We start from the raw sequence: 133,941 nt of genomic DNA, 5'->3' as shown, positions 1-133,941 counted from the left end.
TCGGTTATCGGCCCGTGCTCTAGGAACCCTGGAAGGAAGCACTTTGAAATGTTGCTTTTGTGGACTTAGCAGTGCTCGGTTAACGGCTGGACTCGATGATCTTAAGGGTCTCTTCCAACCTTAACGATTCTGTGATTCTATGATTTTTGGAAAAGCATCTCACTTGGAGCGCTGGCTCTGGAAGCCAGCTGGCGGCTCGCGTGGTGGCATCGCCATCAGCTTCTGCCATTGGTGCTGCGCGCACACCGAGGACAGGTCCGACAGCTGTGCGTGGATGTCCCCAAAAGGCGAGGAGGAGCCCGAGTGGGAGCAAGAGTGGAGAGGAATAAAATAACCTGCTTGAAACGGTGCAGCGGGGTCAGCACCTCTGAGGAACAGGATCTGGGCTGCCTGATCGAAACGTCTGCATTTAATCACAGGTGAGAGCCGGCTGCAGGTGCTGAGCTCGGGGCACTTGCAGCGAGCGGCAGGTCTTGGGTGCAAGGCCAAAGCTGCTGGCACGTGCAAGGGCTGTGCAAAAGGCTTACGAGTGCTCTTGCACGCTCATCCCCGGTGAGCAGAGCTTACGTGGTCCCTGGATGGCGGCAGGGCCGCTTCCCAGCAGCTGCTCCTCTGGAGCTGTCTGGCGGGCTCTGCGCTACTGCTCAAGGAGCAAAAAGGCTTTGGCAAGGTTTTCTTCGTGGCACTGTGCGAAAGCGGGGAGTTCGCCCCCGCAAGGGAATCTCCTCCGAACAACGAAACAACTTCTGTAAAGCTCCCCACGTATCTGGGAGCCGCCTGGTCCAGCCTTGCTCCCTCGGCTGTAGTTAACTTGGTGTTTTGCCCCCCTTACCTGTTTTCTGCAGCGCTAGCTGAATGCCTAACGATTTCTAGCTGCCGCCCAGTTGCCGGGACAGGCTGCTCTCAGCCTTTCATGATTTGCACTCCCTGCTGAGATGGTGTTTGGGCTGCGGCCGCTCTTCTGGAGTTGCTTGTGCTGGTGCTGGGGATGCCTGGCACGGGCAGGGAAGGGTCCCCATCAGGCTGCTCTGCCAGGCCGTCAGGGAATTCGCCCCGAATCCGCGGCGACCTCGCTAAGGGCTCGGCGCCCGTCCCGTGGCCAGGCTGCGCTGAGCATCTGCCAAGGGGTGGGGAGGCGACGTGGGCGAGCTCTTGGCTGGGCTGGCCCTTGGAATTGGCTCTTTCTATAAATAATGGCGTGTATTAATTAGAGCTGGACCTTTGCATGCCTGGGGAGGGAGAGAATGGGTTCTGGGAGCAAAGCGAGCAGGAAGAAAAAGTAACGTCTGTTACTGATGCTGAATTAGCTCCTAATTATAGAGAGGGGAGTGAGTGGCAAGCGTGGTTTGTGGGATGCATGCAGATGGGCTGGGTACGGTAACCACATCCTTAACGCACGCCTCGGATCCCAGGCTGGCGGCCCGGTGGCCCGGGGAGCGGCGCAGCAGCGGGACGGGGCTGTGCAGCAGTTTTCACTCCTGGGTCACCTTGAACAGGAGATTTTGAGCTTGTCCCATCGGGGAGCAGGGCACGGGAGCAGGGAGCTGGGACCGCTGCTCCCAAGCTGCTTTAATCGCTCTCCCCTTACAGCCCTGCCAGCGCGGTGGCCTGTTTCTAAGTCCCTGGTTGGACTTCTTCATGGGATTAGGGTTTCTGCTAGAGGATCCCTGCTTTTTGCTTGCTTTCGCCCCTCACATTTAACGAGGAGCCTTGTTACAGCACAGCTCCTCGCAGGGAGCTGCGGGTGGGTTAGGCGCAAACCTGGAGAAGCAGACAAAAACAAGAGAATTCAGGCTGAAAAAGGAAACTGTCTTGATAATGAGGTGTATTAAGCTGTGAATTATCTTCCCAAAGGGAGTGAGGAGCTCATCCTGTGACATTTAAATTTGCAAGCCGGTGTGGGGTCAGTGGGCACGATATTCCTGACCCCATGGCCTTGGGTTTTTGCTGAAGAAACAATTTGAAATTTTCCAGTTGTATTTAATGCGACTCAGCTGCCCAGAGGCATCAGGAATGTGGGTGCCAGAAGCGGAGCGGAAACCTGCGCCCCGTGCATGCCCCGCGCCTCGGGCCAGCTCCGGCCCTTTGCCAGGGCCAATTTAAAAAGAAAATGGAGAAAAAGCTTTTCTGTCCCAGCTCTTCCTACGTGGCGAGCCGTCGTCAAAAGGATAATCTGCGGCGGACTGAAAAGTTGGGATTAATGTCAAACAAAATTGGATTTACTGTTGAAACCTGCTACCCGAGGGAGCTGCGCTGCCTTGTATCCAGCTCCCCTGTATCTGACGCTGAACAAACGCCTGCTCTTGTACCGTGTCTGATGCTGCCAGGGACTTTCTGCTGCCGCGTTGGCGGAGTCCCCGCGGCCACCGGGTCGTCCTTGGAGGTGACGCCGGGCCTTGGCAGAGGTGGGCTCACCCAGCTGTAAAGCGGAGAGGTGTATTGCCACCCGAGTCCTGCGCTGCTTTGGCCAGCTGAGGGTCTCAGGGTGGCTCCGCATCTGGTTTGGATGACCCAGCGGCGATGAAGGTAACTGGTAGAGCCAGCCTGCTGCGTCGCATCTCCCCTCGTTTCCACGTGCAATGCCTGGAGGTGACAGAGCATCGCCGGGAGGTGACGGAGCATCGCCAGCCTTGCGGGAATTGCGGGGGGAAGGAGCGGTCGGGGCTGCAGGCGCCTGCAGAGGCTTCGGGTGAGGTTTGGGTACTGGGACAAACACGCTGGGTGGGCGGGAGGCGTTCAAAAGCGCATCCTGAGCTTTGGGAATCCAGTCCTTTGAGAAGCATGGGATGGTTCGTCCGCATTATTGCTGCAGTTTTCTGCAGCCTCGGGGATGCTGGTGCGGCCCTTCGCTCCGTGGCCCAATGCTTCATTTGGTGTAGCCCCTTTCGCCAGGGGAGATGCCAGCGGGGCTCCTGGCGCGCGCTGCTGCGGGGGCTTTCCCACCACGCGCCTCGCTCCCCACCTCTCCCGGCCAAGCAAACCCAAAGCGGCGTTCAGGACTTGCTCTGGTTGCTAAAGTGTCTTCCCACCCGGAGCAAAAGCCGCAAGCTCCTGGTTACATTTAACTGCTGCTTTAACGCCACTAATTATAACTGACTGTAATTGTGCCAAAATTCATCCCAGCCAAGAGACGGGAGCAATTTGGACTGTCACGTTAACGTGGCGGAGCACTCAGTCACTCGCCCAGCTCGGTCCCTTTCAAGCAGCTGCTGATAAATGAGCTGTGCCGGAGCGGCAGCGCTGCGGCTGCCCGAGGTTTGCCACATTGCCAGTGGCAGGATCGGCCCCTGCCAGAGCCGGTGCCACCCCGGAGAAGGGACGCGTGTCCCCACGTTGACCTGGTGTCCCCAGGGACCTGGGCGCGGGCGATTCCCCGTTTTCACTGTGCCCTTCTCACCCTGTTGATACAGGAAAAAGGCTTGGCCCACCGAGTTGGGGTTTGGGGGGAAGATAGCGGAGCAAACGCTCTCGACCCGCTCCGTGCCGACATTGGCCCTGCCACCGCCAGGTAAGTGCTGCCCCGGATACTTCGGCTGTGCGCCAGCAGCTAAAGCGAGGCACCAGCTCCACTCGGCACAGGCTCCATCTGATGGGAAAGCATCCACAGCCTCTCAAAGCCCCTTTTTGTATTGCTCCTGCACTGGCTGTTTCATTTGAAGCTGAATTAAAATGAGGTTAAGCTTTTAATGTTTGTCTCCGGCTGCTGCTTCTACGGGTTGCTGCATCCCTGTGCCTGCGCTGCTGGGACCGGAGGCTGAAACGTTTCCCTGCTGTGGCCTCGGGGCCTGGGAGCAGCAGAAAGCCACAGGTCACCCTGCACAGCACCGTTCTTCCCGAAATATCAAGGTGTATGTTCCTGGAGGCCATCTCCAGCGATAAAAGCCATTAGCAGAAAGGTCATTCCCATCCGGCCCCAGGGAAGGAGCGGTGCTGGGAGCCTGCGTGGCGGGGACCGGCCGGGCCTGTGCCGCTCCAGTCTCCCACAAATGCCAGAGATTCACCTAAATCAGGCTTTTACAGGCGAATTCTCCCTGTGACGCCACGAGGGTGTGTAACCGCGGGGCCGGCGGTACATTCTCCGCACGCTGGCCTGAAGCCTGGCTCGAGAGCTCTGCGGGGCCCCGTGCTTTAAACCCGCCCTGCGCAAGGCTTTGGGGACGGCCACCGGCACTGGCAAGCTCAAGGGCCACCACGTCGCTCGCGGCTGCTGGGCAGCGTGAGCAAATTGAGGACAGTTGTCGAGAAAAAAGAAAGCAACGAGCCCAAAATGAGGGGAAGGGAGGAGAAACAAGGTCAGCGTTGCCCGCCTCGCCAGGGAGCGCAGCCACCCGAGAGCCACGCGTTCCCGCGGTGCCCGTGAGCCTTTGCGAAGGAAAGCCCGGCGCGACGCGGAGCCGCGGTGCCGGCCTCGGGGAGGTAATTAATAACGGGCAGTGCTGTGATGGGGGTGTTTGAGATGGGAGGATGTACTGGGTCGTGCCAAGCCGAGTGTCTCCCGTGGAAGCGAGGGGTGCGTTCGTGCGATGTTGCTATAGCGATGAGATGGCTTTTCCATCAGAGCCGCCAGTGAGAGCGGTTAATCCATTTTTAAGAGGAAAGGATATTTAATAAAGGAAACAATTTAAACTGGGTTTACAAGATACGCTGAATGGAAGCACCATTTATTCTGTGGCTTCGTATTTAATTTTAATATCTCTATAAACCTCTCCAGAGTGTTCTGCAAAAACAAGCTGGAGTCGGGGCGGGTTCGACCACCCAATAATTCTTAAAAGCAAATCAATTTAACAATGCTGAAAAAAAAGCCGTATCTCAATGAATATTTTTCCGCTCTCCGTAGCGGCAGGAGCACTGGAATATGTGTATTAGAAAACAGACAAACTGTTCTAATGGAGAGGTGTTTTGGAAAGGATATCCCGGGGAACGCGAGGTGGGGAGTGCCCGGTTTCAGCGGCAGCTGGTGCCTGCGTCCCTGCAGCCTTCGGAGGAGGTTTGCCGTGACGCAAGAAAGCCGATGAGGTGATGCTTTGTACGCAGCGGCCGGGATGGCCGCCGTCCCCGGCTGTGCCTTCCCCGGGGTCTCCGCAGACCCCCGTGGGCCAGCGTCCCCTGGGCTTTGGCGCTGCGCCGAGGCCGTGGCGCACCCGCTGCAAACCCTTCCGCGCGCTGAGCGGGGAGGGGTTTTTTCGTGCTCTTCATTTGTTGGTTTGTGCTTCCCCAACGGGGGAAGCGGTGCATACAGTACTTCATGAGTAAGCCAGGAACGCCAGGGTGAAGGAGCTGTTACCTGGGTCCCAGCCGACTCGTGCAAAATTAATTCGGTCTTTTGGTTGTCGGAGACGTGTGTCAAACCCCGGCGCAGGCGATGCCGTGCTCTTCTGCGTAGCCTTCCCAGCAAGCTGGCAGGGCAAAGCCGAAAAGGAACTGGCCCCTCTGCAAGCATCTCTCAAACACCGGCCAGCCGGTCAGAAGGAGTTTTCTTCGTTGCTCTGAGCTTTCTCATAAATAATGTGGTTCATAACATAGTAATTTCATCAATAATCCAGCTTTTTTCTATAGCCACGCTCGCTGTTATTCCTGCGCCGCTGCTAGAGGAGGGCCCGGCGATCGCGCTGGTTATCCGCGGATGAGGGCAGGCACCTGCGCGGAGGAGCCCATGGGAAAGCCGGGCCGGGGCTGGTGGCACCTGGCAGCGTTCGGCACTCGCTAAAGAAAGAGCTTACAGACGCTCGGCAGGATTTCCCGCTAGGAAGCGGTCTGTGGCTCTTCCCAGAGCGCTACCGCTTCGCGCACTGGGAATGTCGCGGTTTGGAAAGCATCGAGTGCTCCGGGAAGAGCTGGATCCAAAACTTCCCTCCAGAAGGGAAATTCTCCCTGTTCTGCGCCTGGGGCACAAGAGCAAATTCTCCGGGTTTTTCCCCTGTCTCTTGAATGTACTGACTTTTATTTCTTTTTTAATATGTAGAGATCGAACAGCGCAAATCCGGCTACGGAGGTTCTGCTGTTAGAAGCACGGGACATCTTTTTGGTAGTCCTCGAACCCTGATTGCAAAGTGGAGCGTGGCGGCCTTTGCAGTCTCGTGCCGGTTGGCCGGAGCCGCGGTGAGAGCGTCAAGGAGCCGCGGTGAGAGCGTCAAGGAGCCGTGGTTTGGGCTTTCAGATGTCCCCTTGCCTTTACTGAAGACCTTTTTTCCTCTGTTTCCTCGCGTGGGCACGTGTGCCCCCCCGGCCGGGGAAGCAGCCCTCCCCTGCTGCCGACGGGGCAGGGGATACTCATTTCTCGCGGAGGGGACTCTAAATTGCTCAGAGCGAGGGAGATTTAGCAATTAAATGGTTTTCCTCTGTCCCAGGCTGTTTCTCCGTTACCAAGCCCAGCCCCCTTCTGTACCGCAGCCGAAGTGCAGTGACTAAGTAGGGCTGAATTCATACCACGTTGTATAATTACAGTCTATAAAAAGGGAATTATATGGCATATTAGTGCCATTTATTTTACCGTATTAGCTGTTTTCACGCACGCAAATGAGCATGGTTGGGTTTTGTTCTCGCCTCCCTGCGAGCCGAAAGCTGGGGCGCCCCGTGGGAATTGATTTCCCAAAGGGCTCTCCCTGTCTCGGGAGCACCGGGAGCCGTTTCAGTGTCACTGGCAGCAGCCCCGCCGGCACGTGTGGGTCTGGAAACCGGGCCCCAGGAAAGCAGCAGGGCTTGCCTGCGCGCCGGCCCTGTTTCTAGGGACTTCACCCAGCTACAAGAAGAGACCGCTTGCTCCCAGCTGATCGGGTTTTTTCTTCTAATATTTGAGAAAGTTGACTTGTCATTTAACTTTCCGCTGTTGCAAGGGGTTTCATCAGAAACTGGGATCTAAGGGGGATGATTGTGGGCCTGGCTGGAGAATAAACCGCGTTTCCACTGCCACAGGGCCCTGGTGAGGGTGGTGCTGAGGGTCGCCGCACCCCAAAGCAAGTGGGGGGCAACGCGGGGCCGGAGCCGGCTCTGCCCCGGCCGCCCTGTGCAGGACGGCCCCTGGGGGACCATCGCCGTGGGGGGTACGGGTACGATCACGTAATGAACCTGGCAGGGGAGAGGACCTCTGTGTTGAAGGGTGCAAACCGCAATCCCTAAGCATCCAGTGGGAGAACTGCAACACCTGGGGCAGATTCTGAATTAGTTTTCTTCTAAAATCTGGAAAAAATGCAACATTATTTATAGATAGGGGAGGGAAAAACCCTTTCAGTGCTTTTCTGCAGAAAGACTCATTCCTCCGTGGTAAGGAAGCAAGAGGAAGCAGATTTTCTTATTTATTTTATTCCTCTTGATGTTTATTTTAAATTAATCCTGTTGGGACAGATGTCAGACTGGAATTCTTGCTCGAGTCGCTTCCATCAGTTGATTGAATTAACAATGGTGCATGTTTTATAATAATTCATTTTTCATGAGGGATGGAATTTGCTTACTCTTTTCTGTTTCCCTTTACCTAGATCCTGAGTTTCCTCCCTGGTTTTCTTCTCTTCAATGCTCGTTCTCAAAACCACCTTTACGCTGATACGTTTAAGGCTTGAAAACATTGGAAACACCTTTCCAAATACGCTGTAGTTATAGAAACAGTAAGATTAATCGTACACGTTTATTCATTTAAAAACAAAACCCACAAAAATCAACCTTTTGCTTGCAGCGTCTCGTTTTGGACCTCGGTTTGCCCCCTCTCTCTCTTCAGGGCAGCGGTTTGCGTTTGTGGTGCCGGCGGCGTGGCTCTTCCCAGCACGCCGAGGATGCGAGCGGGATGCCGCAGCCCCTGCGCAGCCCAGGGCTGGCTGGGCCCTCCAGGTCCGGCCGTACAGATCGCTGCGGCGAGGCGGGGATCTGCATTGCGAATATCCAGCTGTGGCTGCCATCTGGTGCTGGTTTGCTTCCTCACTTCGTGCAACCCTCCCCATCACCCCAAAGAATACCTGGACCGCACCTATCGTGGGTGAAATCGCGGGGTTTATTTTAGCGAGTGCGCTTCTGGCCTCGCTGATGCTGATCACCATCCGAGCGCTCGGCAAATGCGCTGATGGATCGCAGCGTGAGGCTGCAAGGAGACAACCCGTGTCCGCAGAGCAGGCAGAGACCCGTGCGCTGCCGGAGGAGCGCAGCGGGCTCTTGGCCGGCCTTCGCCGCCCAAGCAAGGACCTCCCGACTCCTTCGTGGCAGGCACCTATCGAGACCTGCCCAGGCAATCTCCTGAATGCTCCTGGGGTGCAACAGGGGAAGGATGCATTTATTTCCTCACCCAACCCTTTCCCCCGTGTTCAAAGCCTGGGTCCAAAAAGAAACCCGTCAGAGGTGAACAAGGTGCTGTTTGCCATCGCCGGTGCAGCCTGAGGTCTTCGTATGAACAGGCGCCTGGGTGGGGGATTAATGAGGGTGAATACCCGAGGAGCAGAAGCAGAGGTGCCCGTGACCTCGTGCGCTAACAGCGTTAAGAAATACTGGGTTTAATGGAGAGGAGTCTGGGTGAAGCAGGTGGGCTTGGGGCTCGTTTGGGGTTTTCCCCTTTGCTTTTCAGGCAGCTGACGGGCTCCTGCACGGGCAGCGTGGCTCCCGCTGGGCGCGGGGACCGCTCACGCAGCCGGCCGGGGCCGCGCTCTTCCCCGTTGGGTAAGGGCCCTTCTCCCCCGGCGCGGCGGGGGGCGGCTGAATAACGCTGGTGGTGTGATGCCCTGCCGAGGCGACGCTATTATTTTGGAGCCTGCCAGCCTGGACCCCACGCAGATGGCAGCGCTCCTCCAGGGAACCCCTCTGATGCCTGACCGTCCTCTCAAGGACAAGTTCCTCCTTGTCTCCAGCCGGAGCCTCTCTCTTTCAGCTTGGACCCGTTATCTGTCGCATCCCAGCATCCATCCACCGCCAGTCTCCAGCCTCCCCCTTGAACAAATTTCCTGGGGCGAAGCATGTAGTTTGCAGGCTATTTATTGCTCCCGGCACATGGAAGGATACTGCAAACCTAAACAGGGCTGATTCAAATGGGCAATTATCAGTCCCTTGCCGCACGCTGTTTTTTTTGGCTTGTGCCAATGATTTCTGGTGTCAGAGATGAGATGCTGCAGGTTTTGGAGGCATTGGAGCAGACTCAGTCCTCATTCTGCTGCCTGTGAAATTAAGTGGGTCACAAAAACATTAGTCGGACAAATTCAAGCAACAAACACCAAAAAACTTGTTGGTGCTGCGCAGAGGTCACGCCGGCAAGCCAGCCGGGGCGCGGTACCGTGACCTGGGCTTTGACTCAGTCCGTTTTGCTGGAAAGAAGTTGCTGTTTCTTATCCTGATGTTTAATTTTGTTTTATTAAGGAACATAAATAATTTATTTCTGCTGAGAGACATCAGACCCAGAAAAGCATTATCAGGAGCCGTGTAGCATTGCCCTTCCGTAACAGATATTTCTGCCTCTTAGCCGGGGCTTGGGAGGAACGCTCGCAGTGAAGGAGGGGTACCGCTAACCGCCTACCGCACTCGCATCAGGGAGAGCAACGTGCTCCTGTGAGATGGTCAACCCTTCTGAAATTGTTTTCCTACTGGAAGCAGCGTCTTGCCGAGCACACTTACGCTGCGTCGCTAATCCACTCCAGGCAACTGGTTAGGAGGTGGCAAAGCGTAAACCCTGCGGCGATTTCCATTTCCATGGATCGGCGCCGGCACGGCAGCATCCCTGCCGTGCGTGGGAAGCCGCTTACTGCCGCCGCTCGCACCGATCGCTGCGACTGCCCTGAACCTTCCGCGTTATTTAAGCGTGCGAGGGGATAACGAGGCTGGTGGTGATCCCCGGAAAGGACCTGCGGGACTCGCAACTTCATTACAGCCCCGCAAGAGCCATTTGGGAGCCTCGGGCAACGGCTTGTTGGAAAGAGTAGCAGATATACCTAGAATGAGTTAAGAGACTTTGAGGCTCCCTCGCAACACGGGTTTTATAGCTGCGTTGGATTTAACGTGTGTTCCTATTGAAAACGGACGGTAAAACCACAGCTGGCTGCCGACACCAATGATGTTTGTGTGCGAATCCGGTAGCCGGAGGTTTGAAAGGGATTAGAGATCGGTCAGGGGGTTGTGGAGGATAAAGGGTAGAGAAAGGGAGTTGTGGTTGTTACTGACTTTTAACACTGAATGTGCTGAGCCTGGGAATGATTTCTGCGCATGGACCTGGTCTTTTTGGGGAGACCTGGGAGCAGCTGCCCGCGGCAGCACCGGGAAGGCTCTGACGGGTGGAGATGCGGCTGCCGAAACGCCGGCCCCGTGGCGCCGGCGCCTGCGGTATTTCTGAACTCTCTCTGACCTCCTGCCCAGCTGGAGTGGATTTGAGCGTGCGAGGCTGGCTCCTCTGCGGCGGTGTAGCCCCCGGGGGGAACGCGGAGCCGGGCAGCTTCTGCCAGCCGCGCCGGCTGCCTTCCCCGCGGGCTCCTGGCAGCTCCGCGTCTTGTCCCATGGCCTTGCTGTCCTGGCGATCCCCAGGGACCCGGACGCGCTCCCCTTCTCCTGCCGGGAAGCCAGGCAAAGCCCAGGTGGGACGAGCTGTTATGGCTTCTACTGGCCACGTAGGTGCGTGGCCGTTTTCCTTGCACGGAGGAACTAAAGCTCCTGAAATGGCTGAGTTCAAGAGCCGTTTCGCAGTTATGCACAACGGAGCAGGGCAAAACGGCACTAAGCTCAGCGCAGGGTCTTTGCAAGTTCAGCCAGCCGCATATCAATTAATTTGCAGCTGCCAGATAAGCAGATCCTTCAGCACTACATTTTCCTTGAAAACAGTGATTCTTGTTATGAGGGAGACGGACTGACCCTATGATAACAATCATCTCCTCTGAACTACTTGGCATATTCATCCAGCATGTTTGACTTTGTTTAAACAGACTTTTTTTTTTCCTAGAGATAAGAAACTCTGCCTTACATCATAGTGAAATGGCTTCTACACTTATCCACTCGGTTAGGAGGCTTTATGATACTAAACTACTGGATAATCTCTGGCCACGCAGCCGCAACATCAGATCTCTGCTCGCTTTGCTTGTTTTACTTTCTGACCTGGAGCTGCTCAGATCCGTCCGAGGGGTCTCCTTCGCCTGCGTTAGGAGCCGCTGCCCCGTTGCTTGTTCGGAAAGTTGGCATCGGCTCAAGCTGTTGTTCTTTAAAGAAACCTCCTTTCTCTTGCTAAGCTTTTCAAGGGGCCATGTGCAGTCTTCCTTTTTGCAGTTTTTCAGACCAAAACAAATACCTGATCTTACCCAAATGGCTCGCAGAGCCTTGGCGGGGCATGCGGCAGTGCTTGTGATGACAGCCGGCGTCCGACCTCGCTGCGAGCTGGAGGGACAGGGGCGTCCCTCGGTCCTTCCCTCCACCCCCTCTGGGAACCGGCACTTTCCTTCTGAGCCCACCACTGCTGATGGCCAGGGCTGCGTTCTGCAGCCTGCTTTAAACCCGAGCGTGCCCCGCACAGACGATGCTGGGGGACTAGCTCAGTCAACCCAGGTAATCCCGTAATGCACGTGACAGCAATGCCTTTTAACGCTGCTTTTCTGCTCATGCGAGTCAGCAGTGAGGAGAAGGCCTGGAGGATCATTTGACAGCAGCCGGTCGTCAGCTGGGGTGGAGGTCTGCTGCTGCTCTGGTGCTCGTAAGGCAAAGGCAAGTGTTGGGGTTTGAAAGCACCTTGAAGAGTGCTGTGAGTTACAAAATCCTCCTTGTAGACCTGTAGGAAGTAATTGTGGGGAAGAGGCGGCTGCTGCACCCCCAGGTAGGCGAGGTCGCTCTGAGGCCTGGCAAAGCATCTCCACGGGCAGGGCTGTGCAGGTGTCCCCTGTCCCACGGAGCTGCCTGCGCCCGTGGGATGCGAACAATTTACCATCACCTGGGGGTGGTGAACGGGCCTCTCTCTTCTGCACCATTTATAGGCACTTCAGGACTCCTATGGATGAAAGGCGCACTTCAAGCGCAGGCCATGATTTACCCGTAGGTAGCGACGGCAGCTGGCTCCAGTTACTCCGTTGGGCGGGCTGCACAGCCTGCCTGCTTTCCCAGGCGCTCGCAGCAGGGGCGGACCGAGAACGTTGCTCTGTGCAGGGTTACAAGCGCTGCTGGCGCGGGGCACAAACAGCAACGTGCACTGCACGACAGGTTACGGGAGGCATGGATTTTTATGGCTGCTGTGGATGTCTTTGTAAAGGTGGAAAAGCAAAGGGACAGACTCTGAAATTTTACGTTTGAGTAAGCTGGTACGCTTTATTTCAGACCACGTCGAAAGTAGCTTCTTAACACGATGCTCTACGTGCTCTGGCAAGCTCCGGCGATAACATCAGTTTGCTGTGGCTAGTCATTACGCGCTCCGCTGGGCTAGGCAGCCGGATGATGACTGCCGCAGAAATCCTTACCTGCGGCAGAGGAACAAGCATCAGAGCTTGTCCAGAGCGCAGCAGCACCGCGAGCCAGCAGCTCGGTCAGACGGTCCGACAGCTACACATCTGCGAGCCGCTTCCTTCCCAGGCTCGCACCTTCCCCTTAGGATCAGCGAGCCGCTCGCAGACGCCGTCGTCGCCGGGCCTCCTCTTCCCACGTGCCTCTCCTGCGCGGTTCCTGCAACGGGGGCAGCGCCAGAATACCTATTAACTCAGCCGAAACAAAGGTTTGCCTTTAACTATTTGGAATAAAGCGACAAAGGTAAAGTGGTGGGGTTTGAAAGCACCTTGAAAAGGGCTGTGAATTATAAAAATCCTCCTTGTATATCTGTAAGAAAGAACTAAATGCTTTCATCGCTCGTGGTTTGTAGTATAAACTTGTAGGCAAACCACAGCAGCCTAAAGTTGGGTTTCCTCAGCGACATTTTATTTTCTAAATGTACCTTTGCTGAAGAAATGGATCTGTCTGTGAAACACATTCCCATAGTTTTGCACACTCTGAACGTGAGGCTGCTTTTAACTGCTTTGACAATCAAATTAATTAACATCCAGAGCGAGCAACAGGCACGTTCAGTATAACCGCAGTTAACGTTCTTCAGTGACGTGGGGTTTCGTGTTGTGAACAAAGAAAACAGCCCCCGAACCGTGTATGTGCTTGGCTGCGTTGTTTCTGCAGAGACTTTGCAGCCCACCAGATACCTGCGTCCTTAAATCCAAGTTCCCTTGCATACCTCGGAGAAAGAGAAACCCGACGACATCGTGGGCGGTCTTCTATTTCTAGCGGTCTGGAATATATTTTCAGAACCACTCTGTTATCATGTGTAACTACTCGAGACCTATAGATATTAGGGGCGTATAGAAACAGAAGAGGAGAAGCGGTGCCAGACTAACATGCCTTCTAAGAAATAACCATTTCCCTTGGCTGCTTTGGCACTCGTGCTGGAGTTTACTGCAAACAGAGTCCTTTTCTCTCAGATGAGGGCTCCCCAAGGAGGCCCGATTCTCGTCTTGGTGCCATGGGTTGTATACCTTGGCGCAGCTTCAGTTCACGCTGGTGTCGAGATCCAGACCAGCCCCTCGGACCTGCCCCCTGAAAGCAGAGCAGAAACCTGGTAACGCTATGGACTGTGCAGGCTTACAGCTGCGCTGCTGGTGGCAGAGTAGAATATACCGTCTCTTGCTAGAGCTAATGCTATATTTACATCAAAATAAAACTGTAAAGTGTAAAATAACCTAGCTTCAGGCTCTCACGCTTCACTACAAATGCTTTGTCTGCCTTGGCTGACAAAATGCTCTTGGCTTTTGATCAAAGAAAACTAAGTGGAAGCTGTTTTTTCTCTTGATGTTAAGAAAGCTTTTGACAGAGAGAGTCCCTGCAAGACTAGTTAAGACACACAAGCCCCGTGGTACGCTCTCAAAACGCGTTGAAGAAAAATAGGCAGAACAACGCCAGCACGGAATGGTTTCTGCTCCGGAAAGGTACGTAGAGATGGCACCCTTACGGCTGGCGTGATGCCACCGACCTGGCTCTAACGACAAGGCGCTGGTTACAGCCTGTTGCTGCTTCGGTCAAGGCCTCAGCACCCAGCGGTTTGCCTGAAGCAGAGGCGGCGTGGGGAGGACGTCCGCTGGAGCAGCTCGAAGAAGGCGGCTTGGGGGAAATACCTACGAAGTTTTAGACGTCTTGTCCTTTGGCTCGCAGGTGAGGCGTCCCCCGGCCGGGCTCGGCGCGGCTCCCGGCGCCGCTCGCCAGGTAACCGCCACCGCCTGCCGGCCTAGGCTGCCCAGACTGCCCGGCCACACGGCACGGCACCACCCCTCCTTACGGCTCCTTTGGCCTAGTATTGCAAAAACCACTACGGCCCTTTAATTAAAGCCTTATCGCCGCACACGGCCACGGAAGGGCTAAGTACGAGCTGGGAAGCGCCGGGCTTTAAACTGTGCTGCGAGCAGCACCCCGTAACTCGGCGCGAAGCCTGGAGGCTTTTGTTTTAAATCCCATTTCACGGGTATTTTGGGGAGAGGGCAGCGAGGGGCGTTGCTCGGACGCCTGCCGGAGGCGGTGATGCCGGTGCCTGGCTGGAAGGGCACGGCCGGGCGGCTCGCAGCCCTCCGGCTCCCCGGAGCGGCGACCGGAGCCCCGCCGCCGCGGGCGGCTGTCGGCCCCCTTCCCTCCCGAAGCCGGGCGAGGCGGGGAAGCCCGCCGCCCTCCCGTCCCTTCCCCTTCCCCTTCCCCTTCCCCGCTCGCTGCCCGCGGCCGCCCCTTCCCCGTCGCGGAGGCGAGCGGCGAGGCGGAGCCGCCGCGAAATGGCCACCGCCCCCCAGCGGCCCGCCCTCCGCGCCCTCCTCACGGCGGCGGCGGCCGGGCGGGGAGGCGGCGGCCAGCCCCCGCCCTCCGTTCCCGGCATGCGGCGCGGAGGCTGAGGTGGCAGCGGCCCGAGCCCGCCGAGGCCATGCTCCCCCGGCCCCCCTTCCCCGGGGAGGTGAGGCGGGCGGCCGCCTCGGGCCGCAGCCGGTCCCGCCCGCGGGGCGCTGGCGGCGGCACCGCGCTGCTGCCCTCCATGCTGATGTTCGGGGTGATCCTGGCCTCCAGCGGGCTGCTCCTCATGATCGAGAAGGGGATCCTGGCCGAGGTGAAGCCGCTGCACCCGGCGGCGGGGGAGCTCTCCCGGCGGGGCGGGGGCGGCCAGGAGGCCCCCGGCGACCTGGAGTACGAGGTGCTGCGGGACATCCGCAACCGCACCATCCGCGCCGTCTGCGGGCAGCGCGCCATGCCCCGCAGCGTCTGGGAGCTGCCGGCCGGCCAGCGGCGGACGGTGCTCCGGCACCTCCTGGTCAGCGACAAGTACCGCTTCTTGTACTGCTACGTGCCCAAGGTGGCCTGCTCCAACTGGAAGCGCATCCTGAAGGTGCTGGACGGGGCGCTGGAGAGCGTCGACGTCAAGCTGAAGATGGACCACAAGAGCGACCTGGTGTTCCTGGGGGACATGAAGCCGGACGAGATCAGCTACCGGCTGAAGAACTACTACAAGTTCATCTTCGTGCGAAACCCCATGGAGAGGCTGCTGTCGGCCTACAGGAATAAATTTGGGGAGATCAAGGAGTACCAGCAGAAGTACGGGGTGGAGATCGTCAGGCGGTATCGGAAGAACGGGGGGAATTCGGCGGGCGACGACGTGACCTTCTCCGAGTTTCTCCAGTACCTGCTGGACGAGGAGGTGGAGAGGATGAACGAGCACTGGATGCCCATCTACAACCTCTGCCAGCCCTGCGCCGTCAGGTACGACTTCATCGGCTCCTACGAGCGGCTGAATGCGGACGCCGACTACGTCCTCGAGCGAGTCCAGTCGCCCTCCTTCGTCCGCTTCCCCGAACGGCAGTCGTGGTACAAGCCCGTGACGGCCGAAACGCTCCATTACTACCTGTGCAACACCCAACGCCGGCTGATAAAAGAGTTGTTAACAAAATATATCATGGATTTCTCCCTCTTTGCCTACCCCCTTCCCAACATAACCAGCGAATTCTGCAGGCAATGAGTCGTTCGTGTCGGGATCTGGTGTAAACTCTGCCCGCGCTGCACGGATTTGCTAATGCAGCCATTGCTGTGAATAGCACGTTGCTGCAGGACCTGTGAAACACGCTCTTCTATGCATTATTTCCTAATTTTATACTTTTCAAACACTGTTTATATAAAATACTATTTTATTTAGCCTTTGCTACTAGAACACTTTTTGTATTGTTCTGATGTTGATGTGTACATATGCCGCTGACTTGAGCACAGTAGCTTTTGTATATCTGTTTTGCTTTAAACTCTTTCTTAGAGCACGACACGGACAACATCTGTAAGGAAGTTGAGAAATGGATATATTTTAAGTACTTTTTTCTTCCTTTTTGGTTTTGTACTAAATAGCACGCACCTGAATTGCAATCATAATAGAGCAGTTGGTGCGCTAATAGCAATCAGTCGTTGGTGCGCTAACAATTAGCGCTGTTAAAAGTGGTCCTGGATTAGACAGGAGGTAGTTTTTTGGGCGTGAGCAGAAGAAAAGGCTTTCATAAACTAGGCCCTATTTATTCTTTATTTTCTCATCTGTAGATGGTGGTTAAATGAGGCTGGTCTTTTTTTCTCTGACAGTGGTACCTCTGAGTTTTACTACTATTATTATTTATTATTTACCATTGACATAAAACTAGTGATAATGTTCACGTTTGTGCGATTTTAGGATTTGAAAGTACCAACTATTTACTCAGCAGAACGTATCGGAGGCAATGCCAAGCCATAACAACTTGGTCTTTTCTCTCTCTTTGAATTAAAGCAATACGGACTTCTGGGAAGATGAAAACCTGCCCTGCTGCTTAGGACAGAAAGCAGCGACCCCGCCGGCAGCGTGGCTGCGTGCCCGCGGGCATGCAGGCCGCCGCGGGAAAACGCCTTCTCCGGCCGCGTTTGGAACGACGGCGGTTTGAGGATTGGTTCTCCCTTCTTTTATAGATGGGCACAGCGTTTTTGTAGGTGTTTGTATTTAATTACGGCCGTTAAATTGTAACAGTCTGGGAGATAACGGAGAATGTTGCTCCTGGGAGGCCGTGTCCTCGTTTCTAATAAAGTTTTCCTATGAATTAGTCTGTTACTTAGTGCTTTTCCTTCGATGTTAGTGTTTATTTGCGTTCTTGCAGAGGCTTTGTGCCCCTCGTGCTGAGCCACGGCTCGAAAGTATGATGCACGGGCAGTTCCTGCCTTGATTAATTTGTGTTTTAAATGCCAGAGCAGTGGTAACAAGTGGAGAAAGAAACGCATCCGAGCCGAACGACGAGACGATTACGCGACACGGGCGACTGGATGAAAAGCAGCAGTCAGCAGCAAAACGGGCGCCTGACTGCTGTGGGGCTGCTACAAAGCGGTGGGGATGGATTATAGGTGCTGTGGGGAGCTGGTGGTTTCCCGGGATTAACCTCTCAAAAAGGGGGAAGGAAAATTAAGGTGTTTTCTTTAGGATTTGTGAAATTGTTTGGAAAAAGGGCATGGAGCCACATCCAAGCAAACTCAAAGCGGTGGAATGAAAAGTCCTGCCTAGGGCACGACTTCAGTAACTTAATAGATTTATTGTACCTATAAACTCCCGGCGAAATCACCCTCTCCCTCTGCCGAAGTCAGCAGCCCAGCGCGGTTTGAGTTGAGTGATTTTTACCTTTGATAACGGGATCGTGGCTGGGCACGAGAGCCATGACTGGGGCGTTGATGGCCGTCAGCTCCCGCCTGCGTCCTCGCCTCTGCAGCTGCCTACCCTCTACAAAAAATGGGTCAGAAATTGCCCTTGCTCTCCTTGCGCCCCGTCCGAAACCTGCACGATTCCCCTCTGTCCCCTGCGATCTCGGTGCCAGCGCAGGAATGTTTGGTGCCCGGTGCTGGAGGAGCTGGGAGCTGTCTTGTTCTCCGGCCAAAGGCACCAGATACCAGCTGGAAATCTGATTTTATTGTGTAAAACAGATGCTGCTGGTGGGGCGGTCTGAGTTTTAATTAAGCCTGACCTTCAGGTCTCTCTAACTAGGAATAAGCTGGTTAGACTTCACTGTCTCTCTCTGCTTCTGTGAAGCTGAGGGAATGTTTCCTGCTTGTTCAGCGACTGGGTTTTTAATTAAATGTTTATTTCTCAGTAGTTTTAAAGGTTTGTGCCCCTTGTTTGTTTATCTGCTGCAGCTTCTGTTCTCGATATTGAATTTTTTGTCTCGTCTCCTTAATCTAATTTATCGCATGCAGAGGGATTTTGCTTTTCTTTTACTGCCTCTTACTCCTTTACTGGATATCGTTGATCACCTTTTTCTCTTTAAATAAAAGCAAATGGCCTCCCACCTCCTTCTACCCTCCCCTAAGGAGGGTTTTAACGCAGGCAAAACCTCGTAGCTTGGGCAGAAGTTTTTCCCGTACCTGGCAAAACCGTACGGAGCATGGAAAAGTCTGCCAAAAGCTGAAGCGGGGGGCGTTTTGTCATGTGCCTCTAAAGCTCATTTCTCCTACTTGATCAAGGTTACGGACTACCTTTGATTTTCTTATCTCTTTGCTGCAGGTCAGCAAATATGAAAGATCAATTAGGTTTCCAAGAGCGGTGCTTCGTTTTATCCGCGGCCGATAACGCTGTTTCCTGAGAAAGCTTTTGGCCAAGCAGGAAGAAAGAAGGTAATCTCCCTCCGCAACTGTACCTGTTCCTCCTTCGGTCAGGTTTTTTTGCGGCGTGGGGTGAATCAGGAGCGAATTCCGCAGCTGAGGGCAGCGGCTGGAGGTGACGGAGGCCGAGCGGGACCCAGCCCCGCGCTGCGGGGAAGGGGGCACCGGCTGCCAAGGCGGGAGGGGGATTGCGCAGCGGCTCCCGTACCGATGAGGAGGAAACCATGAAGTTATAAACTGTTCTGCTTGACTCAAGGTGTGGAACGCTGCTGCTTTCCGATCTGTTCCAGTTTGGCAGCTCCTTTTGCCACCTTTCCGCCTCCACGCTTGCAGTCGCCCAGCAGAATAAAAAGGTGATCTTTTCCCTTGTGATTTGTTATGTTTTATTAAGCCTCAGCACTGTGCCGAATGCCCCAGACTTGCCCAAGTAACCAACTTGAGGTTTTGGCATCAGGGTTTTGTCACTGCATTGCCCTCGCTTGCTTTTTCTAGTTTCGTGCCGATGAAGCCTAGCCCCGGCCCTGCCGTCCTCCTGCTTTCCCTGGGGAAGCAAGCCTGGATAGGTGGAGACGCTCCAGCAGTTTAATTCCACCTCGTTATATGGAGAACTCCCGATTCCTCTAAATTACCACAATGTCATGTTATGTTATTTGCCTTTAGTCCCTTCTTAGCCTGCTTACCTGAAAACAAACAAAAAAAAGCGTTTTACGTGCTCACGAATTTTGCCATTTATGTGCATGTGTTTATTCCTCCGTCCCTGGCAGCTCCAGGACCTGCTAATCCATTTCCACCGAAGTGGAGGGGAGAATTTATTTTACTGCACCCTTTCGTTGCTCGCGGCCCCTGTGATGTTAGCGCGGTGTCGCAGAAAGGAATCCGGTGCTTTGCTCTCGTCGTGCGAGTGCTGGTGATGAACGGGGACCTGGTGATTTCGCTTTCCCTCGAATCAGCGCCTGCGCAACGCCCAGAGCCGCCTGCGCTTGCCCGCTGCGATGTGGAGCGATGCTGTGTGCCCAGAGGTCCCGTCAGTCCCGCAGATGCTGACACCATCCTCTGCTAATATTTTTCTACCAGAGAAGCAATCAGCTCTTTCCACCTCCGGGCCATTTGCACCCCCGTACGGTGAGGAAGGCACCTGAACAGTTGATTTTATCCCTTGCTTGGCTGCTAATTGCAGGGAAACTTCCAAGGTGTTTTACAAGTGCTTTCATCACTTGTTCAGGAGATGCAGTGATCAGAGAAGGCAACGGATGGGAAAAAGTCTGGCAGGGAAAAATCTCTCTCGTAAGGTCAAGTTCCCCAGGTTCACGTTGCCAAATTCCTGGCTGGTGACGTGGTTAGTTTGGAGGTAGTCCCCCTCGGTGCACGTTTGGTCCTGGCCTGCTTGCTGGCACCAGCTGTGCCTAACTCCAGGCAGGAATACATTCCTGCATTGTATTATATATATTATGAGGAATACATAGAGTTAACCACGTGAGGTTTTGTGCTGGAGAGAGGACAGGGGCATAAAATCCTGTTTCTCAGGGATTTAGCAGTCCAGCATGAGAAGATACTGCCCACCGCCGCTCGGTGGAGTGTCTTCCACCCTGTCCCGTGTATCCCTGTTGTCCACTTCGCTCACATCTCGTTTTGCCAAAAGGAAAAAAGACCCAACAGCAAGCAAGCACTGTTTTCCAAAGCCAATTACCAGCTTCCTAAATTGTTGCAACTCCCCGTTACAGGATGCCATCGCAAAGAATTCCCTGTCCATGCAGGCACGCGTTTATGCCGTGCTGATTTCTATGATATCTCTCTGCTTTGGAAGTTCATTGCAGTCAGATGGTTTATCTACATACAAACATGAAACAGCGCTTTCTTGCCCCACAAAGAACTAAAAATAGGCAATTGCAACGTGTCACGATTTTTTTTTATTATTATTCATTCCCGGGGTTATTTCTCATAGTTCATCTGTTATACCTGAGATTGAGTTACTTGCTCATGGAGAAGTCTGGTTAAGGTGATCCTCCTGTGAAATGAGAGTCGTGTGTTCAGTTGCTTAATGACCAGTGGGAAAGACCTCGATTTCTGCGGCGCTGGGAGTCCTGGAGCTCTGGGCCCTGCCGTCAGGAATGACCGCCGGCACGCGGGAGAACCTCTGCACGTGGGAGGGAAGGTCCCTGCTTCCCGGTGATGAACCAGCGCGCAGGGCGTTTTCTGAGCGGCGGGGGAAATCGATCCCCGTTCTGTCTCTGTGTTGTTTAAATGATTGCAGCGAACGTTGAGTACCTCCAGCATCGAGCTTGGACTGCAGCGGTGGAGAGGAAGGGAGCTGCAGGTTTGGTGTTCCCCTTTGGACGAGGGAGCGGGACAGGTCAGGACCCTTTGCTGTTTCAAAAATCTCATTTCTCGTGTCATCTTGTTTACCGATTCCAATGTTGTTACGCCTGCAAAGCCTCATTTCAGCGTACCTAAAACCCACGCAGCTGGCTTTTTGCAGTGCAACGCTGGGAACGGGTATTGAAGCTCAGTGGTTTCACAGCACGCAGAAGAAATGACTTGAACTGGGATGATCCGGGAGGGCGCACTGGCCGCCGGCGGCAGCTGGGCCAGCTCTGGCGATGAGGAGCACTCGCTGGGCTAAAACTTGGCATCCGCAGCCTGGTGTCTCTGAATTTCTAAACCGGGGTCATTGCAGTCAGCCACTCGCAGGAAGAAAAGGGTTTTAACCGCATTCCCTCCGGTCTCTGCGCTGCGCTCCAGTGCGTATGTCAGATTTTTCCTCTTTCCTGTGTGCTTTTTCCTATTGCTTTTGCAGAAATAACTGACTTCCTTGCCAGGCACTGGTGCTGAAGTAAATGCATTAACGCTGCCAGTCGCCTTGCTGGCTGGTAGCCATGACCCCGTATCTGACGGGAATAAAGCTTTCCGAAGCATGGCAGGAGTGAGCAGCGCCATGGACGGCTGCTTCGGTGCCTGCACAAGGCATAAAACCGGCTTTGCTTCTGCTCCTCTTTGTTTTCAGCTTGCTTTACAGCAGAGGAGAATCGCCGCAGACCGCATCTCTTGCCGTCAGCTGGGTTTCGTTCTCACGCAGAAGCATGAGCATCCTTGGGACATTTCTTTCATCGCAGGCAGGATTTTGAAAGAGCCAAAGGAAAACATCTCTAATGGATCAGGTGCGTATAAAGAGGCTCAGATGTTTTGGTGGAGTCGGTGCTCCGTACGCACCTGCTTGGGGCTTATCGATAGCGTCTTATTATTGAGGCTCCGAGCTGGGCTGAAAGAGCTCCTTATGATCAGAGACTCCCCCGTTGGTTTTGAGCTCTCGCACCTCTGCTTTCGAGGGAAGGGGCTCGCCTGTGGTTTTGGAGGTGCTTATTCAGTTGCACACCCTGTTTGGGAGCAGAGACCGGAGCTCAGGTCAAACCGAGCAGGGTGATTTTCCCAAGATTTTGGCTCCAGATGGAGGAAGCTTCATGAAATGGGTCCTTCAGTGAGATTTTTTGCCTTTGGGGTGCTTCCGAACAGACCACGGAAACAGTTCTGGGATCAAAACCTAGCCAAACCCCCATGGCCAAGGACTGGGAGATAAATAGAGTTTGTAAAATCTTTTGAAAGCCTTGAACTAAGGCACTATAAAAATGCAACGAGCTATTAAAAGAAAACGGTAGCTTGCCCCTTAGCTGGTTCACAGAGGTGAAATGCTGAGCCCTCTGCGTAGCAGGGTGTGTGTGAGCAGTGTGCTTTTTTTTATCCTGCAGTGGCAAGAAAGTTTATCTTGGTTTTTTGGGGCGGAGTTTATTTGTGGATGAAGCCAAATCGAAAGCAGCTTGCTTTCCTAAGAACTTTTTATTAAAAGATGGAAAGAAATAGGGGCACGAACCTCTCAGCTGTAGTCAATGGCAAAGCTCAGCAGTTCAGCGAGGAGCAGTGTGCTGGGATGGATGGGATGAAGGTCCCAGCTGTCCTCAAGGCAGGACATATCCCTCTGCGCACACATTTAGGTCTGGATTCCCCTCCTGTAGCTCCCAGGTAGAGGCTGAGTGGTGCTGGATCCCCTGGATTTTGGTGTGAATCCCGTCAGTGCGTTTGGTTTATCCAGAGCGCATCTACCCTTCCTACTGTTTGCTTTCTGCAGGTGGATGTAAAAATTTGATTGCAGGTCTGCTTTTATGTGCAAGGCTTAGATAGTGTCTGCATGCAACGGCAAGATGAAAATCTGGAGAAAACCGCAGTGTTTTTCATCTGCGTGCTCCAGGCACGACTTTGCTCTTTGGCAGAGCTGCCTCCTGCGCTCTCTTGGTGAAAATGCACCAGGGCAAGCAGCCCTGCCTGGCTTTGCGGTTAACTCGCGCAGAGCGTGCCCTGCCTCGCCCTCTCGCAGCGCAGGACCAAAGGGCAGCAAAGCAGCTAAAGATAAAAATGTCGAGTTAAAAAGGCGCTGGGATGGCACTCTGATGTCGGCCTGCTCTTGTCTCAAAGACCAGGCGTCTTTCCTGTTTTGCTTTTGCTGACATCGGGCTGCTTAGGGGAAAAAGAAAGCAAAAATGACGGATTTGAGAAAGCAGCTGGAGCGGACAGAAGTGCCCGGCGGGGCAGGCTGCGAAAGCCTCTGGGCTGGAGCTGGGTTTGCTCGCGGCTCGGTGCGCGCACACGTCCCAGCGACCGCCGGAGCCGTGCGAGGGTTTATTCAGTGAAGGGGAAAAAATACATTCATCGAGTGAAAACAGCACAGAGGCTTTTAGAGCCCTTTTGTGGGTAATGATATCAGCAAAGGTTTGCCAAGACGGCGGGGCTCCCACATCGCCGTCAGACCCACAAAGGTCCCGGAAAAGGACAGCGAAGCCATTGTGGAAGGCATTGTAAAAGGTTGCGGGGAAGGGTGGGATATTCAAAGCTCTCCTTTTGGAAGTCTGCTTTTCCTGGGTCTTTTTATTCTTTCCAGGATTACGATTTAAAAGATGCTTCATCTAATTGCCCAGGCAGGCAGCGAGGCGGGTAGCACGGACCTGAGCCCGCTGCGCCAGAGTCTGCTACTGCCGGAGGCGGGGAAGTCACGCGATGCTCGGAGCAGAACTGGTTTTTGTGATCGCCCCCGGGTTCTTAGTGAGATTTTATGAAAGAAATTGAAGTTTCTCTGGCCACCAGGAGACGGCTCCCTTTTGGGGATGCCCTGGAAAGGCTGTGTTTCCAGCTGCCAGCCCCGCTTCCATGCCCCCTCGTTGCCGTCGAGGTTGTCTCCAGTCCCAGCTCCGTACGGATTTGTGTTGGGAGATGACAGGAAAAGGGCTTCAATGGAAAGAGGTCGGCACAAAGGGCTGCTGCTGGCTCTAGGCTGCTGCAAAAGTAAGTGGTAAGAAAACCAGTGAATGCACAAGCATGAAATGCTTCTTCCTTAGTTTGCTACTGTTTCTACTGAACAGCCAGATTATTTGGCAGGAGGTTGGCTTTGATGAAGTTAGTTGTCTTCCGGGAGAAGAAATACCCATCTTACCCTAGGAGGCAGGGCAAAGCTGTTTTGGGTGAGACCTCTCCGGCAAAAATTAGGGATGAGGCTAATGGATCCTCTAGGCTGAGGGGCTTATAAGACTTCCATGACTCCAATTTGCAAACGGGCCAGGTATGAGCTGGTGTCCCTATATCCCGGCAAGGAGCTAGGGAAGGCAGGACAGCAAACTTGCACGAAATAGTTATCATTTTGCAGCAGTGACAGCCCCATGCCCTGGTAGGTGGGCAGAAGCACTGGGGTTTTGCTGCACCAAGTGCTTGGCAGCAGCACTGGCATCTTGGGCATCTTTCCCAGTGTGATGATACACAAACCCCTTCGTAGCACATTTCGGACGTTAATTTTAGGCTTGTCGAGAGCTGAGACACAGCGTGATGGAAGCTGATGCTTCTTGCGAGAAGGGGACAGAGGGCAGAGGACCTCTTTGGCCTAGGAAGGGGATGGGGGCTAGGAGGCAGCAAGCACATTCCCAGGAGACCCCAGGGTGGTTTCGACAGAACCAGACCAAAGCTCCCCTTGAAGCAAAGAAATATCTTTTCATTAAGGAGAGGGAAATCTCATGCAGGCCCATGCCAGCCGGGCTTGGCATCGTCTGAGTGCCCCAATGCACGTCGTGGCTTCCAGTGTCAAAAGTGTCACTGGATGAGGCTGTGTCACACAGCGTAAACCAAGCAAAGGAGGAACGGTTGGATGAAAAGCAACGTGCCGAGGCGATGGGCCCCCCCACACCCCTCAGCTATTATTGCAGCTATTTTGCATTTGAATGAGAACTTTCTCCTTTTGCAGCCCACTTCCTTCTGGGGCTTGAATTGGCAAATGGAGTTGTTAAAAATCTCCAGTCTTGAGACCTGACAAAAGAGGGTTGCTATGGAAATAATGGAAGTTGCATCGTGAGCAAAATATCTTCAGGCCCAGAGCCAGTGGGAAGGAGGAGGGGACACCTCGTCAGTCACGCAACTTCGGCGGGAGCCCACGTGCCTCCACGCGATTTTCCTCAGATACCCTTATTCTTGGCAATTTGTCCTTTGGCTCAAAAGAGCCACAAATGGAGAAATCGGAAATATCAACTGGATGGAAAGGGCTTGTACAAACCTTGTCTTCTCTGTCTCCAGCGATAGTGCCATCAAATTAGGCAGAATTGCCCTGCGTGCAGATTTATTCCTCCGTATAGGGTTTGAATCAGTTGAGTTATTCAAAAGCAGCCCTCTTCAGGTTAATGAAAAATCTGTCCAGCAATGCTCCCATTCTTTGAGAAATTATATGAAGAAATTGGAAAACGAGGACAGATTCATGGCTAAAACTCTTGCCTGCCGTTGTTCAGTGTCCACCCGTTGAGTTTGGCAGTAGACCAAGCCATGAGATGTTGACCTTGCTTTCTCATTGCATCAGTGCCATGCTTAAAAATAGGCAGTGAGCTCAACGGAGGAAACCAAATATGTATCTTGTATTTGGGAGGGACTACCCAAGAAAATCACACACGCTAAAATCAGTTCAAGTGCTATGATTTCCAAGAGCGGCCACTGGATGTCGGAAAACTGGATGATAGACAGTGGATCCAAGGGTGGCAGATGTGGGTTTCCCATTCACGGTAGCATTTACCTGCATATTTGTAGGGATTTGGAGTCAAGGTGAAAGAATTCTGGATTTTAGGATTGAGTATCTTAGGGGGAGCTCTGTCTTCCCTAGGTTGGCATTGGATGAGAAATTACAATCCTGATTTCAAGTGAGGTGTAAATTTGGGATTAGATGGTGACGTGCAGCTCCTAGTCCAGATCTCAGAGAACTGCGTTTTAATCTGAAGAATTTCATCATTCAGAACCAGCACGTTTGCATCAAGGCTGAATTAACTGCAAGCTTCAGGTTATGGCAACTTGGGAAAGTGGGAATGTGCCATTGCCAACACGCAAAGAGAGGAGTCGGGTGGCTCTGGTATCAGTAGTGTGCTTATGGATCATTTTACTACATCAGCTCTCAAATGTGTGATGTTAGGGGGGAAAAAAGATGCTGTCTGGTGTCCCGAATCCCTCGTAACCCCCCGGACAAGGAATTAGAGTGTTTGGCTTTGCCGCAAGTAATTGCAAGGCAGCCCAAAAACCTGTCTGTGGGGATGTGGCTTTGAGGGACATGACTCTGCCTGTGACATTTAGTTGGAGGGGTCACAGCTTCCCACGGCCTTGTCGGGGTCAAGGATGGAAAAAGGCTCTTTTATCCCCTGGGATGTGTTTCACGAAGGTGGAGGGAGAACAGAAATCAGGGCTGCGGCCGTGATGAAAACGCAAGGTGGCACAAAGCCACATCTCGCTTTGATGGGTGGATGGGTCCATGCTGCAGGGAGAGCTGGCTACCGACCACGATTGGCCACGAACAGTACCAGCCAGCTGACGGAGACGTGTCTTGCTTCCCGGTAAGTGGTGTCTGAAGAGGTTGCTCTTAATTATCTCCTCACTCCCAGCAGGAGAGATCAATGCAGCCCCACGCGAGATGCTCGTTGCACCGACTCCTGCGAGCCCTTTGGCGAAGGGCTTTTAATCGACGCTGGGAAGGGACGCTGGAGAACCGGCATCGGGCAGGTCAGCCTTGGTGCATCTCAGGGATCTGGGTCTGATCCAGCTCTTCACATCAAATGAGGATTTTTCAAATTCTTCAGATAAATTGGTAAGCCATAGAAGTGGTTTTTAAGCAACCAAACTTCCACCTGGACTCTTGAAATGAAGGTGGACTAAAGGAGCTTCTGCAGGACGGACACCTTGGCCGTCCACTGTCTGGTTGCTTCACCAGCACCATATGCAGGTTGTCCTCGCTGGGGTCCTGCTCCTTCAAACAGCTTGTCCACGTGGCTTCAGGGCAGGTTTTTCCATCAGCATCCCACGACTGGCCGCCTGCTCCCAGCTTTTCTCCGAGTTGTGTAGGAAAAAAGCAAATGGGTCCCTCGGGGCCTCGGGCATTGCGCCCCCGGCACCCAGGGGTGCCCAGCATTCCTCCCAGGGCATTTAATAAAGCCCCGGGAAGCATTTTGTAGGGGCAATCCCACATGAAGGGTGAGAGAGGCTCTGCCGACCTCCTTAACTCCTGGATTTTCCCATCTCCTTAGTGCACGTTATAAGAATAGGCAGGAGGGTGATTTTTTTCCATCCCTCCAAACTTCCTCGGCACTGCCAGTGCATGCTTTATATTAGAGCCCCGTTCAGCACATGGCTTCAGTTTGCACCGACGGCGTCACGGGCCGCTACAAAGAATAACAGAGGAGCAACTGCGGGAAAAGAGCTGTAATACTTCCGCGGCTCCCGGTGAGGTTGCGGCCTGGATGAGTGCCGCAGCCAGGGTGTTTTGCTGCACCAAGCAGCTCTTTCTTTTTTTCCCTTTCTTGTTGCAGTGGGACTGCAGAGCCCCAAGGCGCTCGGCTGCAGCTCTGCTCAGTGAAGAGGCTTTGCATGCTTCAGTGCTGCAGCCCGGGGTTGCAGGACAGAGACATCCGTCTGCGGTGCGAACAGCCGTGCGGCTCAGCACAGGGCAACTCCGGCCAAGGGCTTGGCTGAAGCAGCCCGAGAGCTCCCTGCAGGCTCCCAGACCCTGCTTTTCTCCCGAAAATAAAGCCCATAAATCACTGCAGATCGATCCCAGCATCCAGCACGTCCGCCCGTTGCTGTTGGATTTTTATGCTTCATCATCGGCTGCTGGCAAGCGCTGCCTGCACCGTCGCTTTGGTGATGCACGAGCCAAAAAATCTCTGTTTGCCCTTAAACTGCAAGCTGGGTCTGCAGAGCTTATAAGGGGAGCTGAAAGGGCGGCTCTGCAAAGCCGGGGCAGCACCCAAATAGTTGTGCCAGAGCATTAGCAGAAATTTAAGGTGGCCTGGGTTATTTTGGCTCTAAATCAGGTCTGTTCCAGCAAGGCCACAGGAAGCCACGGCGTTATGAGACCCAGCATTTATGTGTGTTCTGACTGCAGTCTAATCAGGAAAACAAAAAAGTTAATGTAGGTACCAGAAAAAGGATTTGGCAAATATTATAAATAAAGCAAAACAGTGTTCGGAGCTGTTTGCGTCTGATTAAACGCGTGCTTCAGCCACGCAGCTCACCCCAAGCATCCGACGGGGAATAAGCCCTGGAGCAATCATTGCGTTGCTCCCGCAGCATTTGAACCCCTTGTGCGAGCAGGTCCTGCGCGCCTCGTAGCGGCCAGAGGGACGGTGATGTGCTGGGCGTCCGGGGCCTCGAAGGATGTCGTTAGCGGGGCTGGGAACCCAAACCGACATCCCATCTCACGTAGCAGGCGGGAGTCTCCTGCCTCGGTTACGTCCGCCCTCCTCTCGGTGGCAGGGCATTTTCCAGGTCTGGTTTGCACTTGCCTATAAAGCCATATGAGGTGGCTTCCTTTTTTTCTGGAAAAAAAACACCTTTGGTTTTTAAAACTAACCAAAAGCCTTTTCCTTTGCAGACCCAAAACGCAGAACTATAAATGGCATCTTCTCTTTGCTTTTAGTGCAGCTTGATGCGATTCTGAGCCAAGCCGTTTGACGAATTCACTTTTTGCCTCTCCACAGTGCTAACGGGAGCCGCGGAAACCTTGCTGTGCTACAAGAGAGACTAAAAGTAAAGCACTGGCGGGGATTATCCGCAAGCTGCAGAGCTCCTCAGCGAGGACCGGCGTGGGGAGCTGCACCTTCCAGCGGCTCCGGGAGCCGTGCAGCCTTGCGGCTGCGCTGGACCGCTCTGGTAACTGGTGTTTGCTGGTGGGAGCGTGGGCAACGAAAGAAATGGGAAACAACAGGGCCCTTTGGGGCTTAAACGCATCTTTCTGCTCTCCTAAAAGCACTGGGGGTGTATTCCCCCCCAGCCCATCTGATGCGTAGGGGTCAGTGGCTTGGACATACGCTCACAGCAACCAGCAAAATCCTGTTTATTGCTGTATCTCTGTTGGGGAGCATCAGGTGAGGCGGAAAATAGGGATGCTAAAACCAGCAGCTACACAGGCGCATGGTGCCAACCCTGCTGAAGCCGCAGCTGTTTAATAGACTTTTAAGATGCCTGAATAATAGTGAGGGGTAAAGGATAACTAGCTAACTGGCATGGCTGCGTACGGGCTCTGCTTCTCTGACAGCAATGGGGCAGACTTGAGGCAACTCAGGCTCATTTGCAAACAGCAGCTAAGCCGGGGAAAGGGCCAGGCGGGAGGAAAACAGCGAAAGCTTGAAATTTATAACTTGAAAACATAATAAATGCACTTAAATATCCGGCTGCCCACGTTCCTCACTCATTCCACCGCCTCCATCCTGCTCCCCGGCGCTCATTAGCAAGTCCGAGTGGGTCTTAAGCTGATTAGAGCCCCGCTAGCAGCGCGCCTGACCTTTGGGGAGAATAAAGTTGTTGTGTGCGATCGCAGGGGCTGGGAGGCTTTTAACGAAGCTCTCGCGCCATACCGAGCGGCAGCCCTCGGTGGCGAGGAGGTGGGGATGTTCGGGGCAGCAGCGAAAACGTCTGGTTTGTTGAAAAGCCCTCTCCTCGCCGGGCAGGAGGGTGTACTTTTGTTGCTCTTCCCCGCTGGGCGTTCACAAAGAGCGGCGGCGCTGCCAGGCGGCTGCCGTTCCCGCTCGACGGAGCCAGGCGGGTTTGGCAGCAAATTCCCGGCGCTGACGGTCGATGCTGCAAAGGCACAAAGTCTCTGCAAAGCACCGCGTCCGCCCCGGGCACTCAGCACCACACTGGATGCTGTCCCAAAGCAGCTCTGCAGGAATCCCCCGTCATCTTGGAAACTTCAGACAATTCCTTAAAAAAAGTCTTGCAATAGCAAGAACGAGCCCTGCATCTTGTTTTAATGGATCCTTGAGTGGTTGCGAGCAGCTTTTGGAGCGGTTTCGGGCAGCCGCTGGTCCCTCCAGCCCATGGTCCCATCCTGGGTGTCCGCGTCTCTCCTGTCCCCGCGCTGGGCTGGGACACTCCTGCGACGAGGCGCGACGTTCCCCGTTCCCGTCATGCAGCAAAGTGCTCTCCTCCGTCCGGAAACTCGGCACCGAGCAGCTTCTGATGCTTTGTGCTGGTGCAACTCCTGCAGCTGAGCTGCTGCGGCAGCTCTGAGACAGCAGGGCAGCCTCCTGAGCCCTGGCATCAGTCGAACTTGCTTTCTTCTTCCTTCTTCTTCCTTCTTCTTCCTTCTTCTTCCTTCTTCTTCCTTCTTCTTCCTTCTTCTTCCTTCTTCTTCCTTCTTCTTCTTCTTCTTCTTCTTCCTTCTTCTTCTTCTTCTTCTTCTTCTTCTTCTTCTTCTTCTTCTTCTTCTTCCTCCTCCTCCTTCCTCCTTCTTCTTCTTCATTCTTTCATCTTCTTCCTCCTCCTCCTTCCTCCTCCTTCTTCATCATTCTTTCTTTCTTCTTTCTTTCTTCTTTCTTTCTTCTTTCTTTCTTTCTTTCTTTCTTTCTTTCTTTCTTTCTTTCTTTCTTTCTTTCTTTCTTTCTTCTTTCTTTTCCTTTTTCTTTTTTCCTTTTTTTTCCCCTTTTTTTTCTTTTAACAGCAAAAATCATAGCTCTCACTGCTGGAGGCCAAACCTCTCCTCCTGCTTCACAGTACAAAGCTCTTCACCCTGCAGCCATTCTGCAACCCGCTTTCTGTGACTCAGGGAGCCGCTCAGCTCAGGGGCTGCTTTTTGCCCCGTTGACGCTCCCACCCACCGTTCCTCCGCGATATGCTCCCTCCGCGGGTCCCTGCCTCTCCGCAGTATCTGCGCTGCCTCTCTCCCGCCCCATCTCCTCTCCCCTGCCAGGGACGGCAGTCGATGGCGTGCGGACACGAGTTAAAGGCGGAGGGGCCGGTGGGAGGTTGGGACGTGGCGATGGCGAGCGGGAGCCTCGCCTGATGCCGCAGGTGCCGCCGTCGGGCAGAGCAGCAGCAGGGCCAGCCCCTCAGATGGTTTGCATGGGAACTGGGAGAGGAAACTGGGGATATTTTAAGGCCGGTGTCTGCTGGGAAGCACCCCGCTGCTGGCCGCTCCGGCCTGGAGAGGCTGGGCCGGGTGATGCCGTGCGTAATTAGTGCCCCCTCAAGCCTGCCATTTTCTGACTTTTTTCTCTCGGGCATTTTTGAGGCGATGGTGAAGGCATGAAGTGCCTCGTTGCTGGTCGCATAAACAACTGCGATGGGTCCTGCTGCCAAAACCACCCAGCCCTGGCGGCGGCAAGTTTTACACGGCCATTGCACGTCTTCCCAGGCTCGCTGCGTGTTTTACCAGGTCACTGCAAGTGCCGCTGCATGTTTTGCCAGATCATCGCATGTTTTGCCAGATCGTCGCATGTTTTACCAGGTCACCGCATGCTTCACCAGGGTCACGGCGTGTTTTTCTGGGGCTGCTGTATGTTTTACCAGGGCTATTGCATGTTTTGCCCGAGGTGCCACATGTTTTATCAAAAGTATTGCATGCTTTGCCAGGGCTGCTGCATGTTTTACCAGGTTGCTGCGTATTTTCCTGGGGCTGCTGTGTGTTTTACCAGGGTTATCGCATGTCTTGCCAGAGCTGCTACATGCTTTACCAGGGCTCTGGCATGTTTTACTGGGATTGCTTTGTGTTTTACCAGGCTGCTGTGTGTTTTACTGGGATCGCTGCATATTTTGCTGGGGCTGCCACGTGTTTTATCAGAGTTATTGCACGTTTTGCAAAAGCTACAGCATGTTTTACCAAGCTTGTGCATATTTTACTAGGATCTGTGCATATTTTGCTGGGGCTGCTGTATATTTTACCCAGCGTTATTGCACGTACCGCCGGAGCCGCTGTGTATTTGCTGCATGTTACTGGGCTGGCTTCATGTTTTACCAGCCCGCTGTGCGCTGCCAGCTTCGCTGCATGCTTTAGCAGGGCCACTGCGGATTTTTCTAGGGTCTCTGCACATTTTACCAGATCGCTGCATTTTTTTTTTACCTTCCCACTGCATGTTTTGCCAAGTTGCCCCACGTTTTCCCAGGTCGGTGCGTTTTTCCTGGGCCGTTTCCCACGGATGCTGCACGCACCATCCCTGCAACCTCTCTGATCTCCCAGGGCTGGGATCCGCCTGGCTGCAAATGTGTTTAAAGCCAACACGATCCCCTCCCGTTGGCTCCCAATTGCCGAATGCGCGGCTGTGTTATAGCATTATTTCTTCCGCGGGAGAGCCGAGCGCGGCGGCCGCGGCAGGGGGGCTCTGCCAGCTGCTCCCTCCCGTACACGCGCAGCCCTGCAGGGCTCGGCAAAATTTCCCAGCCCGCAGGGACTGCTGGCAGGAAGCAATCTGGCAGACAACATGTTTAGAGAAGACTAATGTCTCGGAGCCACTGAACCATTTAATTGCCAATAAATACAGCCCACGTGTAAATAATTATGGAGACTCAGAATCTGTGTCGTCTTCGGTGAAAGGAGGGGGCTGGCAGCCTGAAAACTCCCTGTGGCAAGTGTATAAATGAAGATTTGTTAATGCGGGAGGAAGGAGCACCCGTAAACCTGCCCAGATAGCTCCCCGCGTTGCCTCGGGGTGGCCCAGGAGCGTGGTGATGGGGTAAGAAGGGCCAGGCTGTGCCCTTGGCTCAGCTTGAGGGTAAATCTTAAAAATTCATCCTTTTGCCAGATCAAGCTTTGTCCAGGCTCTTGTTGCAACCCAGCGTGATTATTGCAACACCCTTTTTTGCTGTGTTTTTGGGGATGAAGAGCTGCAAGGATCTCAGTCCAAAACTGTGCACCTTTATCAGCATCCCGTACATGCCGGCAGCAGATGCAGGCTTTCCATTCGGAGCCCTGACAAAACCTGCAGCGACCCTTCCTCCCCCTCCCAAAATACTGACGTCCCCATCACCCGGTTCTCTCATGCTGCTATCACGTTTCTCTTTCAAATCCTCCTTTTGCAGGACATTTAAGAAAACGTTACCAGCGCTGGGCTTGCTGGCGAGCTGACCCCACTGCCTGTCACGTCCGTGCTGCGCTTGCATCGGTCTTATTCATCTTTCGGTTTAAACCGGGCCTGCCTGGGGCTAGCTGCAAGCGAACAAGCTGAAGTTGGGCAAGTTTGGGGGCTAGATGCTTTTTTCCCTTGTCCGGGTGTATCAGGACGGGAGCGTAAGCATTGCCTCTGGTCTGTGCCGGGATCGCTGCGTGTGTTACCAGCCCCGGGGGTTTCTCCGTCCGCTACAGTCAGCCTGGAGGGGGGCTTCATCAGACCCCCGCACCCCAAAAACGCAGCGGGGCTGCGGGCTGTGTGCAGGCACCTCGCCCGGTTCGTGGCTTCTCACGGGCTCGAGTCCACGTGCCCAGATTTCCGTCATTTTTACTGAGTGCGTCCCTCCATCCCATGGTTTCCTCATTTCAGACACAACAGAGGTTAGCAGGGGTATTGGCAGCTGGATTATATTTTTTTTGGTCAGCAGTGGGAGTTGGCACAGCTGCCAAATTCTCATCCAGATTTTAGTCTCAGATCTGAGGTCCGCGTGGCAGCGGGGCTCCGCACCCCAAGTTTTGACCTGATCTTGTTTCTCCCCAGTCTATTACAATTAACCAAACGCTCCCATGCGGGGGGCTGGAGGCTTTTCCGACCGGGGCACTGCGGTGAGGCGGGATGCTGCATCCATCGCTGAGCAAAACCTGCAGGAACGTTCGCAGTCCCGGGGGCTCCTCGGGCTCCTGCTCCGCGGGGACGTCTGCAGGCTCAGCACCAGCGAGTGGCGCGTGTGGGGCGGGGATGGTGCCGCGCCTGCGGCAGCACAGCTCTCACCCGCGTGGAACCGTCCCACGGGTAGGACCGGAGCTTCGGACGCACAAAGTCTTTGTATTTTCTGGAACATCAGGTTTTCTTTAAAGGTTTTCCTTCAAAGCAGCTTTATGTTTTGTGAATTTAATTTCAGTGGAATATGTGACGATGCAGAGCTGTTTCTCCGTTAGCCACTTCATCCTTATCTCTTCCGTTAGGCTTTGACCTCATTTATCACGCGGCTCCAGTTTCCTTTTGTTCTGGCACTGGGGCTCACAGGAAAACACTGGCACGTTGCTGGCTGAAAGGCAGCGAGTGAGGAGTCACCATCCACCACCTAAAATTCACCCTTGGACCTGTTTGTGTTCCGTAGGTAAGCATCGCATTGTACACCTGCTCAAAAAAAATACCCCAAAACCACATTGGCTTATTCATGCCGCAACTTTGCGTGCAAGGAGGGGGGCTGGAAAGCAGTTTGCAGCAAGTTGGTGGGCTAACTGGGAGGGCTGGGGCCGATGCTGGGAGGCAACACGGCTCTCCGCGTCTGCCTGAGCGGAGGGATGGAAATCAGAAACCTGGGGCAGCGAGACGGCGGATTTTGGAGAGCTGAGCTTCATCCTGGCTCTGCCCCTTGCGCGTCTCCACCGCGGGCACGTCTCTTTGTTTCAGGTGCCTGCTCCACCCTCAGTCATCCTCGCTGCTGTGTCCGGAGGTTTGCAGGGGACTGGGGATGATCCCTCCCACAACGGGAATGGATTTCACCGCGTTTCAGGTTGCTACAAGAGACAGGTACAGCTGAACGGGCCGCCCATGGTCTTTTTGTGGCACCTCCAGCACACAACATCTGGAGAGGTTTGGACACCCAGAGCTGAGGCTGTTCCCAGCCAGGTATATGAAAGCTCAGAGCCAAGCTACCTATGCCAGAGAGGCCGAATTTTGGAGAGGGGTGTCGCGGGCTGCGTAAGGACAAGGTCTGCAGTGTAGTTATTGCCGGGTAGCCGCACCAGCGCTCAGCGCAGCGCTGAACGCCTCCGCACCGCTGCGTTTTGCCACCTGAAGTTGCCCTGGTGCCGTTCTTGGGCAAGGAGGGGTCTCAGCGGAACGAGCCCCCCGCCGCCGCCTCCGAAGGAGCCGTGTGGGTCCAGCAATTTGGCTTTTCCCCGGGCTGATGGGTTCCTATAGCAACCGGGAGCCGCTCGACGCAGCTTTTACCTTTATGACAATAAAAGAGTGCTCACGCTCATTTTCTGAAATTAGTGCCCGTCACCCTGCACGCTGCGGTGCTGCTTGCACGTTGTCAACATGATTATACTAATCAGCAGCCCGTGGATGGGCTGAATCTAACCAGAGGCTGAAGCAATTACCCCCTGCAGGCCCCCTGCGGCTGTGGGACCACGGAGGGGCATCTGCCCCACTGCTGCAGGCTCACCCTCTTCGTTGCTGCCAGAGGCAGCAAACCAGGGGCTGCAGGACAGCCCTGACCCTGCTGCAGCGAATGCCCGGGTCTTATTTATCACCCCAAAAGGTGGATATTAAAATGCAGTAAAAGTGATGCTTTGGTTGTGGGGTTTTGGGGGGGGTCTCCCAGCCCTCTCCATCCTCGGCTCGTGGGAGAGCCCCGGGCGGTGGTGCCGAGCCGGCAGTGCTTTGGGTGACGTGGCCGTAGGTTTTTGGGCACTGGCACAAGGCACCCCATCTCTCATCGCTGCTTGGGGAAAAATGTAGAATTAAGTATGGCAAATGCCAGATTTCTCTCTGAGAGAGGACGTGGTGACCGTGGAGCATAATTACGGAGCTTCTTGCCATCTGCTACGGGAGCTGGATGAAGGTAAACTTACTGAATGAAAAGTAAACTGGGGCTTAAGATATCTTCATTAATTTGCTGCAGCAAGAGCATGCTACGCTTAAAGAAATTAAAATGTGAGCTCTCAAAATCATCTTGCAGCGAGCTAAGGAGGAGGGGGAATACGTAATGAGACGGAAACAGGTACATTCATAAATCGGCTGTGGCTCTTTCAGTAATTCACCACTGCTAAAGGATCCAGCAGTGGATGGAGAGGTCACATCCATGTGGAGACCTTCGGCTCGCCTGATCCAGCGAGGGCCTGGGCATTTCCCCACTGCCCCTTCTGTGTGGCGGAGGGAAAGTGGGACTCCGCGGGTCTGAGCTGAGCAATAAGACACATGGAGATGTCTGACGCCGGCTCGGGACCACGTGCGCGCTGGAAATCGCCACCTACTGAGTTACCAGCAGTGTTTTTGGTTTCAGCCCTCAGAGGGTTTATCAGCACAGGCTGAGAGCTTTGAGTTAAACAAAATGACTTGTTTGAATTAGGCAAAATAATTATCCCAGCTCTTTGGAAATCAGGCTTTTGAGCGTTGGCAGAGGCAGCAGGGGTGGGGAGGAAGGAAGTCCGCTTTGCAAGGCAGCAGCAGAAGTTCAAGGCATGAAAATAGGCTATTCTATATATTATTTCGTAGGTTATAAAACCAAGGTGGGTATTTGGATGCTGAGGTGCTGGATAGGTGTTTTGCCTGCAGATGACAGGTTGAGTTTCAAAGACGATGATCCACAAGCCCCGTGTGAGCCCTGCCAAGGGCTGAGCCCCCAGGGCCGGGGCCGTGCCTGAGGGGGGTCCCGAGCCCTAAATTCACCAGGTGAAAGAATGGGGAAAGGGAAGGCAGTGCATAAGCCAGCTCGCTGTTAGAAGGCTGCCCTGTGTTACCTTTTGCGCATCAGGGTTTTTGTTCTCCATAAGGTGCAAGAGATGTTGAGCGCGTTTTACACAAGCTGCGTTTTTAACGTTGGTATGGCAAGTCTCTCCATGTAGGATGGGCTCTCTCCTTCTGCCAACTGGCGGCTGTCAGAAAAAGCAATCGTTCATCTTTGTCGGCTCTTTAACCCCATTTCTTTTTAAAAAAAGAACATCTATGGTGTGGGGTCGGCCACCGCTGGCTCCGCCGCGTCCTTTGCGAGAGGTGGGGGAAGAGGACGGGGGCCAAAGGGATGTGGAGGTGAGCAGAGGGTCTTGCGGGAGTAGCAAGAAAAGCAATTGCAGCTTTAATGAGGCTGGGGAAAAGGCTTTGCTTTGAGCCAACTCTTCTTCTGGGGAGAGATTTTCTTTTTATGGCTCCTGAAGTTACAATTTGTTTGAATGCGGCTTTTAATGTTTCATGAAGCAGAACCGAGGAGGACTCCTGTGTGAGATGGGGGAAGCTGACCTCAGGCGCTGCCTAAGCATCGTTAATGCTTGGTAGAAGAAAATCCATTTAACTGAAATGGCTGAGCTCTCTCTGGAGAAGAGGTTCCCCTTCCTCGGCTCGCTGGGAGAAACCCCGCGCTTTCAGGAGGTGGGTGCCCGAGGACGTTGGAGGACGCCGAGAGCACTTTGCACGATGTGAGTTCTGCAAAGCACATCTTTGCTATAGCTGCCTTTTTGTGGAAATGCCCAGGTTGTGATTATAAGCTGTTGTTGAACTATCTGGTAACGTTGTACTGGCAGGTCCGCGTGCCGGGGCGCGGTTAAGGCAGCCTTCGTGCATTTAGTGCAGTAACTTCACCGGGTTGAGCTCAATGTTACGGATTCACCTGCTCGGGAAAGCCAAACTGCTTTTGGTGGATTTGATGTGCTGTATGTGCGTATACTCCTTATAAAAACTATTTTTTTTTCCTGGGAAATGCTTCTTGCAATAGAGTTTCACAAAGCTAAGCGTTGCTGGAGCTCATAGGACCTCTTTTTTAAGAGGAGGTATCTCTGTACCACTGGACATCCTTCATACCTAAAAAATCTCTTTGTAGCAATTAAACCTCCTAATCTAGTCGAATAATACTGAAGGAACAGCTTCAAAAGGGGGCTGCTACTTGATAAAGATGCGTGAAAGGATGGGTTTGAAAGAAAGAGTGGGTAAGAGAGGCTCAGACTAGGACCCTCCCCAAAAAATGCAGCAAGAGCGAAGATGGATCAGGGCTTGGGATCGGCCACCCGACAAGCTGGAAGCATTCCTGCTCACACAGTGATGATGCTAAAAACCCTTGCGGTGGCACCATGACCGGTGCAACCACAGCGCTCGCCCGGCTGGGGATGCCCGAGCAGTTTTACAAACCACAGCAACCTCCTGCCAGCAGCCCCGGCCAACGGCTCCGCCGAGGCCGCTGCAGACCCACCGTGAGAGTGACTCAGCTGCGTTACTTAATAAATAATGACATAAGGAGCCCGTAATAACTGTTTGTTTTGCTCAGTCCTGGGAGTACAATAGAAAACTCTCAGCCATAAGTGAAAATAGCGGTGCTTAATGAGCGGCGCACTGCGTTCTTGCTTCCCGGCCACCGAGCCGCACGCTGTTGCTGCAGCCTGTGCTTTCAGGGTTGTTACCTTTGCCAAAAATAGGCTTGCCAATGGTTTCCATTAGGTCCCCTGGACAAAAGAGGGCAAGAGGTGGTGTCATTAAAGTGAAAACGTTTCCCTGCTGCTCTGCCCCATTATCTGTTCAACTCCCATATGGTCTGGGGGGAAAAAACCCTGTAAATTCCTACCTTCAGGTTGCCTGGAGAAGAAATGGGAAATTTCTTGCCTGTGTCAGATTGGCTTCAGATCCATGAATCAGGGCAAACCAGAAGGGAAAAAAAGCTCTTTTTTCCCCTTTCTCTGGTGGATGCTTTGACCAAACTCTTCTTCCTTCCGTGGCTTCATGCCGCAGAGCCCTGTGCACCACCTCTCCCAGCCCCAGCCAAGCGGCTCTGTCTCCGCAGGAAGATAAACGAGGTAATAACTGCTTCTCCGAAGTACAAATATTTAAAGTTTGTCTTTCTGATTCCTCACTAAGGCAATTGCCCTCTAACCGCTTCCTGCGGCAGCCTCTCGGCCAAAGCCCATGCTTCCAGCGCCTGCCCAGTGCCCCCACCTCTCCCACCAGGCTTCACCGAGCACCGAGTCACCACCCCCCCCATCCACCAGCCCCTCCGTCCGGCACCACCGGTACCTGGAGCACGCAGGAAGACACGCAGCTCTCGTTGCCCCCCAATAGGCATCTTCTAAAGCTGCCGGAACGTTTTAAGCTCTTCTTTTCGCACCCCGAGGCCACGTGGGACGGTCTTTCCCCTACAGGCAGATGCAGCGTTGCCGTTTGGCTGTCCTGGAGCCAGCCTTTTTGTAGACCTCCTTCTTCATTTTGGAGCTGAGCAGTGATTTAGTCCCATCTCTCCCCTCTCTTACGTGTACCTATATTTAACTTATTCTGGAGGCAGTTTGACTTTCTCTTCCTGAACTCCTGGAAACCTAAGATCCCTTCGGCAAGCCCCAGCAGGTCTCTTTTGTCCGCAGCCGAGCCATTAGCACATTATTAACCCAGTGAGGGATAAAACACTTACTCCGTGTAGTTTCAGCGTGAAGCCTTTTTTGTCTGTTGAACGGTACAAACCACATGGAAACGCAGGTGGCGATAACCCTATTTCTTCCTACAAATTTCAACATGAGATGAATAAATCCAGTTCCTTGCTAGTTCTTGCTGGAGATGGGATTAACCGGTTGGGAACTGCCATAGGTGGTGCTGGGTTTGGTGCACCTGGTTTCTGAGCATCTCTTGGAGGTCCCTCTGGGTTGGAAAAGCAGAAATTACCAGGCATTGAGATTTGTACGTGATGGCAGTTGGTCATCCCTGAATTACTCCACGTGCTTATATGGAAGGTGTTGTCTATCCCAGGTTTTCCTGAGGTCCCTCCCCAGCCTTTAGCTCTGTCTGAAATCCCAGTTGCTTCCGAAGCTTTGCTGGATTACGGGCGCCGGTGGGAGATGCTATTATGGTTGAGTTTTATCACGATTTCAGAAGCAGTGCTGGCCCTTTCACAGTTCCCCCTGTCAAGGCAAGATATTGGCTTGCTGCCGAAAAGATGACACTGATAATATTGATGGGGGAAAATGAGGTTTGAGGTAGGGAACGAAGATGTGTTAGCATCGATTTGCTAAGTGTGTTGCTCGGTCTGCAACTTGTTTCTTGTCATCCTGCGGTGCCCTAGGGAGTAAGGAGCTGGGTTGGGCTGTGACAGCTCTGATCTGTAACAGGCATTTCAGGAGTACCTACATCCATGGTTCCCAAAGAAAAGCTGTGACTCTAAGGAGCACCAGGGCAGCTACAGATGATGGGGGCAATCGCTGATCTAGTGCCTGTTGAACGTATTCGTCCCTCTGCATCCCTATTCTGCAGCCGAACACTGCATAACAGCATCTCCTCAAAGGATTTATAATTCAATTAACTGAGAGCTCGTGCCTGGAGGGGACAAACCAGAGGACCAGGCCAGGCGGGTGGGGGACACCAACCCAGCTGCGTGTTTTGGGGCTGGCAGGGAGCTCAGCACTTTGCCCAGCAGCTTTCTGCAGGCGGGAGGTGCGTGATGCTGAGCACCAGGAAGGCAGCCGGAGCTGGCAGCGGTGGGCGAGGCAGCCCCCGGGCAGCCTGACCCAGCCAGCATCCTCCACCAGAAAGAATGACTCGTTTCTCCCCACGGTAAATTACTTCTTATTTCTGGAGAAGTGGGAGCAGTCCGGTCTGCCAAGCCCCACAGGGTCTGGCAGGGAGCAGATTGCTGGAAGAGGAGCTTGACAGCGTGAGATGGTTCAAAGCCAATTTGGCTGACGATGCCAGCTAAGCAGAAATGGGGCCAACTGGCTTCTTTAGGGGTGATCTCCTGGAAACTCCAGCCCTTTTACTGCCTGAGCCTCTTGCTTAGGACCCTCACAAGCCTTAGAAACCGGGGACTGCGAAGAGAAGCAAAAAGTGTTATTGTTTATGTATGATTCTTCCCTCTTCACCTGCACTAGATTGGGAGAAATGACTCCAAGAATTGAGTGCTGGTGGCCAAGGAGCGCGCGTCCTGGCTGGCATTGCTGGTGCAGCGAAGGCAGGACCTGAGGCTGTGACCTCCCTGGGCCAGGGTTAAGACATGCAAGGCCACAGAGATTCATTTCTGGCAGAGCAAAATGACGCATTCAAGCCTAAACGACGAGGGAACAGCCCTTCTTGTCCAGTGGAGCCCCAGTGAGAAGTCATTGCTGTGATGGACCCTTTCCCGGACCTCTCCCACCTGTGGGCTCCTCAAGGCTCTCCGTGGCCCTGCTGCTATCCCGAAGTGGATGCTATCCCCCAATCAATGTGTGGGGGACCTGCCAAAATAGTCTGTGCCTCCCAAAAAAGTGGGAGGAGGGACCAGCTGAACCTGCTGACTGTATTGGGGAACTCCAGCAAGTTGCTAGGACCAGACCACTGCTTATTAAGGCCAACCGCATGCATCCTTGTCTATCCAGCATGCACATTCATCTTTAGAAAGAAGCCATTACTCCTTATTTCTGCAGAAATTGTTCATCTCAGCTATTTCCAGGGACTCTGGGAGTGAGCAAACCTCTGGGGGCCTGACAGCACCATGCTCATCTGCGTGATGATTTGCACCAGGACAAGCCAGGGTCAGCTCGTGTCTGTGATGGGGCTCTTGTGGAAGGTCTTCACTTCTGTTGTGTGACCATCTTGCAGCAATTTCCATCTCTGTAATAACTTAATGAAGCAGGGACAGGTCTATTTTTATTTCTCTGCAATCAATGTAATAGAAACAAAACCGATGGGGTGCCTCGTTAGCCCTCCCATCTCTTCCCCGTCGCTAACTGCTTCTCATCCAAGCTGAACCTTGTCCCCAAGGGATTTTGGCCATCAGACTTTTCCACTGACTTCTGCTGAGCCCCAGGTACTTTAGCGTTACTGGGAAATGTATGGCAGTCGCTTCTGGGGTTGGCTGGGGCTTTGAGCTTCAAGCTGAAGAGATGGGGGAGAAGGGGGAACTGTGTTTGTCCGGACCTGGGCAGCTCCTCACCAGCACCAGCCACCACGGGACCCTGCTAGGGCAACTCCATCGCTCAAAAACGAGCACCCCCTGCTTCGGCTGACCCATCACTTCACTTTTTCAGCATCCAGGGGAGCATCGCAGCCCTAAGCTGTGTCTTTTGACACAGCCGGCTGCCTGTCCCACCACCGTAATGGACAACGGGCCAAGGCAAATAGCGTTCCCACCAGGAGGAGCATCACCAGAGAGCGTGACGTTAAAGAAGTGTTTAAATCTGCTGCCTGGCATACAGCTGGGGAAGGCTGGCCACGTGCCCCGGGCCTCCTCGGGGGCTCGGCCGGGCGAGGGGCCTCTGCCTCTCCCCTCGCAGCGCGGAGGAGAGCACGGGAGCTGTTTATTCTGCAGCGCACTGCGCTCGCAGTTAATAAGAAAGTCAAACTGGAGCTCGTAGCCGGGAAGAGTCTTTAATATAAGACAACAGCTAAGCAAACAGACATCGGCGGAGAAAGCTTAGGCAGGAGGGAGAGGGATCAGTGTGTCTATCTGCTAGCGTGTTTGGGCAACCACTGGTTTTGCACCAAACTTCTTGGGAAGGAGAGGGTGGATATTTCAACCCAGGCTTCAAAACATCCAAATCCCCCTCAGCTGCGCCTCTGCCCTCCAGGCTTGCTCCCGTGTTTCTTCGTTCCTGCGTTATTTATTACCTCTGCCCAGGAGCGCTCTCCTTCCCCCCGCAGAGGGATATATGTATTTCCCTTCTGTTGCTGCTGCTTGCCTTAGCTTTCCTTTTTTATTTCAAAATAGTAAGTTTGTGAATAGAGACCCCTTGGAAAGGTGACTGGGGAGAAGAGCTGCCTTTCTGCCAGGAAAAAACACCTTTACTGGAGGCCTGAGCTGAAGTGACTGTTTTTTTAGCCAAAAGAAGTGAAAATAAGCCTAGTTTACTCATAATACTTGTTGCATATCTACGTCTTCAGCTTAAACCAAGACCTGAGAAGAAGGAGGTGGGCGCAGTTTGTACAGACCATGAAATCCCTGCTTACGGAGAAATGCGAAAGCTGTTTTGCAAGACCTGTCCAGGAAGTCAGAAACGAAGGGATCCCTGGCTAGAGTCATAATATTATTTTAATAAACCAGGAAACAATAATAAAATGAAATAAATCAACATCTCCTAAGCATTTTCCAGCCAAGTTCCTCCACAGACAAAATTTGTCTAATGAAGCCGGTTCAGCAGAGGAGGTTCTCTTTTATTGGCTGTTTTGTCAACTGCAATTGCGTTCATCGCTGATGACATCAAGACAGAACAAACATAGCAAGGGGGGCTAAAACCAGTGGAAAATTACCAGGCTAATTTTGTTTGCTGTGCCTGATTGGAAGACAAAGGAGGACATTTCCAAGAGGCGATTCAGTACACGTGAAAAAAAATCGGTGATCCTTCATGTACTTTTATAGCTAATGCTACAGCTCAATTTATTCTGAAAGGCAGGACAAAGGACTTCATCATTTGCAGCTGTGGGAGAAACCTGAATGGTAATCAAATAATGGGAATAATACCTCGCATGTATGTAAACTCTTTCAAATTATAATCTCTCAAGTGCTTTCTAAAGAACGGCACCATAATAAATAATATTATCTTCCTCTTAGACCTATAGACATCTAAACAGGCTAAGGCTAAATAGCCTGGGCCCTTGCTATTGTTAAATCCCTCTTAGGTTTGTTCCTAATATTTTCCCTTTTGGTGGCTTCTGTTAAGAGGAGCCCTGTTGGCAGTGCCCTCCCACTTCGGAAAGTGTTCTAACAACTTTCTTAACAGCCCCAGGCAGAGAGAGATGAGAAATGAGTGGGTTTGGGGAGGCTGTGGAGGACGCGCGGTCGGTCTTCCGTGCCAGATGCTGAGAGATCCCTGCCCGAAGCCGGTGCTGGGGCTGCGCTGGCGAAAAAGGTTGTGATTTGGAGGGTGGTCCTTGGCGGTGCCCTCAAACAACCCGGTCTGGGAAGCATCAGCATCCCGGGTACCTGAGGGCAAGGAAGGAGCCACCAAGTCACCAGAGGTGGGGGGAAGTTGGAGGGTGGGCACGGAGGACAAAACCAGACCAGCTCCAAACAGGCAGGCTAAAGTCACATACCTGAACTATTAAAATCACTAATTAGAATCAATTCAAGGAGGATCATGTGAGCAAAAAGAAGATGGCAATCCACCTACATGCAGTATCGCCAGTTTCCAAGTCAATGACAACTCAAAACAGATGGTGCTGAATGCTCCTGGGCCATGTTCCATCAGATGGGAGAGCTACAGGCCACCAAATCTCATTAGAGAAGAGGATCACGAGGTCTTTAAATACTTATCTATAACAGAAATTAACTGTAGCTGAGACACGTGCAATCGAGAACTGATGGGGCATTTGCAATGTGCAAAGACCCCAACCCGGAGGTCTTCAACAGTTTTACCAAATCAACTGATAAAACATTTAAGCAGGATGCGAATGGCAGAGAGCGCTGCTTACGAAGGTCGTACCCTGCGTTCAAGACTCTCCTACTAATTAAAAAACCCCTTTAGCTGTCTAACTTTTGGCTAATTTAGTACCTCTTCAGCTCCTGGCAACGGCTGTTTGTGAGCTGTTGCTGAGGCCAAGAGCAGCACCAAGCTGGCAAGAGCCCTGGGCTATCAACCGTATTGCAACCGACAGGAGAGTTTGCACGGAGGAAACGTGCTGAGGCAGAATATTCGGCAGAAGCCTTAATAACGGAGGATGGTTCAACAAAATTCTCCCTTTTATACCCACTGGTTTCTGGTAGCAAAAGCTAACAGTATCTTCTTGAGGAAAGGTCTGCAGAACCAGCCTTCAAACATGTTTTTATCACCTGTTTATCTAATTTACTTTCATTAAGTAAACTAATTATGTTCTTCTTTATATATCCAGTTTCTCTGAATCAGAGACTGTGGCTACTGGATTTCTGGAGTGGTTCTGAATTTATTCTCAGAAGACGCTCGGGTTTTAGCTCACCCTTGCAAAACAGTATTTTTCTGTTCCCTGCAGGTAATCTGGGGAGATGAGCAAAACATCTCAACGGGGAACCTGGGGGTGGGGATTTGCTCTCCTGGTGCTCAATAATTGCAAATTCTAGTCTGGTCTGGAAGCAGGGAGAGGAAACCTCGTACTCCCTGTAGATCAGTTCTCCGGGATTGAGGTATATGTATATATATAATTTAATGAAACATGTAAATTGTTGCAGATTATGGGAATGGACAGGTGGTGGGTCTCCTCTTTCAAAGCCACCCACCTCATTGCATTAGCGCCTCTGAGCCCAAGTCAGTAAAAAAAGGACAAGAAGAGCTATTTAGGGCAATTTAAGGGGTTTTAATTAAGAGTGAAGTCATAGAGCTTGTGATGGGAGGAAATTAAGAGAGAAAGAATCGACACTGGATAACAGCCGGTGATTTCCTCCGGTGCCTTGGTTTGAAGGAGCACTGACAGCCCAGGGCGAGCAGTAAAACCGCCATCCTTTTAGGTCAATTAACACTAAGTGGGAGAAAATAGTAGGAAGCCCAGACAAAGCCCGCACGAGGGAAGAGCTGGGACCCTGCCCCTGTTCCTTCCATTTTCTGGATTTGTCTGCTGTCTGTTTATAGTTATAAAATTTTTATAAAACACAGAATCTGTGAACTCTGCCCATGCAGTAAATGCCTCTCATACAACCTCGAATTTAGAAGAGGCTTGATTTGACTTTGAAATTACAGGGATTTTTATCAGTCAGTGAAATCAATAAGAAAAGAAAAGGAACCTGCCGAAGAGGGACCTCTTTTCATTTTACTTGTCTGACCTTGAACAAACAGCGGAATGTTATTTTCCTGTAAGAAACTTGCAGGCAACTGGCCTGCATTTCTCAGCAGCCTTTGGGAAGAAATAGGTTTGCATCTCTGGCCACGTCCTTGTCCCCTGGAGATGAAGGTGAACAGCACGTAGAATGGCAAACTTTGCGTGGTTCCCACAAAACACAAAAACGTCAACCCTTCAGCACTCCCAAGACGCCAGCATGGCCGTGGCTACCACACCAGCCTATTTCTGGGACAAAGAACACAATAGAGCCGTTTTTGTGCTCCGATTCTTTTCCTTTCTCGCGGCGGTTGAATCCGTCATGCTCGTGGGGGACAAGGCCAGGGGAGGATGGGCTGCCACCCCTTTGGGGACACCATGGACACGGGGATGAGCTTTGCATCGCAGCAGCCACCCGTGATCCCATGGGCCACAACGGCTTCATTAACCCCCCAATCTTAAATGAGACCTCGAGCAGACCAGGTCCGTAGACCCGAACAGGGCTAAAAAAGCATCATTCCCAGCTCCCCACTCCCACAAACCCCACTCTGTGAAATCCCCCTTCCTGCTGGGATTGTGCAGGTCTTTCCCCACCACAACCAGAACCTGCATCTTCTGTCATTGCTGCTCCTCTCCCTTTTTGTGTTTCTTTTGGTTTGTGTTCAAGGAAAAAACAGTTGAAGCCGGCGGGGACTGCAGCAGCCCCAGCCTGTCCCAGCTGCGCCTCTGTTTCTTTCCAGCTGGGCAGTAGCTGAAGAGGGAGAAGTCCCCGTGCGTGCTCCCCAGGGCACCAGGGCAAGGAAATAAGGGCTGACACTGGAGTGAATCCCTTATTTAAGACTTTACATCACAAATGCTCAGGGTCTTTGGTTTGTCTTCTCTGCATATTTAGCCAAAGGTCAAAAAGATTTTGGTTTCACTCTTGTTTGCCCTGAGACTAAGCCGGAGGAGAGCTTGGCTCGTAAAGCCTCGAGCAGCATTAAATACTGCGCGCTGATGATGTTCTCCAGACCACTTCAGCCCACAGGGGAAACAAACCATATGAAGTCCGGAAAAGCTTCTTTCTGCCTCGAAACAACAGCAGGAGCAGGGAAGCATCCATCTGGTGATGGGTGCCCAACCTCATTCACCCAAGGTGACTTTGGAGGATCTGTTACGGCTTTGGGGTGCAGGTCCCAGAGCCCCAGCAGGACCCAAAACTTGTCCCCAGCTTCTTCATTTGCTCATCTTGATAGCAGAAAAATAAAAATCCCCTATCAGCAGGCATGCCCGGGCTTTGCTAGCAAGATCTTGGCATCAGGAGCAGGGGGCGGCAGGCAGAGCCTGCTGCAAGCCCAGGCTGGGCACGGGGGAGGAGATCCTCCACCACCATTCCCACAGCCCTTCCTGCGGCAGAAGGGTCGCCGAAAGGCTTAGCTCGACGTGTAGGCTAAGTGAAATGGGGACCTGGGGATTTCTGTGGGGTGTTCCGCACGAGGAAAGCCTCCTCCCGGCAGCTCTGCAACCCGAAGCAGCCCAGCCAGGTGCCCTGTGCCCAGCCCCGTGCCGCCCTTCCCTCCCTCCTGGGGACGGTCCCCTGGCACAGAGAATTGTTCCTACTGAGGACAAGTCTCTATTTCTTTTTTTTTTTTTGAGCTGAGCCTCAGCTGAAGAAAACCTCCCGGAGCATGTGTGTGATGTGTGGATGCTTTGGTTTCCCTCCGGGGCAGGTCGAGGCCGGGAGGGGAGGTCCCCGAAGCCCTGCAGGCTCCAGGAGGGGATCAGGAGTGCTCCAGCCCTGCGATTTGCAAGGAGAGAGGCAGGAAAAAGCTGAACTGGGGAAAGGGAAGGGAAGAGACACCCTGGTCCTCTATCCAAGGGCACCTCTCAGGCCACCCGAGCCCCCGCGGAGCCCCCACCTGCACCGGGAACCCCGCTCTGATCACCCCACCCGTGCCCCACACCATCTCACTATTGAACCGTTTGGATATTTCAAATCCAAACCACATCATACACTAGTTTGAATATCTGTTACGAGGTTGGATCGATACACCCCTGGCTGCGTTAGCTCCCTTTTGCGGCAGCGCTGCCTTTTTTTTTCGTACTTATTTACTTTTCCACATTTTTAAGGATTTGTGTGGTTTTTCCTTGTGTAGCAGAAAGCTTTCAAGCCACGTGGCAAAATAAAATAAGCCACGTGATGCAATATAGATGTGAGGAGCTCCACGTTTCTGTTTAAAACAGGAGTCAGAAAATAAGAGCCGAAAAGGCACATTTGCATTCCTATTTGTGCTGTTTGACGCTGGCTACGGAATACAATGGGAACAAGCAATGATTGAAGTGATCTCGAAAAAATCCTCACATAGTTGGCCTTTACTTTTGCTCTTGATGCATAGGCAGTTGTGCTTGGCAGAGAAACTGCGATTGCCGCACCCCTAAAAGCTCAGCTTTGCAAAGCAGTGGAAGCCGCCCGGAGAACAGGAGCCGGGCAGATAATCTGTCTGTCTGTCCGTCCTCTTCCCGGCGCTGGCTCCGTGCTGCCTCTCTCCCAAGGAAACGCTCCCCACGGGGCTGCAATCAGAGCTGCCGGCAAGCGGGCGGCCTCGCCTCGGCCGCGTGCCCTGGGAGAGTCAAAATCTCAGCGAAGAAACCTGCTTAGTTTGAAATACGTTGGTTTAAAAAAGCAATCGCGAGCGCTCTGCTGACTCCTACCCGCTTCGCCCTCCTTAGAGGCTTCCTCTGCGTTTACCAGCACGACTGCAGCTCGGTTGGGAAACACGAGCCCCGCGTGATTGAAAGGGACTGGGCGACTTAATCACTTTTGCTTATCTTTTTTTCCCAGCTAATTAAAGGTAGAAAATGTCATATCAGGCAAGAGCTGTTCGGTGCCAGCCATCGGCAGCTTGTGTTGGCTGTGTCCGGCACTTGCTTGAGAAATTCCCGCTGGGTTTGGGCAGGCAGGGCGCCTTGGCCAGCACTCAGCCCCAGATTAGGGGGTCTTACCAGCCAGGTCCATTTTCCCGATGAAGCTGCAAGAGGCAGAAATGCTTTTAGTACCTCCAGGCAATTTTGTGCCTTCCTGGTGCCTCTATCAAAATGCTAAATGGAGAAAAAGGCTTGTGGCAGATGGGATGATGGTTCCCATCCTTAGACACTCAGAGCTCCTCTCGATGCCGCAGAGCACTGGGGACTTCAAAGCGATGCTGGGAAATCATCTGGAATTTGCACTATTGAATAGGAAACCCCCATAGTTCACCCCTGAGAAAATCCAGCTTATATACACCAGCATTTAAAAACGGCTTTTAAACTTCATTACCATTTTCTTCGCTAGGTTTTTGTGTTGCCTGCTGACATTCTGGTACCGGTTTGGTTTTTATGTCGTTAACAGGCAACTTTATTGCATGAGAATATGCCCCGAGATGCGGGGTTGTGCCTTTTCCTGCAACGCTGGCACTTCTCACCTCGCCTTGCAGCTTCTGTAATTTGCTCTGGCTCGCTGCCGGCGCTGGCAGTGTCCCAGCCTTGTGCCTGAGCGCTGCTTTTCTGGTGGGGAAGGTGGCTGTTGGTATCAGCCATCCCATTCCTGCAAGCCAAGGCTGCGAGGTTAAGACAGCTGCTGCTGGCAGCTTTTGGAACAGAGCCCTTGGCAGCGCTGCAGCAGCAGGGGCCGGGAGGCAGCGACCCAAGCGGGGGGATGAGGGTTTGGGGGTTACTGGCTCAGCTGAGGCTGCAACGACCTTGCAAAAGTGAGAAGCAGGTTTGCTAGCAAACATTGCGAGGACCGAGAGGCGGACGGCTGGAGGGGAAGCCGCGGGGCTGGGAAGCCACGCTTGCCTGAGCACGCAGGGCGCTGCCGGCAGCAGCGGCCACCACGGCTCCGTGTAACCCATGAGGATATCCTCATCGCCTGCTCTGGGATCAAAGCCTTCAGCTGGGGCAGGGCTGACCAGGCAGCGAGAAGGCAGCGGCTCAGAGGCTGCCCTCGCCCCAGAGACCAATTATCTGCTATTGCAGATTTCAGATAAACAGACACCGGGTGTTTGCAGCACTGTGGCGAGAAATCAAAGTGAATGAAAGCAAGTCTTGAGTCATCACCTCGCTAAAAAACAAATGCACGTCGAACCTTTTCTCTCCAGCCAGAGCTGCTGCTTTGCAGAGCTCTCCCAAAACCTGAGCCGGCCTCATTTTTCCAGCCCTGCTCTCAGCCTGACGCCCAAGGATCTGCCACTGCCAGTGACGGCGACAGAGATAAACGTGTCCAAATTGATCGGCTTCCTGGGATGTGATTAAGCTGCAGTCAAAGACAGCTTATTTTTGTTGGATTCGAATCAATGCAAACACACAGCCCGAGCTTCTTAAGCCTTTATTAGAGGGAAGGACAAGCAGTGCACCTTCTGGTGGGTTTGCTCCTCCCGGCTGAGCGATCGAGCGACCCAGCCTCTGCCCCGAGCACAACCCTGCGTGGCCACGGGAAAGCTGCGAGAAGCAAACAGAGTTGGCTGCTTTGCAGGTACGCAATGGAGGGCACAAGCATCCACGTCGTTGACGGGGATTTTGCATTTGCATTTGATGGGTCCCCGTCTCCACTGGTTGCACCACAGAAGATAACACGGTCCTTCTAGGACCATCGTAAAGGTCTCAGCAGGAAGGCGAGCGGGCAGCAGCTCGTGCCTGGGCATAACGAGAGCGGATGAGGGATCCTGTGTTTGCACCGGCAGAAGCCAAGCTGATCTCTGAAAGCGTGAGTGATGGCCAACGCCACGGAGAGCTTTCATGCGGTGGTGAGGACATGCCACCCAGGGGCTTTAAAGTCTTGTCCCCAGGCACAAAGAGCAGTGGGCGGTACGTGGCTCGGCCCCACGCAGCACAGCAGCAGACGGTGAGCCCAGGGCAAGGCCTTGGGTGGCCAGCAGCTGTTGTGACCCTGAGACTCGGTGCTTATGGTGCCACTGGTGCCTGTGGGCTGTCCCCAAAGGCTCCTCCTGGGAGATCAAGAGGTCAAGAGCGAGTTGGGCATCTGGGTGCAAAGGGAGGGTGCCTTCTTGGTGTGCCGCTTGCAGGGACCCGGCTGATGGGCCACAGATGCACCAGGCATCCAGAGACACCAAGCAGCGGCCAAGAAGCAAACCCACCCCTTACCCGGCAGTCTCTGGGTTAGGGCAGCCCCTCGGCAGGATTCCTACCTCCACCCAAGGAGCTTGAACGTGGACGTATACGATCTTAAACTACCCTGAGAGTGGAGATTGAGACATCTCCCCCAGCAATCACATCACCTGAGAGCTTTCTGGCTGCCCCATCCCCTTGAGTCCTCCCTGGCTGCAAAGAACAGCAATAATTTCACTGATGTGCCCGGCTACGTCTGCCGTGTTTGGCTGCACGCTGGAGAAATTGAGACTGAGCTTACAGAGGTGGCTTCTCCAGAAAGTTGAGCGGGTTATGAAAGTTGCCCCCATTCAAAACAAGCCGTCTGCTGTCGGTGGCCGCGTGCTCCCACACGGTCTCCGACTGAAGAATGCACATTTCTGAATGTATATTGTCCTTTCGCCAATGAACCGCAATTTAAAAGAAAAAATGCACAGCAATTTACCTGCTACCTGTGAGAGCCGGTGTTCTTCCAGAGGCAGCAAATGCTATCTGTTGCTTAGGAACAATCTTTATCCTACAAAATGAAGACGTACACTCTCCAAAGAGTTTTTTAAATGCACCCGATGTGTGTTTGTCTTGCTTAGAAGCTGACCCACCTCCTAAATAAATTGTGGGGAGAAGTCTTTGTGCTCCAAATGCAGCGCCGGCTGCCTGCTATCCCCAGCCAGGAGTCGAGACAGAGGGTATACGCCCTCGCCCAGCTATGATGGGAGATAGAGGGTACACGCCCTACACCCAACCGTGATTCAAGCTATAGGGTATATACCCCGTAACCAGCCATGGTTTGAGAGATAGGGTATGTACCCCATACCCAGCCATGGTTCAAGATACAGGGTATATACTCCGTACCCAGCCATGACGTGAGATAAGGTCTGTAAAAGCTTGCTCGGCCCAGGCAGCCGCCGCTTTCCTGCCCCGGCACGCGGCGCTTGCTGTGCGGCCCGGCGCTTGCAGGGATGTGGCTCAGGCATCGCTCCGCGGTGCAGAGAGCAAGCACAGAAACCGCGGCAGACTGTGACCATGCCGATGCGGAGGCATTTCTGAAAACTGAGGCTTATGCAGAACTACATCAGGCTGGTTGCGTGTCCGGTCGTTAATCTGGATACTCATCCGTTGTTCTGTTTCAACGAGCCAAGCAACGGTTGTTTAATTGACGCTCCCGTCTTTCCAGCCATCTCTTGGCTTGGGCCAGGTGGAAACACCCACCGCTGCTCCAGCATGTCTGTACGAGGGCTAGCAGGTACGTCCTGCTCCAAATTACTCCGCCTGTGCCTGGCTGCAGTGTTTGCTGTTGCACCGGTTTGTTTTCCCCAAAGAACAAAGCATCCAGGTACAACGCGTACCACCACGACCAGCACCCAGCTCCTGTGTCCAGTCTAAAGCAAAGGTCCAAAAGCAAAACTGATCTCTTGGGGTCCTTCAGTTAAGAGAATCTAGTTTGCAAAGCTATCTTATCCGAGATGCCGGTAGGAGCATCTGCCAGGGTGGAGCAGGTATTGAATCGAGAAGCCTTGCAGGACGTAATGCTGGAGCTCTTCTTCTTGCGGTAGAAGTAGCTGCTGAGGTGGAACCAGAACTTGTCGTGGAGGGAGGCATAGATGAAAGGGTTGTAGCAGGCAGAGCTCATGGCAATCAGGTGACACGAGACCTGGATAACGTTGACGTACCTCTTGTCCAGGATGGTGAACTCCTCGTCGATGTCCCTGATGAAGTTCACCACCTGGAGGGGCAGCCAGCAGATAGCAAAGCACACCACCGAGACGGTGAGCACCCGGAAGGTCTTCTGCTTCGTTTTGGTCCATTTGTCTTGGCAGGGATAGGCAGCGCCCGGGACGTTCCTCCTCTGCAAGTGGTAGGTGATGGCACAGAAGGAGACCGATACCGCCAGAAGTGGGAGCATGTAGGACAAGAGGAGCATCAAGCACGAGTACAGCAGCCGCTCTCTCTCTTCGTGCTTCCAAAACTCTTCGCAGATGATCATGTCGTGGCCGATGGCGTTGAGATCCAAGTAGTGGGTGTGCAGCGACGTGGGAACAGAGGCCATGATGGAGAGTAACCAAATGCAGGCCACGAGGCAGACACAGGACCTGCGGCTTATCCTCCTGCGAACAGGGTACGCCACCACCACGTAGCGGTCGATGGCGATGGCGGTGAGGGACAGCACCGAGACAAAGACGGTGGCGGCCTGCATCAAGGTGACGAAGTAGCACATGAACATCCCGAAGAGCCAGCCCCGCACCTCAAAGGCGTAGGAGACGGTGAGGGGGACGCAGGCGAGGCACATGATGAAGTCGGCCACCGCCAGGTTCCCGATCAGGAAATTGGTGGTGCAGTGCAGCTTCTTGGTGAGAGCGATGAGGAGGATGAGGAAGAGGTTCCCCGTGCACGCCACCGCCACCAGCGTGGCGTAGAGCGGGATGAAGAGGGGCTTCAGCTCCAGGAGGAGGTCCAGGCCGGTGAAGAGAGGGGCTGAGCCGTTCTGCCAGGAGTCGTTGGGCAGCTGGCTGTGAGCCATGCCGTCTCTCCGGCGGCCAATGCTGCTTCTCCACGCCTTGAAGTCAAACAGACGAGATCGTGAGCCCTGAAGGAGAAAGAAAGGTGCTTGGGTTGTTCCTCTGGGCAGAAGAACCCATCCCTGGGGTCGAGGTCCTCTTGCACAGCCCCGTAGTGACGCACCGGCTGACTTAAAAGATGCTGTGACTTTTTAAGAGCGAACGTGCCCCGTGGCAGACACAGCGGAGCTTCGGTACGGAGAAAACGGGGAACGTGGCTGCGAAACGGTTAACCAGCCGGGTGCCGATCTGCGGGGAGCTGCCGGTTTGGAGCAGCAGGGCAGGGAAAGCAGCTCGGGATGCCTCATGGAAAGCGACCCGGGAGCTGTGCTGACATAAAGCAGAAATAAAAGACACTCCTGCATTTTTTTGCTTCTCGTGTTTCCCCGGCCGACTCCATCCCGGCCTGCCAGCCCTGCCGCTGCCCTCCGGCCGCCAAGCCGGGCAGGAGGGTCCCCTCCAGCTCCCTGCCCTGCCGCCCGCTCCCTCCCAGCCCACCCCACCCCACCAGTCCCCCGGCCCATGACGCTGTCTTACCCCCTCGGCGATTTCTCCACCACCCACGGAGCTTGGGCTTCTCCTGCCCCGGGAGGTTTTCTCCTGCCTGGCTCCCTGGGCACGTCCCCAAAACTACTTACAGCAGCACCAGGGGGATGACGGCAAGTACATTCTAGCAGAAAGTGTGAGGAAATGAAGAATTACCCTCCTGGACCCCACGCTGTCAAATTTACCATTTCGTCCCCCTCACCAGGACCTGGCCAGCCTCCTTCCCCCCAGCAGAGAGGCGAAACAGCGTTAATCAGGGAGCCCCGGTCATTAACTGAGGGATGTTGGGGTCTTCTCCTTCACGGCTGCACCTGCGGAGCGCACGCCGCGAGCGATGCAGCTCCAGGAGCCCGTGCCCTGCCCGGGGTGGGAATACAAAACCCATGCGGAAGCTTGCAGCCGCGAAGCCACTGCGATCCTTAATTGAAAGAAGAAATATTCAGCTTCGTGCCCTTACCAGGAGGCGAGCCAGCCCTGCTGCGCACCGCGGAGGTCCTTCTCCCGCACCCGCAGTGGCGCTGGCCCACCCAGCAGCTCTGGCCGTGCCCAGCTGTGCCCGGCTGTGCCCGGCTGTGTCCAGCTGTGCCCAGCTGTGTCCAGCTGTGCCCAGCTGTGCCCAGGGCGCACTCACCTGCCCGGGGCCGATGTTCCCGCCGAGGTGAGGAAGAGCGTTTCGGTCCCAGGCTGTTATTCACCGGGAGACCTCTGGCAGCTGCACTTCTACTTAAATTTGCTTTCCCTCCGTTTTGTGCGCTGGGTTTTTGGTTTTTCTTTTTTTTTGCACCGCTGCCTGAGCTTTTAAGCCGTGGAGGAACAGGACGTTCCCACCCGCGGTGCTCGGTTTTCCAGCGATTGGCGGGGACGCGCACATCCCACCCCGCCGTTTGGCCGCCGGAGCCGCATCCCCGCCGCCCCAGCCCGGCCGGGAGCCCCGGTGCCTCCCGGGGACGGCAGCGCTGCGCAAGGCGGGGCGGCTCCGGGGCGGCTCCGGGGCTGCTCCGGGGCTGGAGCCCCCGCCCGCCCTCGGGGGGGAAGGCGGGGGAGGACGGGGAGGGGACGGGGCGGGCGGGCACAGGGACCGCGCGGAGCCCCCGGGCTCCGGCAGCGGCCGCCCCGACGGGGGTCCCGGCCCGGGGGAGAGGGGGCGAGGGCAGCGGGGGGCGAGGGCAGCGTGGGGTGATGGCAGGGTGGGCTGATGGCAGCCATGGGGCGAGGGCAGCGTGGGGTGATGGCAGCCATGGGGCGAGGGCAGCGGGGGGCGAGGGCAGGGTGGGCTGATGGCAGCGTGGGGTGAAGGCAGCCGTAGGTAGAGGGCAGCATGGGGTGAGGGCAGTGTGGGGCAAAGGCAGGGTGGGGTGATGGCAGCCATGGGGTGAGGGCAGCGTGGGGTGAAGGAAGCCGCAGGTTGAGGGCAGCGTGGGGTGATGGGAGGGTGGGGTGAGGGCAGCCATGGGGTGAAGGCAGGGTGGGGTGAAGGCAGCCATAGGTTGAGGGCAGCGTGGGATGAAGGCAGTGAGTGGGGTGCAGGCAGCATGGGCTGCAGGCAACCATCGGGCAAGGGTGGCCCAGCTGCAGGGCGATGGGCACCCAACCATGGGGTGCTCATGGCCCAGCCATGGGGCAAGGGCAGGGTGGGGTGAGCGTGGCCCAGCCATGGTTGGTTGATGGGCAACCATGGGGTGCTTGTGGCCCAGCCACCGGGGGCCCGCAGCCAGCCGTGGCGTGGGGCACAGGCGTGGGGCACAGCGTGTGCCCCGCAGAGCAGAGCCCCCAGTGCGCCCCAGCGCCAGCCTGCCCCCAAAACCAAGCGGCTCCAGCCAACAAGCCAGCAAGGGCCGGGCGCGGGGGCAGCGATAGCGAGGGGCGGTGGGGAATCGCACCCAGCCCACAGCCACGGGCTGGGGGAATAAAAATGCCATTTTGCTTTTTATTTCCTGGCGGAGAAGAAAAAACCAAGGCAGGCCAGGATCCCAGCCTGCGGTGGCAGTGCTGGCACCGCCGGCCCCACCGGCGCTGGGTGCTCCCCGCGCCCGGCCGATCCCCCTGCCCCGCTGTGCACCGCCGGGGACCCGAGCAGAACTGCCCCGAATGCAAGCGGGAGGCAGGGCCAGCCATCACGCCGCCGCTTCCCTCTCCACCAAGCCACCAGCTTCTCCTGTTTTTCCAGGAATACCTCGGGTCAGCCTCTATCACAGATGCACTCGAGAACCTCGGTGCTTGCAGGGTCGGCGCAGAGGGACACGAGAAATACGTGACCTTTTCAATCAACAGGCATTTACCTTCAAAGTAACATCAATATTGACATTTTTGAGAGCTTGGGAGAAAAGCTTCGGCACTAAAATGCTCTTTGCACAGACACTTGAAAAAGCTTCTGCGATGCACGTCGAGTGTGTAGGGACACACAAGAATCAGGATCAGACTTCTGTTTCTTGACTCTTCCCTCCTCTGTGTGTTCACAAATAGTGTAAATGTCCTTGCAACCAGATAAGCCCCATCTCTCCATACGCTGCGGGCTCTTAGAATGAAGCTGTCAGGGTTTAAAACGGCGGGTGTGCCTTTCTTCTGTTCATTTCCCGTGTTCACTCCCTTGGGGTTGCAAGTCTCAGTGCTGAAGAGCGCTGGATGGACGGACTCAGGACATCATCCAGCTGTGACATCATCCAGCTGTGACATCATCCAGCCACGACATCATCCAGCCACGACATCGTCCAGCCATGACATCATCCAGCCACAACATCATCCAGCCATGACATCATCCAGCCACGACATCATCCAGCCATGACATCATCCAGCCATGACATCATCCAGCCACGACATCATCCAGCCACGACATCATCCAGCCACGGTCAAAGGGGGTTTTCGCAAGGAAAAAAAAACAACTATTTCTGGATTTAGGGCAAGCGCGATGCGTATGGCTGAAGTCCCCAAAACCAGTCCTCCCGTAAATCCCGCGTATGCCTGAGGGATGCGCTATACCCAGGTCAGCCCAGGTCAGCTGTGTGGGCAGAGCCTCAGAGGCTGCTTGGAGCTATTTTAACAACCTTTCTCCTTTTTATCAGAGATTTTACATGCAGTCGGGGCCATAGGAGCCGGTTTTCAAACCAGGTTTAAGGCCAGGCGGCTCTGACAACGCCCGTGCGGAGCCTGGGCTATCACCCGGCTAAAAAGCCCTGGTTAAAGGCAGCGGAGGCGCTGGGCAGCACAGCTGGGGCTGCAGCTGGGCCTAAGGCAGGCGAAGGTGCTTCAGGAGGTGAAGCTAATTCCCCAATTAGACCTAAAGGTCATGGCAGGCCCTTTCTGCAAGGGAGTGCTCCTGTTCGGCAGTGCCTTTTGCTCTCTCCTCTGCAGAGCCCAGCAGGCTGGCGGAGCTGAAGCAATTTGCTAAATGCAGAAATAGCGATTTAAGTGCTTCACAGAACTGGAAGAAAAATTATAGTGGGGAAAAAGTCCCAAACCAGGTTTGTTCTGCTAGCTGGGAGAGGAAGGAGCTGCCTTTGGTGGGGAGGGGGTTTCCCTCCCCTTGGTGCTGTGGCATAAAGGTGCTTTTCTTCCCATGGAAGAGCTCGATTGTGCCGCTCCCGCACCGTGCACGGGGCAGAGGAGCGAGAAGGGGTTTCCCAAACATGTAAGTACCCAAGAGCAGAGCTGCTGATCTGCCTGTCCTTCTCCCCGGAGCACCCTCCTGGAGGTGAGCTGGGGGTCTGCAGGGAAAAAACCACGAGCCCGTTTCCAGGCGGGCAAGCTCGTGGCGTTGCCTGGGCTCGCGCTCGGGGCTTTTCCCCGTGGGTCCATTCCCCGGCTGCTGGGTGCTGTCCCCGTCCTCGCCCCGCGGGGTGGCGGGGGCAGGCGGACCCGGCGACGGCAGCGATGGGGCGGCCGCAGGAGAGTGGGCAGGAGGAGGTGGCTGTGCCAGCGGGCCTTCTGCAAGGCTGAAAGCTTGGAACAAGAAGGGGAATAAAATCAAAGCGTGGCTGGAGCCAGCCTCGCGCAATACAGCAACAAGCACGAAGCTCTTGGCAATCGTGAGCTGTTCGGGCTTTGCCGGAGGGGTATCGGGTCGCGGGCCGGGTGCCCAGCCCGTACCCACCGACCACAGGGAATTAAGGGAGCAGGGGAACGGCGGCGGCTGAGCCGAACGAGCGGGCCAGGGCTGGCCGGAGAGAAGGCAGCGTAGCCGAGGGCCAGGCGTGGGCTCCACCAGCCCTTCTCTCTGCTTTCTTCCTCGCCTTACAAAGACCAAGGGCGATGCACTGGAAATCTGCTGGTTTTCTTCCGAAATCGCGTGTTGATAGGGCAGGCAGCATTGCATAAGGAAACGCTGGGAATTCCTTGTTTTGCTTGAAGTTGCCCAGGGCCCTTCCCCGTCACCCTTAACCGCGTCTCTGAGCCGGGGCTTTGCTTTCCCGCGGTGCAGCTGGCTACAGGCGGCCGCGGGCTTTTCCGCGGAGCAGCGATGAGGGATGCAGCGCATAAAACATACGGAGATCAAGCGGCGAGCAGCGTCGCTCCCGCAGCGCGATCGGCGGCGGCAGGGCTTGGGTGAAGGGCAAGGGAAGAGCCCACGGGCTGAAACACAGCGGCAGCGCTGGGGAAACGCGGTGCAGTCGCGAAATGTTCCTGTGCTGGAGGCCGAAATGTCAGGGCGACCCGCGCAAGCGCCGCGGTTTGCAGGTCACGGCTTTCCTTCCGCAGCGCCCGCTCGGAGCGCGCGCACGCGCGCTGCCGTTTCTCTTCCATCCCCTCTCCCACCCCTCCGGCCACCGCTTCTTGCAGCCTCTCCTACATCAGAAATGCTTTTTCCACTCCGAGTTTCCTTTCGGAAATGATTTCCAGCTTATTTCAAGTTAGTGAATTGCCGCACGATCGATTGATACGCAGATAACGACTTCAGAAACAGGGGCTTGGGAGAAATTACCCTTAATTGGGCATTTATTACTGTAACACAGTTGCATCGTGTGATTAAAAAGAGGAGGCGAGCATCGCTTTGGTATTGATTTCAGTGGCAAGATGAAGTTAATAATGTACGAGTCCTAAAGAGATTTGAGCGGCAAACAACACTATCGGAGTCCAGTGACTATAGCAATTACTGCGTTTCCGTTACGTTATGCAAGAGCGTTATGACAAGCTCGGTGGTAACGAGAGCCGAAATTAAACCTGGGATAATTACCCCGTTGCCCTGAGCGAGGGGCTGGTGTTAAGGTGGGGCAGATGGCCACCGATTCAAGGCTTTGTGCCCTTCGGTTTGTTTTGCAGCGTGGAGGGAGCCCACAGCAATCAGGCTATGGAAAACCTTCTCTTCCCTGGGCCAAAAACGCTCCAAAACGAGCCGGGAGGCCGTTCGTCAGGCAGGCGTGGACCCTCTGGCTGCCGGCTCTCTCCGGGCCGCGATGCCGGCTGCGCCCGGGGCGGCGTGGGGCGGTTTGCATCCGCAGGCTCGGCGCTGGCAGCAAACCTGGCGTGTCGTTTTCGGCATCGTAGCGTAATCTTCGTGACTCCCCAAATTCAAGCGGCTTTGGTTGCCTCGGGAGCAGCAGGAAGAGTTGGCTGGGGACTTGTGTTTGTGGCTTCTGGGTGGGACTTGGATCCTCGTCCCAGCTGGACGGGCGAGGGGCTGATCTCGGAGACATCCCAAAGCAGATAAAAACAAAGCTGAAAACGTTTGGAAGCGCAAGGCGGGGGAGCCTCCCTGGCCAGCCCGTGTAGCCGAGGTCCCCGTGGCATCTCGGAGGGGTTTGGGTCTCTTACTGCAGGGCAGCGGACTGCGAAGGCACTGGGAGGGCAATAAGCATCCCAAAATCCACCCTGGCTTTGTAAAATCTGTCCTGAAAAATATAAGCAGCCGCCTTCCCCCAACCACAGACACCATCTTTCAGCTAAAATACTGTTATGAAGTTTTTATTGGAAGTGTCAGGACAAACATTGCAATTTGAAAGCTCTCAGCGATTCAGAAATACGCTGTCATGAAACCGCTTCGGAGCAGTTATTGCCCCTTGTGGCAAGATTGGGGGGTTGTCACTTTTATCTTTTCTTTTCTTTTCTTTTTTTTTTTTTTCCTCCTTTGGAAGGAAAAATGAATCTCTGCTTCTCCACAGGCATCGCTTTGAAGTCGGACGTGTTAATTACTGCATGCCCCGAAACGAGGGACTGCAGAGTAGCAGGGTCGCTTGTTATTTAGCGTGGCCGGGGTAGCTGGCTGCCAGACCCAAAGCAGGTCGTGCCCAGCAGCTCCCTTTTCCTTAGAAACCTCTGATTTCACTTGCAGGATCTTTTAATCTTTTCCTTCATAGCTTACTTAAATAAGGGAAAATTTAAAATAATCATCATCAACTGGAATTTTTTTGGTGAGAGGAATGGAAATTGGCAGGCCAGTCCTAGGAGAAGTTCTGCAAAATTCTGACTTTTGTCTAAATTGGAGATTGATTTGTTCCAATCTGCTGGATGCGGGTGGGCGTTATTAAAGCTGGCTGAGAGCTGACTTCAGGGGCAAGCACTTATCCCTGCCAAAACATCAGCAGGAAGAAAATCGTCTTTGTCTCCGTAGCAGAGTCTGGCTGAGAGCTGCTGTTAATTCTGAACAGCAGAACAATCTGATAAGGAAAGCAGAAGGCTCTTAACAGATGATTTGAGACGAGAGATGGCGTTGGAACACGACAGCAGAATAATGAATCGCTGGGTGGCTGGGACAGAGCACGTCCCCCCCGGTCAGCCGGGGGCTTCGTCGGCTCCGGATGCCCCACGGCAGCAGCCCGGGAGCCTTTCCCTCCACAGGTGCTTATCCTGGAAAAGCCCTTGCTGACCTGATCTTTACGGCTCCCAGAGACCCGGTGGGATAAGCCACTCTTATTCCAAGGCTCGTGTTGCCCCGCACTGGGAGCTCCTGTCTCTGAAGGGGTACAAGTGATGGACTCGAAAGCTGCGGCCCACCCTGCGGATCCCCGACCTGTGAGCTGGCGATGCTGCTTGAAGCATCGGTGCTTGAGGCATCTGCTGCGGCATCCCGCTGTCCATCCCATCCCATACAGAGACGGCCAGGAATCAGTCTGCTGTCATTTTATCCTTTTCTTTGTCTGTTGGTCAGCAGGTTGGCTTTCAGAAATAACTGCAGGTTCCAGCACCCGCAAGACATCTCCAGAGAGCGACCAGAGCGGGGCCGCCCGAGGCCACTTCTGAAAACGTGGCTTCTTCATCACCTTCTCCGCAGAACGGCCGTCGCAGCGCAGACCTTCCTCCCGCAGCAGGCTGCAACGTTTCCTAACCTGAGGTCCTAGAGGGCCCGTCGATTAAGCTGCAGGACGGAGTATTCTCGCTGTACGCTGCTGCCAGCTCCTGCTTCGATCGGATTGATCCCGTCGGTTCAAGTACGCGGTGAACCACCGTTTTTCCCGGTAGGGGTGGTGTGGGAGTTCCTGGGAAAGCGCGGGGAGGACCAGGCTGCCGCGAGCGCGTTATCGGCGCGCGTCGAGCCCAGACGAACGGAGCGGCCTTGGCGTGCGCGGCTGTGCCGCCGGAGGCAGCCGCCCGTGCTCGCTTCCCCACGGATATGCGTGAATCCTAGCGGTGGGCTAAATTTGTGCATTGCCTTGTGCTCGATAGGCATGTTTAACGAATGTTTACGGCCGACTGTATTCCGCAGAGACACTAATCGGCCTCGGCCATTGCCTGATCATTATTTTTTCTTAGCCACTCGCTGGTTTAGGTGCTGCTTTGAGGCACCTGCTGCCCGCCTCTCCTCCCGCCGCACCTTTCCTTGCTGCCTGCTGTGCTCCTTCAGCCCGGCCGGCGTTTTGGCCGGCGACGCCTGCAGCAACGGCCCTCGCGTTGCTCTGGCGAGGCAGCGGTCGGATTGCCTTAGATTCCGCTTTATTCTGCCCCATCTTGAAGACAAATTACTGGCAGCCCGACGGCGGTGATGCGTTACAGCACCGGCGCCGTCCGTCTCTCTGGGAAGTTGAAGGGGTGGAGAAATGCTGTTTCACGCAGAGAAGAGGGTGAAGTATTGTCTTTAACAGGTACAAACTTTACCTAACGAGGGGCTAACGTTTCTTTTGGGACTACTGGTTTCTCGCACCTGAAAAATCCTCTCCCGTATTTGACAGCAGGTCTGCGCTTGTGCATAGCGGTCTGGACGAGACACTGCTGCCGTGGACCCGTCCGCACCTACTGATAATTTGCTTTTTCTCTGTTGCTATGCCGTTATCAACGGCTCCTCTTTTTGTTTAGATTGGCGCATCTCCCGGCGTGTGAATTATTGCCATGGAGAGGAGGGCTGGCATTGCTGCATAAGCCAAAAAACCACCCTAGTGAAAATGCTGCTTGTACCAGCAGGAGCTTGTTTGACCGGCAGGAGCTCAGCAGCTTGCTTGCCCTGGAATAAACCGTAACACCTTGAAGTAAAGGCCTTGCTAGTTACACCACACATAGCGTCACCAGCAACTGCAACAACGCTGCCCGGATGCATCGCGCTTCCGCAGGTATGCAGTTTAAGCGATCTTGTAAAGAAGTTTTTAAGGGTTTGAACAGAGGAGGTCTCGCAACGCTAATATATGTCTCGCAACGCTAACGTTGGCCCTGTCCTTGAGCAGCGCAGGGTTAGGCTACTCAGGTGTAAATGTTTCTATACAGTAAAAGTGTGGTTAGGTTAAAAGTAGATAAAAAATAGCTTGGGTGCTTATAACATAGCTTTTTTAAAAATCTTTTGTTTGTTCGTAAGTGGACAGATCAGGTGCTTCAGTCCTCCTGTTGACATGGCCGTCGAGGCAGGCTGAGCCGGGCAGCCTCTGGAGCCAGCCTGCAACCGGGGAGGGCTGGGCCCTGCTTGCTCCGAAGGCGGTCTCCGGTTAAATGCCAATCCACAAGCGCTTTGGCAGGTTTAATTCTCTGCTGAAAAGACGCTGCTGCAGCGCTTCAGGACCTAAGTGACTGCCTTGTGCCGCCGTTACCCATCAACAGGCACAAACAGAGAAAACGGGGTATTTCTGACTGGCGCCCAGCGTGACGACTGAGCGACGCTCTCCTGCGCTCGTTCAGCTTTCCCGCCCCTGCCCGAGCCAGCAGCGCCGACACGGCACCCCTGCAAGCCAGCTGACCCTCCGACAACGTGGCCACGGCGCTGCTCGGGGCGCGAGCTGGCGCTGCCCCGGGATGGAGGCTCCCTGCGGGCACTGGATGCGGCCGTCCACGAAGGCCTCTTCGTTACCCACCGAAATGGCCAGCGCCAGCTCTGCTCTCCTCCTCCATCACAAAGCACTTGTTGACCCTCCTTGGTACGGACTTATTCTGCTCTCTTTTTTTTCTTTTTTACTGAAAGTCCCCGGAGCCGAGGAAAACGATCGGAGCCTGTTCTCCATGTGCAGCATGGAACGCGCTTTACAAACGCAAAGGGTGGAAATAGCCGGTCTTCCCTGCTACGCTTAAACGGAGCCTCCCGCGCAAGAGGCTACTCGGTGCAGCTGCTATTTTGGACAAATCAGGGCAGATGACCTTCTCGTTCTTCAGTCGCCTGTGCATGTGTAAGTAACCACCCGCGTGTGCCTTGCCAGAGCATCGATGCAAGTGCAAAGGCCTCAGCTAATTCTGCATTTGGGCAACAGCTCTTCCCCACCCCCTGCCTTGGGCTTCTGAGCCGTTTTTTAAAATGAAACGGTGAGAGCTACTCCCGCCAAGGCGCCTTCTCTAGGGGAAACGCTAACTTATGTGGACCTGGGACTGTAAGTGGGTCAGCACAGTTATTCTGAATACATTTCTTTCTCAGACAGCTTTAATGGGAATAGACAAAATAATATAAAGCATCTTCACAGTCATTGCTAATCACAAGAAGGAACCGTATTGACTACAAAACAGCCTGGGTACAGACAGAGAAACTGCAACTTTCTCTTTGTACGTACCACTTCTGGTAAACACTCGGAAGCATCTTTGTTATAGCTTGACGTCACGGGTGAGAGAGGTTTACAGCACTGTATCTGCACAGGAAAGCAGACTTATTTTTAGAGAGAAATTAAAAGGGGCATTTAAAAGATGACAAAACCCACCCTCCAACAAGACGCGAGACTTGCAAGTCTGGTATCGCTGACGTACAGGTGATTCACCGTATTTCTGAAGTCTTTAGAACAAACACTTTTTTTTTTTTTTTTTAATGGAGAGTTAGGAGCGCGAGTTCTCTGGGCACGGCGAGCCTGGGGTGGGCGGCTGTACTGGCAAAGCTGAGCGTGGAAACAAACGCTGAGTCACGACGCCGAAGCAGCAGCACCAACAGCTGTCGCTGAAAGAGGTAACAGCACCGTTCAGAATCACACAGAGATGGGAAACCAGGACGGCGTATGAAGAAGCTACTTTTAAAAACGCATTTTCGTACAGGTACGTAATGAACACGCTGTGGATCCGGCGTGCATGAACTACTGAATACCCCAGCAATTCCCATCTTAACCAGCTCCATCCGCCAGAAGACGTGCGCGGCTTCCCCCTACCGACCTCCGGTGTCCGTGCCAAGACAAAGCCCAGGTTAAAGAAGCACCACTCTTATACCAGCACACGATTACAGATTCTTTGATTAGTAACGGGAAATAACCCTCTGCAGAGTTAAAGAGGGTGAAAAACAGTTAAATACTAGAACATATTTAAAGTCAGATAAGTCTATGCAGGTCTGTGATGAAATAAGTTATTTGCAGCCTCCCTGGTTGTCGCTCTTGGTTTCCCGATACAGAATCTCATCTGACCCTCTTCCGGAGAGGCTGAAGGGGACAAAGAACAGGTACAAAATGATCAACAACTGAAAAAAAATACTGCCCCTCCAGTCTATTCTATAATAGCAAGTTTGGCCAATACAGTGGGATATCGTAGGAGGGTACACTGCACGGAGAGGAACGTTCAATAGTTACCATGCCACTGATACCATCAATTTAATGATTGCAATGATAGCTTCCTTTAGGGCTCCAAATTCGTGTCAGTGAAAAAAAAAATCTGTCTTCCTCCAGGCACAGCTCAGGGCCAGCTCAGGCTTAAATAGCGAAGATGTACAGAAAACACCACAGTGGGCTTTGCAGGAGAGAAAAAAAATGCCCAGTTGAGTAATAAAAAAGGTACAAGACGGGAAGAAAAACTGCTTCAGTGGTTTTATCTGTTCTATTCTAGACCCTTATGTTCTCTGATGCTTCTGAACAACTGCTTTTTTTCATTGAATACGTCTGCTGATGAACTACAAACAATTCACGGTCGGACTGGAATGCTCAGGTTGCTACGGCTGGGAGAAGATCCAAGTAAGATTTCAGTTCAGCCTACGCTGTGTGGCCGGCGTTCCGCTCTTGTCCGTAACAAATGCCAGTCGCCATCTCTGGAGGTCCAGAGCTGGGTTTTTTGTGTGTTGGGCTTTTTTGGTTTTTAAATGACTGATAATTGGCACTTTTGCCCCCCCTCCCCCCCCGTGATTACTATCACTGGGTACAACTTCATCAGGGCTCGGACCAGAGGCAGCTCCGTGGTGTGGCCGGCGCGTATCTCACTGCTCTGCGGCCGGAGGGTCTTCCTCAGCCTCCTGCTTCTCTGGCTGGCATTCCGGAGGGATGAGGTACTGTACCTCCTCAGTACTGATTGCCACTTTATCAGGCTGCAGCCATCGCTTCAGATGTTCTAGCGTGCTGAGGGAAAGCAAAGACACAGAGTGAAACACGAGAGCAACAAAGCCTCACAGGAACGTATGAGAAAAGTCTCAGGAAAACCCTCCGTGTGTATTTCTGTCACCTCTGTAGGTATTCCTATAGCCAAGGGCTAGCAGGAGACGGGTCCCTGTGCCAGAGGAGCAAGACAGATTCTGCTACAGATGAGCTTTTTCAACTACGGTTAGAAAAGTTTTATGCTCAGATTTTTCTCGATGAAAAGAATCCGTAGCAGGTACCTCAGCCTTTACAGCCCCGAAGCACTAGTCTGCCTCTGTAGCCAAAGACTACAATTCCATTTCCAGCTTTTGGGCTGGGAGTAAGAAAACTAGCGTTAACACAAACCCCACAACTGCCTAATTGTGATGAAGATTAGGAAACACAGGGGGAAGGGAGGGGAACAAAACCAAAACGGGAAGCACATACAAAAATGTGTGACCACTAATACCACCAAAAGATTAAAGAAGAAAAAGGCAGCATGTGTACTTTCTAGAATGCTAACCATACTACAGATTCTATAGATGTTTATAAATATATACTAGCATAATTACTGTCTTACAGCCTATCTCACCATAACTGGTCTGACCAGAACAGATCTACCCTCGTCTGTGTTTAAATGCTGGCTGTAACTCTAAAAGTTTAATATTCTAATTCTTGAATGTATGCATGCGTGTGTATGTGTATGCTCATCTCCTAGAAGCGCGATTCAAGTCATTCAATGCTGCCACAACAAAATTAACTTGCTCTCGCTCTTTCACAAGAGCAGACTTTCGCTTGGTAATGTCCTTGAAGTTATCTGTGTGCTTAAAAGTTAAGGCTTGTTTAAGTACATTGGTGGGTGAGAATCAAATACTTCGGCACCATTCAGGAGCGACCTCTAACTTCATAGTCAAATTCTAGGGAGGAAAATTCTTTCATGGATAACATCCCCAGCCTTTAAAAACAGTAGAAAGAGCACGTACATCTACAAAAGCTTGTTTTTAAATATGAATCACATTGAAGTTAACTGGTCAAAGAAAGAATCTAAAAACTCCTTATAAACATGGATTATTTTTCATACTTAAATTCCCAAACTAGCTTAAGTAGATTTTCTTCAAGGGAGAAAAATAATCTTCTTTTCAGCTAGAAGCAATCATGAAAAATGTCAGCTCAGAAAGGAGAAATATGGAGAGCATTATAAGTGATTGGAAATGCGAGACTGCTAAAGAAAAGGGCTCTCATCTTAATTCATACATCATCTGTAAAAGGGTAATGGATGAGAGAGCAGCAGCACTGTGAGAGAGGCAGGGAAGGGAGAGCCACTCGGGAAATCTAATCTCAGGACTGGTACCAACCCTATGAAGAACTTCAAATCCCACTTGTGTCGGAAGCAGTGCTTAACTGGGCCCTTGCAGAGACGTAGGGAATGGCCTGGGGTTCACTTTTAAAGTTAAGCCTTAAAAAAAGGCAATCTGAGACATGTTAGACATCCCCTCCTCCACTCCGTTCCTTCCCTACACCGAATGTGACAAGGGAAATTGTCAAGTAGGTTCCGGTTGTTTCCCCGCTGGATCGCCCCAGGGATGCAAAAATCGGTGAGCAGCGTTGAAGGTTCAAACCCTACGTGCTCTGTGCGTTCCCCTCCAGTGCAATGCAAACGGCCATCATCACTGTTTCAGAAAGCCTGTGACAGCCTCACCACGTGGCAACGCGATGTTATTTGTGTCATAACGCCCTATCACAAGTCCTGACAAAACCTTATTTTAGTTTTTAAGAATTAAAGCCTGTTTGCCAACACGGTTAAGTGGTAACCCCTTCTCATCGACTTGCATATTACCTCTCATCAGAGTCATGGCCCTCTACATAAAACTCAGACTCAAACTTCTCCTGCAGGAACCTGTCCCAGCATTCCTTCTTAGCCTGGGCGAGAGTGCGCAGCATATCCTTGGAGGTCACCTCTTGAGACAAGCCTTTAATTCTCATCAGTCTTCTCTCTGCGAAGAGGCAAAGAAGGGGTCTTTATTATCTTTATTATGTTTTTCTGCAAGGGAAGAAAAGAAGTATCTGGATTTCTGTATCAAAAAAGTTAAATTAACTTTTCAGGACCGAGTCATATTTTAAAAGTCATTTTTCCCCCCGTATTTCAAGTCTGCATGACTCTGTTTCTTGTATGTATACAAGATGATATTTTTAGGTGATGCTTCTGAAGGAAATAAGGTTTATGCAATCAGTCAACTCTGCCCATTTTTGAGTTTTAGTTTCCATGAAATCACCCAGGAGGGTTCAGATCTCACAGGCATTAAGTTCCCACAATTTCCATACAAATTGGCATGAAATATAAATCACACTAATTGTAGCGTGAATCCCAATAATGCCCAAACTGAGGGGAAAAAAAACGCGAGTGCAGCAGTGTTATCAGTTGGCTATCTCATAACAGAACGGGATATTGTGGTTTCTCAGCCACAGGGGATGATGAAAAGCGCCTCCTTACCTACCAGACGCAGGGTAACCCAACTGCAATGCACAAAGCTACAAGAAAGCAAATTTCACTTATTCCTCTGGTCACAAAATCCCATTATAATGGTTTCCTCCTTAAATCGGGTCAGGTATCTGTCCAAACTACTGCCAGGCTGATGCTATGATTTCACAACCGCTAATCCTGGCCAAGTACAAACCTAGAACAGGTTTGTATTTCCACTGGCTTAGCCAGAATATAGAAGAGAAACTTTGTGCTAGTGTTATGCTTTCATCCTGGCTGTGAGAAAACAGACACAGATCTAGTCTGAAGCCTGCTTGTAAAAATTAATCCACCGGCATTTTCTGAAGAAGTTGGAACGAGCAATTTATGTCTTGTGGCTGTGGCACCCTTGATCTGATACTAAGAGCCCTACTTAGTGCACTGTGAAATAATAGTCTAAAACAGCAACTAAGGCAAGATGGAAGCTCTAGCAGAAATGAAAGCTTAAAAAGCCACTTCTGCCACCCATTCCTCCTGGCCTGTTTCTGCGTGCAGCCTCCTACGCAAGCCAAGACAACTATGTGTGTGGCCACGCTGCAAACCAGGTTACAAACCGACCCGAGATAAAAATAACTCCACAGGAGGGAAAGAAGGGGAAAAGAAGAGCCATAAAGACAGAATATTTTGCTACGAGTGGAGGGAGCAGCAGTTCAACTGCTGGAGAGCAGGGGAACCCCAAAGCTTCCTCCTAACAGGCAACAGGGGCATCCATCCCGAGGCTGAATGCTGCTGTACAACGAGGCCTCTGAAGGGAGCGGGAAATACTTAAAACAGGGTGAGAAATTCCGTGGCCTTAGAGCTAAAGACTGCAGCGCTTAGCTGTGCTAGGATGTTAGCTCCAGTACTGGTAACTTTATCAGCCCTCGTATCAAGCGTTTCTATCAGCTGTTACACTGTTCACAATCAATTTATGGCTTTATAGATTATGTAGGAATTAAGAGAAGCAATCGCGCAAAGACAATCTGCATGATCTGTCATCTTAAGATACAGATTCTAGCAGGCGTGATTTGGGAAAGCGCCAGAGTTTTCCTTCCCATACCTGTCCCCCTCCTCTCCAACCAGAAAACAGGTCACAGAAGAAATTTCACTTTTCTCTTTCCACTCAGAAGTGTCTCCTGAGACTCCACAAAAAGAATGAGACAAATACTGGTAACACAAAAACACACAGGCTCTATAATGGGTTCGGAATGCATTTCCCCTCCCCGCGTCAACTACAGTGGAACTACATGCTCTTCGGCGAAAAAACAGCAGTGTCCCTACCCTACTTATTTTTGGGGAAAAAAACCAAATTCTTTGGTTTGTACTTGATAAAAAGTTCCTTTCTGTGGCATAGCTGAAGAAGCTATGACCGCGCTTTTCATTTCCACTATCGCACTTGCGGGAAACGAGTAGGTGCTCTATTAAATAGTTGCAAGACACCTTTTCAAGCAGAGCCGCGAGCACCGTCACCTCGGCCGGTAAACAGAGCCACAGCTGTCATCAGGCACCTCATGAAGCCTTAGCAGACACTCACCTAGGGATGCTAAATACACCTCTGAATCATTCAGGGGTGCCCAGGGCTTCAGGTTTGTTTGGGAAGAGCCATCTGATCCATTGCCCTGGCTTCCTCCGTCGGCGTAGGAATCCGCAAAGGAGTCTGTAAAAGCATCGCTAGCATCCTTCTGGTCGGGATGTGGCAGGCACGAACAGATCTCAGCCCAGAGGTCTTCGCTGGACCTGGTGATCACGGAGTCAACGCTCTCAATCATTCTCATCGTGAGGTCCTGAGGTGGGAGGAATTCAATGATGAACACCGAGCAGAAAAACCTCTCTCCCAGGCCTCCCCTATCTACCCCCCTCTGCCCAGGTCACGTCACCAGATGTTTTAGGGACCTCTCATCCCCCCGGGGAAGCGCGGCCTCCCTCCAGAGAGCCGTGCTACGCTCTAGCGTGTGGCATTTGTACCCAGGGTCCCAGCCAGCCCCGCAGGGCCCCCGCGGGGAGGCAGGCCGCGCTGCCCCTGCCCGCACGGCGCCCCCTCCGCCCCTTCCCCTGGAGGCCCCTGTCACCACCGCTCCCCGGGGCCGCCCCAGCCTCTTCCCCGGGGACACAGAGGAGACACGGAGAGGCCGTCCCGGTCCCGGTCCCGGTCCCGGTCCCCGCACCCGCCTCGGCCCCGCCACCGCCGCAGCCGCCCGCACCGCAAACACGGAAACAGCTTCTCACCGCGCGTCGATTGGCGGCCGGGCCTGGCCAATCGCCGCGCTGCCCCGGCGGCGGGAGGGCGCCTATTAGCCCGCCGCCCAGCGGAGGGCGGGGAATCGCGAAGGAAACTGAATCCGCTGCGCCGCCATCTTGGCAAAGGGCGGAAGTTCCCCTGGGCGGAGGAGGCGAGCGAGCCGTTACACCTGGCAACGGGCCGCGGGGGGCCCAGTGCGGCTGCGCGGTGAGTGCCGGGGCGCGGGGCCTGCCCGGGACCGGCACCGGTACAGGCCCGGAGGGGCCGCTGTGGCCGCGGGCCTCTTGTGGGGCGGCGGCGGCCTGGGGCCTGCTGCGGGCCAGCGGCCGTGCCCTCCCGGCCGCGCTTCCCCCGGTGCCGGCCGAGCCGGGGAGGAAGCCGCTCCCCCGGGGCGGGGTGGTGGTGGCTCCGGTGCCCCGGGTGCGCTCCCGCCGCCGGCTCCGGCTCTGCCGCGGCCTTTCCGAGGAGGTGCCGCCCCGTTCCCCGCCGCTGTGCCCTCCGCCGGGGCGCAGGCCTCGTCCCCTCCCGGTGCCCGGCCCTTGGCGGGTGCCACCCTGACCCCCCGGCGGTGAAGGGCTTCTCCCCGGCCCTGTGCCCGCCGCCCGGCCCCGGGGCTGGGATTTCGAGGGCTCAGCCTGAAGCAGCTGCCTTAGGTACGATTTGCCGTTTTAATTGTGGCCGGTAATTATTTCTGACAGCTCTTGCCCGTAATGACGGTAGAGCTGTTGGTTCTGCCAGCCCGTCCCGTGTAACGTGCGGACGCTGGCGTAGTTGGAACGGCAGCGCAAGGTCACGTTACAACGATGACGTTCCGGTCTCGCGTGCCCTCTCTCAGCTGCCCGTCTGCGTGGGATGCGCTGCCCGCTGGCCTGCGCCGCGCTCATGGGACTGCTCCTCGCCAGGACGATGGCCTGGACTTCGAGCGGGAAGACGCACCCGGAGCTGGTCAACAACCTCTACAGTGAGTACCGCCGCGGGCCGCTCTTCGGAGCACGGCCTGCAGTTGCTGACAGGATCCGCAGGCGCGTTAGCGTAAGGTTATTCAGCGCTACACCTTGTGTCGCTGCTCGTTCTGAGGTGCTGGAGTTATATTGCCCCAATGTCAGTATTTGTCCCAGTCTGAACTCGTTCTATTTATAACTGGAAATGTGATGTCATGCCCGAAGTGGCAGGGAAGACTCCCCGCAGCCTGCCTTCCACTCCGCTGGAGCGCAAAACGCACGCCGCCTTTTAAAACGCGGCGCGATGCTGCCGTGAGCCTGTAGACGCTGAGCTCCTTGGCAGGCTGTGCCTCCCCACCGGGGAGAGGCCACGGGGCCGCAGCGGCGCCTGGTGCCACCCCCTGCTCGGGCAGCAACCCGCCTAAAAATGGCTTTGATTTCCCCTGCTGCCCGAGCTGGTTTTTCCCCTATAAGCTGGTTTCCTGGTTTTTCCCTCAGAGATGAGGTGCAAAGGGGTGTTGGCTGTTTCCGCAGCCATCGCTCATAACTTTAGTTGAATCACCATGCCAGCGCTCCTGAAACCTGAACCGGAGGCTCCGCTTTCAGGAGGGAAAGCGTGGCTGTTTCTCTTTCCTTACGTTTGGCAGCCCCAGAAGCATTGTGGGGGTAAGTCACCGTCCCGGGGAGGCTGAGCTGGTGGCGGGGCCCGTGGCGTGACTTCAGCTGCTGCCGCAGAGACGGAAAAGGATTCGCTTCCATCTGGGCTTTGTCTTCTGCCCCTTCTCGGATCGCTTATTAAGGCTGAATTCTCCCAGTTCCACCAACCCCCTGAACTCTCCTCCCCCTTTCCAAACCCCCTCTTGCTACAGTACCAGGGATTTAAGTCCTTTCTGTCTCTGTTTTCCTTCTTCTCCCAGAAAAAGGGATAATTAAATCCCAGCGAGTCTTCGATGTGCTGTTGGCCACTGACAGAGGTCACTACATCAAATACTTCCCATACATGGATTCTCCCCAGTCTATCGGTGAGTCACTTGCGGCACAGCATCGCCACCGTTACGGCATGCGCGCCGACTACGCCCGCCGCGCTGACAGAGGGGCGCGAGCTGGCTCGGCAGGTCCGAGTTCTCCGTGCTGGGAGCTCTACGCCCAGAACGGCGGCCAGGTTTTACGATGGGTCAAGCAGAGCACACCCCATCCGTGTTTCAACCATGGGATCCAGAGGGAAGAGCAACGCGGCTTTTCCGTGTTCAAAACGTTCACGGATTGCTCTGAGCCCTGCCTGAGGCGCGGAGGCGAGCGTGGGCTGCGAGAGCCGCCGAGTGTTTTGGTGAGCAGGCTGGAGCGCTTGGGACCCGCAGCACCGTGCAGCCGCCGTGCGCTCGTGAGCCGTCCCACGGGAGGGGATCGGAAGTCGGTGAAGGGCTCCAGGGCAGAAAAGAGTGTTTTCCTCTCTTGAGGGGGAGGATAAGGAACTGTTCACATTGGTAATGTTAGCCGTAATTTCTTTATCACATAACCTTTGTCACGTGTTCCCTTTCAGGATACAAGGCTACGATCAGTGCACCACATATGGTAAGGTGAAACTTTCTCCTTTTAACAGAAATGGAGGAAATTGTTTGCCATTTTTTGTCTTATTTTTTCTTAAATGCTAAAGCAGAAAGGTGAAACAGATCCCATGGATGTGATTATCACGCTTGTTTCTTTAGGCAGTGCATATGTGAAGCTTCTTTCTTATTAAGATTAGTTTGCCCTGTACTCTTTAAGTTGCTTTAAAAGCGTGCTTAGATAGGAATTCCGCACAACTGCGGCTGACCGTGAATGTCGTCCGTTTTTTGCACGAGACCTTTTTTCCTGCTGCTTCACATCTTCTTACTGAACCCCTTCCTAAATGCTGTTCTGCAAAAAGGTCTGCCAGGCCAAGCGCTTGAATTTCACTCCGAATGCGTCAGACAAAAGGCCAGGCGTGCTGTGCTTAGATCGGAGCAGGTAGTGCTTAGAACAAGAAAAAGTTTTAGGAGAGGAAACTAAAATGGGATGTTTCACACCGTCTTGTACTTGTTGTCCACGCAGCATGCCCATGCACTGGAATTGCTAAAGGATCAGCTTGTGGAAGGTGCAAAAGCGCTGGATGTTGGGTCTGGAAGCGGATACCTTACCGCTTGCTTTGCCCGGATGGTAAGCTCCCGGGACTCCGGTTGTAGCTAGTGAGGTGCATGGGGACCGGTGGCTTGCCATAGCTGGGTGTGCTTCTTGGGGGAGACGGGAGTGGGGGAAAGGGCTAAACTCTTCCCACGCCAGCTTGTAGTAAGAAGAAATACAGTAATTTTTGGAATCTAAATAGATGCTGTATCTGCCGTGAGGTGTTTTGTGTGTTAACCCAGTTCAGATCGAGGGGGGGTGTTAATCTACTTTGTAAGTCCGTTGTAGGTTCTTTTTAGTTTGCTTCTTGAGTAGTCACACTCTGCTGCTTTGTTTTCTGAACTCCTGAAATTACTTTCCGTGAAGTGCTAGAAAGCTGGTCAAGATCCTCGTTTCAGGTTAGTCAGTCAAGAACCGGCCCTGCCACAGAAGCTGCTAATTTTACCGAATAATTATTTCTTTGGCAATGAAGGATTACTGGGAATCCCTGTGGGCAGTGTCTGGGCATTCCTCACGTCGCTAATCTAACTGGGGCTACTCAGCCTTAAAACCAAGGGGGCGGAGTATTTGCACCTCCTGTTCAGAAACTCTGGTCTTGAGTTTCCTCCTGGAGATTCTCCAGTCCCCACAGTAATTGCCCTATAAAATACATCTCTGCCATATAGGAGGTATATACGTGTTTGCTGTTTTTCTTTCTAGATGGGCCCAACAGGGAAGGCTGTGGGCGTAGAGCACATCAAAGAGCTGGTACATGAATCCGTCAGGAATGTCCAAGAAGACGATCCGACTCTGCTCAGCTCTGGCCGTGTGAAGCTTGTGGGTGAGCTCCCTGGGATCCCGATGCTCGTCCTCTCCTGTGAACGCGGGAGCTCTGGCTGCCTGCAGAGCTGAAGGCTACGGTGTAAACAAGTAGTATTGAACGTTACAGGCAGTCTTATTGTACACCTGACTTCCAAGTGTGCGGTGACTCTTAATTCAGAAAGAGGCACTCTTCAGAGGAGAGTGGTCGTGCCGCATCTGGGTTTTAGTTTGTTTGGATGGGTCTGCAGACGTTGTTGTGGGTTTTTGGGAGGGTAACTTGAGTCAGCTCTTCCTCTATCTGGAACCTCGCGTCTGTGCAAAGCCACGGTGTTATTGAAAGGCCCTCCTGGCTTTGACTGTTCCTCCTAGCGTGGCTCAGTTGCAGAAATCTCTCCCCTTTTTTTAAAAAGTAAACCAACAACATTCAAAATCCCATCACAGTCTTGTTACAGTTTCCATCATCTAGATTTCAACTGAAAGGCTATAGGAAGAATTATTTTTGTGTGGAGTTGTTATCAGAACAAATCTCTGCTGCGTGCTTTTTCCTCCCGTAGTTGGAGATGGCAGGCAGGGATACCCCGAAGAGGCTCCTTACGATGCCATTCACGTTGGGGCGGCCGCAGCCACTGTCCCGAAGGAGGTAAGAGCGATCGTGCTGGATGCTGTTGCTGTGGGCTGCCTGCGTCAGTAGCTGTGAAAAAACTAATAACTGGGGAACCACTGGAAGCTGCTTTTTCTGTCCGTTTTATAGGGAGCTGGCAAGCTTGGGCTTTTCAAGGTGTCATGACTTTCATAGCGTGGCTTATTTCTGTTGTCTCTTTTTTTTTGCTCTGCTGATTCTGATTTCTCTGCTTGCCAGCTGCTGAACGAATTGAAGCCGGGAGGTCGGTTAATATTGCCTGTTGGTCCCGAAGGCGCAAACCAAGTTCTGATGCAGTACGACAAAACCAGCGACGGGCAGATCATCGAAACGCAGCTGATGGGCGTGATCTACGTTCCTCTGACAGATAAGGAAAAGCAGTGGCCTCGGTAAAAATTTGCTCTCCCTTGAGCAACGTTTCTTCCTCACAGCTGTCCCTGTGAGCTTGCTCTGCTTGACTGCTGGCTTTACTGACAGAGCCCTGGATTCCTGGCAGATGCTGTTTGTTTAAAAAAAAAAAAAAAAAAGAGAGAAGCCAGGGGCTTGGCTGTGGCAAGGCACAGCGGGAGAGCAGGCTGTCTCTTCTGTTAGGTAGGGCTTGCAGACTGAGGACTTGAGCTTTTCTGTTTCTCTTTTTTTGGAGCCTGTGCACTTTCATAAGCACCGTAGCCGTGTTGATTCTCTTGCTGAACTGAAGGCCACGAATGGTAACTGTTGGTTTTTCTTTGCCTCAGGGATGAATTCTGATGGATGGATATCTCTGAGTGACCTCAGAAAGCTCATGAATGGGACTTGTGGCTGTAGATGGTCCGTATGGTTTTGCTTTATGAGTGGAAGCTTTATCGGTGGACGTGCTCGTGAAGGCAAGCTCTGCTTTAGCAGAGCTCGTTACGGAGGGATGGAGAAAAGGGTTTCTCCAGCAGCAGGAGCGGGGGGAGGCTCTTGGAGGCCGTGTCTGGCTCCAGACAGTCAGCGGATCCAGACAAGTCCGGCTGTGCTCTCTGATAACGTGTATTCACAGAGAATTCCAACAGCAGACAGGAATACTTAAACCTTCACTAAAAATACTCTTTAATATTGACTACTCTGCCTAATGCTTGATGAAAATAAGATGCAATTACTGCTTCAGAGCAGCGATCTACCCTGACTTGTCAAAGTTTAATTATGAGAGCGTGTCGTCTTCCTGTCTTGCATCAACTAATTTAACCTCTGGGAGCAAGGCTGAGAAAAATCCCGCTCTCTCGGCCTTTCCCTGGTGCGCCCTTCCTTCTCCCACACGGGCGGCTGAGCCGGGAGGCTTAAGAGCGGCGGGCGGGCCGCAGCGAGACTGGAGGGTCCCGCCTGGAGCCGTTACGGGGGCGGCGGGGTGCCGGTAACGAGCGGCGGTCCCGGGCCGCGCCCTGAGGCGATGAGGGGGCGGGAAGGGGAGAGGGGACGGCCGCGCGAGCGCTGGGGGGGGGGCGTGGCCTCGCGGCGATTGGTCGCGCCGCCCGGCGCGCAGCCTGACGCGTTAGCGTGACGCCGGGCGGCGCGCTGTGGGGCGCGCGGTTGTGGGCGGTGGCGCGGAGCGGGGCCCGGCCGCCGCGCTCGCCCCTTCGCCGCGGCGGCATGGCGGAGCCGGGCCCCGGCCCGAGCGGCGGCGGCGAGGAGCCGCAGCAGCGGCCGGGCCCCGGGGACAAGGAGGAAGCGGCGCCGGCCCCGAAGAAGCGGCGTCTGGCGGCCGGGGAGCGCTACGTGCCGCCGCCGCGGAAGCTGAGCACCGGGGTGAGCTTCGGCGCGGCGCACTTCGCCGAGACCTCCTACTACTTCGAGGGAGGGCTGCGCAAGGTGCGGCCCTACTACTTCGACTTTCGCACCTACTGCAAGGGCCGCTGGGTGGGCCGCAGCCTCCTGAACGTCTTCAGCACCGAGTTCCGCGCCCAGCCCCTCGCCTACTACCGGGCCGCCGCCCGCGCCGGCCGCCTCCGCCTCAACGAGGAGCCCGTCCGCGACCTGGACGTCGTCCTCAAGGTGGGCACCCCCCCGCCCCGGGGCTGGGCGCTCCCGGGGGCCTCTGGGTAACGAGCAGGGACCCCGGTAGCCCGGCGTGGGAGGCCACAGCTGGGCTCTAGCGATGAGCATCGCCCTGGTGGTCGCCGGCACGGTGAAATAACGCCGTGGTGCGCTAAAGTCTGCGGTGCTTGAGGGGAATCGGGTCTCCCAGGGAGTCCTGCTCAGCCCCCTGAGAACGGGCGAGGCACGGAGATATGCTTAGGACACGTTACTGAATGCCAGAGTTGTTGTGCTAAACCCTGGGTTCGACGACAAAGGGGCTTTCATCATCCCCCCCCCAATATCAACTGGTCACCAGTGCTGTTCCCCAGGGCTCAGTACTGGGGCCAGTTCTCTTTAATATCTTTATCGATGATCTGGACGAGGGGATCGAGGGCACCCTCAGTCACTTTGCAGACACCAAGGTGGACGGGAGCGTTGATCTGCTGGGGGGCAGGGAGGCTCTGCAGAGGGCCCTGGCCAGGCTGGGGCGATGGGCCCAGGCACTGGGTGAGGGTCAGCAAGGCTCAGGGCCGGGTCCTGCACTGGGGGCACAACAACCCCAGGCACCGCTGCAGGCGTGGGGAGGAGCGGCTGGGAGCTGCCCGGCGGGAAAGGGCCTGGGGGTGCTGACTGACAGCCACTGAACATGAGCCAGCAGTGTGCCCAGGTGGCCAAGAGGGCCAACGGCATCCTGGCTTGTATCAGGAATGGTGTGGCCAGCAGGAGCAGGGCAGTGATGGTGCCCCTGCACTGGGCACTGGTGAGGCCGCCCCTCGAATGCTGTGCTCAGCGCTGGGCCCCTCACCCCACGAAGGCCATGGAGGGGCTGGAGCGTGGCCAGAGCAGGGCAGCGAGGCTGGGGCAGGGGCTGGAGCCCAAGGCTGGGGAGGAGCGGCTGGGGGAGCTGGGGGGGCTCAGCCTGGAGAAGAGGAGGCTGAGGGGAGCCCTCGTCACTCTCTGCAACTGCCTGAAAGGAGGCTGGAGCCGGGGGGGGGGGGGGGGTCGGTCTCTTCTCCCCAGGAACAAGCGATGGGATGAGAGGGAACGGCCTCAAGCTGCGCCAGGGCAGGTTTGGGTTGGATATTGGGAAAAACTTCTTCACTGAAAAGGCAGTCAGCCCCTGGCCACAGGCTGCCCAGGGCAGTGGCTGAGTCCCCATCCCTGGGGGGATTTAAAAGCCGGGGAGATGTGGTGCTTAGGGACATGGGTTAGCGGTGGCCTTGGCAGCGCTGGGTTAACGGTTGGACTCTATGGTCTTAAAGGTCTTTTCCAACCTAAATGATTCTATGGTCAAGCCCCCATTGTGTGTGGCCAGATGGGGTGGTTATGCAGGCCGGATTCATACTAATTGTCTGTCTGTCTGTCTGTCTTGCAGAATAATGATTTTCTCAGGAATACGGTGCATCGCCACGAGCCACCGGTCACTGCCCAGCCTATCCAGATCTTGGTGGAGGACGATGAGGTGGTGGTTGTGGACAAACCCTCCTCTTTGCCAGTACATCCCTGCGGCAGGTTTCGTCACAACACAGTCATCTTCATCCTAGGCAAAGAGCATGATCTGAAGGAGCTGCACACCATTCACCGACTTGATCGCATGACCTCGGGAGTACTTATGTTTGCCAAGACCGCAGAGGTGTCCAAGAGGATTGACGAGCAGGTTCGGGAGAGGCAGGTGAGAGCTAAGGGCTGCAGTAGTTTTTGGAGTCTCTTGCATGGTATTTTCTTGAAACAGGTCCAAAGTCAGCCAAATTTTTGGTGTAAACAAGTCCAAGTTCGTGAAACAGGTTGTGGTCACCTTACTGTTCTTATTGTATTAAGCACGAGAAGCATCAAGGGAAAAAGACTGACTAAAAATTTAATTGATTTTGGTAATATTAGATTGAAAGGGATCTCCTTCCCTAAAGGACTGCGCAAACTGATTGGGATTGTGCAAAACAGTTAGAGAGCAGTTGTGTTTGTAAGTGGAAATGTGTCAGGCATCTAATACTTTTTCAATTTTAAAAGTTTTGGAGGTTTTTCTCATTTTTCCAGTGGCTCTTGACCCAAACAGAACTGTAGCTGTAGGGTACTAGCTTCCAGGGTTTGCTTCAAGGCCGTAAACTGAAGGTCACTGAGAGATGGCTCTTGAATTTAATAGGAGTTTCGAATTAAATGTGTTCTTGATTCCCGACTAGTTGGGGGAAGCGTAAGAGAAATTTGGCTTTAAATAGCTGGTTTTAATTTTTTTCCCTTTCCTGTTCAGTTGTAATAAAATTGTGGCAGTATATTGCTGACAAATGTATTTCATTGAAGAGAAAGAGAGGAGTAGCTAGGCTGGGGCTCGGGTGTCATCAGGACAGAGACAGTTTTCTGTTCTGTTTTCTGAGGGTTACTCTTGTGTCTCCCCGTAGCTGGAAAAGGAGTATGTCTGTCGTGTGGTGGGGGAGTTTCCAGAACACGAGGTGGTCTGTGAAGAGCCCATACTGGTTGTTTCTTACAAAGTGGGAGTGTGCCGCGTGGACCCCAAAGGGAAGTTCTGCAAAACCATCTTCCAGAGACTCAGTTACAACGGGAAGACCAGCGTAGTCAAGTGTCTGCCCCGTACTGGCCGCATGCACCAGATCCGGGTCCATTTGCAGTATTTGGGGCATCCTATCGTCAACGACCCCATCTATAATATGGAAGCCTGGGGCCCCGACAGGGGGAAAGGTGGCAAGATCGATAAAACGGATGAAGAACTCCTTAAAGCTCTAGTAAAGGAGCATTGTTCCAAACAGAGCCTGGATATCTTGGGTATTTCGGAGGAGGACTTGAACTCCAGTGCTGAAAATAAAGACTGTGGTAATTCAAGTGACCGCACGCAGTCTGTGCCGGCTGATCCTATAAATGAGAACTCTTGCCCTGCCGAGGACACTAAGGATCCCGAGAGAACTGACATAGCAGCTTGTCCACTGACCTCTGATAGCAACCTGGAAACGCTTGAAAAAACGAAAGAACTGGGTTCATGTGAGAATCAGGATGGGCAAACGGGAGAAAAGAGTTCAGAAGAGAAGGACCCTTTATGCGTGGAGTGTAAAATTACAAGGCAGGACCCATCTCCCAAGGAGCTGGTGATGTACCTGCACGCCTTGCGCTATAAGGGAGCGGAGTTTGAGTATTGCTCCAAGATGCCCGAGTGGGCAATGGAAGACTGGGAGGAATGACCGAGGACATCTGGCAGACATTGCTGGCCAGGACAGCGTCTTGTAAAGACCTAAGATTTACTTTTTCAGTGGGGTTGAGGTGAACAAACTGCCTGTGACTTGAGATGGGGCAGGAAGGATTCCTGGCTGCCAACAGGCACTGCGAAAGATGAGCAGAAAGACAAGACGGGGCTACAACACTAGATTTATGTTGCCCTTTGGTGAACTAGCACTGCAGGGCAGCAACCATCACTCGGCACGGGCCGCTTTGCCTTTCACCTCGGCCTGTTCTGGGTCTGCTGTCGGTTATCCACACAGATAATTAAGTGCATGCACTTAAAATTGTCAGCAGCTGATTTTTCTTCTGGCCTGCTATGTTCTTGTATCTTACAGTAAGAGCTGCTGGAATGTTGCTGAATATGCTGGATGTCATGTCACACACAAAACTATTTTTACTGTATTTTATTGTCAGACTGATTTTTAAACCCCAAACGTTATCACCGAGAATGCCGTAAGGTAAAATCGGAGCACCGTGAAGCCGATCCATTTTGTGCTTACTGTTTGTCAGCAAGGTAGACTTTGCTTTGAAATTGCTCTTTTGGAATTGGTTCAAATAATGACTTATTTTGAAGTCAGTAACTCTAGCGATGGATCTCTTTATACTGGGCTTATTTTTGGAGGTACTACTCCCCAGATTTTGTCTTTGAGATTTATAAGGAGAGCGACTTAGTAGATTTTGCCCTTCTATTTTGCTGCCTCCCCTGTGATGTATCTCCTGCCTTCTCTTCTGAGAAGCTATCGCGCTCTATCCCTTACGCCTCGTTGAAAATGTCCTCATACTTGAGCAGAAATCCAAAGCAGAGGTCAGCCTGCCAACTTCGATTTTTTTAAAAATTTTTTTTTAAACCTTACTATAGGTGGGTGGTTTCTGATTGGCGTGGAATTGTTTTTAATATCAGTTCAGTGTGACAATCAGCTTTAAAGAAAAACAAAAGCTGTGTTTATGAACCAGATGACTTTTTTTTAATACGTTTTATATGTTTCCAGGATGATAAATATCACTATAGTTCTTATTTCCATCAGTGTTTATATGGTCACCTCTGGGTTATTATAATAATTCTGCTGTCTCAGGTTCCTTTTTATCCTTTTTTTTCCCCCCTCTTTTCCATATGTGTCACCAGTGGTCGTGACTGCTGCAGACAATCAAAACCTTTACCTGGGAGGAGCCGTGTTTTCAGGACTGTTTGCAGACAGTGGTCTCTAGCCCTGTCGCTCCATGTCCCTGTTTCTCCACACCCATTCCTACACAGGGCGCGTGCATAGGTTTCTACACTTCTAAAATATTAAAGAAGCCTTTTTTAAAGGTGAAGAAAGGAATCCAGAGGAGCTGATACTATTCAGCAAGTGTGGCAAGAGCCTGGCTGGAGCACAGTCTGGTCTCAGGTGGTCTCTCCTTGTCGTGCTGTGCCCTAGGGAGCTCTGGCTGCTTCTCAGCCCCCCCCCGGCGTGGTTTTCGTGCAGATCTGTTATTACTGGTTTGCCCATTTCACACAGGTTACTGGAGAACTCCCTGCTTCACAGGTGTCCGTGAGTGGGATGCTGGGGAGCTAAGGTTGGCCAGGCCCACAGGAATGCCGGCCTTCCTCCTCAGCAAGGCTCCGAGGATCGCTTGTTGGTGTTACCAGGATCAGGGCTTGTGTACCAAAGCAGAATAAACCAGCTTACTTCTTCCAGTAGCTCAAAGTAGCCAAGTGATTTCTTTCTCTCCTGGATCATCCATCTGATGTGTTGAACGTTGCCGTACGTGCTCGCTTAGGCTTGAGCTTTGCTCCTCCACATCCTGCCAAGGGTCCCTCATGATTCGAATTTAACCACAGATTTGATTCTTTTCCCCCCGCCCCCCCCCATCACGTATTAAAGCCAGGTCTAGTGCTTAGCTCCAGGCAGCTTGTTAAACAAAAGGGGTAAAAGGTCCCCTGTGTTGCAGAGGTGATGCTAAAAACTAGTCTCATCCAGGTTTTCATACACTGAAATACATATTTCAGGTAACTGTAAATAAAACTTGGGCACCTTCAGGGTATAAATAAGGGTGTCTGCAGCTGTTACTAGCTTTAGACACAAGGGAAAGGTAATAGATTTAGGGAAAAGTTTTAAATTAGACTTTGAGGTGTCCCAAGTTCTGTTGTCTGGGTTCGTTACCCCCCTCTCTGTAAGAAATAAGCATCTGAAAAGGATTTTGCTGACTCGTGCCAGTAGATGGAGACTGGATGGCTGAAGGGCCTGGTGAGGAGCTGCGCCTCAGTGCTGCGTTTTTACTTTTTCTGGCTATGCATAATGACCGCAGTTAGCATCGGTTATCACACCTTGCTGGGCAAGAAACCCCGGGGCTTCTGTTTCCAGGACACTTGAACAATGAAAATTTAAGGTTGGTTTCACAACCTACCACCAATCGCATCGTATTTCGTTTTATTTCGGTTCAGAGCCGGTGTCCAGCCGGTACGTGCTGTAAGCGCGCACAAGAAGTCAGCATTTGCTGTTTTGCTAATAGGGCACGTGTCACTGTTGGAGATGTCTTGCGATGAATTCCCACCTACGCCTAGGTCTGGGGTAACTGCTGTGCCCTGGTTGCAGGGTGATGGTGGGCAGAGAGTTATCTGCACGAAATGTAGGTCCTGGAAAAAGTCCTTTCTCCAACACAGTTTTATTTTGATATATCGTTTTATGCTAGAGCAAAGGACGGGGAGAAGGTGCATCTCGCCAGCAGCTATAACCCTGACCTACACGGATAAACCCCTCTGGCAAACGCTGGTGGCACCTTGCTGCGGTCCTGTGGGACGCACCCAGGGTTAACCCCTAAACGTCACCAAGGTGCCCACCTCCCACACCATCGCGCTTGTCCGACCGGTCCCTCCCGGGCACCGTTTGCGAGGCTGCGGAGCCGTGATCTGGCCGTTCTCTGGATTTTGTATAATCCCCACAAGGATTTAGGTGTAGTTAAACCTGCGAATGAGGCGATGGAGGCCCCTTCCCGCGCCGCTCCGGCAGCCCTGCGGTTCATCGCTCCTGCCTCCGTGCTTTTTATAAGTTACCTATTGGCGGAGTAGGCGGGGAGGAGAAGCTTGCCTGTATCCCTTCAATACAATCGTTTACGCTTTTTAACTCATCGTAGCTTCGCGAAAAGCGAGGCCAAGCGCAATAATGACTCTCTAAAGCAGACCTCGAGGTTATTTTCAGCGAGGCGCCGGGATCGGTTTGGCTGGAGCTCCCCCAGCCCCTGCTCTCGCAAATACTGACCCAGCGCTCCCGCTGGGGGCCGGCCCGGCTCGGCCGCATCCCTTGGGATCGCGAGGGGGATTCCTAAGCGGTTTGCTGTCAGCGGCGCCGGGGCTGGCGGCTCCCAAGCCCGGCTCCTTTCGGAGGAGCGGAAAAAAAGAAATGAGGGGAGAAAAGTTTCACTTTCTCGACGAGGATGGGATTCGAACCCACGCGTGCAGAGCACAATGGATTAGCAGTCCATCGCCTTAACCACTCGGCCACCTCGTCACGACAGCCCGCTCCCTCGCCCAGCCTATAAGAAAGTCCCCCGACCGCTCCGCGCATCTTCTCCCGCCCGCCGCCGCCGCCGCGGGATGGCGCCGGGGGCTCGGCCCCTCGTAGCGCACCGCAGGGCGAAGCCGCCGCGCGGGAACCGAGCAACCCCGGGCGGGCCGGCCGCTGCCGCGCCAGCCTCATCGCTCCGGCGGCGGTGCGTGGTGGGCAGGGGGGATACCGAAAGGGCGGGCAGCGGGCTCGTCCCGCCGAGGCCGCCATGTTGTACGGAGCGCCGGGGGACGCCATGTTGTGCGTAGAGCGCCACGCCGCTGCCGTCACGGCGGCGCGTTGGCGCGGGGCGCAGGCGCGCCGGGCGGCGGTTAGGTTTGAATAGCGAAGCGGGGCCCAGCCCTATGGGAGCGGGGGGCAGCGGCGGAGAGGAGCGGGGGGAGCCCCGTCGGCGGCGGGCGTGAGGGCCGTGTCCGGAGCAGCAGGTGAGAGTGGCCGCGGACGGGTCCCGGCGGGGAGAAGGCGAGAGGAGGCCGGGGCGGGGAAGCGCGGGAGCGGCTGAGGCGACGGCCGTTGCCTGTCGCTGGGGCGGATCCTGCGGGGTGAGGACCGGTGAGGGGAGGGCAGAGAAAAGGCGGGAGGAGAAGGTCGGTGCCGCTGGGAGGAGAGGCCTCCCCACAGAGCTGGCGCCTCTAGGAGCGAGGCGGAGAGAGGGCCGAGCGGCACCGAGCCCGCGGCTGAGGGGATGCCACCGGGGGCGGCCGGAGGCGGGGGCGGCGTGAGGGGAATCGCCTGGTGAACGGGCCGAAAAACGCAGCCCTGATCAGTGCGAAGTAAGTCACGTTTGGGAAAACGCCGGTATAAGTGACGGTGAGGTGTAAATGAGCACCTGGAGGTGGCTCTGGAGAGTGCTGCCCGGCTGTCAGCCCTGTCAGGGCGGCAAAGCAAAGGGCCTGAGGGACAGCTTCAGAACAACAAGGAATCGTGAAGAGAGGCTAAATACATTCGTACTCTTAAAGAGCGGGAGGACCGAGGAGGGCTGGGGTGGGCATCTATACGATCATGAAGGAACTGAAAAAAATTACGGAGTGATTCTTCATGTTCACGGTGCGGAACTGAGAGATAATTAATCATCAAATATAAGAATAAAAGGAGATGCTTTTTCATAAACAGAATAACAAAGCACTTCAACTTGCTGCCATATGCTTGTAGGTCAAAGATATGTAAATGAGTTCAAAGAAGGATTAGAGAATGACTGCTGACCGTGGTGATCGGGAGGTGAATTCCAGATTAACAGGCCTCCTAACAGCAGACCCCTAGCAGACTAAACCAGGCTTTCCATAGCCACGCTCTGTTCTTTCGCTCTTCTCCAGACACCTGTATGTCACTTCTTTGTTGTGTTTAGTCTGATCCAGTACAGCAGTTCTTATGTGCAAAGCCGTCAGGCTGCTGGCTGGGGAGCCGTGGCGGGGATAGACTCATAGGATGGTTTGGGTTGGAAGGGGCCTTAAAGACCATCTGGTTCCACCCCCTGCCACGGGCAGGGACACCTTCCGCCAGACCAGGCTGCTCCAAGCCCCATCCAGCCCGGCCTCGAACGCTGCCAGGGATGGGGCAGCCACAGCTTCTCTGGGCAACCTGTGCCAGTGCCTCACCACCCTCGTGGTGAAGGATTTCTTCCTTATAGCTAATCTAATCTAAATCTACCCTCTAATGGAAACTTCTCTGGCTCTTATTTGTTATACCTTCACATTTAATCGTGTCTTTAAAGTTGTGCCTTTTTTTTTATCTGTTTAAGCAAAGAGAAATTTACTGGGGAAAAAAAAAAAATCTGTTGGTTAAGTTTTCTCATCGTGCTTTCTTGCCCTGCCTGAACGTCGTCTTTGAGCAAACTGATATTTCTGAAAAGATTGTTCCTCTTCCCCTCCCGCCCCCAATTCAAACTCTGCCTTGTGAGCAATATCCCAATCATATGCAATAGTGTTTTATGTGATTTAGCATTTTGCTAAATCTAGAGATTTCTTTTTCCTACATAAAGCTTAGTTTCAGCTTGGAAAATAAGACTCAGTTTGTGGTTTAAATCACCTACCGTGAGGTAACTGACTTGGTGGGCAAGGGGAGAGCAGTGGATGTTGCTTATCGGAGGGAAATTATCCATGTGTATGAATACCTGATGGGAGGCTTTAAAGGAGATGGAGCCAGGCTCTTCTCAGCTGTATCCAGTGAAGGAATGAGAAGCAATGGGCACAAATTGAAATACAAGAAATTCGATTTAAACATAAGGGGAGAAACAAATGCAGTGAAGATGGAACGGGTTGTCCAGAGAGACTGTGGGGTTTCCTCTTTGGGGCTGCTCGGACCCGGAACGGACGCTGTCCGGAGTGACCCGCTGTCGGGTTGAGCAGGGGGGTGGGCTACGTGATCTCCAGGGGCCCCTGCAGACCTGAGAGCCTGTGATTCTGTGAAATGCAAAAGCGGAGCAGTTCTGTGCAGATCTCTCTATTTCTAATTGTACAACTTAATTGTAAGTTTTACAAATCACTTAGTCCTTGCTTAGGCAAGGGTTTCTCTTACAACGTTACTTGCTGAGGTTTAGCAAGGGGAGAATAAAGTAACGTGATAAATGCTGTCGGATTGCTTGTAGCTCTCCTGTAAGTATACTTCATGTAGTTATTGATGGGGGAATGCAGGTAGATAAAGATCATCACTGAAATCTAGGAAATAGCACAGAAAATTGCATGTATGGATCTTACAGCGTTGATTCTGTAGTAGTACATTTTTTGGTGGTCTTTGTCAGGTCCATGGGAGACTGAAATTATGAGGAATATTAGCCTGGTATTCAAAGCCCTGAGTTTTGTTGCTGTTTACAAGAAATGTTAGGCAGTATTAAGTCTGTGTTAGCACTGGCATCCTGTCAGCGTGAGTTAATTAATTTTATCCCTTTATGCAACTTCTGATAAGTGTTATAGTTTTCTGTCCTAGTGGGAGTTATTTGCATTGACGTATGGTGTTCTTGGGGTGAGGGAAGCATTGACTGAAAATTGTCTTGTGTGTCAGAGCAAGCTAGCAAACTTTGTGTTGTATAAGGTTTGCTCACCTTGATCTCCAACAGTTACCAGAATCTTAACTTTAAATAAAAGGACACCTAACCAGTAAGACTTAAACAGTGGTTTTATAATATGATACATAACAGGGAAACGTGGACTTGAGAGGCCTGTTACACTTCAGGGCATTTCTGTGACTAGAGAAAGATGGAGAGAAAAATTACAGCATCTAAGGCTAGTATCTAGTTGTGGTTTTATGCAATTTTTTTACTGAGGTTCATTAATGTTTTTGGATTTCAATACTGTATTTTATAGGAAAAGCATTTCCTTCAGAAATGGAGAAGGTTTATGCAGACCCTAACATGGAAGCGTAAGTTGAAACCTTCTGAGAATTTTATTGTGGTATAAATATTGTCATTTAGAGGCAAAACTTTTCTTAATCCCTGTGTGCACTTCAGTATCTCTTCAATGAAATGTGTTTTCCCTTGCAAATAAGAAGAACAGGGAGTTTCTCTGATTGTGTGTAGGAAAGCTCTGAGGAAATGTCACGGCAGTGGATTGTCTGGAGACTAACTGACCATGGGGGTTGGAGGGCAAGCTGATGAATTTTCCGAAGCTTATTTTTGGGAACTAGTGCTGGAATGAATGATCTATTCCAAGCAAGCTTGTCTGTTTAATTTCACACTTGTAAAAATAATGGAGAAATCAATTTATTTACCTTAAAAACATGGCAATACTGCTCAAGAAATACATCTGGGTTCAAGTTTATGCCCTAATACCTGTTTCTCTTTTTTCTTCCCCAGTGATAATACAGAGCACATCAGAGGGAAGCGACTGTCCTCTGTGAGTAACTTCAGGCATTTCTCAAAAGAAAACCGTGAGAGTGAGTGACGGAAAGAAAGGGAAGCTGTAAAGAGGAACTTGTTTTCTCGTCACAGTTGAAGAAAAGCATTCCAAAAGCAAAGAAAGAGCCTATTAGATTGATATGATTGATGGGGGCACTCTTATAAATTCTCTCCAGCCAAGCAATCAGCTCTTGTAGTTGGAGCCGATCTTCACAACTATTATATTTTCTTCCAGATTTTGAAGGCTCCGCGAAATCCTCTTGATGATCTGGGAAACGGGAATGAATTGACGCAGGTAGGTCTATTAAATCCTTCCTTGCCGGCACTCTTAACATCTTCAGTTTGCTCCTCAACTTGTCGCTGATTAAACTGTGTCGCTAGAATAATGCGGGTGTAAAAACTCTTGTAATAACTGCTTAGGAGGATAATGTTTGGAGTATTGCATATTATAAGAAACCCATCGAGTTTTTCTTATACTTCTATTTTACATCAGAATATTTCTTCTATCAAGAAGAGAGGAATAAACAGAGATTAACAGGCCTCGCTTGCTCCTGCTGTAGTCCATTTGACTTGGAGTTTGACCCACCAGTGTACAAACTGGTATAGTCAGCAAGATGGTTTTACATCTGAAAAAAACCAAGCCTGCCAACTGATTTAAAGTAAAAGCTACAAAATAAACATTTTCTTCCAGAAATACTTACGGAATATATTTCATGTTTATAGTGTCTGTTGTTTCTTAGAAATTGTAACTATAGGCCTGTTCAGCTTGGATTTCTTTTTAAATGCCATTTCTGCCTAGGGTGTGTTCTGTGGACTAATGTTCTAGGTGCATCATATATTTATATGATTTATCCATTGCTGATTACAGAACTTGAAAACTCATTTTTAGCATATAAGGCTTTCAGTGAAAAAGCCGCTAATAATTGCTTTAGAATATGAAATATGAGCCTGAAATACTTATGCACCACACATCTATTTCAAAAGGGGGTTGAGTATGAAGAACGGCTCAGAGTCTTCACTTAAACTGTAATACCTGTTAACAATGACGGACAGTACTGCTAGTGAGCAATATAAGACTACCTTCTACAGTAGTGTGACATCATTCATAACTGCTGGTGTTGCTGACATGATTTAAAAAAAAAATGAAGTATTTTACAGGCTTTGTTAGTCACGTGTGTATAACGGGTAGTGCCTGGTATGTTAATGCTTTGTGTTTTCTTAAACAACGAGTGCTCCACTGTCCTGAGACGGAGCTGTTTAGTTAGGGAAGCTTATTGCAGACGACTGCACAGCAGTGGTATGATGAATTAGCCTGCCAGTGTATGGCATATTGCATCCTTACATACCTTGAAACATTGCATTAGTATGATCACGTAGTTAGTGACACCATTTAAATATTTCTATAGGAAAATAGTGACTTTGATTCTTGCATGAATCCTTCCCTTTCTCCCATAAAGACAAACCCTTATTACCATTTTTTTTTTTCAGTTCTTGTAAAGGAAAACTAAAGAAAAAACCCACTGCAGCTCTCTTGCTAAGCAACTACATATATTTACCCTAGTATGCCAGACAGCACGCCAGACAAAAAACCTTACAATTCGTATTCTGCTTCTTGTGTTTGAAACCAGGCAGTTTTCACAAAGTGATCTTTAGATCCTACTTCGTATGAGATGGGTGCCTTTATGTCAAGAGAAGTTGGAGAACTATAAAGTAGTTTAAGGATGTTGGTAAATATCTGTAGTACTTGCTGGGCTCGTAGATTATTATTTTGAGGGGGATGTGGGTTTTTGTTTGGTTTTATGTTTCATGAAAAGCTATGCTTATTGTGGCTTACGGGAGAAGAACAGTTCTCTGTATGTCAAAGTGTTGTGTTCTTTATTGTCAGGATATCAATATAGAAAAACGTCGGAAAAACTCTCGCCGCGTCAGCTTTGCGAACACCATAAAGTAAGTTTGACCTGAAGGCTGCAGATCTACGTCCTTTATTTAAGCACAAAATGCAGGCTATAAGTAATAATCTGGTATGCCCTAAAATTGCTGTTTGCATACGTTTGTGAGTATTCAGTGAAGGCAAACTGGTGACTGTTGTTGTATTGAGTTGATTTTGAGCCCTACAAGACCCATTATTCATTTTTTCTCTTCCTAGCTAGAAAAAAAAACATCCAGTGAATTTAATATAATTAGGAATTTTTGCTTCCCGTTACATTTTTTTAGTGATTTCCATCTTAAGTATGATAATGGCATCTTCCCACTGGAAAATATGGTTGGGTTCAGTAAGCTTCTGACTTTTGAGATCTCATTTCAGAACATACCACATCGAAAAGACTGAAATTAGGGCTAATTTTTTTTTTTACTTTTTTTTTTCTTTGCTTCAAAACAGATGGTCTTGTGTTTTTCAAAACCTGGGTTGTTTTGTTTTGTTTGTTAGCTGCAGAGTCTTCCAGCGAGATCTTAAGAATAGCACGGCAGAGACAGAAAGTACAGGTAAAACTCCTTTCTCTCCTCTTGATAGGATTCGCAGACTATTAGCAACAAGACTTTAGCCTGAATTTAAGAAGTCAGGCTGTCAGTCACAGGTAAGGAACAATATGGTCAGCTGTTTATCATGGCCTGGCTGAAAACCCATTATTTACTGGTATGGTGGACATTGTAGCTCAGAAGAGGAATTATTTTCTTAGACAAAATGCACCTAGAACAAAATCTGCCTCGGGGATTTAGATCAAAAGAAGGCTGAGCAAAATGGCATATTCACCTAGGAAGAATCTGAAAAACTAATGCATTTTCAAGTACTTCGCTTCTCTGGGTTTTTGCCACGATAAGGCGGCACATCAAGAGTGAGAATGTCAGAACGTTTTCTGTGCAGTTTACTCTTGTCTCTGAATGTTTTGATCATGCTTCTCACATTGTAATGCCTAATTTTCTTGCTGTTTTTAGAGTGTGCAGCAGATACGAGGAATGATGTCCTGCTTAATCAGTAAGTTTGAAAAAAATTCCCATGACTATAGAGTTCTGTCCTGCAAACGCATTTCTTCACATGACGTGCAACCATCAAAATATTACTCCTCAAAGAAATGCAGCATACGTATTTATTTAGATATAAAATTGCTCAGTGCTTTTGATTGGTGAAAAAAGGGATACAGCTGTCTTGGTCGCTCACAAAAAGATAGCGGTTTCTGAAAAATGGAACAATTACGGCTTGAAACTGCTTCCTTCCAAAGCTGATTGCTTGGGAATGTTTTCCAGGAAAGACCTACCAGATCCCACATCTGATAGACATAGTCTTCGATATTTATTACTATAACTTTTTCCCTCAGAGGTAGAGTTAGTCTGGCCTCAAAGTTCTTGTCTAGATAAAACATGATGACGGGATTTTTAAAATTAAAATGACCAGGTAAGTAAAATAACAGTTTTAGACAGTTTCTATGTGTGAAGGGGAATTTCTTACATTTAAAATTTATAGCAAGGAAACAGCTTATGTAGAACTATAGTTAACTCATGCTTTTAAAGGTATCAACCCGATATAGTAACGTGTGTGTGTGTGTGTGCGTGTGCGCATATATGTCTATATATATTTATATATGTCTATATATATTTATTTAAAAATACAAATCAGTACTCTAGCTAAGGTTTCTTGGTCTTGAAAGAGCAATCAATAAAACAATGGAGAGCAGAAGGCATTAAAAGTTAGATGGAAAACCACACAAGCTGATCGTTGTATCTGGCTTTTTATTTTACAGAGATACGATTTCAGGCTTTAGGAACACAGCTTCAGTTTCCCAAAGAGAAAGGAATAACTAAAAGTGGAAGGTCTGAGTTAAAAATAAAGAATTAATCTTTTCTCTTTTTTTTACTTGTCACTGAGGAATTAAAATGCCATCTGTATGTTGAACAATGGCTTGTGGCATGCTAAGATGAGAGAATCTCAGGGAAAATAAGATTGCAACTCAAATTAGAATATATTGAAGACATATAAGTAGTGTCTGGTACCTGCGGCCCAGTCCTGTATGAGCTATGCAACAGAATTCTCTGCCTTTTCAGTACATTGTTGAAGCCTTCTGTTTTGAAATCTTTTAACAAACTGTTTGCCTAACCCACCTTTTGTAGAAATGAAGAACCTGAAGCTGTTCCCTGTGAGATCACTGGTGAGTTTGGAAATAGATTTAATAACAAAATGACTCTCCTTATTCAAAACTATTGATGCTGTTTGAATAATTTTAACACGCCTAGAACAATCTCCCGGACCGAGGCGACTATTGCATGAACGGGCTGTCCCACAAAGCTGTGTACAAGCACTGTATTGTAGAAGTAGGGGTGGCTCTGCCACAGGCTGAAGGCAATACTGAAAATATTTCTCGGGATAATGTGGTTTTAATTGTACTTACTTCCTCAGTGGTATTTGTAACAGGAGTGCATAGATCTTTAGCTCAGTGGATAAAATAAGAAAATAGCACAACAAATGGAGTATTTCCTTCTCTCTTAACAGGGATGAACACTTTGCTTCATGCCCCTATACAGGCATTGGTGCAGCAGACTGAGGTATATGAAGGCTTTTATTTTTTTTGGTGCTGAAAATATTAGTGACCAAAATATATCCCAATAATTTGTGTAGTAAAGATGAAAAATGTAACTCAACTGCCTAAAAAAGAAATCCTTGTATTCACAAAAAAATCTTCTGAAATCTAATCTTCTGTATTTTGAAGTATTTTCCCAATCTGATAGGCATTACGTTGCAGTATTGGTAACTCTGGCTTCTGAAATTGCTTGCTCCTTTTTCAGTACCTGAGCTAGTTCCTCCATTCGTTTCAATTCCTATCTAAGAATATGCAAAGGAGCTCATGTTTCCGATAGGTCTGGTTATGTATTTTCTCTCATGTGTTACTCTCTGCTTGTGTATTTTTTTCTTCTTCTATGGGTAGAATGGATATGCACAAATGTACTCTTCCTGCTGTTAAAATGCTTTAGACAAATTGCAATGGCTAGCATGAAAAGGTAACTGAATTTCTTTAGTTGAATCAAGTAATAACACACACAATTCTTAGCTAAGCCCTTCGCAGGCACAATCGCACGGAAATCCTGAACTGTGTTACCCTTCCGTGATGATGTTATGGCACCGTGTTGTTAAACAAAGCGATTGTCGAAACAGTCTCCCTTACTGCAATGGCTTCTGACTTTTACGTTGAGTTTAAAGATATGGCTTAAAAACATGTGTTAGCTCTTGTTAATGAGTGTTAAAAACCAACCCAAAACCCAGTTAAAACCTAATGTGGATGAGGAGATGTATGCTATAAGGCTATAAAGGTCAGATTGAAGCTGTCTCTCCTTGTTTTGTGTAATGTATATGGTTGTGCTTCTTCTAGTGTATTTTATTTCTTGCATTTATAAAATAGCATATGTAATTTGAAGTAAACATGAAGCTGTTCTTAATCAATACATTCATGATATTTGATAAAATACAGTCTTGTATCTTGTTACTGGCCAATTTTTTCCTACAGCTTTAAACCTGTAAACTCTGTCTATTAAAGAGACTAAAATTTCCCTAGTCAGTGGTGGAAGTCTTTCAAAACTTCCAACTCGGTGCTGCTGCTTTGGGGCACGTGCCTGATAAGCTGGGCAAGGCTTTTACCTCCAGTTATTGGGGGGGAAAAAAAGGCAGAAATCACAATGTAGAGATACAGAAAATACGGATCCGTAAGACTCGGTAATTGTTCCGTGCTTACCAAGATATGTCTAGATACGAAGTCTTTGCCCAGCAGTAAAACTGAGGCACATTCTTTCCAAAAAAGCCTTTTAAATATGATATGCTCTAATAATTAAGTCGTCATCCTTTCCTTGAATGTGTTATTGCTTATCGAGGAGGACTGAAATCAATAATTTTCTTTTTTCCAAAAAGAAAGATGTAAAGATAGAGCTCTAACCTTAGGACTGCATTAGTTAACTTTTGTTTTAAATAAAGCATTGTATCATTTGTTTTAAGTGTCAGTAGCTGTAATTGCTTACTCTGTTTTGTTTGGTTTTTTGGTTTGTTTTCTTTTTAGTGGTATGATGTGGACAACACCATTCAAAGAACAAATAGGCATGACACCACCCTCATCTTTTCGGATGGAAATGAAATGGATATGACAGCTAGTCACACTGCAGTGATTACACGTAACCTGAAAACCAATCAAGCCGACAAAACTGAGAAAAGAGATATCACGTCATTTCTGGCTGGGTTAAACTCTAACAATGGAAAGGCAGAAATGAGCAAAGAATTTCGTTTCTTCTCTGACCCTACAAATGATTTGTGCCCATCTTTTGAACAGAAGGAAGATGCTACTGCTGTAAAAAAGATAAATTTCAATGAATTTTTGATGACCTTGAAGTCAAACGAAAAGGCACTCAATCCTTTTGAGGGACCTGAAAAAGAGAATGTTTTCTTTGTCCCTTCGCAAGTCTCGGAAGACACGGCACGATCGCCAGTGGAATTTGTATATTCCCATGAACCGCTGGACACCTGCGATGTAACGAAAGCCTTCAGAGGGCAAGATGATGGAATGGAAATGACGAAGTGCCAGGCATCTGATGTTAAAGCTATGTTTTCTGGTATTTGTGAAGCTCCACCAGAGCAATTACTGTGTGTGGATGTTACCGAGGCATTTGTAGATGATGGAATGGATATGACAACTAGTCACACTGCAAAAATGTCTTTTCCCTTCTCCAGTGTTGGGAATCAAAGTCTAAACTTCAAAAAGGATTTCCCATCCACAGAGTTAGATAATTCTATATTAAAGAGAGCATCTAATCAGCACTTAATTGTTCCGCAGGACTCTCAGCTTTGTACAGACAAAACAATAGTAAATGTTGAAGACAGACGAGATCCTACAGTGCTGCGAACTGTTAAACAAGAGGCCAGAACAATGTCTGCCATTCCAGGATCCATTTCTTCTGAGACTGTCTTCCGAGGTGATAAAAATGTTGTTTTTCCTAGCTGTGATGACATGGAAATTACTGGGAATTATACAGATATAATCTACAATGACAGTACGAAAGAAATGAATGGTTCACACCATCAAGCTTTTGAAAAGCCAGCTAATACAAACTCTTCACTAGCAGAAAATAGACGTCCAGCACACGGTGATGGGGACATCACAAGGAGTTTAACATCTTTAGGTAATCAAGCTTCTGTGTCATATAAAAATAGTGCACTTGAACTATCTTCGGGCTCAGATGAACGAATCGCAAAAGCGACCCAGGACCACGGGGCTGCTTCAGTGAATGTTGGTTTTGATTCATGGACAAATTCAGCGTCTGCTGGCATTTCTAAGAGCAGACTTCCGCACAGACTAGCAAACTCTCACCCTGTTTCTCTGCCAGGTGAGAAGACAGTCATATTCTCCGGAGAAGATATGGACTTGACCAAAACCTGTGTTGTCAAGGATGATGGAAAGAATGTTGAAAATGAATGTCCTGCTGGGGCGTCCACCTCTGTCACCTGCAGACCTCATTTTCTTGATAACAGATCTGCATCTTCCGATGGAAATGAACAGGAAGAAATGGAAATAACTAAATGCCATGCTGTTGTCATTGATGATCAAAGCAATGGGATAACTGCAGAAGCAAAACAAATGCATTATAAAATAATTCCAAGAAAGAACCAGAACAAAAACGTCAGTAAAGGTGCAAATTCTTTAGATATGGACAAGGAAAATCTTGAGGCGATCAGTATCGACGGGAATATTAAAAGAAGCCAGGCTATAGAAATGAATACTAAAGATATTGAGATGATAATGATTGATAAGAAGCTTGGAAAAACAAACTTTCAGGCAAGTGGTCCAAGTTCCCGTGCAAAGAGCATGTGTTCGTTACACGAGCAAAAGAGAGAAGTCCCTGAGAATATCGTCACCGACACCTGTGCCTTCGTGTCTTCGCAAAGTCAAAAAGTTGTTATATCTCAGCCTTTGGGAAAAAACCTAACCGCTTCTGTTTCCTGCACAAATGACAAAACAGGCAGGTTTTCAGATGATGAAAACATGGACGTAACGAAAACTCATCCTGCTGCCTTTGATGTTGCTCCTGTTAATACAGTACAAGAATATGAGAGTAATCATTATCAAAATAAGGTAATACCCAGGCAGCTGCAAAACAAGACCGTCCAGTTTTCTGGTAGTTCTGGTGCAGACATCACAAGTCAGACTGCAGCAATAGAACGTGGGGGTTTGAAAATGAATACAAATAAGCAAACTGGTACTCCTTTGGCTCCAAATGGTTCGTTTATTTCCAGTAATGAGCCTGTTCCCTCTGGAATGCAAGGAAATGAACAACTTGGAACAGCATTAGGAATAAAAGCAGATTGCCAAAACTCAGACAGGCAAGAGAAAACCCATACTATGAAGGCAGTAAACAGAGTATTGCCAACTCATATAGATTCTGAGAGAGACTTTTCAGTTGGTAAAAGAGTTTCTTCAGAAGAGCATTTTAATAACCCTCACTCAGTTGGTGGCCTGCACTCGAGGGGTGCTGAAGAGCCGTTGCTAGCCAATGCGTCTGAACCACGCAAGGGAAGTTCCCAGTTGCCTTCGTTTTTAGAAAAGTCAGTTGTATTTCCCTCTGGTGAAAACATGGACTTGACTGGAAACTGTGCGATAATGGCTCCTGATCGCAACATCAATCCTGTTTTGTCAGAAAGAAAAGCGGTACCTCAACACATTGTTCAAGATGAAAATAAAATAATGCCCTTAAAAGGGGTCATGATGACAAGAAACGGTCAGGAGCAGCCTGCATGCGATGTGTACTCCTTGGTATCTGGCAAGAAAATGTTAACCATGACTGGTTTAAAACGTTTGCCTTTTGCAGGTGAGAAAACAACTATATTTTCAGATGATGCCGATATGGACATCACCAGAAGTCATACAGTTTCAGCAGACAAAATGATTTTGCAGTGTAAAAATACAAATGATGACATATCTTTAATTTCTGGAGATAAAACTTGTGTTTTTACCTACAATGATGACATGGAAATAAGCAGACTCGATACTGTTGCAGTTGACAAATCTCTGGAAAAGGCTGCATCTCAAGGGATGCTTAACGTGGCTAAAAGGACTGGAAGGAAAAGCTTGAAGGGAACAACAGGGGAAAAGACTGTTTTATTTTCACTGGACAATGAGAATAATGACATGGAGATCACAGAGAGCCATACGGCTGCAATAGGCCATGAAATGGTCTTGCCAAATGAGGTAGGGCTTCACTCTGCCTCTTCAGCTCATCCTGTTAACACTGTTAGGTTCACAAGTAGCCAGGCTGACATGGACATTACCAAGTCTTGCTCTGCTGATAAAATTACTGTGAAAGTTGTATGTGATGATAAACTGAACTTGGATAAGGAGGTTGGACAGCAAGCACTTCCGAAGAGCGAAGCTACTATGTTTGCGATGGATGATATGGAAATCACTAAAACCCATAATGTAGCTTTGGAAGAAAACTCTCTGCAAGGTAGGCAACCCAATCAGGCTGTTCCTTTAACTTCCACAATTATGTTTACGAGTTACCAGGCTGACATGGAAATGACAGAGTCTCACTCTGTTGATGAAAGTATTGAAAGGGTCTTATGTGAGGATCGATTAAACCTGGCTGAGCAGGTTGGACAGGAGGCCGTTTCGGCGAGCAAAACCGTCATCTTTGCTTTGGCCGAGGACATGGAGCTCACTAAAACTCATACAGCTGTATTAAGTGGTGAAACTGAGGTACAGGACAGAGACCCCATTCCAGCTGTTTCTGCAGTTCCTGCTGATAAAACCATTGTGTTTACCCACAACCAAGATGATATGGAAATAACTGCATCTCATACTATTGCTGTTAATAACAATATTAACGGATTTGAGAACCAAGAAGTGTCACATAAAAGCAGTCAGCAACCAGACTTGCATAGTGCGTTGTTGTCTTCTTGCAGAGATGAAACAGATTCCCTGCATACAAAAGACCCAGATGGTGAATATCGTACAAAATCTAAGGACAAGCCCCGCATTCCCTCTTCTGCTTCATCAGCCTCAGCATTTCTGAGTGAGAAAGGAGCTATCAAAGTCCACAGTGGCACACCACCAGATTCCGTTTATTCTGTCTCGCTTCCAGAAGACACTATGGATGTGCGGGCACCACAGGATCTTGACCTTCCCATAGGTAATTCTGCCCCTGTAAACAGTCAGCAGGATCTCGTACAGCCAGAAAAACTGAAATCAAAGAGAGCATCTTTCAAGCTTCCAAATAGTGGGCCGATGGATTGCAGTGAAGAAAGCGGCGATTTGGTACCCCATGTTTCACTTCCCATCCAGCAACCAGATTCTTCGACGGGTTCTCCAGATGCACGTAGTACTCGGAGAAACCAACTCCTGAAAGATGATGCATCTAGACATGAAGATTTAGCTGCAGATTTAGGCTTGGCTGGAGCAAGCCTTGTTCCAGTTTCTAACAAGGAATCGAAGGAAAATGAGGGGCTGTCAGCTGAAGGGGAGACACCTCCAACAGACCTTCAAATAAACTCTGAGCAAACTAAGCAACTCTTGGTCAGTGACAGTGCAAGAGACCAGATAGATCCCAGTCTTGCACCTGAATTATCAGGTATTTTAAATGTTTGTTCAAAACTGAAAAATATTAGAAGGAAATCTGCAGTTCTTGCCCTTTCTGAAACGGCTTTTTCTGACCAGTCGCCCAAATCATCAACTCAGCCAGAGGATACCCTGAGGTTAGGAAAAAATACTGTGAATGAACCAAATAATTTATTTTATACCAAAGAGCAGGAGAACACACGTCTTGAATCTGGAGCTGCTCCCATAGATGCAAATTTAGGCATGGCACTTAAGGATAAATATCAAGGAATAAATGTCCCTCTAGGTATCTTCCAGCCTAAATTACCAAACAGAAGAAATCCTTCTGTTTCTAGTGTGCAAGACATAAATGCAAAGTCTTCAGACAAAGGAGAAGCACCAGTTTCAGAAGTAAGTGTAAATGCTGGTGAAACCCCAGGTAACAGTAAGCCCAGCAGGCAGAACTTCAGCCCTTCTCAGTTTATAGCAGAAGAATTTCTTCCTGTCTGCCTGGAAGAAATGGATTCAAATGAATCTGTAAGCTCTGAACTGATGGAAAATGCTTGCAATGAGATAAGCAAAAAACAAACCTCCCACAATGAAAAGAATCAATTTGAAGAGACAAAAACTTGCAACAACACAAAAAGAGCTTTGGAACCACACGAGGAGGATCTTCAAAGTCCAAAGAAGCTCAAGAGGGATGAAAACTTGGACGGTGAGGCCTCCCAAGACTTGCAGGTGAGCCTAATCACTCATAAGGATACACTGAACAGTAACAGGACTTTTGTTTAAATTTTGGGGTGCAAGCAGACCTGTTGGTAGGTTTTCTCGTCTCTCTTAACCACCAGTTTGCTGTCATTTTGCTGTGTCGTCCCCTGTATTTTTCGTTGTTTTGCCAAAACGGAAGAATCAGGTTGATGTGTGCAACTTTCCCAAGCCATGCAAAACAGACAGAATAAGGGATATGTCAATTTTTAAATAATTTTCTCCATAGTATCCTTTTAATGCTTTCCTGACTGAATATTCTTAGTCCTCTGAACTCGACTATTTGCTAGTTGTTGCTTAGGTACAATGATAGAGTAAGGCCTAAAGTAATTATTTAAAATCCAAACACGGATGTTTAGTTTAGATTAGCTTTTTTATAGACAGCACAAATTGCAGCTGAATCAAGAAAATCTGTGCAAATATTGAACATTAATCTGACCTTAAAAATAAGTTTGTACATCATCAGTAGAAACTTTGTCGTTCCAAGAGCTGGAAGGGTGTGCTGTGGTGGCTGCTGCTTTGATTGAGAAATGAATGAAGGACTTTGCAGCTTTGCTTCCCACGTGTCATTGTAGGAAACGGCTTAACTAGCCATACGCTGGTTTGTCATGCTGATTAGATATAAAATGTGCTGATGCTTAAAATGAAACTATTCTGAATGTCAAGAGACAGCTACAATAAACTACTGATCGACTTATTCTTGTATCATTTCATATAACTCTTTTAACCTTTTTTTTTAAACTTGCTAATTTCAGGTTACTTTTGGCGCTGTGTCTCAAAGCCACGTGGAAGTTCATGAAGGTGAAGATCCTCCAAATATCTCGGGTAAAAGCCCTGATTGTACTCATGCCAGCACCAGCAGCTCTCTGGAGTCTGTTAAGGCTGACACAGAATTAACAAGTAAGGCTTCCTTTGCGGTAATGGCTTCAAACCTTGCGTTCTTTCTGCTTAATCAAGGAAGAGCCCCACCCGTAGTATGTATTCCATTTGGGAAAGGCCTTGAATGCCTGTGTCACAGCTTGCCACCCAGCCGCTCAACAAGCTTTTACCTTCTGGCTAAGAGTCCAAGCTGTTCAAGGGAAGCTGAGATGGGAAGAAAAAGGAGCAGAATTTAAGTATGGCTTTGTTTTCAAGGGCAAGGTGGGCTGATGAGGCAGTTTAGTTACCCTAGCACAGAGCAAAGCCCCAGCTCAAACTCTGCTGGCCCAAAGATGATTTTAAGCTGGTTCCATGCAGAACGAGTCTGCGTGTCTCAGTGCTGCGCTCTTGGACAGAGGCTCCTCGGAGTGCGTTGCAGGCACAGGCTCTAAGCAGATTCAGCCCCCAGGTTTAATTAGCTCTTGCTAATTAGCTGATACCTAACAATGAGGCAGAAATCTGCCAGTCGTCTGATAAGTGATATCTTGCCTCTATTTACAAAACCAATTCCAGTTTTGGCCTCCTGCAACCATGAAAGCCTATGCTTTATCCAGTAGAAGCTGGGTTCTTCCCTTTGAGTGAGAAACTAGCCCTTGTTGGCTCAGAACTTGAATGCCACGTTTTTACCTTGAAAGCGGCTGGCAGCTCAGGTGCTCTTTGGTCTCTGTCTGCGTAGGATGCCCTCGGTGCGCTGGTTGGAGCCTCCTGCTCAGTTTTGTTACTTTTTAGGATGTTCAATACGGCTTTCCTCCCATAGAAGAGTGAACTCTGTCAGTTCATTACCACTCTGACACAGATTTTGTTTTACATTAGATGCTTAATCTAGCCCTCCTTATTTGTCCCAAGTAGTTGTTTCCTCAGTTGCTTCATTCAGCACTGGAAACACACATAAAGGTCAAACTCCACATTAAAATGGCTTTTTTTATAGTGTTAACGAGCTTAGGGTCATATTTCCATAAGAATATTATTAACCCTAGCAATATCCCCCTCTCTTTTTTTGGCCAGTTCAGCGAAGCAGTCAGATGGAGTCTCAGCTTCTCACAGACAGCATTTGTGAAGATAACTTACGGGAGGTATGTAAATAGCCGAAAGATGCTAACTTCTTGTCCTAACAGGAAAAATACTTGCGTGCATATATGCAAGTAAGTGTTCTTGCTTGAAAAATGTACTTACCTATACGTTTTTCCTAATCCTTACAGAAATTTCAGAATGGTCTTATCACAGTTGGGGAGTTTTTTACGCTGCTTCAAGTCCATGTTCCGATTCAGAAGCCCCGGCATAGCCATCTTCCAGCCAACGTGAGTATCTGTCCTTTGATATGCATAATATAATTGACCTTAAATTATATTCCTTTGTCTTTTCTTTTTTTTTTTTTTATCAACTAACCAGTCTGCATTAAAGGCCTTTAAACGAGTTAAGCCAGAAGTCAGTTCCACCTTGGCAAGTGTGTTAGACACTGCATTCTTCCTCTGGGCTCTTTGCTTGTTCACCTCTGATAACGTCTGATGCTTTTTTTTTCCTCAGTACTGAAAAACAGAATAGATTTCAGTCTCTTCGCGAAATACCATATGTTCAGGATTATCTGTTCTTGGATAAATATGCTAATTCTTGCTTTTTCAATTTGTTTTAAGGATCAGTCTAACCTTTTCACCTTATCTCCTTACTATGTCCATCAGCCACTGAAATCAGAATCCTGACATGCTGCTCTGCACTCCTACTACCTGTTCTACTCTCTTCTTCATGAGTGCTTCACCATGACATTGTATTTTTTTACTTATTTTTATTTTTCATTTATTCTTTATTTCTTCCCCTTAAGTCTGTTCTGCCTGAACCCAGTTTCAGTATCCTCATCCTGAAAGGTTTCTGTTGAATTCTTGCAGACATGGGAACAACTCTTTGGTTTTGTTTTCGCATGCAGACAAGGACCACTCGTTGGCAGTAACTTCATGCTGAACAAGGCAGCAATCTTACTTTGTAATCATCCTGAAAACAGGGCCTTGTAATTTGTTTTCAGTAAAGGCACCTTATATTCCTATAAGCTTTCTTATGACTAGTGTTGTGGACTTGGTTATTTGTACACATTTGTGTAGGCAACTGAATTTCTGCCTGGTTGTTGGGGCTGGTCTCTGTTATCCGTCTGGACTTCACAAACGATCTTTGTAAGGAATGGTATTTATGGAATGACGTAGTGTGAATGAGCTGCTTAGTTTTCTGTACGTAGGTATCATACTGACAGGAAAAAGTTTCAAGTTTCATAAACAGAGAAAGTTTGTTTGTAAGATTGCATTTATTTAATAAAGTATATGGGGATTTAGTGCAAATACTTCCGTTTCCTGCTGCTTACTACAGTTTCTACTGGCACAGTGAACGATGCACTGGGGCAATGGGAAAGCCATCCTGGAAAACCTTAGCAGTGTCTGCATAATTTTGACACTCGTTTGGAGTTTCTTCTATGCCAGTACTTATCCTAGAGTGCTGGAGAACCTTCCAGCAGTATGTTCAATGTTAAACAACTTCTCATGAGATTTGATCATCCTTCTTTCAAATGGATAGCGGGAGACCTGTTTTGGTAGGAACTGTTAATATGTCCGTATGATAATACGTGTAAGGGTGAAGTTGTTACTGTGTATGAAAAGGTGCGGTCAAGATCACATTCTTCCCATGGGAAGTGGTATATTTGTGAAAATTCTTTACTTGTGAAATTCATTCTAGTACTTCAGATTAGTTGAAAACTGGCTCCTGCGTAACCAAGTCTTCCTGCTGTCAGATGGCACGTCATCAGGGCAAATATGTCAGTAGAATATTCACATTGGAAATTTAGATATCTTCTTGGAAATAAGGACTGCAACTGTGGCCCTCGAGTTGTTAGTTTGCAGAAAGCCACTGCGCACAGGCGGTTTGATATGTTTGTGGGGCACACGTGGTGTGGCGGTGGTCTGCTGTTCTTCATTGCCTCATTGCTGACTGAATCAAATTTCTGTGTCAGCTTAGCAAGAATGAGTAAAAAGCCTGTCTCTTTTCAAGTTCTTTAAAACTGTTATGATAAAAGAATGAAAATGATTAAAAAGAATTGCAGCTAAATTAGTATAATTTGTATTGATTAAATTGCTTCCTTTATGACTTTTAAATCTCTTCCATTTTTATTTAAAATGCTGGACTATCTTAGTTACAGTTTAGTTTACACTTGCAGTTTGCAAATTTATTCATACTGAGCTTCTCTAAATATTCATCAAGCTTACAAAACTCCGATACCATTCATTAGCGACTGACCTCTGATAAAAAAACAAACACCACCCCCACCCCGCAAAAGCCCCTGAAAGCTTTCTTTGACGGGACGGAATTAATGTCAATTATTTATGTGTTTCATTATATAGGTAGCTTGCTGAAATACCCCATCATATTTATCTGATGTGCCTAAGACTTGTTGAAAATTGGGAGCTTTGATCCTGAACCAAGCAGAGCCATCCTGTCTTATTCCAGAGCACTCCTGTTACCTGGATAACGTACGAGTGTTTTTCAAGTCTTCATCTAAAAGAAAGTTAACCTCTTTCAATTTTTTTTTTTTTGAGCTCTAGTGATGAGGCATATGTCCCAAAAGGAAGTCCATGCTCAAGCGTGAGGAAACATGGGGCATAAAAGCGGAATGAGCTATCAAAGGTTATATGACTAACTTGTCTCAGAATGAACCAGGACAAGTCCAGAATGAAAACACTCGTTTGTCAGGCTGCCTCCATTAGGGTCTGGATTTTTTTCTGTTCTGCAAAAATAAAGATTCCAGGCCTTTGGCTGGTTTCTGTACATGAATTGATTGGAAGTTACTGTTTCTGAAAAATACACATCTTTTTTTCTTTTTCTTCACAATTTTCCCCTCTGTTTTTCCCCAGTGTGCGGTCAGTGAACCACCTACTCCAGAAGACCTCATTTACAGCCAATATGTTTATCGCCCCAAGCTGCGTATTTATGAAGAAGATTGCGAGGCCCTTTCTCAGATGATAGATGAGTAAGTGTTTTTCCAGTCACAGAGTATATTAGTAATTCTACTTTTTCAGCTCTGGTTGCACGCAAAGTGGCCTGAAGAAAGTTATCACGTTATATAAATAAAATATAAAATTATAGTTAACCTACTTTGTGCCGGTAGCCAGTTTATTACAGATTTACACGGCGTAGGGCTAACTGTTGGGGAGGAGTTGTGGTTATGGAGATAATTTAAGTTTGATTTTCCTCAGGTAATTTATCTTTTACTGATAGTGTGTTTCAGTTGCATATCAGAAGAGTTAGAGTAAACTTTTTAAATTGTATCAAAAATGATCAAACATGGAAAGCAGAATCGTAACAGGTTACGCTCTGTTGTTTATTCCAATCTTCCAGTGTTTATTAGATTGAAATACAGTTGTCACAATTTATTTTATTATCTGAAGGACACTTCTGATCTGATTCATTACGCCTTTTCCAATTTATGTGCAAAATCAAGTTTTATGATAAAACTCAAAATCAGTAGTAAGATTTTTCACAGCCTCACTAGCATCACTTCCTATTTCTTTGGCTCTTTATCTCTCCACCTCCTGCTCAGAGCTGCCCTCAAGACCGTAGGAAATGAACTCGGTATTACGTGCTAGAGTTTAACAAACACGGCGGCCATTTAATCAAGGCTTTAGAGGGTCTCTCCAAGATGTAAGACCCAACTAAATGAAAATATTTACATTTCCATGTTTTAATTAGAAAAGGGGAATGAATTGTATAAATACCAGTGTGCTGCTTTATGTGCTCGGTGCAGTTGCACCAAGACTTTCAACTTTTTTTTTTTTTTTTTCCACATTTCAGGTTAAAAGTGTATGCAGATGTCCAGGATCAGCTCCTGGTGAATGTGAATAAGAGTTTGTGGGAAGTAATGAGAACCTGCTCTGATGAAGAGGTAAGACTGCATGAAGCGATAATGTTGTTTCTTATGTAATGAAGAAGTAAGGTTCATTTATGTGTTCAAATAAAGTAAGAACCAGAACGGTCACAGAATAACAACAGGCAGGTAGGTGATACAAGGCAAGATCTTTTCTGAATGGAAAACTGCTATGAGAACTTCCAGTATGTCAGAAGAATGCAAGGATATGTGCCCTTTAAAATATGCTAAAGGGAATATGTTGCTATAAACCAGAAAAACTTGATAATTCAAGTTGATAATGCAGCTTAGTTGAAGGCAGAAAAAAGAAGAGAAACTTTAGATGGGGCTAAGCAACCAGTGCAATTTTGGAAGGAAAAAATGAACTGCTCTTACTGTAGAGACTCTGTTGCTTCACTGGTGGAGCACAATCGTCCATTAACTTAAACGCTTATTTAGTTCAGAAAGACATGGGATGTAGGAAGACATAGAATAAACAGAAAATATGCGTCATTACACAAAAATAAAACTGCATACAGTATTTGGAGTGCAACAATGGTGTCATATGCCAAAACAGAAGATGAGGCCAGAGGGTATTTAAGGAGAATGCTAATGATAACGGGCACAAAAAAGCACGCCAAAGACACCTGCATTTAAAACCCAGAAGTATTATAAAAGTATCCCAGCCAGAACTGAGACGGTAGATCAAAAGATTCTGTTTTCTGTGGTTCTAATGCCAAGAATAAAGATCTATTCAATGAAAATAGAGTCAAAATTGATAAAAGACAGTATTTTTCATAGTTCATAATTAGATTGATATAGGGTATCACTGAGGCTAGGTTATTAACTACATTCAGGAAGAATTACGCTTACGAACAATGAAAGCACCTAGAACCCTTAGCTAAGAATAACAAATCTGAAAGCTTATTAAGCAAATCTCCACATACTGCGTTTAGGATGATACCACCTAGTGGAAACAGGCAGATGGCAAATGTTGTAGAAAAAAGCTTTTTGTACGTTCCTCTGCAGCTTCTGGACTGACAGCTGTCAGAGAAAACATTGAACTGCATGATCTGTAGCCGCGTTCTCTTAAAACAGGTTTTAAGTTTACTTCTTGTGGTTTGGGTTCTGCCTGGACTTCGTGAGCATTTCAGTTAGCCTCCTTAACTGTAATGGGGCAAGTGTTCTAAATACACGTCTCAAACAACTGGGGTGAGAGACATCTGATGTACTTGATGAAGGTGCTCTGGTTTTTGGTAAAAGCATCTCTTTAGTTATTTGTGCGGCTCCCTATTTGAGTAGATCTTGTTGGATCTTTGCAAAGAAAAGCAGTTACTGTAGTAGGCAACTGTACTTGAATTAACAGGGATTGTCCAGTCTTAAATTTGATTTAATTTGCAAGTGTCATGTAATACTGCTACTAGAGAAATGGGATATTGGGAGGAGCAGAGAAGGGAGCAAGAGTCTAAAGGGTCGATTGAACAATCTTTTGTTGCACATGCCCATTCACTTTCTCTTCTGCGTCTTCCATTTGTCGCAGCTGAAGAGCTTTGGAGCAGAACTGAACAAAATGAAATCCTATTTCACCAAGGAGAGTAAAATCTTGGCTCACAATGAGAAAGCGACATTGTACAGCAAATTGCTGCAGAGCGCGCAGGTAACGTGCCACAAGGCTGCAGAGGTTTAGCTTTAAAAAAAGGAACTTCTACCTTATTTCGTCCATCTTTGATTGTCAAGTTTAGAAGCCTAATTGTTGTATGTAGTGTGCATTCCCTTGAAAGTTTCCTTCTTATCAAACGTGCTTCCCTTTTATTTATACGCAAATGCAAAACGCATTGGGACAGTGACTTTCTTGCACTTACGCTACAGGAACCTTCTGCCTAAGGGTTTTGGCAATTAAAGTAACAGAGTGAAAAATGGGAGTATTAAAGGAAACGCCATCAGACATTAGCTCTTCATGCTGTGGTAACGTCAGTGTTAGTAACCTACAAGGAAATGCAGAAGTAATGGCGTTGTGATAGGTATCAGGAATCTGTATGTGTTAAAAGCTCTAGGAATTTATTTATTTCCATGTCTTATCTCATGCCTTCATAAGAAAAGTCATAAGGAAGACACATTGTTAAGTATCTAGTACTTTCTTATGCATGGCTACTGCCTTAATGTTTGTCAGTCTGCCTCTTCCTTCTAATGACAGATTATATCAGCTTCTTTAATTAGTTTCTTAGCAAGCAAAGATCCACGTGGTGGTCCCAGAAGACAATTCAGCTTTTTAAAAAATGTCATTGACTTGAGTACAATTTTCCCATCTTAGGAACAACATGAAAAGCTACAGTCAAGAATAGAAAAGGTGGATGAATTGCTGGAGGAGGCAGAGAGCTGTCTTGTTGCTCTGGAAGCAGGTATGTGTTTCCAAACCAGTGACCGATATGCTGATTTCTCTATTTCTCTGCAGAGCTGCAGTTTAAATGGTCGGTTCAAGATTCTGTGTTTGGTGGTTGCTTGGAATTGTACAATTCCTTTGTTACAAGTATTTGTTAGGCCTAAATGCCTTCATTTCTGTCTGCAAACTTGTCTTGTGGGAATTGCACATAACGTGAAGACTAGGAGTATATCTGCCCTGAAATACAGAATTATAACCGTAGCCTACAAACATGCAACCAAGCTGGCTAAATCTGCTAGCGATAACAATACAGCTGCTGGCAGCACGCAGTTCAGAATGGCTGCAGAACCTGCCAGCGATCCTGCAGGCAGGCAAGACTAAGCTTCGCACTCCAGGGCTGTACTGTTTTCAGCATCGTAGCTGGCTGGTTTAAAACTTGTTCAGCTGCGTTCACACAAGCTGCAGTCAGTACTTGGCATTGCTGCATAACGATGCTCTCTCTATTTTCACTTCTTTTCTTCCAATTGAATTCTCTTCCAATGCCTTAAGTAGAAATCAAATTGCACAGTAGCAGCTTTGAAACAATTCAATAAAAGGAGTTTCCCTTGTTATCTGTTACTTTTTGAGGGTTTGGTAGATACCCTTCTGGCTTTTTGTACATTTTTCTTAGTTACCTTTGAAATACTAAGATTTATAGAACCCACAGACAAATAAAATGGAATCCAAGTATTGAATCTGGGAGTTCTGCAGTGACCTGATACTTCTTTCCCATAGATTCTGACTGGGAAGACTGGGAAGCAGACTGCGGTGATGAAATGGCAGAAGGGAAAAGCCTAAAGAAAGGTAATGGTACCAGCTGAATGGCACTTTTTGCTTTGTTTTTTTAAGTTCTGGAGAGGGTGATACTCAGCCCCCACCCTGATATATTAATTCTAATATGGAACAGTGTGACTTGAAGAGTGTGTGCTGGCTATCATATTCAGCACTTTAATTGTTCAATAATTACTACCCTTTGTTGACCGCATATCTGTATCTGGGTAGAAGTAACAGCCATCAAGTTGAGATCTTTCATATTGTTAAGAACAGTGACTGCAGAGCAAGTTAGGGCTTTCTTTGCTGCTCTTTTCTCTCACAGCTTTTTTCCCTTTCTCTTAGAATTGGAAAGCCTCAAAGCCCAAGAAGAGGAACTTCAAAGGTAAGATGTCAAAGAGGATCTAAAGACCTTAAATAACATGTGCACCTTCAGGTTTTAGAGCGTTGGTGGTTTTTTAACCAGTGTGCTACATCTCATGTGGTTGGTTTATCTTCGCAGAGAACTGTCAGATCTGGAGACTGAGAATGAGCAAATGCTTGCTCAGATGAACCAGCTACAGGAAAAAGAAAAAAGCTGCCAGGAACTCCTGGAGAGATACGAGTAAGGAAAAGACCTTCAGGTGTCATTTATCAGCTAGTTCTGGGGCCTCACATTCGCATATAAATGTTTTGGGGTTTGTCTTCCTTGTTCTTTGATTTGGGAAATCTTTGGATGCCCATCTCCTCACAGCCTAGGATAAGCAATAAAGCCTCGGTGAACTTCCATGGGTGATGCACTGTTTTTCTGTTAACAGCTTTGCAGGGGTCCTCTACCTTCAGTCTTTCTATATCCAACACTCCTCCCATTCCAAAATGAACACTTACGTAAAATGAATAGTAGTATGCTTATATTCCCAACAGATTCTTACATTCTGTTGGGAAGTGAAAATGTCATCGGCATATTATGTGGTAAGAGCTGCGAGTGCACTTAAGACTCTGATCTTTGTCCTTCAGATGATTATTTTAGTTGGCTGGTTGAAACTTGGGGTGATGGTGGTTTTTTTCCCCCCCTTTTTAGCTTCACCGAGTGGGAGATTACTGAATGGAGTGAACAGCAGGCAGTCTTTAATTTTCTTTATGATTCTATTGAACTCACAGTTGTGTTCGGACCCCCAATAGGTAAGTCGCAAAATCGGTAGGTTTCGGTTTTATGAATGTGAAAGGTTAAATAGTTACATAATAGAAACCTAAAGTTTCTGTATTTGTGAAGATCTGCTGAAAGGAAATAGAAAACATACTACAGCAGGAGCGTGTAAGCTGAGAGAGGTGGCTTTGAATATGTTTACCAGTGCTTTCTGTGAAAATTCAGAAAAGTACGTAATGAATGGCTGTTTCTGAAGAGGAAGAGCTGCAACTCCAGAACTAAGTACGGAAATAACTAGTGTTTGGGTTTTTTCCTTTCCTTCTCAGATGGTGATGTTTCTGGTGAAGATCCTTCCAGAAAGATAGTTAGCCTGAACTTTGAATCTCTCTTGGATGGTAAGATTTTTCAAGTAGCTTGAAAGTAGCAGTCCTAATAATCTGTTCTTGCGAAGACATCTGTAAATCTGTGGTTTATTTGCTAATGCGTTACTATATGGCTTTTAAAAGATTTCTGGCAATGTGTTTTTCTTTTGTGTTACAGAGGAAAAAGCTCCACCCTCCTCACGTTTAGTCCAAAGACTCATCTTCCAGTTTATTGAAAGTCAGGGATGCTGGCAGGAAAAGTGTCCCACACTGTGCTACTTGCCCCAGGTAATGCTCCAGGAAAGCCTATAAGACTCGGGGGGAAAAAACATTAAACCTTTTATGTCACAGAGAACAGGGCTGATCCTGAGAACAAAAGCATCTTAACGAATGCTTCATCCATGCAAATCCAAATCTGCTTCGTTTATATTCTGAGGTGCGAGGGGAAGTACCTGTCCCTGAAGGCAAGAGTCCTAAAAGCTGTGGTTTCTTCCTTGTTTGCTGCATTACTGGCTGCCTGTCTTAGTGATTTCTTAAAATCCTTTTTTTTTTTTTTTTTTCCTGCTAGTAGAAATTAAAGAATTGAGCTGAATGCCATTCTGCTCCCTAACGAATTAATGGTTTCAATTGCCAAGCCAAACTTGGTGTTCCTGCATGTCTGTGTACCCCTGTTGACAAAGCTGAAGGGAGAAACTTAGGGCAAAGAATGTCTATTTGTTGTTATGCTTGTACAATTTCATCTTCGCATCCAAACTGAGACAGCAGTTAAACTACTTTTTTTTTTTTTTTTTTTTAACACTCTCTAGGATAAACTGTGTTTTCAAGTATCACGTAGTTTGCCAGCCTGAGTGCTAATGTGATTGCTTTTCTGATTGCCCACTTAGGTTCTTCATGACATCTCTTTGGTGGTGAGTCGTTGCAAGATCTTAGGAGAGGAGATTGAATTTCTGGAGAGATGGGGTGGAAAATTTAATCTTCTGAAGACAGACATCAATGACACAAAGTGAGTAACTTCAGATGGAGTTTACCCCAGTCCTTCAGAGAGCGTCTCTAGATAATCAGGAACAAAACGCTGAAATACTTTCAGTTTGGTTTTCTTGGAACTGAGATTTTATGCCACTATTTTTAACAGCAATCTAATTTATTTTAATACAATTGCACTATAATATTCAAATGCATGGAAATTAAGCTGTTCTTGGATTCAGCCACTTCCTTACTATCACATAACCTCTCCTTCCTTGCTGCTTCCCTGTCTGACTTGACTCTCTCACTTAAAACCTTAGGCCAGAGTGTGGCAACGCAAAGGAAACGGCCAAGAGTTTACCTGTAGCTTAGTGCTTTATTTCTTTTAATCTTCTATTTGCTTCAGCCAAGCAGAATCAGTCGTTGAAGGACAAATGCACTTAAAGTAAAGTTTCTTTTCTTTAGTTTTCGTTCTCTCATACTACTTCCCGATTTTGTGGCATGTCCCAGTGGAACAAGACGAATACTACTTCACCTTCTCCTTCTATTATTGATGTATATCCTTAACTAAGAAGTGCCCACTTCACCTTGCTCTGCATGTCTTGATGCTGCTCCCATAGGTTATTCTAATTTTGTAGTACCCTTTGCAAGAGTGGTGTTCTACCACATACCAAAAATCCTATAAAAGCTATATTTAGTTCAGTCAGCAAACAAATGCGAGGGCAGCCTGTGCTCAGAAGTTGCAAACTGTGGGAGACTTACCTGGAAAAGACCTGTACTATGCCTGTTCTAGTTCATGCTATCCCAAAGCATCTGTCTCCTGGGCATTGTGTCCTTGGTGATGGTCTTACCCATATTTACAAGAAAATTCAACTCTGTCCTTCCTGCACATTTTCACAGACAAGAGTACTGTGCTAGACAGAAATTTGGCCTGATTTAAATAGGGTTGGATTCATGAAACAATCTTGGAATTATGGAATTGGAGGTAAATCAGTCCTACTTAAAACTTCAGAAGACTTTAGCTACCTAGGAATATTTTCTGTTAACTAGAAAACTTATTTTTGATTACTACGTTATATACTCCCATAATTTTTGAAAGGTTCTGCGAATTATGTGTGTATTAACTTTTTCTATGAGGAAAGCTGGGGTTTTGTTTTCTAACTCAGTGTTAGAACGCTGATGGTATTAGAGTGGAAAGGTTCTTTTAACCGTATTTATGAAGTTACTGTTAGTCTGTGCTGGAACTCTTTAGAAGTTATTGAGCTTGTTGCATCAATTACATCACGTGTTTTCACTTCTGGAACCTAGTTCAAAGGCGGTAGCGGTACATTTGAGTATTTTGTATTGATCTTCTTGTTTGTGTTTATTTCGCATACAGAGTGAAGCTTTTGTTCTCCGCTTCCACAGCTTTTGCAAAGTTTGAGTTGACCCTGGCTCTATCTGCCAACTACCCATCTGCTTCGCTGCCTTTTACTGTCCAAAAACAAATTGGGAATATTGGGTGAGTTGAACAGAAAGAACCACTCCATATGACTTTAATTCCCCATCCCCAGCTTTGAAATTTAATGTTCCGTATCCTCTCAAACATGCGTGATAATTTTATCTTTCCCAGGGAGGAGGAAATATCTGCTGTTCTGTCCAGTGTGCCAATTGGCTACCACTATCTGCGGAGAATAGTCAGCTGGATTCATCAAAACTTGCTCCAGGATCCCAGATGATTCACTAGATCCGCATGCAGGACTGAAGAAGTCAGACTGGATATTCTTTGATTTTAGTCTTGTAAGAATTCAAGCTGCCTCCCACCAATGGGAGTGCTGTTAGCTACTCCGCTCTTCAGTAATCTTGTCTAATAATTGGTTGATATCCAGGATGCTTGGTGTAGGCCACAAGCTGTTATAAAAGCAGAGGTCTCTAAAGAGGAGAAGGAAGAATTTCTTATGTCTTTTAGAAATCCAGTCTGCCTTTTATCTTCTTTCAGCCACCGGTGGTATTGGCCTCCTTATATCTATAGTCTTTCCTAGTACAGATATTCTTCTGACATAGCATGTTAATTTTGTTCTGGGTTGATTTACAGAGCTCTCGTATAAAACAATGATGAGTATTTTCTAAATTAACATGACTGGAATTTGCTTCCACTATCATTACTTCAGTACTTCGTAGCGTTGTAACCTATCACATCACGTTTGATTTTTATCAGCTTCCTGGAACCTCTCTCAAAACACAGAAACTATAGTCCTGCTTCTGATTACCCAGATAACCTGCAATAATTAACCAGGTGGCCAAAGTCAGAAACTTGTGTTGTGAAGACTAGAGATCCCTGTGCCTGACCGCAGACTGCGGTGCGACAGACTCAAAGCCATCAGGTTCCATCTGTACTGGAAGTTTGTTCTGCTCTTCAGTGTCTTTGTCCAGCACGATCTGTCTCTGGGTTCTGGGACGTTGTCTGAGTTTGTGATGCGTTAGAATTTTAGTGAGGAGGCTGAGCTCTTTCAATTTAGGAGGTATCTAATATCGTTGGTGCAGTCTAGATTGCTTTTGTATATATTTTGTATATTATGTAGGTTGAGCTGTTGGAACTGATCGAACCCGGACTGAGTTTATCGTGTAGAAGTGCCTACCACTTCTCAACTGTCCATTCTGTAGGCAGATGCAAATTTTTGTATCTCTGTAAAATGTGTTGAATTTAAAAATGTTTTCATGTGTTGAAGTGTTTACATATTTTTGTCTTTTTACAAATTTTCCTTCTATCTGGAAGTTCATTAAACATTTGAATTATTGCTCTTGCTTCTTCAAGGTGGGATTATTGGCTGCTCTATTTAAACTTGTGACTGAAAATTTGCCTACTACTATTGAAATAACTTCGTTAGCTACTTGGGAAGACTTTTTGTAATATGAACTTTTTTTTTTCCCCTTACGTTTCCTAATGTTAGCTTTCTATGGCCTGGCTTTCACAGAAGAAATTTTTTTTTTTTTTTAATTAGGAAAATAGTGCCTAAGTTGTAAATGCCTTGGGTATTGTACTGTTAAATTTCCTAAGGTGGTTGTTATCAGCGTTGCTAACCAGGAGAGGGTGCTGCAGCAGTACTTCAGGAGCATTATTCAGCTCTGGCTTTTTTGTTTGTCTGGTTTCGTTTTCTTTCGGCATATTTCCGAGCTAAAGAATCCCATAACTATGAAGACTGAAGTGAGTTTTTGGTAGAGTCTATTATATTGCTTTGGATATTGAATGAAAGTAGCAGATGGAACAAAGCAAAACAGAGCCATGCATTTGCAGTAGAAAAAGGGGATTAGGCAGAAATTCAGCAGTTCCAGTTTTGTATTTAATTTATATTTTTACTTGACACTTACTTAAACTCCTCCCAGGGCATTAGGACTTAAAGATCATAACATCTGTCATCTATAGGACTTGATGTATTACTGTTAAAATCTTCATAGAGATGATATATTTACAAAAATTATATTATTTTGCAAGCCAGATCTTGTTGAGAATGCCATTACTAAAGCTTTTCACCCACAGTGCTTATTGTAACCATTGCTCAAACACAAAGCTGGATATCTGATGTTAGAGAACTCTTACTTCCTTCAACAATCCACTGCGATTCATGGAGTAAAGCTCAGATTAGATCTCAAGCTACGACTGTACTGCTTTTAAGGATGGGGGAAAAGGTAAGGGAGAAGAAATTTAATTACGTTTCAAGAATTAATTTACTTTTTCTAGCAAAAAAACCCAGTCTATAGATGATGATTCTTATTTCACATTTGGTAATATAATACTAGCTGTGAGAGACTGAGCACTATCATGTTTTCACACTGATACAGTTGGAATGTTGTTTTGACTATGGCTTTCTTTAAAGATTAATTTAGGGATATGAGTAATAATAGTGCACACTGTTTTACTGCGTTTAATTTAAAGCACTTGTTCTTGTACATTTGGAGATCATCCCTGAGCACTTATGCCCTGGCGTAAATGTGAATCCCAGGAGAATGTCAACCACATCCAAGTTCTAGTATGTTACGGGAAAAGAATCCTTTATGGTCCTTCAACATTGCTGACTTGACTGATATCTTTCTGTATATATAAATGCAAAAGCCTCTTGCGATCTCTGTTTTGTCGTCTTAAGTGCATATTAAATTCTCTAGCTCATTGGCGAAAGGTTAAATAATGAGGGTGCAAATTATTGGGCATTATTAGTAATATTCTGCTTTCATGTTCCCAACCTTAGTTTTCCTGGGAAACAATCCAAAATCTGTACAGAGGACAGAAACACCGGTGGAGAACATACCCATCCAAACGTGGGAATGCTTTGAGGAATGTCCAAAAGTGAAATGAGTCATTGATCAGTTTTGCAAGTTAGAGAAAGGCGACAGGACAGCCTAGCGCGAAGCAAGGGTCTGGCTGGCTCAGGAGCTGAACTAAAACCCTGGCGTTGAATCACCGTATTTGCTGCCTCTCTCTGTCCCCAAGTCCGGGGCACCTACCATTCGCAAACCAGGTTCTTAAAAGGGCGCCATGGCTTCACATTGTTGAAATAGCTTAATGTTTCTAAACCTGAACTCTGCAAAATACCTCGTAACTTCTCCCTTGCAGCTCTACTGCTACTTCAGTTGCAGGAACGGAAGCTACTACCACCACCGTGTGATATCCCAGTCTTTCCAAGAACTATGGGGGAAAAAGACTTCCGAGTGGAAAATAATTTCTAAATAGGATATTTATACAAGATATGCCACTCTGAAGATATAGCAGGTAAATTCAACTTAGCTGTCAGATATAGAAGATTTAGTTACATTTAACAGCTCAGACTTGTACGCAAGCTCATCTGCTTTAACTCTAGCAGCTTTGATTTGTGAAGTTTTAAAATATACGATGATTGGATTTAAGTCAGTAGAGGGACCATAAAAAGTATTTCCTTGGGTATGAGATTCTAAGTGCTCCGTGTATTTCAGTTTATACGGTGCACCTGGATACCTAAATATACTTGGAGTTCTACAGAGACTGGTAAAATTTCCTGTTGATATTCTTTTACTGAGAGCTGGCTCTGCTATCTTGTTAACACTGGAAGTTTTCAGGTTGATACGGGATCTTAGAATTAAAAAAGCCATCTTCTGCCCTCAGTTGTAAACTGCTCTTAACATTCCTTGACCTTACCGTGCCAATGGTTACAGGATTTCGGTGATGAACGCCAACAGCATGCTGTTCTGTCAGCTTCTGCTCCTGGGTTAGCAGAGCTCGGTAACGAGCATCACACGTACGACGTTCCAGCGGCACGCTGACAGCTCGAGCTGCGCTGGCTTGTTGTATAGGAAGAAGATTGGGATTATCTTGTGAATGCTTCCTCTAAGTATTTTCCTCATTCCCTGCTGTACGGCCCATGACTGCAACTAATTTCCATTTTCCTCTGAACTCAAAACCTAGTTGTGAGAAAAGAGCTTTCTGTAAAGAGGCTCACGCCTTCCACGGTGCTTGCTCTGAAAGCTCCCGGCGCGGCTTCGCGGTGGTAAAACGTACTGTGCCAATAGTGCTTACGTTCACAGCTCCAATCTAAATGTCTGTGTAATTCCAGTGTTCACTGACAGGTGTTGTCATGTTACAGACACACACCCCTACCTATTTAAGGCCAGGCAACCTATTGTGATTTGTGTGCTGTCTGTTAGGGGGGAGATGGTTTCTGCCTGCGTGCGAGTACAGAAGTCGGAGCTGCAGTCCTTTATTGGTGGACTCATTTATTGCGGCAAGCTTTCTTCGGCTCTGGCTCAAGCCTGATTACCCCTCTGCCCTCCGGGGGGGCTTACGGAGCTTGTCAGGGGATTCTCCTAGAATTACCTCTTCATCCTCATACAACCTGTAAATACCAAATCTCTTGCTTCCAGCCCACGCGCTCTTGTAAACATGGATCCATGGAAGACTGGGAGGTGGAATGGCAGAATTCCCTGCTCAGAAGCTGCGATGATCTCATTTGATTTGGAAACACTCAGCTATCGCAGGCTGATACCACCTACCTTAACCTGAAAAGCTCTGGATTTATCAGCCACGCTGTTACAACACTAAGGAGTGAGTAAAAACAATCTTGAGCAGTAGAAACACACACCTCTTGCTTACCTGCCCACTTAGCACTCCGACTTCCACACAGCTTCCTATCTTTTTACTGGTCCTGGGTACAGTACTCAACAATCTTCAGCGATATAACAAAAGTCTTTTTTAATCATTTTCTTCAGTAACACGGCAGCGCTGCCTCAGAGCCTGCTGCGTGTCCGGGGCCAGTTACTCACCGTAACAGAGAGGCTACTGATAAGTCAGTCGACCTCCTCTCAAACCCTGTGCTCCTTTAATCCCTGAGCTCTCAGGATCAACAGGGAAGTCAAACACTTCACGCCCTCGGGCGGTGTGGGATAGCGAGCTCTCAAGTAACGAGGCTTTTGTGCAATTACGAGGCTTTTGTGCAATTACAGGGTCCAGCACTCGGGGACCGGCAGCGAACAGGCTCTTGTCACCCATGCGCAACTCATGTCCAGATCCCCATCTCTTTTCACGTGGTCTGGCCCATGTGATGGAGGACAAGTAATATAATAATAATTACGTGCACTGCCGCACACCCTCGAGCGTACCGATGGACAAAAGGCCTTTACCTTAATTTGCTTCCCTAACTGGTCAGGATGCAGTGCCCGTGAGGTACGGCGGCCCGCACAACGTCAGCCTCGGCTCTGCGCCCTTCCTCCCTCCTCCTCTGCCGTTAGGTTCCCAGGGGAGGTGCTAACAGGCCTTCGGAAAACCAGCTGCAGAAATACTCTCCTATCTTTAATGCTGGGCTGACGCCTCTTTAAAATCTCATGTCCTTCATCTTTGCGTGACGTTCCCCAGAGCTTGCCAGCGCTAAATTGGGTTTAATAGGCATTTTAATGAAAAGCACGAAAACTGCGGGTAGCGCTGACAGGCCAGGCCCAGGGCTGCTTTGACGATGACGCTTTGCCTGGTGTCAGAGCAGCTTCTCGCCAGTGCCCGGGGTAACGTGGCTCCGCTGCGCTTCGTCCTAACGCCCACGGCTGGGGCAGGAGGCATTCCTTGTCAGCCTCGGTCAGCTGAGGAAACGAAAAGCAGCGGTGAAACGCAGATTTCCCCGTTTCGCGTAACCTTGCTGGCCCCGCAGAAGCCCATCGTGCCGGTGTCCTGCTGCCGAGGGCGGAAAGGCCGGGAGCAGCTTTCCCTACGCACGCCAACTCCTCGGTGCAGTTGCTGCGTATAAAATGCTTTCGGTATTTTAACAGATGCTTTTATATACGGGAAGAGCTTTCACTGCTCAGCCGGGATGCGTCTGTAGCTGATGTATTTGTACGGCACGGCAGGGGCAAAACGCAGGCCCTGCTTCTTGCTGGTGCAACAGCCTGAGAGGGCACAACCTCCTCCTCCCAGCACCGCCGCGCCTTGCTGCTCCTCCCTTCCTTCACGCAGGGCTCCAACCCAGCCGTGACCCCCCAGTTTCTCGCCGTTAGACCGGCTTCATTGTAACGAGCCGAGTCACAGCTTTGTGTCCCCGCCGGCAGCGTGCGGTGGGAGGGGAGCGGCCCCTTTAAGGCGCCGCCGAGAGGGGCGGGGCATCGCGCGCGCGCGCGCCGTCACGTGACGCGGTGGCGGGCTCCTCCGAACCGGCGGCGGCTGCGAGCGCAACGGGCGGGAGCTGCGCCGGGCCCGGCCCGCTGCGGGTGAGCCAGCGGGGCCAGCCACCCCCTCCCCGGCCTCCCCTCTCCTCCTCCGGTCCTCGCCGGTGGGGGCAGCGGGCGGGGCAACGGCGGCCTGCGCGCCGGTGAGCGGCTCGGCCTGGCGGGCTCCGAGGGAGGCCTCCCGCGGCCTGAGGGACGGGGAGGGGCGTCGCCTGAGGCAGGCTTGTGAGGGAAAATTAAAAAAAGCAGTAAAACCAGCCAAGGTGGGAGTACCCGGTGTAGGAAAAGCCAGGGAATTATAAAACGTGGTGCGTCAAGGAGTCGGTAGAAGAGGCAAGGGTGGGCTGCGGGCGACGGCTTCGAGCCTGCGTGCCTGCCGCGGGCTTCTGCCGCCTGCTCGGGGCCTGGGCTTCGGTGGAAGGTGCGGGGCTAGGCAGACTCGCTCTGGCAGCTGTGCGTGCTTGTGGCTCTCCGTTACTCCGGATGGACGGTCTGTGCTGTTCCTGATCTCGGTACCCGGCTCCTGCCGAGCCCCCGGGTAAAGCCCCCTGCGGAGCGCTGGCTCCAGGGAGTCTGCAGATTTCCTTCAGTTTCCCTTGACTGTTGTGCCTCCCATCACGCTCCTCCGCTTACTGTCCAGGGAGGTGGTGCGGATGCACTGCAGCGTTGGCAGGGCCCAGAGGGGGAATCGAAAGCCCCTTTCACGCTTTTACAAGGTGCTTTGCTTTTACTTGCAGTTGGGACGAGGGCAGTCCCTTAGGAACAGCCAAGCTAGAACATCAGCTGCCACTTTCAAGTACTCAGTCTTCTAATGGGACCGCATAACTTCTTGCTAAAATGAAATACTGCTAATAGCGGGTTGATTTTGTTATATTTTACTCCTGAATACTGTGGAGCTCTCTATTAAGGCTCTTATTATTCCTTACCAGGTAACATGGGAGTTGTTTGGGGTTTTTTGTTTTTAATGTTTAACACTACATAGGGAAGCACACAAAACATATTTCTTAGAGCACTCGCACACCACAAGCTAGGAGATCTGGGAGGAGAGAAAGCCATCACATACTACTTTGGATGATCTCTTAATATATTTTGAAACGCTTTGCACGTATACCTTGTTTGAGTGGTATATGTTGCATCACAGCGTTATTTGGTTTTCTTCTAGCGGGGCTGTGCTGAACACTCGGTGCAATGGCCATGCAGATGCAGCTGGAAGCAAATGCAGATACATCAGCAGAGGAAGAGAGCTTTGGCCCACAGCTCATCTCTAGGTTAGAGGTAGGTAAGGAGTTAGCTCTGGAGTAAGTTTTCAAGATGTCTGCTAGTCTTTTTCCTTAAACACAAGTTGTATCTGAAAATGGTGTTGTTAAATTCTTGTGTTCTGACAAAAAACCCAGCCCGTTAACAATTACGTTTTATATTACGTTGCCTTGCTGCGTACCCTTTCCTAACACGTATCGGTCACCCCCAGCATCTATTAAACCAAACAGAGAATGACATCTTCTGCCTGTTCTATGCCATCTATATAGCTAACAGCTACGCAGACATTACGCTGGTAAAAAGATGTTCTTTTTTATACAACCGGTTTTTTTATGGTTCTTTGCATATAAGTGAATAGGGAGGTAATATGCAATATGCTGACTTGTAATAACAGAGTTTGATCCCAATCTGATGAAGCCAATTGAAGGTATTCAGCAGAAGTTAGATTAAGGTATTTGTGTCTTACCGTGTCCTTTTTTTCTCCCCTTCCTTTCAGCAATGTGGAATAAATGCAAATGATGTGAAGAAATTAGAAGAAGCTGGATTTCACACAGTTGAGGCTGTTGCTTATGCACCAAAGAAGGAGCTACTAAATATTAAGGGCATCAGTGAAGCCAAAGCTGACAAAATCTTGGTAAGGGTGTTATGGAAGTGCTTTTGCCCAAGATACTCAAGAAGTTTTATTTCTACTGGCTTAAAGGGTACTGGTGATTTTGGAAGGTCTCCATTAACGATATACTGAGAAGGGCAATAAAGATGATTAAAGGTATGACGTGACTTTTGATGAGAAGAGACAAAAACCACTAGGACCAAGAAGTGAAGAGGGAGGGACTGTCAGAAGGGTCTGTAAAAGTTGTGGAAGGTATGGAGAATATGCCCAAGATGACTATTATTTCTAGCTCAGTATTTCTTGTGATACAAAGGCTTATGATAAGCCTAAAGCAAAGAAAGTACTCTTTCATGCAGGTTGTAAGGAAGTTACGGAACTCCTTGTCCCAAGACCCAGTGGCTATCTGTCGCGTAAATTGGTTTAAAAAGGGGCTAAGTGCAATGTTTGTGGGGTAAGGCTCAGATCACGAAGCTCACTAACTAAACCCAGAGGAGCTACCAGAGAGTCAGTCCCTTGTTCCCTGATTTGTTACGCTCTTTCCCTAAGCATCCACTGTTGGCAGTTGTCAGGGCAGAGGATGCTGCGTTATAACGACTGGACTGACGCAGTACAGCTGTTGTTCTGCTCTGTTTTTCTTAAGCATGTTAATTGTGTGCCTCAGATAAGTATTCCCCGTGAGACCTGGGGTTTACTTCTGGGGACTGAGTGTGAAGCCCGAGTTGTAATCTCACAGCATTTTCTAGTTCATGTGGAGTTCCTGCCAAACTAGTTCTCATTTATTGAAAGCTGACCTAGCACAATGTTTGACTCCAACACTTTTCTTACATATTTAGTCACTATTAGGAAGGCAGCATTCCTAACGGGCTGTATGCCCATCCGAAGTATTTCAAGTTTCACAGGCACAGAACTGAACTAAAAGGGTGGGAGATGAGGGGAGGAAGATTTCCATAAAATACACAAAATGGATGTTGAAGCTTTTTCTTTGATCAGAATTTCAGTTCTTCTCAGAGATACCAACTAATATATGGTCTATAAAATAAAATGCATGCATCAAATTATGTAGGTGCTTCTCCATTTCACAAAATGGAAAATTACAGTATTAATTACTAGAGGGGGTACACGAATGGGATGAACACTCCTTGCACTGCTTAGTTTGGTTTTCTTTAGGCTGAAGCAGCTAAACTGGTTCCGATGGGTTTCACCACAGCAACGGAGTTCCACCAGCGGAGGTCAGAGATCATCCAGATCACCACTGGGTCCAAAGAACTTGATAAACTTCTGCAAGGTAATGATTTTATTTCTCTTTATTGATTAGCCTTCGTTATCTGCTTTTTTTCCTATGAACGTGATCCTTGGACAAAAACACGTAAGACATACAAGTTCTGGTTGAACGAGAAAGTTCTGCTCTCTTGTATTGCAATTGATTTTCTTTTGAAAGCTGCAGAAATAGTTTTAAAACCTTTTAGTCATGATGCAATGCCCAGAGCTGTTCATTTTGGATGTTTCTAGTTTATTCTCATCTATGACATATTTCAAGAAAACAAAACCACGTATCATCTTCTCCCCATTCCTACTTGTAATCAAAAAATCAAAACAAGTGATTTCAGCTTTTCAGCGTCTTCAAAAATACACTTACCTAAACTTCTTATCTGCAACATGAACAAAGCTCAGTATGAAAACCAGTTTTTCCAGTTAGAGTTTTGAAACTTTTAACCAACGTAAGTGTTTAACTGAGTCTCTGTAAATGTTAAGACTTTATACGTGGTCTTTTTTTAAGTATGTGACCTTCTTAAAATTATTTTAGTATTATTATTATTTTCCCTTCAGGAGGAATAGAAACAGGGTCCATAACAGAGTTATTCGGGGAGTTTCGTACTGGAAAAACACAGTTGTGTCATACCCTGGCAGTAACCTGTCAAGTGAGTACTCTGCTTTATTAAAATCAAGTATTCAGACAACACAGCTTTTGGATATTTGCTAATTTGTGCACTTTTCTCAACCAATACAAACGTGATGCATGTAAACAGCTGCAAAGAACGTGAGTATTTGCAGCACCCTCGGTTGTACTTGCAGCTTTCTAGGATCTTTTGCTTCGTGCTTAATCTGCCTGCTAGGATTACCTTAGCAGCAATTACGTTTGTGATGTTTTTTGCCTGTGTTTGACATGTCCTGTAGCTTCTTTTTTCTTTTCTCCTCAGTATTTTGCCAACAAAATTTAACACGTTAGCCTTGTAGCATAATTCTAGGTCTTAAATGCAGAGAAGCGTTTGATCTCTCTTCAGGTGCTCTGGACTGCAGAGAACCTTTCTTATCACCAGGAGTGTTGAAAAGAGAGAAGAAGCTGTGTTGGGTTCCAGGAGTTTCTTTGACTAGCTGCTTTTTTTTCCCTAATGTCTCCTAAGCTTGCTTCACTTTACTTTTGTAAAAGCCTTCAGCTGGCTCTTGCTATCAAACAGTAGATCAGTTTGGAGTAAGCTTTTTTTCTATTCTTGCTTTAAACAAATAAGAGTGTTTATTACTTTCTAGAGGTTGCTATTTCATAAAATATTAGAGGCTTTGGGCTTAATTTGATCGTTTAGTTAACACCCTTATGCACCTAAACTTACCAGCTCAAAGTGAAGCACCTGTCCCCTTATGTAGGTATCAGAGATTGAAAACAGGAATCTGTCTTCTCACTTTTCCCAGATAAATGTGACTTTAATCAGAATAGCTTGGCATGTGATTTACTGTATGATACTAGTGGAGGGCATAAGGCAGTAACTGGATTATTCATTGATACTTTATTCATTCCTTTGCTTTTCCTGTAGCTTCCCATTGACCGAGGTGGTGGTGAAGGAAAAGCTATGTATATTGACACAGAAGGGACCTTCCGTCCAGAACGTCTTCTTGCTGTGGCTGAAAGGTCTGTACTTAGGGCTGAAAGTAAACTGGCATTAGTTGAAGATAGGAATACATTTACTCATGGGACAACTTAGTTAATAAGGATCACTGTGTAAATCAGCCTGTCGCTTTAAATTCACAGGGCTGTTGCAGTAAAATTCTGTCCCCAAAAAACCCCACTCAACCAGGAACCTTTCTGTATTCTAGTTGTCTGTCTGTCTACCTGCATGTTGGACCACTTCGTCAGCTGTATTTTATAAACAAAGTTTCTGGGTTTAGATATGACAGCAGCTAACATCAGTGTCCCCTGGAATGCGATGTCTTCGCTTCTTACTAGTGTCTCTTTCAAATTCAGTTTTACTGTTAGTGAAATACATTGAAAGATTTTTCTTAAATTCTGCCAATAGCACTACCTTGAAACAAAGATCCTTTTGTAAAAACATTATCGCAACAGCAGCTGGAAAATTTTTGTTAGGAAATACGAGAGCATCCACTGCCCAGCTGAAAAGCTGTTTTCTCATCTCCTGCCTCTATCTTAGAATGTTCTGACATGTTTTTTATACCAATGGGAAAGTAAAACTTAATTAACCAAATAAAAATTCTGCTGTCTACACAGAGATTCTGGTTAGGCTTAAAAGCCTGAAGTACTGGTTCGGTACACTAGAAAAAGGAGCTACTTCTGGTCTTGTGATTCTTTAGACTTTCTCAAAATTAAAACTGCTTCTGTGGGGCTTAATTCTCCGTGATTGTTGTTTCAATTAAATATCAAGGTATATCTGCAACTTCAGTAAACTTGGGTTGAAGCATTTCTTTATCTTGCAGTGCTTATCAATTGCTGAAATTGCATCAGCGTGAACAGAAAAGTAGCCCAACGCTTTGGGGAGGCATGTGAAGCATGTCATATCTGACTGAAGTCGGAGAATTTTAAGGATGCAGAATGCAATTATACAGATTGCAGTTTGGGCCTAAGCTTCGGATTAACGATTTCAGTTATATGGTAGTTTTTAAAAATATTTCCACCTAGATACTGATGAGAATTTTCATGTCAGTAAGCTGGGCGCTTTCTTCTGGAAGGAATAAGATGACAAACATTGATTGTTTCCAAGCTGCAAGCCAATATCATGCAGCAAGGCTGGGCTGATCTGAATACAGAGGCTCAGATGTTCTGCGAAGATAAAATCAGTTGATCTGTCTTCTGCTACGCTTTTTCTAGTCTGCTTTAGGTTCCTAGTTTTTCGGGCTGTGTATATGGGGTTTTTTAAAAAGTATTTTAAAAACCTTTGTGCAAATTTCCTAGCTTAAAAAGCAACTGTTCTCCTTTTTTTACCATGCGTTTACAGAAACAAGACTTAATTGCCAAGTGACTGTTTCCTTCAAGCAGCCTTCAAGTGCACTTCCAGGCCTGGCCTATCATTATACATGTTTTCTCTGAAGTTTCTTTGTTTTTACCCTTCGTCATTGCTCAGCATATATTTTTTTCATGAAGTTATTTTTTTTGCCAAGACCCCACGTGAGCTGTTAGGCAAAGCTGCCTTCCTTATGCCGTAGCCTGATTTCAGAGTATGTCTGCTTTGTACTATCACGCTGCATAGCTAACAGTCTGTATGGGGCAGAAACTTAAGTTTTAATTGGGTTTAATGAGGCTCTGCTCTGTGCCACTGCAGGCGGTCCTGCCGTTCCTTTTGCCCCATGGTGTTGGCATTGGTGACTGTCAGGCTGTAGGCTGAAGCAGAGCCGTTGCTAATGTGGCTCGCTGCAGGGCAGCGTAAATTGCTGGTGCTGGAGCAACGGAGGGGGCAAGAATGAGGGGCTGGAAGCAGAGAGGATGAAAGGGTAGGACCGCTGCTTTTTAGTAGCACCGCAGATTTTTGAAGTAAGGCCAGTATTTATGGGCCTTTCCATGACAGTAGGTAGAAAAATCAAATAAGATTTAATACCAATCCAATACGACATGCTAGCCCACAACAGAAGCTTCCTTTTCTTTATAGAGGGAGACGATCTAATCGACATACCATCCTAAATTAATGAAGTAGGGTCAAGTTATTGAAAAATAGGAAGCTGAAGATTTGGGTCAGTACCGGATTTGGATGGTTTGTTACTGAAAGGCAAAAAAATCTTTGGAAGACATTTTACGCAGGTCCTAGAGGTTAATTTGACAGATGTTCACTTTGGAAACATCTGGTATTACTATTCCTCTCCTCTCTCTGCTGCTTCTCTCTCCCCACAGCTCTCGTGTAATTGTCCCTCTGCAGGAAGTCATTTCCCTCACTTTTTCGCTACTGGAAGGGAATGTGCGCTTCCTAATCATCTGGGGACATTTCTTTCTGTAGTCTACTGATTTGCCAAGTGTTTGACTAGCACCCTTGACTTTAATCTCAAATATGTAATATTTCAGCATGGTCTTGCTTCAGAACGCTAGTCAGGATTGGCTATTATTCACCTTCAAACATAAGGTGCCAGTAGCCTAGTAAGGTTGGATTCTTTGATTTATTAATAGCTGTCATGTTCAGGTAACAAAATTAATTGGTAACTACGATTCTAAATGTGTACTGTTCAAAGCTATGCTTCGCCTAGAAGTCTAATTTCTACAGGAACTGGGGAGGGAGACGTTAGGTGTCCAGCTGTGAAAAGCAGAATATTGAAATCATAAAGAGACTTACCTTAAGTCATGTTCTTAATCTGATGTATTTTAGTATGACTTGGATCTTTCATACTATTCACTGATGAAAGTCAAATTCAGCTGTGCTAGTGTCATTAGAGTGTAAAACTGTATTGCTAGAAGTTGTGGTTCTCCAGTGAAGAACCACCTTTGACCCGGCTCTTCGGGTAGAATTTGAAAAATCAGTTCTGTGACAACAGAAGAGTTTTGCACTCTTCTCCCAGGACGTCTTACCAACTGAACCCGCACTCGTGTCCATTGATGCGTGCTTCTGCATTCGGTGTGCCACGGGTATACGTGCTCCATTTAATTTGCTTTACGTAGACATTTTAAGTGTGCCTCTCCAAAGTGCCTGTACGCTCACGCACGCAGAATGGGGAACAAATGGGAAGAGTTAGACGTTGTGTGCAGTCACAGGGCTAAAAGCTCATACTCATCCCAGAGAAGCAGTGACCCTGAGGTGGTGGAGTTCTGGATCCTGAGCTAGGTGCAAGGCATTAAGCAGGATCGCAATACTAGACTTCAGGAGAGCGGACTTTGGCCTCTTCAGGGATATGCTTGGAAGAATCCCATGGGACACAGCCTTTGAGTGAAGAGGGATGTAGGAGAGCTGGCTGATGGTCAAGGGCCATCTCCTCCAAGTTCAAGAGCGGTCCATCCCGTTGAACAGGAAATCAAGCAAAGGCAGTCAGAGGCCTACGTGGATGCACAAGGAGCTCCTGGTAAACGTAAAAAGGAGGCACAGGAGAGGTGGGAGTGGGGACAGGTGGCCCGGGAGCAATAGCAAGGCACTGTCCTAGCATGCAGAGATGGGGTTAGGAAGGCCACGGTCTGTCTGGAGTTGAACGTGGTGAGGTATGTAAAAGGTGGCAAGACAAGGTTTTAGTGTGGCCAAACATTAGAACAGGTTGCCCAGAGAGGCCATGGAGACTGCATCCTTGAAGGTGTTCAGAACCTGACGGGACAGAGTCCTGAGCAACCTGCTGCAGCTGATCCCGCTTTGAGCAGGGAGCAGAATTGGACTGCTTGATCCACAGGGAACCCTTCCGACTTCAAAGAGTCCATAATTCTGTGAAATACGCTGTAGTGTGAAATGAAAAATGAGAACAAACGATGTATGTTCTCTCTCGTTAGAAAAAATATTGCTACATTTCAGATCCAAGGAGGATAATCAACTGGTTCTCCAAATTCTAAGGGATTTCTCAAAGTGCCGTATAAATAATTTAAATGCAAGATGTTGAATGTCCCTATCTTTCTTTTTTTATTTTGGTAGTAAAACGCTGACAGATATTGCAGGTGGAGGGCTGTTTATCACTGGTTTTCATTAGCAATATGCTGCTTTCAGAGTATTCTGTTCCAGAATGGTAGCTTTCCTTGTCTGTGCTATTATTTTGAGGAAAATGGTGTTCTACTTTACTATCGTCCCTAGGCAGGAAAATATTCTTTAAAAATGGTTTCTGATCATTCTGTTCTCTTTTCATCACCAAGTTGTGTTGCATTTTTTGCTGCCCGTTTTTATCTCTAAGAGTCCCAGGAATGTGAGTTTTTATTCTAGTCTTTAGGTTAGCAGGTTACCCTGCTAGATGACTCCTGTTGATGCAGCTGTCACTTAAAGATTTTTATTTTTTTTTCTCCAGGTATGGCTTGTCTGGCAGTGATGTCCTAGATAACGTGGCATATGCGCGAGGTTTTAACACGGATCACCAGACCCAGCTGCTGTATCAGGCATCCGCTATGATGGCTGAATCACGGTAATACGGCTGATTTAGGTGGAGTGGTTTTTTTGTTCCGATACATATTTGTATTATAAAATTAGACAGTGAACAAGTGCAAGGGAAGTATAGATTACAAAACTGTGAAATGTCGAAGTAAACGTTTGCTTCAGAAGTTAACTTTTTTTGAAATGTGCTTCTTTCTTCATTGCTGAGCTCCATCAGGTCAGGTTTTGTTATCCTCAAACTGGATTACACTTTGGCGTATGCAGGTAACGAGCCTGGTGTATCAGCAGTCCGTGGGGAGTCCATAGCTCTTGCTGTTGAAATGTTGGATGCCAGCGACTGACTTGAACGGCAACAACGAATGTTACTTTACAAAGAACAAGTACCAGCCTGAGAAACAATCTTAAATATCAGTTTATAATTGCTTTCAGAAATAAAGTGTTGATTTAGAGCATGCCAAGGATCGAAGAAACCTGTGCAGACAGCTTTAGTTTGAAACGAAGGTTTATGGACCCCTTTAGGGAGGGGGGGGTGGTATGAGGCGTATAGGAACTGCCCACAGAATATCTGTTGTGTCAAAACATTACATTCTGGGCTGGTTTGTAGGAGTACGATGAATCTAAGTTTCTAATCGGGCAGCAACTTTCTTTGGCTTTACTGGGGTTTATTGTATAGTTAGTAATCTGAACATTACAGATCAAGTCAGTGTTATTAAAAAAAAAGTAATTCTGCAAACGGGCAGGTTGAGAGGAGCTTACAGCCACACCCGTATGCAGCCTTACAATTTGCTGGGTGCTGTCACACGCCGGTGGAGGCATTATCCGTGCCTGGAAATGTTTATGAGAACCTTGCACTTCATCTTTTCCAGATATGCGCTGCTGATAGTGGACAGTGCCACAGCCCTTTATCGGACAGATTACTCAGGAAGAGGTGAGCTGTCAGCTAGACAGATGCATCTGGCCAGATTTCTGCGCATGCTGCTTCGACTTGCAGATGAGGTAAGCTATGAACCTTGCTTTATTCTCCAAAGGACTGGTGATCAGTTTTCTGTCTCTTTTAAAGCTTAGCAATTTTGTACAAATGGCTTTCTGCCCGCTCAGTGTCTGCTTCCGTTTTGTTTTGAGAGGGATGATGAGGGGTTATGGACAGCAGAGAGGACAGCAGAAGTGTGTGTGTGTGTGTGTGTCCCCTCCCCTCTTTGTTCAGACTGTGGAAAATAAATGGGTTTTGAGTTGTTGCTTTTCTCCTTGCAGTTTGGCGTGGCAGTTGTGATCACTAACCAAGTGGTAGCACAAGTAGATGGAGCAGCCATGTTTGCTGCAGATCCCAAAAAACCTATTGGAGGAAACATCATAGCACACGCTTCCACCACGAGGTGAGAGCACAGATTACCATCCCGTTAGCCTTGTTTTGGAAGGTTTTGTGAAGCTAGGTAATTACCCAGAACTTCTTGGTTTCCACATAGTCTGTCAATGGCAAGCCCAGCCTGCTTCTCAACACATGATGCTGCTCTGAGCACTCGTTAATCTGCATTAAAATCAACACGTTTTCAGCAGTTCTTACAGCTCCGCAGCGGGCTGTATTCATGGACTGACATAACATTGTCCTGATTATGATAACGATTTACTGAAAGTAGGCTATACGCCCTTACCTGTCTTGTTTCCTTCTCCCTATTAGACTGTATCTGCGAAAAGGCCGAGGCGAAACCAGAATCTGTAAAATCTATGACTCTCCTTGCCTTCCTGAGGCTGAAGCGATGTTTGCTATTAACGCTGACGGAGTGGGAGACGCTAAAGACTGAAGCCTCCGTTTCGTTTCCCGTGTAACCCAAGACTGGGTGTCCGTAAAAGGCTCCTTTCTTTGTGGCACCTTACAGACGCTTTCCCAACGCAGCCGCCGTGCAAACGCTGGCAGAGGAATCTCTTGTATTTCAGCAGAGAAGTCCCTCAGGTGAATACACTTTGAGACACATCTAGAGGTCTTGCTTGGAAGAGATCTGCCCTCTTGGGCTTTAGTCACATGTTAGATTAACGTGGTTCCTTGAGAACCTTTTCAGAGGACCGTAGCCTTCGTATTTTCCTCGCGGCTGTTGCTCCAGCTGGATTCTACTGGTGGACATAGCGCAGTAAAATCTAAGAGTATGTGGCCATAGTTCATAACTTGGTGAATTTGAAGTAGTGTCGATGGGTTTGTCAAGTAAGAAAAGTGGTGACTTAAATACTTAACGGATTGCTTTAGTTATAAAATAAAGCAGAATGGCATTCCACAGTAAGAACTTGAGGCTATTGCTGGGATTGATGATGATCACGATCCGTATTCTTTCTGTTAATCTCGTTTTGGATGCTGCAACAGGCTGGGTGTGGGGACCTGTCAAGTTGCCTGTCAGTTACATTTTTGTATTTCATTCATTCTCTGTGGAAATCTGCTTTTAATAAAAAGGACCATGAAAATACTGACGACGTGACAGGTTTCTGGGATTCAGCCAGGTGTTAATTCAGGCCGAGGCATTTTTTATCTGCAGGTAGGAAGAAGATGCGTAAATCTTCAAGGAATCTCAGTCTGGATTTTTTTTTTTTTCTCCTAACGCTAGCACAATGCATCATCTCCGTGATTTGGGATGTGCAGTGCAGCTCTGCTGTAAGTGCCCTGTAGATGACTTTTAATAGTTTTTGAAGTTAAAAAGGTTCTTTTGTATTATGCAATATTTTTATATAAGCTCTGCTATTGTGAACTACTCTAAATTTGATTAAAGAGAAGACTATCGTAGCGGTGGCTGGCAGCAAAAAATATTTTCCTCGTTCTTTTTCTCTGGCACCGTTTTTCTGGGACAAATAATGAGGAAGGCATGCCGTGGATCCAGCCGCCTCCCGCAGGCTCGCAGGCAGGAGCTGCATCTCGCCAGATACAGAAATACTTGTGCTACGTCGACTCCGAAGGGGTGCCCCTTTGCCATGTTTTCTTTAATGTAACTGCGTGTAATGCGTTTTCAGTTGCCTCTAATATAAAATACAACATTAAAATCTTATTTCAAATTGCAGATGAGGTTTAAATGATCTGAATACGAACTTTTAACATGCTCAAAAATTGCACAAGGACCCGAAGGTGAGAAGCGCTCCCTCCGTGCTGTCCGTTAGCTCAACAGCTTCTCGGGTCAGCAGGCACCCTGGAGAGCAACGGTGTGGCTTACGGAATTGCGCTCGTGGCCCTTCGTCCTAAGTTTTACAAATACGGTCGGTTATTTCATATGAAGGCTCGAAAGTACGCAGCCTGCAGCTTTGGCGTGGTGTCCGACAGCCAACCGTGCTGTGGGGCTGTTGGCTTCGTGTTTTAAGCCCCACTGTGTAAACGTGCTTATGTATCACGTGGCGTCGTTTAGGTATAAAGGACACGGGGGGGGCGGACAATGGAACGGTTTGGTTTATTGCTTTTGGCTACACTGAAATTCAAGATGTCAGGTTTATTTTCTGCTCTGTTGCTTCTCTTCGGCGTCCTTTGCAGAGAGGGAGTTTTGCCATGCCTACATCGTAGTTCTCTGCTGTTTGTATCTCTGAATTATACAGCGTTAACATACAATCCAATAGCAACTTTTTTTTTTCTCCTTTTCAAAGCCTGCTTAGGACTTTGAACAACTAAAATTACATCTGAAGTCCTCCCTGTTCATGTAACGCTCGGCATGGAAACCGATTTTTCTAACACCTGCCGTACTGCTCCTAGCTAGCGGAAAGGTTGCTTAGATTTGATTGGGAAAGCAAAGGTGAAGGAACTAGGAAATATTTGTTCCTCTTCTCCAAGCTCTTACACGGCTCAGGCTCTGAACGCGGGGGGATTTTGGGGGTTTTGTTTCCTATAAACACAAGAACCTTTCTCGAAAGATCTTTCTCAAGTCATCTTATGTCAACCCTCCAGCAGCTGCACAGGCAAGTATTTCTACGGAGGGTTTAAGTTGCTTATGACACAGTGCTATGAAACGCAAATTAAATAAGCTTATTGTCAACATTGCTTCAACCTCGAGGAGGCATAATTAATATTCCTCTAGTAAACATTGTCCTGCCCTCTCCTCGAAATACTTCTCCTAATGTTTCCCCACAAGTTCCTCTCAAGGCAGCGCAAGATGATTAGAAACCATATTCACTTTTAAATTCTGAAGTGTGTTTGCACAATCGGCTGGCCGATGCTCATCCAGCCAAGTTTTGCCACGTTTGCACCCGCGTCCAGAGGGAAACGCGTACAGAAATCCGTGCGTTACTCCGAACTGCTAATGCCCGTACCGGAGCACAGCGGAGAGCGGTTTGATTAATTAAAACGCCCCAGGCAGAGCCTGTAGCGTTGTGTTTCCACGTTTCCCTCGGGAGCTGCATCGGTCTCCCGACAGCCGTCTGCTTTGCTGCCGGGACCGGCCGCCGCGCCTTCAGCAGCGCACCAGTCGCGCTGGCCTGGACTCCCGCAGAGCCGGCGATGCCATCGGCTACGCAACCCGCGGTTTGGGCGCAAGCGAAACCCCCCGTGATACCAAGCGCAGCGGCCGCGAGGAGCGAAACGAGGCTCGCCGGTGGAAGGAAAGGGCGCGAGCGCAGCGACGTGTCAAGCAATATTCCCGTCTTTTCTTTAGGAGAGACCGGCCCCACCTCGTAACCACGCGTCCCGCTCTGCGGGCGGGAGCTGGCTGCCTGCGTGGCCCTGCGTGGGGTCAGTGCCGTTTTCCCAACTACCCAGCTTCGGAAGCAAATGCAGAATTTTTGCAGCTGTGGCCATGGTGGTGCAAGTGCAAAGCGCTGCTCGGTGGCTCCCCTTCTCCCTTTTTGTTGGCTTTGCAAATACACAAACCCGCTGTGTGGCAGCAGCGCTTCCCGGGACCTGTTTTTCATTTTGGGGAGGGATCTTTGTTCAAGGGCACAACCCGGACCGAAAGCAATCAGATCTCTGCGTACGGTTTCTGTTGTCTCGGGTCAATTCACCCGGTGCCTCGGTTTCCCCACCGAGACCGAGGGTGCAGCACCAGCCTTACACGGTGGCCTCGTACAGCCCGCGTCGCTCTAGCCAGGGAGCAGGAACCTAACCCGAGGCAGGAGTGCCCGAAGCCTAAGGTAACGCTCGCTTATTTTCCCTGCATAACTTCAGTTAATTAAACCGCGCAGACTTGGACTTGAGCGTAGCGTGGTGCTGCTGGCCTTGGCCAAGAGCGCGTGTTGGTCTTGGCTGCGGCGCTGCTCCTCCTCGGATGCGTGCGTGCGCTATTGAGCCGCAGCGTTCATGCTCCGACCTCGCTGTGGATGGTGAAGGGAAGCAGATTGTCGGCTCCTGCCGTGACTGCAGCAGCCCTGTGTGATCCACTCTTTCCCTTCCAGGTGGTCCAGCCTTTATTTTCAGGAGAAATTTTAATATATAAATCGGTTTCTCTGTGCCATGTCGTTCTTTGCTGTCTCGCTCAAGTGGGCCGCGTCCTCTTCCAGGAAAGGCAGAAAATGCCTGCGTAACCCAGCCACGCTCTGGGGCTTTAAACAAGCTTCGGAGCACTTGGTATTTGTTTGGCCGATCGTTAAATACAAGACACGCAGGCGGTTTTAATAACCGTAACCTTGAGGCTTCAACCGAGTAAAGAAGAAAAGTGAACCGGAGGGAACGCCGCAGCTTAGTTACCTCCGGGACGCTGAGAACGCCGCACCGGCAGCTGCCAGCAACGCCGGAGGCTTCGCCCCAGCCTGAAAGCCAAGGGACGGGGCCTGTCCGCGCGGGCAGCACGCGGCAGCGAGCCGGTGCCCGCTCCGCTGGACGGGGTGAATGGCTCCCGGGGAGGCGCGAGGGGAGAAGCGGGTGTATCGTCACACCTCAGAAAATAAACTGCCAGACTTCAAACTGCGCTTTAAATCATTCGGTTTTGTTATTTATTATGTTCCGCTGCTGCTTAAATTTATCCTGAGGCTTTTTATTTTTCTTTCGTAGAAGCTTGTTTGTAAGATAACTTGAGTGTTCTTGTTTCTTTGTCCACATTTTGTATAAAATAAGATCCTGTAATCACCGATGGTCCATCACGTCTTTTAAAAACATCTAAATCTGCTGGAAAAAGAGACGAGAGTGCAAATCTCCACCCCCGCCCAGGGAAAGGCTTCGCTAGGGTAGAAACGTGGCCGTGCGAGTGGCTGGTGGCCCCCGGCACGTCGGGGCTGCTGAGCTCCAGCCCGTCTCCATCTCGGCAGGCCTTCCCGGCCCTCCTGCGGCTGCGGGCCGCGTCCTGCCTCGTGCCTCGGGCAGTGGTCGGAGTAGTCGGTTAAACCATCTCGGGCAGAAAGCACGATGAAAGTCAACTTTAGGTGTGCTTTGCTCCGTGGCTTGCTGAAGGAACAGGTTTTGATGCTTGAGTGTATGAAATATAGAGGGAAAGGCACAGCAACCCCAGTACAGCCCAGGGCACCGGGGTGGCAGGGGAGAGGGTTCAGAAGAGGGGCACGGGGAGCAGAAGAGGGGCACGGGGAGCAGAAAAAGGGCACAGGGAGCAGAAAAAGGGCACGGGGAGCAGAAGAGGGGCACGGGGAGCAGAAGAGGGGCACAGGGAGCAGAAGAGGGGCACGGGGAGCAGAAAAAGGGCACAGGGAGCAGAAAAAGGGCACGGGGAGCAGAAAAAGGGCACAGGGAGCAGAAAAAGGGCACGGGGAGCAGAAGAGGGGCACGGGGAGCAGAAAAAGGGCACGGGGAGCAGAAGAGGGCCATGGTGAGCAGAAGAGGGGCACGGGGAGCAGAAAAAGGGCACGGGGAGCAGAAGAGGGGCACGGGGAGCAGAAGAGGGCCATGGTGAGCAGAAGAGGGGCACGGGGAGAAGAGGACCTTCCTCATGGGAAGGGGAAGCTCAGAGCTGCCTGTGTGAGGCCACGCTCCCGCGAGAAAGGCCAACCTTGGGGATGCTCAGGGCGAAGCAGGGACTTCCACGTGGATGCGCTAAGCAAAGCGGGAGGAGAGCAGTTCGTATTTACAGCTGCAATAAAAGCCTGAGTACTCAGCCACTGCCAGAATTCACGCGTGTGAATTTGTCAGGCTGGGCAAAAGGATTATGGCTGCGGTAGGTGCTGAAGGACGCTGTAGGTCCAGGGAGGCTGTGCGTCCCGCAAGGCTAACGAGCAAACGAAGCTGCCCCCAGAACAAAGCAGGTTTCACACCCAAACCACCTGCAGCAACAGGGCCAGAGCAAAGACGCCGCGGGGGAGTCTTGCTAAGGAAGGCCGGGACTTAAAATAAGGTGCGGATGCTGCCCTGGACTCCTGTGCGATGCTCATCTACCATGTCCACAACTTCTGCGT

The 133,941-nt window shown here is 49.6% G+C and overlaps 7 protein-coding genes, 2 long non-coding RNA genes and 1 other non-coding gene across 29 annotated transcripts; 7 read left to right on the top strand and 3 right to left on the bottom strand.

The window, feature by feature from the left end:
• Positions 1–14,824: 14,824 nt before the first annotated feature.
• Positions 14,825–17,030, top strand: CHST14 (carbohydrate sulfotransferase 14). The gene has a single exon (XM_009473977.2). The coding sequence runs from the start codon at positions 14,864–14,866 to the stop codon at positions 15,944–15,946; it is 1,083 nt and encodes a 360-aa protein (XP_009472252.2). The 5' UTR covers positions 14,825–14,863; the 3' UTR covers positions 15,947–17,030.
• Positions 17,031–34,022: 16,992 nt separating this feature from the next.
• Positions 34,023–42,550, top strand: LOC148057006 (uncharacterized). Of its 4 annotated transcripts, none has more exons than XR_015700565.1 (4): positions 34,023–34,125; positions 34,422–34,541; positions 36,936–37,150; positions 40,568–42,550. It is a non-coding gene; the product is annotated as an uncharacterized LOC148057006 (long non-coding RNA). The 4 variants fall into 4 exon arrangements; XR_015700564.1 differs by having other exon boundaries at positions 36,933–37,150; XR_015700562.1 differs by having other exon boundaries at positions 34,422–34,640.
• Positions 42,551–42,734: 184 nt separating this feature from the next.
• On the bottom strand, positions 42,735–54,605 carry LOC104020543 (prolactin-releasing peptide receptor-like). Of its 4 annotated transcripts, none has more exons than XM_087739835.1 (3): positions 54,246–54,605; positions 53,606–53,738; positions 42,735–53,097 (listed from the first exon to the last, which is right to left on the bottom strand). In XM_087739835.1, the coding sequence occupies exon 3, from the start codon at positions 53,029–53,031 to the stop codon at positions 51,940–51,942; it is 1,092 nt and encodes a 363-aa protein (XP_087595961.1). In that variant the 5' UTR covers positions 53,032–53,097; positions 53,606–53,738; positions 54,246–54,605; the 3' UTR covers positions 42,735–51,939. The 4 variants fall into 4 exon arrangements, with proteins under 4 accessions (XP_087595961.1, XP_087595956.1, XP_087595940.1 ...); XM_087739814.1 differs by having other exon boundaries at positions 49,073–53,398; positions 54,246–54,604; XM_087739830.1 differs by lacking the exons at positions 53,606–53,738; positions 54,246–54,605 and adding an exon at positions 53,193–53,535.
• A 988-nt stretch (positions 54,606–55,593) lies between these two features.
• Positions 55,594–63,220, top strand: LOC148057005 (uncharacterized). The gene is made up of 4 exons (XR_015700566.1): positions 55,594–57,072; positions 60,696–60,972; positions 61,835–62,085; positions 62,922–63,220. It is a non-coding gene; the product is annotated as an uncharacterized LOC148057005 (long non-coding RNA).
• A 134-nt stretch (positions 63,221–63,354) lies between these two features.
• CCDC32 (coiled-coil domain containing 32) lies at positions 63,355–69,957 on the bottom strand. 6 transcript variants are annotated; one of them, XM_087739915.1, is made up of 5 exons: positions 69,904–69,940; positions 69,273–69,522; positions 67,079–67,235; positions 65,072–65,244; positions 63,355–63,872 (listed from the first exon to the last, which is right to left on the bottom strand). In XM_087739915.1, exons 2-4 carry the CDS (start codon positions 69,511–69,513, stop codon positions 65,106–65,108), a joined length of 537 nt encoding a protein of 178 aa, XP_087596041.1. In that variant the 5' UTR covers positions 69,514–69,522; positions 69,904–69,940; the 3' UTR covers positions 63,355–63,872; positions 65,072–65,105. The 6 variants fall into 6 exon arrangements, with proteins under 6 accessions (XP_087596041.1, XP_087596030.1, XP_087596022.1 ...); XM_087739904.1 differs by lacking the exon at positions 63,355–63,872 and adding an exon at positions 64,250–64,341; XM_087739896.1 differs by lacking the exon at positions 63,355–63,872 and having other exon boundaries at positions 64,711–65,244; positions 69,940–69,957.
• A 91-nt stretch (positions 69,958–70,048) lies between these two features.
• LOC104020518 (protein-L-isoaspartate(D-aspartate) O-methyltransferase) lies at positions 70,049–75,640 on the top strand. Of its 3 annotated transcripts, none has more exons than XM_087739846.1 (9): positions 70,049–70,184; positions 70,813–70,938; positions 71,836–71,940; positions 72,459–72,490; positions 72,989–73,093; positions 73,757–73,877; positions 74,413–74,498; positions 74,718–74,887; positions 75,233–75,640. In XM_087739846.1, exons 2-9 carry the CDS (start codon positions 70,830–70,832, stop codon positions 75,243–75,245), a joined length of 741 nt encoding a protein of 246 aa, XP_087595972.1. In that variant the 5' UTR covers positions 70,049–70,184; positions 70,813–70,829; the 3' UTR covers positions 75,246–75,640. The 3 variants fall into 3 exon arrangements, with proteins under 3 accessions (XP_087595972.1, XP_087595992.1, XP_087595982.1); XM_087739856.1 differs by lacking the exon at positions 70,049–70,184 and adding an exon at positions 70,191–70,630; XM_087739866.1 differs by lacking the exon at positions 75,233–75,640 and having other exon boundaries at positions 74,718–74,891.
• Positions 75,641–75,939: 299 nt separating this feature from the next.
• RPUSD2 (RNA pseudouridine synthase domain containing 2) lies at positions 75,940–81,430 on the top strand. Its single transcript, XM_087739808.1, has 3 exons — positions 75,940–76,508; positions 77,908–78,204; positions 78,923–81,430. Exons 1-3 carry the CDS (start codon positions 76,107–76,109, stop codon positions 79,712–79,714), a joined length of 1,491 nt encoding a protein of 496 aa, XP_087595934.1. The 5' UTR covers positions 75,940–76,106; the 3' UTR covers positions 79,715–81,430.
• A 1,724-nt stretch (positions 81,431–83,154) lies between these two features.
• Positions 83,155–83,236, bottom strand: TRNAS-GCU (transfer RNA serine (anticodon GCU)). The gene has a single exon. It is a non-coding gene; the product is annotated as a tRNA-Ser (tRNA).
• A 392-nt stretch (positions 83,237–83,628) lies between these two features.
• Positions 83,629–113,376, top strand: KNL1 (kinetochore scaffold 1). Of its 3 annotated transcripts, none has more exons than XM_087739738.1 (26): positions 83,629–83,718; positions 86,593–86,647; positions 87,081–87,120; positions 87,358–87,417; positions 89,008–89,069; positions 89,503–89,606; positions 90,057–90,096; positions 91,227–91,264; positions 91,606–91,658; positions 93,158–98,416; positions 99,199–99,343; positions 100,367–100,434; positions 100,561–100,659; positions 103,246–103,361; positions 104,183–104,273; positions 105,775–105,891; positions 106,546–106,633; positions 107,389–107,457; positions 107,770–107,809; positions 107,927–108,028; positions 108,485–108,585; positions 108,877–108,945; positions 109,091–109,200; positions 109,797–109,915; positions 111,254–111,376; positions 111,488–113,376. In XM_087739738.1, exons 2-26 carry the CDS (start codon positions 86,613–86,615, stop codon positions 111,591–111,593), a joined length of 7,254 nt encoding a protein of 2,417 aa, XP_087595864.1. In that variant the 5' UTR covers positions 83,629–83,718; positions 86,593–86,612; the 3' UTR covers positions 111,594–113,376. The 3 variants fall into 3 exon arrangements, with proteins under 3 accessions (XP_087595864.1, XP_087595874.1, XP_087595885.1); XM_087739748.1 differs by having other exon boundaries at positions 83,630–83,718; positions 89,551–89,606; XM_087739759.1 differs by lacking the exon at positions 83,629–83,718 and adding an exon at positions 87,616–87,781 and having other exon boundaries at positions 86,629–86,647; positions 89,551–89,606.
• Positions 113,377–115,793: 2,417 nt separating this feature from the next.
• RAD51 (RAD51 recombinase) lies at positions 115,794–129,689 on the top strand. Of its 5 annotated transcripts, XR_015700525.1 has the most exons (11): positions 117,490–117,570; positions 118,691–118,803; positions 119,282–119,419; positions 120,563–120,680; positions 121,223–121,314; positions 122,203–122,297; positions 126,572–126,685; positions 127,521–127,650; positions 127,906–128,027; positions 128,330–128,602; positions 129,496–129,689. XR_015700525.1 is itself a non-coding variant. In XM_087739784.1 (10 exons), the coding sequence occupies exons 2-10, from the start codon at positions 118,717–118,719 to the stop codon at positions 128,451–128,453; spliced, it is 1,020 nt and encodes a 339-aa protein (XP_087595910.1). In that variant the 5' UTR covers positions 115,794–115,924; positions 118,691–118,716; the 3' UTR covers positions 128,454–129,689. The 5 variants fall into 5 exon arrangements, 4 of the variants coding, with proteins under 4 accessions (XP_087595910.1, XP_087595893.1, XP_087595899.1 ...); XM_087739784.1 differs by lacking the exon at positions 117,490–117,570 and adding an exon at positions 115,794–115,924 and having other exon boundaries at positions 128,330–129,689; XM_087739767.1 differs by having other exon boundaries at positions 128,330–129,689.
• Positions 129,690–133,941: the final 4,252 nt, after the last annotated feature.

The sequence above is a fragment of the Nipponia nippon genome, unplaced genomic scaffold (assembly GCF_047370975.1).
Source record: "Nipponia nippon isolate SJK-2023a ecotype South Korea unplaced genomic scaffold, ASM4737097v1 scaffold_10, whole genome shotgun sequence".
In the NCBI taxonomy this organism is placed as follows: Eukaryota; Metazoa; Chordata; class Aves; order Pelecaniformes; family Threskiornithidae; genus Nipponia; species Nipponia nippon.
This window is presented reverse-complemented; position numbering and strand designations above follow the sequence as displayed.

Excerpts from the sequence above, each read along its gene's own strand:
- CHST14 (XM_009473977.2), top strand. The coding sequence starts at position 14,864 with ATGCTCCCCCGGCCCCCCTTCCCCGGGGAGGTGAGGCGGGCGGCCGCC.
- LOC104020543 (XM_087739835.1), bottom strand. The coding sequence starts at position 53,031 with ATGGCTCACAGCCAGCTGCCCAACGACTCCTGGCAGAACGGCTCAGCC.
- RPUSD2 (XM_087739808.1), top strand. The coding sequence starts at position 76,107 with ATGGCGGAGCCGGGCCCCGGCCCGAGCGGCGGCGGCGAGGAGCCGCAG. Across the intron at positions 76,509-77,907 it reads ACCTGGACGTCGTCCTCAAG|AATAATGATTTTCTCAGGAA; the intron begins GTGGGCACCCCC and ends TCTGTCTTGCAG. Across the intron at positions 78,205-78,922 it reads AGCAGGTTCGGGAGAGGCAG|CTGGAAAAGGAGTATGTCTG; the intron begins GTGAGAGCTAAG and ends GTCTCCCCGTAG.
- CCDC32 (XM_087739896.1), bottom strand. The coding sequence starts at position 69,513 with ATGAGAATGATTGAGAGCGTTGACTCCGTGATCACCAGGTCCAGCGAA. Across the intron at positions 67,236-69,272 it reads GGTGTATTTAGCATCCCTAG|AGAGAAGACTGATGAGAATT; the intron begins GTGAGTGTCTGC and ends GCCTCTTCGCAG. Across the intron at positions 65,245-67,078 it reads GGCCATGACTCTGATGAGAG|CACGCTAGAACATCTGAAGC; the intron begins GTAATATGCAAG and ends GCTTTCCCTCAG.
- LOC104020518 (XM_087739846.1), top strand. The coding sequence starts at position 70,830 with ATGCGCTGCCCGCTGGCCTGCGCCGCGCTCATGGGACTGCTCCTCGCC. Across the intron at positions 72,491-72,988 it reads CGATCAGTGCACCACATATG|CATGCCCATGCACTGGAATT; the intron begins GTAAGGTGAAAC and ends TTGTCCACGCAG. Across the intron at positions 73,094-73,756 it reads CCGCTTGCTTTGCCCGGATG|ATGGGCCCAACAGGGAAGGC; the intron begins GTAAGCTCCCGG and ends TTTTCTTTCTAG.
- KNL1 (XM_087739738.1), top strand. The coding sequence starts at position 86,613 with ATGGAGAAGGTTTATGCAGACCCTAACATGGAAGC. Across the intron at positions 89,070-89,502 it reads AGCTTTGCGAACACCATAAA|ATGGTCTTGTGTTTTTCAAA; the intron begins GTAAGTTTGACC and ends GCTTCAAAACAG. Across the intron at positions 109,201-109,796 it reads CACTGTGCTACTTGCCCCAG|GTTCTTCATGACATCTCTTT; the intron begins GTAATGCTCCAG and ends TTGCCCACTTAG.
- RAD51 (XM_087739784.1), top strand. The coding sequence starts at position 118,717 with ATGGCCATGCAGATGCAGCTGGAAGCAAATGCAGATACATCAGCAGAG. Across the intron at positions 119,420-120,562 it reads CCAAAGCTGACAAAATCTTG|GCTGAAGCAGCTAAACTGGT; the intron begins GTAAGGGTGTTA and ends GGTTTTCTTTAG. Across the intron at positions 121,315-122,202 it reads CCCTGGCAGTAACCTGTCAA|CTTCCCATTGACCGAGGTGG; the intron begins GTGAGTACTCTG and ends CTTTTCCTGTAG.